We start from the raw sequence: 142186 nt of genomic DNA, 5'->3' as shown, positions 1-142186 counted from the left end.
GCTAGAAGGGGACTCGGCTAGGATTATTAACAGGAAGGCTTGTGTGTGGCCTCTCCTGACAAGCTGGTCTCTGATGGTTAATTTGGCTTCCTTGGGAACATGTTTCAAGGCCACTGAGAAGCTGTTTGTGTGTGTGACTGTTTCTTCTGAAACACTCTGTCCTGGAGAAAGGCTCACTGAGGCTTAGGACGCTGGGCCAGTGAGATGGCTCAGGAGAGAAAGCCACTTTCTGCCAAGCCTGAGGACCTGAGTTCAATCCCCAGAACCCACCTGGTGGGAGGAGAGAACTGACTTTCATAGGCTGTCCCTCTGACCTCCACAGGTGCTGGGAAAAGGAAAGAAAGAAGGGAGGAAGGGAGAGAGGAAGAAAGGAAGGAAGGAAGGAAGGAAGGAAGGAAGGAAGGAAGGAAGGAAGGAAGGAAGGAAGGAAGGAAGGAAAATCTCAGGAAGTAAATAAAACTCATAGGCTCTGGAAGTAAACCTCTCAAGTACCTGAAGAACCTCACTGTCCGTATGGCCCTAGCCAGGGTTATTGATGCAGAAACACGAGTTGGGAAGTGGAGACTCTCAGACCACAGCAGCTGCCTGCAGCTTGTGCAGGGCAGGGAGCTCCAGCCGCTGTGGTGAGTCCTCGGGGCTGTGGCCCGTGCTGCGGTGGGCCCGTCCTCGGGGCTGTCGGTTTACCTGTAAGTCACTCCAATAAAGTCACTTGTTCACTTAGCTGGGCTTGGGTGAACTAATTTCTTTGGTCTGTTGTCAGTCCCCTATCTGGAGTGAGTCAATGTCTGTGCACATCTCCGCAGAAAGAGTTCCCAACACTGGCCCTCCTTCAGTCACCTGGAACAGTGCCCACTACATTTTATTGACTGTGCTGTTCATAAGTCCGTGAAAGCACCACATGGAGAGCCTGGCTTCTCCACAGATGTGACCGGCACTCTGACTTGCAGGGAGAGAGATGGACTCTGCTCCTCTTTGTAGAGAAATGGACAGGTCACACGGGAAGAGAGCACCCTGGATGATTATATGATTGCCACTCCAGAAAAACACCTTTTGCTTCATTCCGGGTACGAATCCTCTCGCTGACTCGGTAACTCTGGCCTGGATGAACCTGATCGCCCCTGAGGTAATTATAAGAGTCGTCTTGAACTTCCCCTCCCTTTTACTCATTCATCCTTTTATTTTTCTTACTTTTCCCCCTACCTCTGCACACTCCCCCACCCCATCTCCATCCACCCCCTTCCATATCTTCAAACTTTGGTTCTTAGGAAGTTGAGAGATTAACAGGATGCCAAGACCACAGTGCATCGGTCCTGGAAGGGTCTTGACTAAGCCCAGCTGTGCTTCTCACAGGTGGGAGCTGTAGAGAGGGACTTCCCGAGGCCCTTCTTTAGTCAGCATTGGCGTTCTGGCAAGCACAGAGAAGCGCAGTGATAGTGGATCTCCAAGGAAGTCCACAACTTCCTTTCCACCTTGACTGCCTGGAACCAAAGCCACTGGCTTCCGCTTTTCATCCGCTACCTCACCACGATAGGATCCTTAGATTCTTGGAACCTGTCCCAGCCCCAGGCTCCAGAGACAGTGGAGGGTGGTGGGTGGAGCAAGCGAGGAACAGTTCAAACACCTGGTTCAGCTACCTCACTCCTGATCCTTCAGTCCAAGGACTTGGAGCTTTAACATCCACTAACAGCCCATAAACCAGTCTTGGAACCTTCAGGTATCCTGGGATGGTGCACTTGGTTGATGGAGTCTGGTTAAGGGTAAATCTAGGACGATATAGTTGACAAGGCCTGATTGTATGGTTGGGCCCAAGACAGCACCTGTCAGGATAAAGTCCTGTTTCCTGTGATAACACTTTGTTTTTGGTTTTGGGTTTTTTTTTCTTTTTCTTTTTTCTTTTCTTTTCCTTTTCTTTCTTTCTTTCTTTCTTTTTTTTTTTTCTTTTTTTTTTTTTTTTTTTTTTTGGTTTTTTGAGACAGGGTTTCTCTGTGTAGTTTTGGTGCCTGTCCTGGATCTTGCTCTGTAGACCAGGCTGGCCTTGAACTCATAGATATCTGCCAGGCTCTGCCTCCTGAGTGCTGGGATTAAAGGCATGCACCACTGCAGCCAGGCATGTGATAACATTTTGAAACAGGAGGAAGCTAGAGACTTCAATGGGAATCCCAAACTGAGTCACCTGATGTCTCAGAGCATTGAGCAGTTGGATCTTTTTAGACAGAGTTTCTCTGTGTAACCCAGGCTATCCTGGAATTTGCTCTATAGACTAGGCTGGACTCGAACTCAGAGATCTGCCTGCCTCTGCCTCCCAAGTGTTGGGACTAAAGGAGTGTGCTACCACATCTGGCCACTTACTTATTTCTGAGATGAGTGTTGTTATGTAGACCTGGCAGTTCTGGAACTCACGGAGAGCCACTTGCCTGTGCCTATGGAATCTGGGTTAAAGGTACAGGCCACCACACCCAGCTCAAGCAGTTGCATCTTAAGGGAAAGAGCCAGGGTGTGATGGACGCAGGGTTAGAGCACTGGGTGGATGTCTGAGAAGTTAAGTAGTGGAGAAGGACCTGCTAAGAAACTTCTCAGCATTTTTCTCACCTCCCTGGATACCGCTCTGCAACTCAGAAATAAACAGCCAGACAGGAGTAAGCTGCACAGAGGGGCAGCAGCCATTGGTTAACTGGTGTATTCATTACTTTTCTGTTGCTGTGATAAAAAGAAAAAAAAAAAGCATGAGCAAATCTGACTTTTATAGTCTACTTTGGCTTACAGTTCCAGTGAACACAAAGAAAGCTCACTATTAGTCATGCTGCTTTCTCCCGGCGACAGGAAGATAACTAACACAGAAGTTGGTACAGAGAGTCAATGCTCTTCACTTGGTACTGACTTTGGAGGCACAAAAACACAAGAGTTGAGAGGGCCATGGACTGTGGTTTCAGAGAGCCACCGAGGCCAGCAAATGTGGCAGGGAAGTCTCTGCATGAGGCCCCAAGAGGGCAGGAGGCCCTGAGAAGCCTTTGCATGAATGAAATGGTGATGGTGCATGTTAGATTGTATTGGAGACCTCAAGATGTTGGGGATGCCAGAGTCATGAGAAATCTGCCTAGAAGAGCTGCACAAAGGGAGAGAGAGAGAGAGAGAGAGAGAGAGAGAGAGAGAGAGAGAGACAGAGACAGAGAGAGAGAGAGAGAGAGAGAGAGAGAGATCATAGGCAGCAGTGCAATACCGGGATGGCAGAGTCAGCTAAACTTTGACGTGGGCATGGAGCTAAGGGATTTGGTATTTTCCCTGCCGGGTTTCAGCTTTGATCCAGTATTTCCTCATTATTCCCCAGTTCCTCCCTTTGGAATGTCAGTGTATATTCTGTGCTATTGTATTTTGGAAGTATGTAATTTGCTTTTTGATTTTGGAAGGAGGGGGTCACAATTAGAGATTGTATTGACTCTCAAAAGAGACTTTGGATTTTTACACTATCTTGAAAATGTTTACAACTATGGGGATTTTGGGAGGTAGACTAAATGCATTTTGTATTATGATGTGGCTATGAGCATATGGAGACCAGGAAGTGAAGTGTGGCTTGAATGAGAACTGTCCCGCATTATCTCAGACAGTTGAAAACTTGTTTCCCCTCACCTAGAACAATCTGTTATTTCACCTTGTACTAAAATATCCTGCTGTCTTATTTTTCCTTTACATTCTCTGTCTTAAGAAGTTTCTCTCCAAGATGGAAGGTTTTAACCTCAGAGAAAATTGCTACACAACTGTTGTGTTACATTTGTTTATGCTGTGGAACATTTGTTTAATGATGCAAAGATGTTGCATTCTTTTATGTTACATTTGTTTAACTCTGTGAAGCTGTGTTACTGTGCCTGTCTTAAATACCTGATTGGTCTAATAAAGAACTGAAATGCCAATAGTGAGGCCGGAGAAAGGATAGGTGTGGCTGGCAGGCAGAGAGAATAAATAGAAGGAGAACTCTGGGAGGAAGAGAGAAGAGCAAAAGTACGAGAGGAGGGTGCTAGGGGCAAGCCACTGAGCCACACAGCCAGTCACAGGGTAAGAGTGAGAGTAAGATATACAGAAGTAAGAAAATGAAAAAGCCCAGAGGCAAAAGATAGATGGGATAATTTAAAGTTAAGGAAAGCTGGCAAGAAACAAGCCAAGCTAAGGCCAGGCATTTATAATTAAGAATAAGCCTTTGCATATGATTTATTTGGGAGCTAGGTGGCAGGCTCCCCAAAAGAGCAAAAACAACCAACAACACACAACATGGAGTCTACCATGGCCTTGAACTTGCTTTGTGTCCAACAATACCCTTGAACTTCTGATCCTTCTGCCTCTACCTCCCCACTTTAGGAGGCCCTGTGAGTTGAACCCAGAGCTTTATGCATACTAGGCAAGCACTCTAGCAAGAACCATCTCCACCCTCCTGAGTGTCACTTTGAAAGACACCTTGGTCATTACTAGGACAGAGTCTAGGCCCCAGCAACAACCAAGCTAAATGGTCAAAAACAATTTAATGCCTGTTCAGCCAAAGAAAATAGGATTGAAAGATATCCATACACCGATATTAGGCTTCTTCATTGATGCAGTAAGTCAGATCAAGCTGAATTAAAAGTAAAAGACCAGGATTCACTCCATGAATCCTCCAGCTCCCAGAGATGAGGTGGGGGAAGGGAGCAGGAGAGAAATCACATCACTGGTCTAGAGGAGGGGCTTAAATACCCGTACACTTGGTCTTGAGCAGGTAGCTTCAGGGCACAGGAGAGGAGCCACTGCAGAACTGGACTTTGGGCAGTTTTTCTGAGAGGGCAGGTTTTGGAGAGAGAGGAGTGGGGCCAATCTGCAGGTTCCAGCCGAACAGGAATGGCTGTTGGGAAACCAGCAGACCAGACCCTCTCACTTTAATCTTGGACTCCCTAAATAATGTCACCTCCTCATTCTCAAGCAGCCATGCAGTGCTTGCCCACAGCTTGCCTCCATGTACCCAACTCTTGTTCCTTTGACGGTCTCCAGCATCGCTCATCTTCCGTTCCCCTCCCTGGGAGCTGTCTTATCTCCCTCCTTCCACGTTGGCCGCCACCCGTCCCCAGCTTCCCCTTTCTTGCACAGACTGTATTCCAATTCCTTTCCCTGTCCTTGCTCTCTCCCATCCTCTACTCAGATCTCCTGTCTCCCTACACTCCACAGCTAGCCCATCATGTGACTCTGATCCTCCTCCAAGGCTCCAGCGTCTCAGGATTGACACTTCAGATCTGAACAATGGAAGATCCTCCCTGGCTGCCTTCCCAGTGGGTCCAGGAAGAGGATCTGGAGGTCACTGATAATAAAATCACTCATGGCAAGTGAAGGCCATGGCCACCTTTATCTGCCACTTCTCCGAGGCACAAAAGCTGGAGCCCATTTACATTGATTCCCAGGTTTACTTGGACACAGAGGCCGAAACTGGGGGCATGCTAATTTATGCAAACTAGATTCAAATCAACGTGACTCTGGATTTACTGGAAACCAGTGGCTCCTCTGCCAGGAAGACTGAGAGAAATTTTGGAATCTACTTCCCAAGAGAAATATAAAAATAGAGCAGCTTTCAGCTAGGGGTGAGGGGCGTGGCTGGAAGTTATTGGAGGAAGGTGCAGAGTGTAGTTTCTGTGTTGGGCTCCGAGCCACCCAACAGCAGAGGAAGTAAAAGTACCAAGCCACCAAGCCTCCCTTCCTGCTTTCTCTCTTAGCTCTGAATTATGAGTCAACTCCCAGTCCTGTCAGGAATCATTCACTCCAGATAGCAGAATACCTCCACCCCACACAGAGTTACTGCCTCTGTGGAACCAGGAGCTGCTTTTCATTGAGATCCTACTTCCCATGACAACATTCAGGTACTCTGCTTCCCTGACATCTCCTACAGATATGTAGGATCCTTTTGTGTGGCTGGTCAAATGACCAGAATGTTCCAGAACCAGGCCAGAGGAACTAGGGGGTCTGGATGTTTCTAGAAGGAAGATCTTAGAGGGTAGCTCCAGAGTGGATCTACTCACTTATGAAAGGGTCAGGGACCTCATTTCCTGAAGCAGAGAGAAAGTAACTTTTAAGAAATGGTGAAATGACTCCAGAAGCCACAGCCTGTCCTTTCCACCCTAAATGGAGATGTATGGAATAACCCGTGCTGTGGTTTGGATCTTAAAGCCCACACCACACACACACACATGCTGGTGTGTTTGCACACGCATCCTGAGTGCAATCAAAGAGATGCTTTAAAGAGGAAAGAGAGAGGAAAAGTGGAGTGGAGAGGATGAGGGAACGAAGGGGAAGAGAACAGAGAGGGACCGTCCACCATGTTGTCCACAGCTACCCTGAGATGCTCTGAGATGCTGAGACTCTGTGAAACATGAAGGAATCCCATTAAACAATAAAAAAGGCACACCTGGAGTCTACTATAGGGACACTGAGGTGGGAGACTAGTCCCAGGACCTGAGGCCAGCCTGGCAGTACAATGAGAGAGAGAGAAAGAGGGGTGAGGGAGGGAGAGAGAGAGAGAAGGACTTGCTTTCCATTGATCACTGTCCTGGGAAAGGGGACAGTGTGCATATGGAACTCACTACATCATCTTCAGTCACACTTGGCAGGCTGAGGTAGAGTAATGAGTTCAAGGCCCATATAACATGACCTGTCTCAAAGTGTGTGTGTGTGTGTGTGTGTGTGTGTGTGTGTGTGTGTGTGTTGCATGTCTGCATGTGTACAAGTGCATGTTTGTATGGGTACAAGTGCATATGCAGGCCTAAGATTAATGTCATGAATCATCACTGATTGCTTTTTACTTTATCCAATAAGGCAAGGTCTCTCAATCAAACCCAGAGCTCACCAATATAGCATACTGAAGGAAGTCAGAACAGGCAGGATTCTGGAGGCAGGAACTGATGCAGAGGCCATGGAGGAGTGTTCTTTACTGGTTTGCTTCTCATGGTTTGCTCAACTTGCTTTCTTTTTTTTTCTTTTGATTTTTTTAAAAAGATTTATTTATTATGTATACAGTGTTCTGCCTACATGTATGCTTGCAGACCACAAGAAGGCACCAGATCTCATCATTATGGATGGTTGTGAGCCACCATGTGGTTGCTGAGAATTGAACCCAGGACCCCTGGAAGAATAGTCAGTGCTCTTAACCGCTGAGCCATCTCTCCAGCTCCTCAACTTGTTTTCTTATAGACTTCAAGACCACCAGCCTAGGGATGGCCCCATCCACAATTGCGTTAGATCCTCCCATATCAATCACTAATTAAGAAAATGCATTTCAGATTTTCATACAGGCAAATCTTATGGGGTCATTTTCTCAATTGAGAGTCCCTCTTTCCAAATAACTCTATCTTGTATCAAGGTGACATAAAAGCTAGCCAAAATACTTCCTTTTTTCTACATGACTGTAGCTGGAGTCAAGCTAACAAAAAATTAGTCAGCACAGATCCGCTGGACCTAGAGTTACAGTGGTTGTGAGCTGCCTGACATGGGTGCTGGGAACCACATTCAGGTCCTCTGGAAGAGCAACGAATGATCCCTCTTAACTGCTGAGCCATTTCCCCAGCACCATGGCCTTTTTAAACAGTAGGGTATCTTTAATGTATTCTTTGACAAGTTCATACATGTAAACAATACATCTTGATCATATGCAACTCCCCCCTCACTACCTCCCTGGATGCCCAACATCTCCGCTTTGCCCCTTTATATCCACTCCTTCCTTTTGTTGTCCAATTAGTGCTGCCTGTTACAATGTTGACTGTTCTTGTTGACTCGATTAAGTGCGGGTAGCTACAGCTGCTGTGAGGGTGCCATGGTCATGTCATGTTGTGGAATATTATTTTAAGAAGTGTTACATTTGTTTATGCTGCAGAATATTACTTTAACTGTGTAAAGGTGTGTTACATTTGTTTATGCTGCAGAATATTTAACTGTGTAAAGATGTGTTACTTTTGTTTATGCTGCATTTGTTTAATGATGTAAGGATGTGTTGCATTTGTTTCATCTTGCCTGCCTAAGGCACCTGATTGGTCTAATAAAGAGCTGAATGGCCAATAGCTAAGCAGAGAAGGGATAAGCAGGGCTGGCAGGCAGAGAATAAATAGGAGGAGATATCTAGGCTTGAGAGAAAAGAGGAATGAGAGGAGGAGGAGAGAACAAGGGAGTCACCTGGACCAGAAGCCAGCCAGACATAAGGAAGCAGTGAAAGTAAGATACAGAAAAAAGAAAGGTAATAAAGCCCCGAGACAAAAGATAGATAATGATAAACAGCTTAATTTAAGTTAAAAGAGCTAGCCAGAAACGCGCCTAAGCTAGGCTGAGCATTCAAAACTAGTAAGTCTCTGTGTCATGATTTGGGACTGGTTGGTGGTCCAAAAGGCCTGGCGCAGTGTCATGTCCTGAAGACATCATTTCCTCCCCTCCTCAGCTCTTACATTCTTCCCACCTCTCTTCCACCGTGCTCTCCCAGCCTTGGGGGAATGGGTTGATATAGCTACCCCATTTAAGAGCTGAACATTCATCAGAAACTTATTCTTAGCACTTGTGATGGCTGTTCTTGGTTGTCAAGTTGACTAGATCTGGAATGAACTATAATCCAGAAATGGAGGGCACACTTGTGATCCAGATCTAGGGGCTGGAAGACTCAGGCTTTTGATTCGGATCTTGAGTTGGAAGGCGCGACTTTAATCTGGACCACACCTTCTGCTGGAAGCCTGTATAGGGACAATGGAAGAAGGCAGGCTTTCTTCTCCGCCTGCTTGCCCGGGCCTTGCCAGCACATCCATTCCTTCACTGGCAACGGAGTCGACTCCTCTGGGATTCCAGGTGAGGTATCCAGCCTGATGTCCCTGCCATTAGGTAACATTTCACTCTTCTGGGCTCTTATAAGACTAAATAGTTATAATTATAGTATCCCTTAGTTATAATAGAAAGTAAATTAGATACAAAACTTTATATTCACCAAGATAGATAATTAAATATTTTCTCTAATTTTGTCAGAATGCAAATAGATTGGATATTGTTACTGTAATTCTTAATAACTTTTTTTTTTACTATATTAAAGTTAAAATATTCCTTTTTAATTAGACAAAAAAGGGGAAGTGCTGTGAGATGGTCTTTCTGTATGCTGTGAATATATATAACTAGTGGTTAATAAAGAAGCTGTTTGGGTCTATGGTGAGGCAGCTTAGAGGCAGGGGGAATCCAAGCAGAGAGACAGGAGAAGAAGGCAGAGTCAGGGAAACACTGAGAGCCGCTCGGGGAAGCAAGATGTAATACAACACAGATAAAGCCACGAGATACGTGGCGATACATAGATGAATAGAAATGGGTTAATTTAAGATGTAAGAGCTAGCTAGTTAGAAGCCTGCACCATAGACCAAACAGTTTGTAATTAATATAAGCCTCTGTGTGTTTACTTGGGACAGAAACTTCCGTCTGCAGAGTCTGGTGCCGGGCGGCTTATTGCCAGCATATTTAGACACAGTATAGTTTGGGGGAAATTTCCTGGTGTAATATAAACCTCACTGCACAAGGAGGCATAATCACATCAAAATTCAACTCAAAGTACGTGTCATTTCTTCCAGGAACATAGGTTCTAGAGATAGGCTACCTGCGTTAGCGTAAGAGCCTAAGGAAGGACCCGGCGTGGCCTCTGTCACACAGATAGCATAGAGGTCATTTGGGCTTTTAGGTATCTCTGGTCCTGGTTGTGGGAGTTTGGGGGAGCCCCTGGCTACAGATAATATAAGGGTCATTTAGATTACTAGCCACCTCCAGTCCTGGTTGTGGAAGCTTGGTATGGCCTGGCTCCACAGATATTGCAGATCACCAGGCTATTAATTACCTCCAATTCCCAGCTTTCTGGGTAAAAGAACAGGTTTTGTGTCTTTTCTGTTGAAAATACAATCCTGTGTGCTTAACATTCCTGGTTCCCCAGGAGCGCTGTGGATAACAAGGACAGTGTGTTCCCAACATGCCTCTAGAAGTTTAATGCTACTGTTGTATCGGGGGTCAGTCACATCTTGCTAGGCAAGGCAGTATTGTGTGGTGCAGGCTTGGCTGAGGGATGCCACTGATGTCTTTCCTCGACTAGTAGCTGGCACAGCACCTATCACGCCTGGTGCTGAAGCTCCTCTTGACTGTAGATGCAGCCAGCTGCCTCAAGCTCCTCCTGCTGTGACTCCCCCACCAGGATGGGCTGAAACTTGGCTCTGTGAGTCAGAATAAACCCTTAAGTTCTCTTTGTCATAGCAATAGGAAGAGAGACTAAGACACACCCATTGATGATGAACACAGAATCGATGCACTCAATGTCTGAGTACCCTAGGCACGCTGACTAACTCCCAACGCCGTAACCAACTACGTAGGGTAAGATTCGGTTTCTCACACTTTCACAGGTCTCAAGCCATCACAGTGGAGCAGGCATACCAGAGCAGAGTGGCTCACCTCACAGAGGCCACAAAAGCAGTGGCGTCAGAAGAACCAGGGCAAGGTACACTCCCCAGGGATGCTTCGCCACCGATTTCCTCTAACCAGGCACTTCCTTCCATAGCTCACCACCTTCCCATAGACTCCATCCTTATGATCTAGTCACTGGAGATGCTCTCAGATACACCTGGAAGGGTACTTTACTAATCTAGATGTCTCAGTCCAATCAAATTGGCCATCAAGATTAATCATGATGCCCATCGACTTCCTCGGCATCGCTCTGGACCACTGCTCCCAGGCTATGGCTTGAAATCCCAATCCTACCCTGTGGGCGCTGTCAAGCAGGTGCCGAGAAGACAATTCTCCTTTGCCTTGACTCCCATGTCTGTGGTCACCCCAGCACCACACACAGGTGTGAAAGGTCCTGACCGCCTTCCCCAAAGACCTGAGGGGAAAGGCCAACTGAGAACTGTCCGCCTTGCTCTTCAAGCTCCCTTTGAGGGTGCGTCCATTGTGGGCAGTGCTACCCATGTACCCAGGAGAGCAACAGCAGCTCTCCAAGTGCTCTTTGATGAGACCGGAAGACGTTTCCTGCAGTCCACCTCCCAGGACCCACACCCACCACCCTGAGGTTTTGAAGCCTCTCACCTCAGCACAGCCTCCTCGGGCAAGGCTTCTGCCCATGTCCTTTCGTTTGACTTACTTTTGTTTTTAAACGATACCCAGATTTTCTGGAAGCTGTAGGCAGCCAACCACAGTGGCAAATGAGATGCGCGCATGCCCACGTTCTCTGTGATGCTCACGAGACGCCATGGTAAAGCGACAGGGAGCATGGAGTCTCGGCCTTTGCTTTTGTCACATGGTAATTAATCACCATGGTTACAGAGAAATTCAACGACTGCCTCCCAGCCCTCTCGCTCCACAGGCTCTTTCCTTTAAAAAAAAAAATGGTTTTTAGAAGATTTTTATTTCATTTTATTTTATGTGCATTGGTGTTTTGCCATGGTTGTCGGATCCCCTGGAACTGGAGTTACCGACAGCTGTGAACTGCCATGTGGGTGCTGGGAATTGAACACCGGTCCTCTGGAAGAGCAACCAGTGCTCTTAACCTCTGAGCCATCTCTCTAGCCCTAAAAAAAATTATTAGATTTGTTCTTTCTTTAATTATTTTATTAAATTTAGATGTGGGTGGGGTGCATGTGGAGGTCTCTTCTCCCACCGTGTAGGTCACAGGGACTAAACATGGATCATCAGGATTATAAGCACCTTGACCTACTGGGCCATTCCTCAGGCCCCTTTTTTATTGTTTGCAGTACTGGGGATCGAATGCAATGCTTTGCCCATGCTGGATAGGCACCCTGCTACGGACCTGTGGCCTCAGCCCTTTACCTTTGAGACAAGGCTTCACTGAGTTACACTTTTGGTTCTCCTGCCTTAGCCTCTGGGTTGCTAGGGTGACAGGCTCATACCATCAGGTCCTGACTCAACACAGGCTTTCCAGGTCCTGCAGATGAGTCCAGCAGCTCGGCTTATCTGTCTACAGCAACCGACCACTGCTTCCTGTTGAAGGGGAATCGCCCATTATGTGAGGCATGAGTGGACGGCCCATTGCAGATTAACAAGGCCAAGTCCTGCTTCGTTCTGACCCAGCTCTGAGCCCTAGTCAGAGCAAGGAATGCGTTTGTGCCAGACTTCGATTCTGGAAGTACTGAGCAATGCCCAGAGGCACAAGCATTCCTCCAGATGCGGAAGCTAAGCCTGGCTACAAGGTGTTTACTGGACTTCCTGTCTCTCTCCTGCCATTTCCTCCAGTCTCACCCTGTTCCTTCCTTTCAGTACACTCCCCCCTGGTAATCGCCACACGTACTGGTTTTCTTGTTCTGAAAGCATTCTCTGCGGCCAGCTGGGACTGTTGGTGACCCACCTACCGGTAGTTCCCCTTCCTTCTCTTGCTAACAGAGCCCCAGTTTTTCACCTGTCGCACACTTTTCCCTGTGCATGCTGACTGGTGAGTCCCATCCCTCCGTCTCATAATTGTTCCAAGGTTGGTGTTGTGACTTAGCTGTGGCCAAAGAGATTGGTGAGGAGACTGCTGGAAGCTTCTGGTAAGGTTTTCTTCACAGACTGTGCCCTGCCCTCTTCTTGCTTCAGGGGGAGCTTGGAGCCACATCAGGCATCTTGTTACCAAAAGGAAAACAGTGCCGCTTTGAAGAAAGTCCTGAAAACCAGTGGACATGCCTGGGTCCTCAGAACACCACACACACTCCAGACTCCCTCCCTCTGACCTGCATCGAGGTGCGAATCACCCCTTGTAATCTTGTTCTTTTACACTATTTTGCCATTTGCAGCTAAAATTCCCTGATAAAGTGATTCCCTAAACTGCAGAGTTTTCACAAATAATTAACCCACACTGTAGGTTCTGCACGAGACCTGGGGGATCCTGAAGGCTGGAGCAGATGGAGATGTAGAATCAGGGAGACCCTGGGCCTCCTGAGCATTCCCCAACCAGGCTCACATCGTAGTGGAAGCAGCAGAGAAGAGAAGCCATGGGTAGAGCCTGGATCCTGGCCTCTCACATTGAAGACAAAAGGCCAAAACGGGGCCGAGAAGCCTCAGTTAGGCTTGGACAGGGCTGTGGCCAGGAATCATGGAGATACCAAGACCAGAAGACAGGCAAGGTGTGTCCCCAGGACTTCTGTCAGCGCTGCTGGTGTTCTAACTGTGTGTACGTGCTTGGACACACATGCTCTGTCGCCTGGCTCCATTCCCAGCCCGGCGATAATCTTGAACTTCTGATCCTTCTGCCTCCACCTCCTAAGTGCTGAGATTACAGATATGAGCCACGGCGACCACTTTATCCATGTAAATCATAAACCCAGGGCTTCCTGGGTGCTAGGTAAGCACTCTGAGTGCTCAGCCCCCTCCTTAGACTTAAAAAAGAAAAAGAGACAATGTAGCTCTAGTTGGCATTGAATTTCTATGTAGATGGGGATGGCCTTGAACTCTCATGTACCACATGTGGCCCCTCTTCATACTTTTTAAAGTGTGCTTTCTTTTGTTTTTTTGTGATCCTTTCAAGAGGGCTAAAATTGAGAGGAATCAGAAGTCACTGGTGGAAAGAGACATGTGTTCTCTCTGTCTCTCTCCCGCCTCTTATAAGTCCACCCTGCTGATTAAGCATGCAGGAGAGCCAGAGGGCTGTGAGGACAGTTAAGTCCCTTCCAGGAAGAGAAGCCGGCTGAGGGACAGGGCTGGGAAGAGAGCACCAGGCGTGGTCTGTCCTGTGTAGGATCTAACACCAGGTGAGAGGTAGGTTACTTTGGTAGTAGCCAACAACTAGTCACATGATCCCAAAGCCAAATCTGGTGGTCCCTGTGGAGAGACTGAAGACCGAGGGACTTATATCAGAGGACAATATGATATAGCATGGGCCTGAACCTGGGATGGCAGGGCAGAAGACAGAGGTTTGGCTCATAGACGTTTTCTGTTGCTATCTGGTGAGAAGAGCATGGAGAGCTACAGGGGTGGAGCGGGAAGGGGCCACAGAGGTGGAGCGGGAAGGGGGTACAGAGGTGGAGCGGGAAGGGGCCACAGAGGTGGAGCGGGAAGGGGGTACAGAGGTGGAGCGGGAAGGGGGTACAGAGGTGGAGCGGGAAGGAGCCACAGAGGTGGAGCAGGAAGGGGCCACAGAGTGGAGTGGGAAGGGGCCACAGAGTGGAGCGGGAAGGGGGTACAGAGGGCAGAGGAAGAGAGACAGCCAAGGACACAGCCCCGGAAGCCTTTGTCGTCTTCGCATCCTTCCCTGTATCCACCACCCCGACTGACCCTGAACTTCTCTACTCTTCAAATCTAACAAAAAGTAAACCCAGCGCCTGTGACACGGCTCAGAATAAAGGCACTTGCCACTCAGCCTGACAACCTGAGTTCAATCCCCATGTGCCACATCACATGGCTAAGGAGAGAACCAGTTCCCACGTAGTGTCCTCTGACCTCCACAGGGGCCATGGCGTGCTGGCACGTTCCAGTGCACACACAGAAAAGGAAACTCCGACTGGGTGTGGTGCCTTGCCTCTGCAGGTGAACTCTGACTGCCCCTCTGATACCCCAGACTGGCGCCTCCTCCTCCTCCTCGTCCTCCTCCTCCTCCTCCATCTATACCCCTGTAGGAGCTACTCAGGCCCAGCCAGGCTCAAGACCGTCCCAGGCCAGCCTCTCCCACCACCTGAGGAGGTAGAAGACTGAAAGGCTCACGTGAGAGCGTTACCATTCCCTGTCCCCGCAGCTGGAGGGGCGAGGGGGGAGGGGAGGATACAAGGGAGGGGTAGCATGGGTCACATGCCTTCAGCCCTCCCTGCCAAGTCCCCTCACTCCTGACTGGGATTCCTAAAGCCTAGCACACCACACATCACCTACAGTTACACAAGGGAAACTCGGGGATTCTTGGTTTTGACACTGGGAAGAATTTCAGGACCAGCCAGTGTGGAGCGCAGCTGGTATTAGAGAGATTTTAAAACAGATTTCAAGCAGGACAGTTAGCGAGAAGGCGCCTGGGAAGAGGGTCTGACACAATCAAGGGCATGAATGTGGGCAGCTCAAGGGTCCCGACTGTCTCCACCATAGCCATCTACACCCTTCTGGTGGGGTGTGAAATTGTTCTCGCCAGAAGGTTACTAAAAAGCCTAAGGGAGACCACAGGGTGGATCCTGAGGGCACCAGACAGGTTTACAGCAGATAAAGGGCTAAATCAGAGGGAAGCCAGACAGTAAACAAAGTCAATGATCCATCTGAGACTCAAAGAAAATGTCTGGGGCTGGAGGGATGGCTCAGCGGTTAAGAGCACTGGCTGCTCTTCCAGAGGACCTGGGTTCAATTCCCAGCAACCACATGGCAGCTCACAACTGTCTATAACTCCTGTTCCGGGGATCCGATACACTCACACAGACATATATGCAGGCAAAATACCAATGTACATAAAATACAAATAAGTAAATTATTTTTAAAAAAATACAAATAAGTAAATTATTTTTTAAAAAATGTCTGGGAGAAAGATGAAGCCTTACCTACATTCATATGCATTCATGTCTTAAGACTGGTTCAGTGATATTCTAACATAAAATATCTACAATGAAAGGATATTATCTGTGTGTCCAAGGCCACCTTCAGAGTAAATATTGTTAGCTAATCATGCCTGCATTCTGGTCTCTCAGCCAGCCAGAGGCTTCAGCCAGGCTCTGGGTCAGAGACTCCTCCTTCCCACAGCCCCATAACTCTGTCTTTCTATGCTGCTTCAAAATAACTCCAACTGAGACAAACCCTGAGTAAACCACTGGCCTCTCTGAAAGCCCCGGGATCTGTGTGCATATCACAAGATGGTTTCTGGCATTGACTCACACGGTCAAGGCAGCTCAGTGCAGCATGTGGGCAAGATGGAGAGAGGCCAGGCAGTGGGCCTCTGCTGAGCCGCCCTAACGGGTCGCATCCTGCGGCCTTCACGTGACTGCAGTGGGTGAGCAGCCCACTCTGTCCTCCTTAGCCCTTTAATGTGTACTCGATGCTGGGGAATGACGATGAACACTGCTTGAAGATGGAGTATGTGCTGGTTATTTCTTTTCAAAGTTTGATCCCTGAGCAGATTGCCTCCTAATCTCCTGAGGTGCAAATGAGTCATGCGGACCTCAGCTCCATTACAGACATCCTGATTCAGGATGTCAGGGAGGGGCCCGGAGGGATTTAATCAGTGACACACAGTCAAACCTCTGTGCTGAGGAACTCACCTGAGAAATCTCATGAACTTGAACTGGTGAGATGGCCCGGCCCGGCTGGTAAAAGTGCCTGCTACCAAGCCAGAGGATGTACGTTCGACACCCAGGACTCGTGGTGGAAGGAGGGGACGGACCCTTCCAAGTTGTCCTCTGGTTCAATATGGCAGGGATGAGCACATGTGTGTTACAGATATGTTAAAACAAAAACAGAGAGAAAGAAATCACACATACTCCATGAAGGCCTGAGGAGGTGGGAATTAGTGTCCCCAAATTACATATGAAATCGTAAGGTGGGGAGAAGTCAGTGGCTGGCCTGGGAAGGAAGTCCAGGGTCTGTGCAACCCTCCCGGCTGCCCTCACCCCTCCCTGCTGCCCTCACCCCTCCCTGCTGCAGGGCCTACCGAATGGGGAACAGATGGGTAGGCAGAAAAGGGTCAGCAAGGGTCACTGTGAGGACCAGGCTTTCTCCTGAGTCAATGGATGTGAGAGCCAGCTTTTGTTTGTTTGGGTTTTGTTGTTTTGTTATCATTTTAAATATTTTATTTGGGGCTGGACAGATGACTCAGTGGTTAGAGCACTGGTTGGCCTTGCAGAAAACCCAGGTTTGATTCCCAGGGCCCACAAGGTGGCTCACAACCATCATAACTTCAGTTTCAGGGGATTGGAGCCTCCTTCCGACCTTCTTAGACACCAGGTGTGCACATGGAACACAGACATTTATGTAGGCAGAACACTCGTGCACACAAAATAAAATAAAATAAATCGGAATTGGAAATCCTTCTTTGACAATTTCACCCATGTGTGTAATATGCTTTGATGATATTTACCCTTTCATTACCTCCCCCTACTGAGATGGGGATTACTATGTAGTTCCAGCTTGCCTGAAACTCACTATGTAGACTATGCTGATCTGGAACTCACAGAGCTCCACCTGTCTGTGCCTCCCTGTGCTGGGGTTAAAGGTGTGCACCAGGCCAGCCTCTGTCCTCCCTCCTGCTGTACTTGTACTTTTGTGTTTTTCAAAGATTTTTTTAATGTGTCTGAGTGTTTGCCTGGATGTGTATCTGTGTACATGTGCATGCAGGTGCCTGCAGAGTCCAGAAGAAGGCGTTAGGTCCCCAGAGACTAGAGTTACAGATGGTTGTGAGCCACCACGTGGATGCTGCGAATTGAACCTGGGTTCTCAGCTTAACTAGACCCTGGTTTTGTGTTTTTTAAAAACAGGGTCTCGCCGGGCGGTGGTGGCGCACGCCTTTAATCCCAGCACTCGGGAGGCAGAGCCAGGTGGATCTTTGTGAGTTCGAGGCCAGCCTGGTCTACAGAGTGAGATCCAGGAAAGGCGCAAAGCTACAGAGAGAAATTCTGTCTCGAAAAAGAAAACAAAACAAACAAACAAAAAACCTAAGGTCTCACTGTGTAGCTGGACAGGTTTGGAACTCAGTAGGATCCTCCTGCCTCAGCCTCTGGAGTGTTGAGATCACACAACACCCAGGAACAGCCAGCTCTTTAGACATGGCAAATATCTAGCTCTGCTGCTGTCTCGCTGTTAAATTGGAAACTGAGAAGGCATCTTTGCCTCTTTGCAAAAGCCTCAGGGCCTCCATCACCTGTGGAGCACGAGTTTCCAGCAGCTTGGACCTGAGGTAATTACTGACTGATGATACCACCAAGGATGTTGCATTCCTAAGACCTGAGGCCTTTTTTTCTAGACTGGGCTTTGCAGTAAACCTGCCACAGGGCCTTACAGTAACACCCTTCAGGGATGAGCGCCCTGAGGCTGAGGCAGGTCAGAGGCCGCGACTCACAGACGGGTCTGGGTTCTGGCTAGCAGCCCTAACCTGTACGTTGGGAGCAGAGTTCTCAAAGACAACCCACGTAACCTGGGGTTGGAGCCCAGCACCCAAGCCACACAGCCTCTGCGCCCCTGGGTGGGCCCAGTGTGCTGCCGGTGGCCACCAGGTGGCGCTGCGAGGCCAGTGACTCCCTGGTGCAGTCCACGCCTCTTGCGCGGACTCAACTCTCCGACCTGGAGGCCCCGGTAGCTTGAGGTGGACCGGGCAAAGGTTTGGCAAGCAGTGGGAGGCCTCTGTCCCACTCCCTGCCGACCTGCTCCCTTGACCCAGACCGGCGCAGACCTCAGCCGCAGCTCCAGCCGTGGCTCCGGCAGGCCTCGGGGACGCCTGGTGGGCTGCGCCCCTGCTGGACCTCCTTCCTCTTTCCCAGCCGCAGCCTCCGCGTGTGAGTTCGCTCGTAACTCTGCGTGGAGTTGCACAACTCCACGAAAGAAGAAACTCTGCCACAAGGACCGTTCCTATTGGAAACTCAGCCGTCCGCATTCAAATAGGGTGTTAGGAACGAGCAGGCTGAGGATTAGCCTTAGTGCACTTGCCGAGCATGCACGGAGCCCTGGGTTCCCGCCCCTGTACCCTCAAACAAACAAGCAAATGGTAACGCTGTGAGTCTGCTGTCTTTTCTCCCGAAGTTCTTTCCTCTCCAGGCGCTTGGTCCTTAGATGGGCCAGAGTGGCTGCCCACAAACCTCTCCTGCAATTCTGTTTTCATCTTGCATAGACCAGTGAGCGCAAGCGCTTGGTGCCACTCGCCCTGCTTCCGGGCTGACCGCAGTTCTGAACTGCTGCAACATTTTGTTCCTCTCAGGCCCCTGTGGAGGGGGAGGAGGACCTGGACTGAGTGGGGAGGAGACTAAGCATCGGATTCGGTTTCTATTCAGCACTGGAGAGTCTGCGCCCCTGCAAAGGCAGCTGGCACGGATAGAGCTTACCGTGCTTACTGTAATGTGGACCGCTCACGGCTGCTGGGCAGGGTCCCACAGGGAAACAAGTCCACATGTAGTTGTCGGCATCTGGGATGTTCTGAGGATTTTTCTCTTGTGTGTGTTTGGTGTGTGGGTGGGTGGGTGCCTGCTTGTGCTATGTGAGAGCAGATGCACGTGGGTGTGTGGGTGTGCAGGTGTGCATGTGTGTGTGCATGTGGGGAGGGTATGGAGGGGGGGGAGCTACATGACTACAGATGCATGTGGGTTTGGATGTGTGTGGAGGCCAGAGATCAAACTCTGATGTCTTCCCTCAGGTACCGTCCAACTTTTTTTTTTTTTTTTTTAAGACAGGGTCTAGCTGGTTGACTGGGTCCCAGTAGTCTGTGCTGACTGGCTGGCCGGCTAGCTCTGGGACCCACCTATCTCCACTTCCACTAAACTAGGATCAGAATCTCAACACAGCACCAGCGCCTTTTCCGCCTTGAGATCAAGTTATCCCTCAACAACCCTGCACTGCCCTGTGCCCAACTGGACAGCCTGCACCACCCTGTGCCCAGCTGGACGGCCTGCACCACCCTGTGCCCAGCTGGACAGTTTGCCATGTACAATCATACTGTATGTGTTGACAAGTCAGCTGACTCACTGGCTTTCAGGCTTTATCAAGTTGAACCTCAATCAGTTCTTGTTGTGTTTTGTTTGGGAGGGGATTGCTGGGTTGTTTGTTTGTCTGTCTGTCTGTCTGTCTGTCTGTTTGTTTGTCTGTTTTGGGTTTTTGTTTTGTTTTGTTTTTTGAGACAAAGTTTCTCTGTTGGCTGTCCTGGAACTCTCTTTGTAGACCAGGCTGGCCTCAAACTCACAGAGGTCCACCTGCCTCTGCCTCCAGAGTGCTGGGGTCAAAGGCATGCACCACCATGCCCGGCTCTCAATCAGTTCTTAAAGGAGGCTGCCATCTGTCCACTGGACTCTGTCAGAGGGCCGGGCTGCAGCTACTCTCTTAAGAAGCTAACCACATATGCAAATGAGTGTTGGAGGTGTGAGCCACCTCGGGGTAGAAAGTACCCCTGGTTTGTCTAGCAATGCTGGGGATAGGGTGAGGGGCTGAAGCCTTCACTGAAGCCAGTGCTTCTGACGAAGTGGGGGAGAGTGTGGTCTCAGGCCATAGCTCATCCTTGACTGCTTCAGGTCTTCACTTGAGTCATCCCAGAGTTCCCCTGACCGTCACTGGGAACATTCCAGAGTGTGACATCTTTCAGGAAACAAGCTCAGTTCCTGGAAGCGTCCACAGAGAGCAAGCCTCACCCCCATGTGTCTTTCTTAGAACCCTACCTGCCAGCAGCTGGGATGAATGGTAGAGGTCAAGGGGTAACCCACCAGGGTCTGGAGAAGCCTGCCTCCTGTCTGCCTTTCACAAAGGTCCCTAGATGTCTCTGCTCCCTGGGGACTCATAGTCAAATGAGAAAGGAGTTGAGCCCAGGGACGGACGGGCAGAGAGGTCGCAGGACTCCTGGCCTCTCGCTGGCTGAGCCCACCGATCTCCAGGTCTCTATCTGGCCTTTCTGCTTCCCTCCAGGGACCTGGAGAAGGGCAGTGAAGCCAGTGAGCACTCTGACTCATTTACTGTGAACTCATCAAGATGAGGTTTGGCAAGAGTCTGTGGGCGTCTTGGGAGAACTCTTGGCTGCCTTCATTTCTTCTTGTAGTGTTTTTCTCTTGAAATAGAAAGTCTGGTTTTACCGAAAAGAGATGGAAAGACCAGAGTACTATTGCATCAGAGCATAAGAAGAAATTAAGAATTTGTCTTTTGTTCCCTACCTTAGTGTGTGTGTGTGTGTAATCATCTGTGTGCATGTTTGTGTTCCTGAGTGTGTGCATGTGTGTTTGGAGGCCAGAGGGGGATGTAAGGTGTCTTCCTCAGCCACTTGCTACCTTATGGTCATTATTCTTTTGAGACAAAAATCTCTCAGAGCTCAGCTATTCTCCTAGACTAGCAGGCCAGCAAGCCCAGGGGTCCTGCCTCTGTCTACTGAGTGCTAGTTTTATGGCACATTTGGCTTTTTCCCCCTTTTTTTAAGGCCTGTATTCTGTGGGATCAAACTCAAGTGTTCCTGCTTGCTCAGGAAGCACCTTCCCGACTGAGCCTCGTCCTCAGCCCTATTCTCCGCCAGGATTTGAGGAGAGGGATTAAACACAAAAGGTGAGAGGTGAGAAAGAAGAATGGGGAATTCACAGCTTGGTAGGGAGAGGTTGAAAACCAATTTCAAAACTACCTTTAGGCAGGGTGTGGTGGTATATGCCTAATCATGGCACTTAGGCAGAGGCAGGTGGACCTCTGTGAGTTTGAGGCCAGCTTGGTCTACACAGATGTTCCAGATCAGCCAAAATAAAATACCAAGACCCTGGGCAAAACAAACAACAACAAAAAACCCTACCATTAAGTTTTATTCCTTTATATATTTCATACTGAAAGACTCACATTTTATCTGGTCCCTGTTTGCATTCCACCACTATCAGCTGAAGTCATGTAAATTCTTTGTTTCTTTTTCAAGACAGGGTTTCTCTGTGTAGTCCTAGTTGTCCTGGATCTCACTCTGTAGACCAGGCTGGCCTCAGACTCACAGAGATCAGCCTGCCTCTGCTTCCCAAGTGCTGGGATTAAAGGCATGCGGCACCATCCTGGCTATGTAGACTCTTAAGTGAGTACCTTGCATCACAGGGTAAACAGGAGTTTGTTTTGTTTATTGTTTGTCCCATCAGTGATTAACTGGGGAGTTCATGTCTGCCAACAATAAGCTATCTGTCCAAAAAGCCACAAGAAAACCATCTCACTTCCTTAATTTGCATTTAAACAACATCGGGCATTGCAGTATGGTTTCCATGGAACAGAACAGTGGTTTACAAACAGAGCTCAGAGCCAAGGCTTGGGAAAGATGGACAAAGAGACAAGCAGGACAGGGCTTCCTTGGGGGGGAGGGGAGAATACATATTTATATTTTTGGTTCTGAAAGTACCCAGAAAAGTAAACATGAACTTGAAGGACAAGTTTATTTATTTATTTACTCTCTGCCTATTCCAGAAACCTCTAAAGGTTTCATACAACATGCACAATGCAGCAGGATTCTTTTTTTAAGACAAGAAAGTAGCTGGTGTCAGGAGGGCCCCCAGTTTGGAGCCAGCCTGAGCTAAATGAGATGTTGTCACACACAAAGAAAGTCAAGTGGAAAATGGAAAGAATGCTAATGTTATAATTAACCTTTGTCAGCGCCGCTGGATTTGAAATCTCCTAGTAGCCTCCCCTCCGGCCGCGTCTAAGGGAGCGTTTCCAGCGAGGGAACTGGGGAGGAAAGAGCCTCTCTGGTCAGGCATTCCGTCGTGATGAGAAAAGCAACTGATAACAGAATGTAAAACAGTGGCTGGGAAATCCAGATGTGCTCGGGTAAGATTCACAAGAAAAGCTAGACTGAGAGCAGAGGTTGCAACTGGCAGACAAAGTTCACAGAAGGGTCAAGAGGACATGTTGTTTCTCTTAGAATGCAATGGCGTCCTGGGCAGGGCCCTGAGGTCTTTGCAGATGCACCAGGAATCTTCTGGAAGAGTTACTTGACTTGCAGCGAGCAGGCGAGCAGGTGAGCAACCATCTTGCCACCACCACTGTCCTCCAGACTCAGCAAGAGGAGTCTGTGCCCCATGTGGCCACCTTCAGTCTTTGGCCACACACCCCTCCCACGTGAGCAGACCCACTCCAGACACCCCCCTTCAGCCTTTCACAGTAATTTTGTCAGCTTGACCAGATTGAGGCTTGCCCAGGAGATCAGGAGAGCACAACTGGGTACCGGTGGTGAGTTTTCAGAGATCATGAAGACTCTGAGCTAATAAAGGATTAATCACAGATGGGTTCAATATACAGGGACTTTATTGGAGGTGATATAGAGTAGGAGGTGGGGCCTTACTGAAATAAGGAGGTCACTGGGGGGGGGGGGAGGTGTCCTAAGGGCTGTATCTCACCCTGGCTCCTACTGGTAACATTTCCCTTTGCTTCTTGTCTTCCAGGATGTCTAGTTGTTTTTCTATTGTGTGATAAAACACCATGACCAAAGCAACTTATTTGGGCTCACGGTTCCAGAGGGATGAGAGTCTGTACCGTCACGTCATGGCAGCACAGCAGGCAGAGATGTGAGTCCTTACTGTACCGTCCGGCAGGGCAGCAGCAGGCAGGGATGAGTCCTTACTGTACCATCATGGCAGGGCAGCAGCAGGCAGGGATGAGTCCTTACTGTACAGTCATGGCAGGACAGCAGCAGGCAGGGGTGATCCTTACTGTACTGTCACGGCAGGGCAGCAGCAGGCAGGGATGAGTCCTTACTGTACCATCATGGCAGGGCAGCACCAGGCAGGGATGAGTCCTTACTGTACAGTCATGGCAGGACAGCAGCAGGCAGGGATGAGTCCTTACTGTACCGTCACGGCAGGACAGGAGCAGGCAGGGATGAGTCCTCACTGTACCGTCACAGCAGGGCAGCAGCAGGCAGGGGTGATCCTTACTGTACCTTCACAGCAGGGCAGCACCGGGCAGGGGTGAGTCCTTACTGTACCGTCACCAGGCAGAGACCGTGGCAGCACAGCCTGAGAGCTCCCATCTCAAACTGCAAACCCAAGAGAGTGAGCGGTGATGGCGGTAGACTTTGAGCTGTCACAGCCCACCTTCAGAGACACACTTCCCACAGCAAGGTCATACATACTTCCTAAGCCTCCCCAAGTGGCATCACCAACTAGGGCTAAAGAATCGAAATGCTCCCTCAAAGCAATGAGCGGTGTGAACTTTTCCTACACGGTGTGATCTTTTCTTTGCCCAAGCCCTCGCTGCTGTGAAGTCCTCCTGCCTGAGCGCCTTGGGTCAAGCCACCGTGAACCAAACCTTTCAAACCGAGTCAAATACATCTTTCTTCCTTTTAGGTTTCCTCTCAGGTATTTTGCTCACAGCAATTGCAAGAGTAATGTGTCTACCCCTACCAAAAAAGATCAATGTAACCTAGCGCTAGAATACTTGATATTGTTAGGGCCCTGAACACTGCAAAAGATTACGTATGTGTGTGTATGTGTGTGTGGTATGGATAGATCAATGATAGATAGATAGATGATAGATAGATAGATGATAGATAGGTGATAGATAGATGATAGATAGATAGACAGACAGACAGATAGATAGATAGATGATAGATGACAAATAACAAAATTTCACATTCAAGGATCTCTGCTCTCTAGAAAGGCTAATGCATATCATGTGAACTCTGTGCTGGGCACTGGTTAGGTCCATGCTCTGATGCCAGGAAGGAGGAGGGTCAGGGGAGGCTGGAGATTGAGGGGATTTCTGTAGACAGACGCTTTTCTCTGTCCTGCCCAATCCTGAGGCAGCTTATAAAATAATCACTGAGGATTCATATTAATTACAAGCTGTTTAGTCTATGGCTCAGGCTTATTAATAGCTTTTACATCTTAAATTAACCATTTCTAATAATCTGTGTGTCACACGTGGCTGGTGGCTTACCGGCACTTTCACATCTTGCTTCTTGGGCGACTTGCTGCTTCTCCTTGACTCCGCCCTCTTCTCCCTATATCTCTGCTTGGATTTCCCGCCTGGCTATAGCCTGCCTTGCTATAGGCCAAAGCAGCTTCTTTATTAACCAATGGTAATAAGACATATTCACAGCGTACAGAAAGACATCCCACAGCAGATTTCGAAGATAATACTTCATTTGCCAGCAGGGAGGTCATCAGACAGACAGCAGATGGCAGGGACCCAGATCAAGCCAGCACATACAGACCACCCAGGCAGGCACAAGCACACATACTACACAGGCCCCGTGGAGGTAGGCACAGAGCTCTGCAGGCCGCCTCAGGCAGAGGCTCCTGACCTCAAAGGCATATTTGTATAGAGTCACATAAAAGTAGCATTTTACCAAAAAGTAGTTACATTACAAATTACATCACTGTTTACTTTTGGGGTCCCCAGACAACCGGTGTCAGTCATTTGGTGCTGACTCACAGTCCCCCATATGTCCAGTGTCAGCTATGGTTTAGATGATTTATTCTGGATATCTATATCAGTGCCATGTTGTCTAAATATGCTGACCCTCACAAACACATGTGTGTTGTGCATGCATGCATGCGTGTTGCATGTGTATGTGTGTAATACATATGTGAATGTATGTGTATATGTGCGTGTATGTGTAATATGCACATGCGTGCATGTGTGTGCACACATGTGCATGTGTGGTGTGTGTGCAGATATGTGTCTGTGTATGTGAGCATGCACTTACACACATGTATATTTGAGACTGGGTCTTCTGTATTTTTTTTTATTTGTGTGTGTGTGTGTGTGTGTGTGTGTGTGTGTGTGTGTGAGAGAGAGAGAGAGAGAGAGAGAGAGAGAGAGAGAGAGAGAGAGAGAGAGTGTCTGCCTCCTGAGTGCTAGGATTACAGGCATGTGCCACCACACCTGTTTATGCAGAGCTGGGGGTTGAACCATGCACTTTGTGCATGCTAGGCAAGTTTTTACCCACTGAGCCATCTCCTTCCCAGTTCTTTACACATAAACTCCTTTTACCACTGTGGTGTGTAAATAAGAATAGCCCCCATAGGCTCACATATTTGGATGTTCAGTCACCGGGGTGTGGCACTATTTGAGAAGGATTAGGAGGTGTGGCCTTGTTGGAGGAGGTGCATCATTGGGGGTGGGCGTTGAGGTTTCAAAAGCCTGTGCCAGGCCCTTTGTCTCTCTCGGCCTGTTGGTCAGGATGTAGCTCAGCTAAGGCTCCAGCCTCATTTGCGTCACCAGGTTCCCACCATAATCATGATGAACTGACCCTCTGAAACTGTGATCCAGCCCCCAAATACTTTCTTTTATGAGTTGCCTTGGTCATGGTGTCTCTTCACGGCAATGGAACAGTGACTAAGACACCCATCACGACAACTGTATAAGGCTAATATTGAATTTTTTTAATAGTTTTTTGGAGATAGGATCTCTCTGTGTATCCCTGGCTGTCCTGGAACTCACAGGAGCTCCAGCTCTGCCTCCCGAGGGCTGGCATTAAAGGTCTGCACTACCATGCCTGGCTTAGTACTTGAATTTAACAGATCAAGACAGGGAAGCATAGAGAAATTAAGCCACTTGTTCAAGGTGTATGGAGCTAAGATTTGAATGCAGTTTGGCTCCGTGCTCCGTCTGCCCTCCAATGCAGCCTCCCAGTTGCCAACACGTGACAGCTTCTGGCCAAGGCTGGGAACTTCCCTGTTCCCGAAGCCAGAGCCCCCGTGTTGTGCAGGAATGTCCTTCCAGGCAGACCACCACCATCTTCAGGAGTTCTGCTAAGCCGCCTGAAAAAGATCATCACAGCTCGGCTTCTTGACTGCCTTCCCTCATAGGAGGAGGGGTGGCAGGTCATGGGACCCTCACCTGAGTATTCAGCCCCACCCCCACCCCCTGCCACCCACTCAGCCACCCAGTCGACTGCCCTGACTGCAGCGGTCTTGGGGGACAGAGCGGAGTGGGGAAGAATGGTGGAGGGGAGTTCCATTTGTACAGCCGTGGGGATGGCCTCGGTCGGGTACAGACTTTCCAGTGTGGCTGCTTTGAGTTCGTCTGCATATCTGCCCATAACCCCTCACCACTGCTCTGTAAGGAAGCCTTAATGTTCCACCGTGAACTTGGTGGAGTCGCATCTCAAGTTATTGTCGTGACCTTAGGAGGAAGAAGGGATTTTAGGAACACTCGCATACATAGCCACATCCTGGTTTCTTCTATCAGGAGGCCTCCAGTGCCCCCACCCCACCCCCGTGCTCAGTCCAACCACTCACATAAGGAAGATCCCAAAGAAAACTCACGTCGGAGGGTGTAGCCAGGAAGTGAAATCTGGATCTGGTTGGTATAAAGTTCAGCTCTTCACAACGATGATCATCTGGAGACAGGCACTGTGGGGATTGTCTTATTTAACCCTAACTCTGCCTGAGCAAGGAAGCTCTGGGCCTCACTGTGCCAGGAGGAAGCTGAGGCCCCCAGGGCCCGGCTACTAATTCACCTTTGCTTCTGTCTGGCCTGGCCCATTTCTCAGCAAGTGGTCTCAGGGTCTTCCCTCAGCCAGGGATGTCTGTTTCCCAGCTAACTTCCTACCTCTCTCCTCCAGTGACAAAGGCTTCCCACGGAATTCTTTGTAAGCTGGACCCTAGGTACGCATTCTGACTTCACAGCTTGGAGTGCATTAGTGACCGGTCTCTTCACTGAAGAGGTAGAAATGAGGAACCAGTCAAAAAGAAAGTCCCTGTTGGTCCTGGTGAACTTCAGAGGTCAACTTGTCACAGCCTAGAGTCATCAGAGAGGGTCTCAAGTGAGGGATTGCCTGGGTCAGTGTGGCCTATGGCCACCTCTGGAGGGTTGTCTGGGTTGTAGAATGACGGGGAAGGGCCCAGCCTGAGCAGGTGGACGTGGGCTGAGACACCAGCAGAGCGTGAGCCTGGGAGTGAACCAGCCAGCAGCTCCTCCATGCTTTCCACCTCAAGCTACTGCCTTCAGTCTCTGCCTTGACGGTAGCTGTCAGCTAAAGGAACCCTTCCCTCCCTGAGTTGCTTGTAGAATGTTGAATCACAGCCACGGGGGAAACCAAATACTCCGCCTCCTAACTTCCCCCGGCTACACTGGCACACAGCAGGGCCTACCCAGAGGCCACAGAGAAAAGTCTCCCAGAGAGTCCATCACCAGGCCAAGCACCTCCTCCTGCAAACGGAGCAGTGCCGTGCTGCCGGCTGCCAGGGTCATTTGTATTCTCTCCTACCCAGATGCAGGCAGGGAGACCTCTTGTTCCAACCTCCCCGGTGACCCAGAGGAAACTGAAACGCTATTTACAGCTTTCAAAGCCGTCTCTTCCCTCCCCCACTAACCTGCCTGTGCCTGCTCCCTTCCCAGGTCCAGGAGCAGTGGCCAGAAGCAGGTACCAGGTACCCTTGCAGGGCTGAGAGACCAGCTGCTCAACCCTGTTCAGAAATCACGTCCATCCTGGGGTATGTCCATGTGTGGCCTTGGAAGGCACGATTCTGGGCTTGGTTTATGAATGGGGGAATTGTCATTAGTCTAGTGAAGAACATGGCAGCTTAGTGAGGAGGCCAAAGTCTGCCTTTGGGCACTCTAGGAGGGAGCTGGTGTACGAGCAAATGGACTTGCTCCCTTTCCTAGATGTGTAGATGAGAACGCACTGAGGGAGAGAGAGAAGGAAAGATATGGTGTGCAAGTGATTCACTTACTCAGAAATTCAAACTGCCAAGGACTGAGGCCTGGGGAAACGGCTCAACAGTAAGAGTGTTTGCTGCTCCAGCGTGAAGACCCGAGTTCAGATCTCAGCACCCAGGGAAAAAGCCTGCTGTGTTCAATCCCGGGACCTACATGATGAGAAGAGAGAATCAGCTCCTGCAAATTGTCCTCTGATTCCACTTGCACACCGTGGCACAAATGCATGCCCCTGCCAAGAAACACACAAGCAAGCAAAAGAATAAATGTAATAGAGATTTTTAAAAAACAAGGTGTTGGACTAGACAGATGGCTCAGCCGTTAAGAGCATTTACTGCTCTTACAGAGGACCTGGCTTTGGTTCCCAGACCCATATCATGTGGCTTACAACCACCTGTAACTCCAGTTCTAAGGGATTGGACGGACAACCTCTTCTAGCCTCTGCAGTCACTGGCACACATGTGTTACACATACATGCAGGCACTCATACATAATAAATCTTAAATGCATGTCACTACACATGCCTGTGACCCCAGCACTGTGGGGTATGGGGACGAGGGTCACCAGGTCTTGCTGGCCATCAGCTTAGCTCTGGTTTCAATGAAAGATCTTGTCACAAGAGAGTGGGATAGTGATAGAGCAGGGCACACAACACCCTCCGCCGGCTTCCACACACATATGATCTGCACACACGTGTTCACATACTGTCTCCCACTGACTGGAATCTTTCTCAGTCAACTGAGGACTGTTCTTATGGAACTGTCAGGGATACGGTCTCATGAGACTCTTGTGGGCTTCATGGGTCCTGAGTTAGGTGGGCATTTCTGAGTGGCAGGCTCCTTTCCTGGCCTCTGGGCTCAGAGTCTCCATCTGCTTGCATCCACCCCTCTTGTCTCCTACCGTCTGCTTTCTCTCTATTTTCCAGAGAGGTGGCTGGAAGAGAAGTTAGAATCAAACCAGAGCAAAAGAGCTTTGCTTGGCCAGGCAATTTGGCTTTTATGACTGGAGTCATGAAGGAGAAGAAAGATGAGGGGGCTGGAGAGACGGCTCAGTGGTTAACAGCATTGGCTGCTCTGGCAGAGGACCCGGGTTAAATCCCAGCACCTACTTGGCAGCTCACAGCTGTCTGTAACTTCACTTTCAGGAGACCTGATGCCGTCTCTGACTTCCATGAAGACCATGGAATGCTCACATGCATGCACGCAAAACACTCATACACGTAACTTTAAAAATACATATTTTTGTTTTATTTATTTTTGTTTTATTTTTTGAGACAGGGTCTCACTGTGTAGCTCTTGCTGTCCTGGAACTCGCTGTGTAGGCCAGGCTGACCTTGCCCTGGCTCCCAAGTGCTGGGATTAAAGGTGTGCACCACCTCCCCTGCCTTTAAAACGTCTTCAAAGACTGAGATGAGGCACTTCACAGCTGGAGGAGCAACTTTCCAACCCGGATTTCAGACAGACTCTGCAGTGTGACTCTATCTCATCCCCAGGCCGTCCAGCTGTGGTTGGTGGTCACTGAAAACTCTGCCTTCAGCTCACTGGCTGAGAAAATATAGAAACCTGTGTTTGAAGAACTGAAACTGTCCAGGGACCGGAGAAAGTGACAATCTGATTGGGCTTTTAAGCAGACGGTTCTAAAGGTGGATGGAGGTACAGTGAAGGGCAGAGAAGAAGGTATCCCGCATTAGACATGATGAAGGTCAAAATCAAGAGTTGTCAATGAGCATGTGCAGTCTAGAAATGCTAATAAATGGAGAGCTGTGGAGGAGCCAGCAACCATGAGGAGCTGTTACCATATGGAAGCCATAGGCCTGAAGGAGCTGAGGGAGAGGATGCGCCGAAGTCAGTGGGAGCCCATCTGTGCTCCAGGAAAAGCTCATGGTCCTGAAAGAACTAAGCCGTGGTCATACCAATGGCTTGGGACAGAAATGCAAGAACAAAAAAATGCCCAGACTCCACCTGCAGTCTCACACTGCGGCCTCCCACAAAGCCAGTCTTTGGAAGTGTGGGTAGAAAAGTGTGGGAAGTGGATCTGGTCAGTGCGGATCTCGGGCAAGTGACATCAGCCAGTTCACATGCAGAGCATGGGTAACTGGCGTGGTGAAAACACCCAGTCAAAGGTCCTGGGTCCTAAGTCTTGCGAACAGAGTGCGTGCTGAGTGAGCTGGACCAGGGAGCCCGTGGTTCCTTCCCACAGAGGGTCCCATGGCTGTGAGGTCCCATGGAGCTGACCCTCACTAGATCCATACTGGGCTCCACCCATGCAGTCAGGGGTGTGTGGAACAAGGTCAGTCTGAGGGCATCCTGGAACTGGCCAGCATCTGGGAGTTAGCCCTGGTGCTTGCCTCTTCCAGTGAATCTATAGGATTCGCAGAGTCAACCAGGGACTTTCTCAAACGTTCTTTTCACCACAGTGAGGTACATTCAAAAAGAAAGAAGAATGTATTCATCTCCAGAGTGCAGAGTCTTCGCAGAGCTATGTGGCTGCAACTCACTGCCCCCCCCCCACCTCACTCAGTTCCTGATAACCAGAGATGAAACTTGAACAGCAAAAAGGAAGTCTCCAGGCTCCTACGGGGCATCAAATCCTGTTTCTAGATGGTTTCAGTTCTTAAAGACACAGGATTCCATACTTTCTCACCTAATGAGCTGGAGACAGTCTTCACTGACCGCCAAGCACATCAGCATGGCCCACAGGTGAGGTGGAGATATGCTGCAGGGGCCGCTTGGAATCCAGGGTTGGAAGGGTCCCTCTGGCTGTGAAAAGTCTCATCTCTCTTCTTAAAGACTCGGTTTGGACAAGCGCACAGATTTGCATGGTGGGCTTGGGATGCAATTAGCCCTCTCCTGCCTTTTCTTTCCTAATCCTCTACAGGGTTCAGATGACTCAGGGAACCCAAATTCTAGTTTTCATTGTAGACGGGAAGGCCCAAGCAGGCACTCTGAGGGTCACTTGCAGGGTGACCTCAGGATGATGCCAGCCTCTTCACAGCACCGGAGGATCCTGAGAGAATGGCCAGAGGTCTTGCTACCTTCAAAGCGTTTGATCACAAGTACAGATTCTGTTCTGGTTTCTGTGGTTGGGATAGGACAGAGCAAAACCAGAAGATGAAACAGAAAATAAATGGGGGGAGATGGGCTAGGAGAAGCAAGGGGCCCAAGCTTGAAAGAGGGCTCATAGCACCTGTCACACAAGCATGAAGGCCAGAGCTGGGGTCCCCAGAAACTCGTGTAAAGTGCCAAGTAGGCTTGGGGGCTCCCCTGTCACTCCAGCCCTGAAGTTGGAAATGGATTTACAGAGCAAGCAGGACTACTGTGACTCTCCATAGCAGTGAGCTCTGGGTTCGACTGAGTATAGCACGAATCTTAACAGGTCGTATTAATAAAAACAAACCTGAAGTCAGGTATTAGGATGAATGCTGGAAGATCAGAGAAGCAGAACAAGCCACAGATACCTCACCTTGCCAGTTCCTCTGCTGATCCTGTTTCCTCAGACTGGAAGCCTCTGAGTCCTCATCCAAATGGATCTCAGCTGAACTGCTGCTCCAAAGCCTGAATGCTTAACCAGCCAAAAGCTAGATTCTAGATTCTGGTCTTCACACCTTATATACCTTTCTGCTTTCTACCATCACTCTCTGGGATTAAAGGCGTGAGTCACCTGCCTGGTGAAACACCTGCCTGGCTGTTTCCAATGTGGCCTTAAACTCACAGAGATCCAGATAGATTTCTGCCTCTGGAATGCTAGGATTAAAGGAGTGTGTGCCACCATTTTCTAGCCTCTGTATCTAGTAGCTGTTCTGTTCTCTGACCCCAGATAAGTTTATTGGGGTGCACAATATTTTGGGGAACACAATACCACCACAACTGAGAGACCCTGCCTCAGTGAATAAGGTGGAAGAGCAGTGGAGGATAGTTCCAGGCATCAACTTTGGGTTGCCACATGTGCACAAACATGCAAAAGCATGCACATATGTACACACCAGTGTACACGAAGAATGGGAAAAGGTATTGGGTGCACCGAGAAGGAAGAGAGGAAACGTTTCTTCAAGTATTTCCTCGAGGCCCGAGAGGTTCTTTTTCACTGGGGAGACCCTAGAAGAGGAACCTTGGGGACAGCGGGATCTTGTACATCAGGATCCCGACACATGTGCATTTGTTTATCTAATGAGCAGTGACAGGCTGTGCCTGACCCACGGAGTCGAGGGTTGGGGAGAACATCTGGTCAGGTCTGTCAGGAACACAGAAGGCTCTGGAGAAAGCAGTAGCTGAGGCTGCCACAAGGATGCCCCAGTGTGTCGGGGAAATGCAAAGGAGGAAGGAAAACGAGGGCCTGGATTCACCTGGTGCTTCCAGGACAGCGGAACAGGAGAGGCCACCAGGGCCTCTCTGCCTCTCAGGGCTGTCACTCAAGCATCCACGCACTGCCTGGCTTTCTGGGTACCACTGAGTCCGGGGAACTAAATTATCTTTCAGAGACACTGAGATCATTAGATACTAAAACAGTAACAAAAACGTTAAGGGGCTGAGAGGACTGGTAAAGAGCTTGTCAGTAAGCACGAGGGCCTGGGCTGGGTCACCAGAAGCCATGTTGGTTTGGTTTGCTTTTAAAGGCAGGCTTGGGGACACATACCTGCAATCCCAACTGTACAGAGCTGTAGACAAGTGGACTCCTGGGAGTTCCCTGGCCAACTGGCCTAGCTCAGGCCAACGAGAGTCTCCAGAGGGCTGGAGAGATGGCTTAGTAGTTAAGAACACTGGCTGCTCTTCCAGAAGACCTGAGTTCAATTCCCAGCACCCACATGGCAGTTCACACCTGTCTGTAACTGAAGTTCCAGGGCTTCTGACACCCTCACACAGACATACATGCAGGCTAAACACCAATGAACAGAAGATAAAAATAAATTATATATTAAAAAAGATTTATTTTTATTTGCTGCCTATGGATGTTTTTCCTGCCCCTTTGTCATGAACAATGTAGTGCAATGATTAATATTTAAAGGACTAACAAATCTTGGCTTTTTATTCTGACATGAAATGGCCAAGTTCTACAATTTGTATTGATTAGAGACAATTACGCAGTGAGGGAGTTAAGAAATTGTGGCCGGTTCTAAAGAGACCACAGAGAGCAGCAGTCTGGCAGAACTACAGAGCACGTTCGCAGATTCGCCACGTGGAGATGGATGTGCACATGGGGAGAGACCGCTCTGGAGAGGAGAGAGGAGGGCAGGACGGGGTTTGCAAGAATTACTTTGTCTATAAATCTGCTACAGTTGACAGTTCTCAGCAGGCCAAAGACACCGAGTGACTACAGTTGCCTAAGAAGCGTCCTCCAGGCAATGCTGCTTCAATTTCCCTCAGATATCTTCCTTAGATTCCTTAGGTCAACCCCTCACATTCTAATGTTTTGTCCCTTGGCCAGGACCACTGATTTGTGTATCTAATTCTTCCATGCACAGATTATATATGAAGAGGTATTCTGGAAATTACTTTAACTATGTAAAGATGTGTTACATTTGTTTATGCTTCATTTGTTTGATTATGAAGAGATGTGTTGCTGTTTCACCTGGCCTGCCTAAGGCAGCTGATTGGTCTAATAAAAAGCTGAACAGCCAATAGCGAGGCAGAGAAAGGGCAAGTGGGGCTGGTGGGCACAGAGAATAAGTAGGAGGAAAAAAAATCTAGGTTCAGGAGATCGAGAGGAGGAGGAGAGAATGAGGGAGAAAAAGAAGAACACACCCAGGACCAAAAGCCAGGCAGCTGCCAGCCAGCCAGACATGAGAAGCAGTGAAAATAAGATACACAGAAGGAAAGGAAAGGAAAAAAGCCCTGAGGCAAAACATAGACGACGATGAGAAACAGGTTAAGTTATAAGAGCTAGCAAGAAACAAGCCTAAACTAAGGCCGAGCATTCATAACAATAAGTCTCTGTATTATGATTTGGGAGCTGGTTGGTGGTCCAGAAGAAAGCCTGCTACGAAGAAGCTCTAACAATAAGGGCTGAGACAGTCATTGCCGTGAAACAGAACAGCTGTAAGATGAACAAACCACCATGACTATTAACAGCACTTGCACAGCACTGAAGAGACGTGTGTGCTGGGTGATTGACGGCCGCATCTCCGCTTCTGTCATCTACCTGCTGCTTTCATCCTTGCCATCACATGACTGCTCTTAAGCAATTTCATGGCTGACTTATGGGAATTCCTAATCTGCCACAGGAACACTTACCCAGAATTACAGGGACCCCACAGATGACTTGGTGGGTAAGATCACTTGCTGGGTAACCATGATGATGGGAGTTTGGATCTCAGTATCACCGAGCTGGGCATTCTGCATATTCTGGTGCTCAGAACCTCAGCTCCAAGGAGGACAGAGACAGAGCAATGCAGGAGCTTGCTGGCTGCTAGCCTAGGGGAGAAAATTTGAGCCCTGGGATCAGTGAGAGACTGTAGGAGGCCTCGGGGGTCCAGCTCCTATCTTTCCCACCTTTTCTAGGGTTCTTAGGAGGAGGAGAGAGGGATAAGGAAATATTAGAGAGACCTACTTGATGAGAAGAAAGAAACACAGGATAGCTCTAGGAAGGCCTGGATCACTACCCAATGGCTCCTTCCATTTATTCGAAAGGACTTTTCATAACAATGCTAAGGGGTGGGGCAAAAGACCCCCCCTTGCAGGATCAAAGCACACCGCACAGCCAAGTGTAGACCCTTCCACACACCTGGTAACCATGCTGGTGACAAATCATCTCCTTATGCAGCCCTGCTGGGTAAAGCAGGCTCAGAGTCTCTGACCCTGAGTGATTTGGGCCTCCACAAGAGACCCTGCCTGGAAGTCGTAGGCAGAGTGGTGGTTAGGCTACTTTATGCTTTTTTGCAGGTGTCCACCTAAAGCACTGAACCACACACACACACACTCACACTCACTCACACACACACTCACACACATACACACTCACTCACACACACTCACACACACTCACTCACACACATACACACACACACTCACACACACACACACACTCACATACACACACTCACTCACACACATACACACACACTCACACACACACACACACTCACATACACATACACACACTCACACACACTCACTCACACACACACACTCACACACACACTCACACACACATACACACACTCACTCACACACACACACACACACACACACACACACAATCTTAATAAAGAATCACAGGAACAACAGGCTGAGTAAATCATCATCAGGAAGGCATGAGACCCCCCTGGGGAGACTGAGACAGGTGGGAAGGTTGGGCAGACTGAAGGAAAGGGGGACCCTCCAAGGCGTGTGTGTCCCTCCCTTCCTGGTCTTGTTCCTCCTTGGCATTTGAACAGTATTTCATAAATTATTAATAATTTTATTTTAGTTTTGTTTGTTTGTTTGAACTGAGTCTCACTATATAATCCTAGTTGACCTGGAACTCCCTATATAGACCAAGCTAGCCTGGTAAGTCACCGTGATTCATCCACTTCTGCCTCCCAAGCGCAGGGTTCAAAGGCGTGCGCTTCCACACCCAGATTATTTTTGTTTTTTAAAATAATTGATTTTCATGAGAAATGGATTAGTAGAATAAAAAAATGTTAACAAAGATTAGTACTAACAGGTCATTCATAAGTCACTGCAGCCATTAAAGAACCGTCTAGAACAGAGGTTCTCAACCTGCGGATGCAACTCCTTTGGGGTCACATATCAGATATTTATATCACGATTCACAACAGGAGCAGAATTACAGTTATGAAGTAACAACGAAAATAATTTTATGATGGAGGGTCACCACAACATGGGGAACTGTAGTGAAGGGCCGCAGCATTAGGAAGAAGGAGGACCACTGCTCTAGAGAACCTTCACTGGCTTTCCCATTTGTCTTAATAGTGTTTGTTTTTGTTTGAGACCTGGCATCTCATATCCCAGGCTGACCTCAATCTGCACAGCTGAGGACAACTTTGAGCTAACTCTGAACGTCCGATCCTCCTACCTTCTGTGCCTGGTTCATGTGATGCTGGGGATCGAACTCATAGCTATGTGCACGTGACATGAGCAATCTGCTAAAAGAGCTACGTATCCATTGTTGTAATTTCAGACAGGGTCTCACTTTGGAGCCTGGCACTTTTTGTAGCCCAAGCTGGCCTCACATTTGTGGTGATCTTCCTGACTTGGCTTCCCACATGCTGGGGTTGCAAGTGTGCACCTCCACACCGGGCTCTGCTTCTGTCCTTTGAGGGCACTGGCCACCACTGATGCTTCTCACACCGCTTTCTCTCTCCATTTCAAGAGGTACCACCTGGGAAATGGAGCCTGTGGTGTGTTTGCGAGTTTGTGACATTCTAAAAGGGACTTTGGGGCCCTGCTGCTGGTCTAGAGGAAGGATTTGGAGTAAGCTCCATGCAGTCTGGAGATGCTCAGAAGGCAGCTCTGCCTCCTAGACCTCACTGCTTAAGAAGCTGGAGGGTTGGGCACAGAGCAGAGCATGGAGGCCCTGGACCTGCTCCAGGAGTCTTGACTAACAGAGAGGTAGACAAGTAGCTGGTTGTTAAGGGGAATCAGGGACATCCCGAGCACATCTTTGGCCTTTCAGGATGCAAACACTGGACTCTCCCTCACACTTTCCCTCGGGGCTGTGGTCAGAATTCTGAGCCAGTAGTCTTCGGTCTGATCTGTGGTGACATTTCTGGTCTTCTTAAGAATGCTGGATGAGAAAATGTCATGCTAGAACACCCAAAAGTGCAGGTGAGTGGTCTCAAGGGACAGGTCTGCCCTGGGCACAGCCGGGACTCAGGCTAGGAGCCCATCAAGGAAGTCCCACTAAGCTCACGATCACTGGCTGCAGATAGACTTTTGGTAGGGGTCACTAATGATGATGGTGAGGGCAACAGGAGGCAGGTAGCCACACTCATCTCCCTTGCCCCAACTGACAGGGGGAACAATTTTATTTTCTAGTAGCTGTGACCAAATACCTGGCAAGAAGCAACTCAGGGGAGAAGGGTTGAGTTTGGCTCAGTTTAAGAAGGGACAGGGGCCAGTTAGACGGCTTAATGGGCAAAGGTGTCTGCCGCCAAGCCCGATGACCTGACTTTAATCCCCAGGGCCCACGTGGTAGGAGAGACCTCACAAGTTGTCTTCTGACTTCCGTGTGTGCACAGTGGCATGTATGTACCCTCCTTCCTCAAATAAACTAATAAATGTAAGTTTTACATTTTAAAAACAATAAAAGAAAGGCGGTGGCCCATCATGTCGGGGAAGGGAGGCAGAAGGTGGAGCATCTAGTCACATTTCGTCTGCGTCGGGAAGCAGAGATGATCACTTGTGCTCAGCCTTCTTTCTCCGTTTTCTTCAGCCTGGGATCTCAGCCCGTGGGATCCTGCGGCCACATTTAAGATGGGTCCTCCCACCTCAATTAACCCAATCTAGAAAGCCCCTCACTGACAGGGACAGAGGTTGGTCTCCCGGATGATTCTAGGTCCTGTCAAACTGACAGTGTTAGTGTCGTGGTGTGGTTTCTGGATGGGCAGTCCTAAGAAGTGACTGCCTCTCTGTACCAGGGCAGTATTGAGTCTGTCCTCCACTGCTCACACTTCAAGCTGTGCTGCATTTCTGAGGGCCCCAGGGGGGCCTCCCCAGGTCCAGAACACTTGAATCACCACGACCTCCCCAACTCCCCTTCTTCCCTCCCCTCCCTCTCTCAAATGCCTTCTTGGGAGGCACAGATGACCCCACCAGGACCTCCTGAGTGTGGCGGGAAGTCAGGCACGTTGGTGAGTCCTGGGGCTGCCCCTTTTCTCTTAGCTGTTGCTGGGGCAAAACCTACAGCCTCCTGTCGGTAAATACGCACAGGGCGTATTTGAGAAAGACCCCATCATTGCGGAAGACAAGGGGGTTTCAAGTCTTTCATTTTCCTATCCAACAGAGTCACTGTTCTTAACAAGGTTCCAGGTCAAAACTGGGTCCTAATTCAGCTCTGAAAACCCCAAGCTTTCAGGGCTAAGCTGGTGCAAAATGCAGCAGGATTTCGGACAGGAAGTTGTGTGGCTGTGTGGGCGTGAGAGACCAGCTTCCTCCCTCTCTGACACTTTCTATGCTTTGGGGACCTTGCTCAGTAGCCTCCCCTCCCCCCAAGCCCAGCAGACCCTCCTGAGGCATCCATCATGCAGATGCCTCTGCAGCAGTGGTGAAGAGAGCTGGGTGATCCCCATCTTCAGCTGCTAGTGCCCTGTCCCTCATCTCTCCTAGACGTGAGATCTGACACCACGCAGGACTTTCACTTCTTCAGAGTGGAGGTAGCTTGGCGAGTGTCTGGCTTTCAGAACGTCCGTCCTCTCCTGCATTCTCAGAGCGGGTTCAATGCCCAGCACCTTGGGCTATCCTTGTCTGGGTTCGCTGCCCACCAAAGCTCTGCTTATGGAGCAGGTGGGGGCCACCTGGGCCTCCTCAAATTCAAGCCCAGCCTCAGTGAGTACACAGCAGCTGGGAAGGAAGTCTCCAGAGTGCAGAAGCTAATCTGAATACAGTTATTGATGGCAAGTAGAGCAATTTACACACTGGAACCAAGTGGGTGGATCGGCGATGTTTATCAAACAATCAACAGAATTTGTAGATTGCTTCTGGGGCTACGAGTCCACCCCTCACAGCTGGGGTATCCTCAACCACAGTCCCTGCCAGCATTCTGCTGCCAGAAGAGCATGCCACATTCAGACTCCAGGAAGAGGAGCCTGCCCTGACCAGCTGCTGGGCGGGAACCTCAGCCTGACTGTAATCACCCAATGGGGAGCACTCCTGAACCCTACACACCCAGCAGGGAGCACTCCTGAACCCTACACACCCAACAGGGAGCACTCCTGAACCCTACTCACCCAACAGGGAGCACTCCTGAACCCTACTCACCCAACAGGGAGCACTCCTGAACCCTACGCACCCAACAGGGAGCACTCCTGAACCCTACTCACCCAATAGGGAGCACTCCTGAACCCTACGCACCCAACAGGGAGCACTCCTGAACCCTACGCACCCAACAGGGAGCACTCCTGAACCCTACGCACCCAACAGGGAGCACTCCTGAACCCTATACACCCAACAGGGAGCACTCTTGAACTAGTGACTTCCTCTTCTTGTGCCCAAGACCCTCATCTGCAAACTAAAAGGTAGACAAAAATGACTTTAACATCTCTTGCACTTAAAAACACACCGTTCTGTGGTTCTCCCAGCAGACATAAACCCTGTCTTCTAACACTAGCCTTCTTAGGCCTCATAAAGGAGTTGTGCAACTTTAGACCTTGCACTGGTTAGAGACCAGTGGGGTGCGGGGTGCCTTCCAGGACAGGGGAGATTGCAGGAGCAGCCAATATCAAGCCCTTTGCCTAGGAAGGGCCACCATCAACCTATTCTCTTTCCTCTTTCTCTCCTACTTTTATTGTTTTAGTGTGTGTATGGTACCTGTGTACATGTGCTTTCATGCATGTAGAGGGCAGAGGTCAGCACTGGATGTCTCCCCCCACTGCTCACCACTCCTCCCCCATTTGTAATTCGTTCACTTTCTTCCCTGCCCCCCACACAGTGTTTTCCACTAAACCCAGGACTCACTGATTGAGCCAGGCTGCTAGCCTGCTGCCACTGAGCTCCAGAGACCCACCTGCCATTCAGCAGTGCTGGGGTCACAGGTGTGCTCCACGGGTACCTGGCTTTTCCCATTCACACAGATGCTGAGGATTGGAACTCAGGTCCCCGGGCTCACATGGCAAGCCCTTCCCTGGCTGCGTGATCTCACCAGCACAGCCTCGCTTCCCATTTTCCTTCTTTGGCATCCACACTTACAACCAAGTCCTTTCCTTTCTGCCCCACTTCTTGTTCCCATCCTTGCCGGGCGGTGGTGGCACCCACCTTGAATCCCAGCACTGAGAGGCAGAGGCAGAGGCAGAGGCAGGTGGATCTTTGTGAGTTCGAGGCCAGCCTGGTCTACAGGGCAAGTTCTAGGACAGCCAGGACTGTACAGAGAAGATCACAAGAGATCTCTTGTGAGTTCGAGGCCAGCCTGGGCTACAGAGTGAGTTCCAGGAAAGGCGCCAAAGCTACACAGAGAAACCCTGTCTTGAAAAAACAAAAAACAGGGGCTGGAGAGATGGCTCAGAGGTTAAGAGCACTGACTACTCTTCCAGAGGTCCTGAGTTCAATTCCCAGCAACCACATGGTGGCTCACAACCATCTGTAATGAGATCTGGTGCCCTCTTCTGGCCTGCAGGCATACATGCAGACAGAACACTGTATACATAATAAATAAATCTTTAAAAAAAAAAAAAAAAAAAGTGCAAGCTGAGCAGTTGGGAGGCCCAACCAGGACAATTCCCAGGGCTGGAGAGAGGGCTTGGCAGTTAACAGCACCGGCTATTCTTGCAGAGGACCCGTTTGGTTCCCAGAACTCACACAGTGGCTCACAACTGCCTGTTACTCCCATTCCAGGGATCCAACACCTTGCTCTGGCCTCTGAGGATTCCTGCTATTAACATGTCACAGTGCTGGTTTCTGGGTGTGCACAGACATGCACCCAGACATATACATAAAATAAAAATCATCATTTTTTGAAAAGAAGGAAAGAAAAAAAGCATGCCACCATTGTGGTGTAATCCCAGAGCTTAAAAGGTTACTGCAGGGGGATTTCTTGAGTTCTGAGCCAGCCTGGCAACAGAGTAAGACCTTGTCTCAAAAAAATAAAAACAATAACAGAATTCTACTGCTGAAATGAGGTAAGCTGGGCCAGAGAGAAGGCTGGGTAACACATGAAACAGGTGTGAGTCACAGCCAGCTCACCCACTGGGACCAAACTGGGTCAGAGACTTATTGGAAGCCTTATGCTCTGCCATAGCCAAGGGTGCTTCCCCACATGCTTTGCATGTGGCTGCAGGGGAGCTGAACAGGAGAGGACCTACCTGCAGCAAGATGACCTTCCCAGAGAAGCGGCTCTGTGTGCTCTCCATCCCAAGAAGCTGCACAAAGGAAACGTGGTAACTATCTTTATTATCCAAATTCTAGACGAAAGGTCCTGCCTAAGGACAGGACCGGCTAGCTGCCAAAGTGGGGTGAGGAGTGACTCCAAAGGGCAGCCTCCCTATGGGCGGCCTTCTGGATCCACTGCTCTAGGGCAGATGCCCTCAGAGCACATGCTGAGCCCAGGCTGGCCCCAGAGCTCCTAGAAGGGGCACAGCCACAGGTACCTCTGGACACAGGTGTGCAGGGAAACTCTTGGGTGTGCAAACCAAGGTTCTGAGCTGGACAAAAGGGGAGCGAGCCAAGATGTCATCGTGGCAGACAGCTGGCCACAGGGTCTGGCCGAAGCTGCACAAAGTTCATAGGGCACAGCAGCGGGCACATCTTCTCATGCTCCTTCAGAGCCTCGCTCAGATGCAGCAGCTCCTCCTTCAGCTTTGAAATCTCCCTGCGCAGCACGGCATTCTCCTGCTCCAGGCACTCATGCTCCTGTTCAAGAGAGAGGACAGGTAGACGGGTGTGGAAGTGCATGGCCGCGGTCCCAGCCTTTGGGCAGCAGAGTTAGGAGGGTCAAGAATTCAAGGCCAGCCTGGGCGAGAGTCTTCACGTTTGTTTTATTTTGAGACAGGTCTCACTATGTATCCCAGGCTAGCCTGGTACTTACCGTGTCTCAGGCTAGCTTCAAGCTTGTGGTCTTCCTGTCTAGCTCCCATGTACTAGGGTTTCAGATGTGTACCATGGTGTTGGGTCACCCTCATGTTTACTGGATTTAGATGTCTCCCCACAAGAATAAAATGATCCTAATAGTACAGCTTTCCTTTTTAATCAATATTACTGTAGTATAATTTACATGAAATGTGTCTATATTAAGTGTCTGTAATTCAGGGAGTAACAGAACTATACATACACACACGTGTGCTAATACACAGGACATCCCCATCACTCCAAAGTGCTCCCTCCTACCCATTTGCATCAGCTCTCATCCCCAACACTGACCTTCTTTTTGAAGGTCTCTGGTGGGTTCATGGCCACCCCAATACCAAGAATAATACCTGACACAGTATGCCTTTGGCTGCACTAATAAATACATGAATGCATGCCTTTGGCTGCACTAATAAATGCACGGACACATGCTGCCCCTTCCTGCACTCATCTGCTGTTTCTACTGCATCAGGGTGTAGAGGCTCAGAACTGGAGGGGATCAAAGAGCTCCATATCATCTCCCCCAAACTGTGGAGGAACTTCTCATATGCAGGGCTAGCTCACACATCCATCTCGGGCTGGGCACCACCTTCAAGGGACAGTCCCTGCCATTTCTGAGATACTCTATCCTCTTTGTAGTGATCGAAAACTCCTCCACATCCGCCCATTGAGCTGGGCTCCTACCTAATGGAGCCACACAGAATGAATTCAGTACCTTGCAACCTCAGTTCTTGAAATGATAGGCGACAGCCTCATCCCTCCCCCTTAGATGTTCTCTGAGCCTAGATGTCTCAAGTCCTCTGAGTTCCTTGTGCAGGACCACTAGCCTCTCTGCCCTCCTGGCCGCCATCCCTGGCACACACTCCAAGCTGCTGGACTCGCTGAGTTGATACTCTCAAAATGCAGTGTGTGGCTTAGGAGCACACAGGAACTGATGCATGGATTGTCCTTCTCCGTGCTGGACCTGGAGCCACTGGAGACTTCCCTGAGTGTGCAGAGAGCCACGCTCCAGGCGCACCAGCTGAGTGACTATGAGGGACTGAGGACAGGGCTTCCCCCGGCCACTGAATCCCTCTCTTCACTCTGAATCTCCACGGTGTCACTTCATGGATACGTACTGTCACACAGCCTGTGCCATCCAGGAACCTGGCTCACACTTCTCCCCCTTAATCCAGGCCATTGATAAAGTCTACGGCCCCCGGTACTCTACAGCTCATCATCAGTGGTCCCCTCCGGGCTGAGCCATCATTTCCACTCACACCTCCCTCGATTTGTTGGTCAGACTGTGACTCAAGCATACTGGGCACTTGCTGTGCTGAGGACGCCACCCCATCCCCCACCACACCTTCTCAATTACTAATCGTTTTTAATAAACATCAGTTAAGAAGTCTGCTTAGAGCCCCTAAGACACACGCACACCCTTGGCTTGGCCTGTGTAGCTCCCCTCAACCCGACTGCTTTCCTTTTCTCTGTGAGCCTAGCATGGGCTCACCACCTCCAGGAAGGCTTCCCTGATCACAGCGCTTATAGGTCTCACATTTCTCATTCTGAGTTCCATTCAGACGTACACTATTGGATCTCACCTACAGTAAGTTATGCTCTCCCTAAAGATCGGAGATGCCGAGGCCCAGGAGCTCCTGAAGTCCTCTTCTGAACTAGAATGTGTGGTCCAATCTGTGTGCTAACAACCACTCAGCCATGCCATCTGTTTCCTCCTCATCTCTAGAAACCTTTCTCCCTTCCAGGTTACCAAGAGGGACTGCAGGAAGGCCTCTCCAGAATTCTCTCCCCTTCCTGTAGGCTGTCCTGGGACAGTGTGGTGGCCCTCCTTGCAGCTACCTCTAGTTTCTGTGACCTCTAACCTCTAACCAGTTGGAGTCTCGGCATCCAGATCCAACGTCTTGCACCTGTGCACAAGGCAGATGGCAGAAATGAATAGTTCCAGTGAGCTATTTCACTGGATTTTCAATTTTCACTGGATTCCATACTCCAAACCGCCTTTCTATAGTTCCTGAGGCTGCAGCAAGATGCCCGGAGCTTCTGAGCTTTGTCTCAGGCTCAGGAGGGAGTCTAAGCCTGACTCTACCCTGAGGTGCCACTGTTTCCCCAGACCACTGCTCTGGAAGTCGTCAGAGTCCTACTGCAAAGGCCCTTCACCCGCCACCTCCAGGGGGTCTGGTCTCAGAAAGCACCCCCAGTCTCTTTCCACACATAAGCATTGTGTAAAACGATGGATTTCATCATCACGTGTGCCATGTTCTTTGCTCAAATCTATGCTCCACCCCCATTCTCCTCTGTGCCCCAAGCCTCTCCACTGGTCCCTTCCTGTTACGCACAGGGACTTTCTTTCCTGGGATTTAAATTTTATTCTTAAGTCAGCTGAGGGACTTTTACTGATCTGGTGGAATAGGAGGGGAAAATAAAAAGAGAAGCAGTGAGAACATCCAGGCGGGACTAATCTTATAAATAAGAGGCCCTGGGAGGGGAGGGGGCGGCCACAGAACACCAAGTGAGAGCAAAGAGCAAAGAATATAACCATGTCTCGGTGAGGAGAGAGGACTAGACCTAACCTAGACCAAAATGTAAGCAAGAGGGACTATAGTGGACTCAGTGGTGGAGCCTTTGACTGAAGATCAAGAGGTCACCGGTTCAAATCCAGACACCCTCTGACGTGCTTTCTAGTTCAAAGTCAGTTTGGCTAAGGGAGCATCAGAGGGCACTGTGCTACCCCCTAGCCCCCCAATTGTTTAAGTCACACTCTCAAAGCAAAGCCCCCCAAAACATGGGTGAAGGAATGACTACAAACACCAGGTAGGCCTCAAAACTCAAGTGGCTTGAGCTGGGGACGTGGCTCAGTCGGTAGAGAGCTTTCCTAGCCTGCAAAAAGCTCTATGTTCAGTCCCTGTAATCCTAACACTCAGGAGGTAGAGGCAGGAGGGTCAGAAGTTCAAGGTCAACCTCAGCTACGTACCGAGTCTGATTCCAGTCTGGGTTACACAAGTCCCAGTCCCAGAAGAACTTGGTGGGTAACAGGTGCAAGGTAGGAGAGAACTGACCCCTGACACACGCCATGGCACCTGCTCGGCACATGCTCACTCAGATGCACATAACGAACGTAAAGATGTGATCAAGCAGTAGTCCTCGCCAGGACATCGGAGTGGTAGGTGGTCTTGCATCCAGTGGGCAAAGCCAGGGATCTTGCTCAACATCCTTCAGGGCCCAGCCCAACCCCACCCAACACTACAGCAAGGAGGCCCAATGCCAATTGTGCTGAGGTTGAGGTTGGAATCCTGGGTCTCAGGGTCAGGTCGTTTGAGGCAGAGGACACACATGAACAGAATAAGTGACATGAAGGACAGGAGAGGCATCAGAGACTTGAGATCCCATCCGTGTCAAGGTCAACTCCAACACTCATGTGTCATGCAGATTTCCCCACAGTAGTTACTGGAATTGAGATCTCAGGACTCTACAGTTGGTCTGTCCCAACCCTTAAACAAAGAGAGTTCCCATCTGAAAAACAGTGCCATTAGCAAGAACCGAACAAATTAGTGTCATAATCAGTTTCTAAACTGTGTGTGAACTGTCACCAGTAGTGTCTACGAACACGCAAGGTTTGACAACCGCCTGACAACGCTCACCACATCACATTGCCCAACTCATTTTTCAGTTTGTGACATTTAAGGCTCCCGAGGCTGGCATGGCTCCCACCCTCATCTGACTCAAAATTCTTTCTCAGTCTGACGTCTTTGGGTGCCTGGCCAAATCTGGCCCACTTCTAAGCCAGCTTTCAGTGTGGCACAGCTACTCTGTGGCTTCATCAGGGTATGTAGACTCAGCCTAATGCTGTCCAGAGAGAAATACAGATCCAAGTCCCAGAAGTGTGAACCACTGAGGATCGGGGACACTTCTTGTCACAAATATCAGCAACCATGACCTTGAGGGAATTTCTAGGAGTCCCTCAGTTTGGCCCAGTCTATCTTGGGGGATGGGCCACAGGCTTTGATAATGGACAGCCAGGAAGAGAGGGAAGTAGACAAGAAATTCACAAAAGTGGAAGGCCAAGGTATCTTGGGCCCAGGGACAAGTGGAGCGAATGAGAGCCACCGCAGAGAGAAGCGGCCGTTTTGAAGCCTTGTTCCAAACACTCTCTTTTGTGGCATTCACAGAAGAGAAGCATACAACCACAGCTGCTGTAGCATTCAGGGTTCTGCTCTGCACCTCAGAACCGGGAGAGGGGAGGATAAGGAAGCGCCCGGGCCACTCCCCACACAGTATCGGGCAGTCTCAGCTGCCAGGTGGCTGTTTTCCCAAGCCCACAGCCGGCTTCTCACCAGGTGTGAAGTTTCCATGATCTACAGCGATGTGCTAACTGCTCTGCGCTCCATTCACTGAGTCTCAGAGACAACACTCTTTATACTCCACTGTTCACCAGCACCTCACCTCCAGGATACGAGTTAGTCAATTAATGCCCCACTCAACGTAAAACCCAGATTCCTCATGGCTATGGCATTCACGGAAGGAGCCTGGGAGGTACCCATGAAGGGATTCCCCACACAGTGTCTTCCTGTCCACAGCTGACAATCTTTTATTTTCATTTTCCTCAGGCAGTGTCTTGCTCACTCACATCCCCTGTGACCAGTGACCCTTTGGTGTAACTAAGGAGGAAAAGCCAGGGCCACAGCCAGGGTCCGTTTACACATGCAGCCACTGCCCTGACCTACTTGACAGAGTTTCTCACCAGCGCGGGCCCTGCAGAGGTGATGCGCAGAGGTGGTTTCTTCACCTGTGTGTCTAGTCCCGGTGAGGAAGAGAATGATGAATTCTCCCGAGGGGACTGGCTTCAGATCACTTTGCCTTGTTCTGGGAAAGGCATAGCAACCAGGCCACACGGACGTTGGGCAGAAGACCATCTCAGGGTCCTGTGCAAGGGCACACCACCCCTGGCTTTACGAGGGACACGGCAGGCGTAAAGGCAGCAGTAGTCCTGAGTTCCCGATTCACCTGGTTGTCAACGTCAGCTATGAGGCACCGAGAGAATGAACGTGCCCTTTGCATGCCCTTTCTTGGCACTCATGAGGTGGTAAGGGCATCTGTTACCTTCTGTAGCAGGAAAAGCACTGACCCCTAAAGATGCTTCCATCCTAATCTTTGAGACTCGTGAACAGGAACCTTATTTAACAAAAGGGACCTTGCAGGTGAGAGTACGGAATGGAGGGGATCACCCCAGTGAGTCCAATGGAGTCAGGGGAGAGGAGATGGGGCGGTATTGCTTTGAAGACGGAAGACCACGAACCAAGGAACATGGAACTCCCTAGAAGTTGACAAAAGCTAGGAAAGGCATCCTCCCCAGAGCCTGCAGAGTGAACACAGCGGTCAGCATTGTCACTGTGGCACGGTGGAATGCATTTTGGACGGCTCACTGCCAGCAATGGAGGGAAATGAATCCTATGCTTCCTTCCCAAGGACACACATGAGGTCTCTTCTCCCTGTGGCTCCACAGCAATGCTTCACTCAAGGAAGGGCTTAGTAAGTGTTTTTGGATTTACTATGTTTTGGTACATGAAAAGCCTTGTCTAAGACACTTGATCACCTCTGTACACATGATCACTCAGCACTTACAAACGGCAATAAACCTCTGGTCTGGACTGGAACCTTTGAGGGGAGGGACCTGGGTATGGATGGACGTGCACAGGAGCGCAAACTCTTGCCACTTGCTATGACTAGTTTGCCCCTCCGTTTATACTTCAGTTATTGTAGGACTAGATGAGGTCCTGAGTCACCTCCCTCTTCCCACTTCATTCAGAACATGTATTAAATGTTTCCTTCGGGCATGTTCCAGACCTAGGCACAAGAGGAGGCAGCAGGCACACATGGTCTGAATACAGGGCTAGACACTAACGGTGAGCCTCTGGTCCCCCCCCCCCCCCAGGATGCTACTTGGCAACAAAAACCCTTAGGACCTTAGGAACAAGAGGGAAGGAAGGAGGCAAATGGTACTGCCATTCTTCTGTGGAAGTTTTGCAGATCTCCTGAAGACGGGGAAGATCTTCCCTGAAGCCCGTCTGGAGACCCTGGCCTCCAGGCCTCCCCTTCCTGCCTCCAGCAGAGACTCGGACACTTACAACGTATGCCACACTGCGGGTTTCTATCAGTGAGTCTCATCCCTGAGTGTGTGCAGTCTAAACGTGTTCCGATCATGGTCAGAGAGTTCTCAGATAGTCTTTCCTCTCTCCTAACAACTGAATATCTGAGCTGTCAAAGCCCTGACCAGCTTTGGAGAAACGCGCATGGCAAGAGGGCAGGCGGACGCTGCACGGAGGAGAGGGCAGGCGGGCGCTGCACGGAGGAGAGGGCAGGCGGGCGCTGCACGGTGGAGGGGGCAGGCAGGTGCTGCACGACGGAGGGGGCAGGCGGGCGCTGCACGGTGGAGGGGGCAGGCAGGTGCTGCACGGCGGAGGGCAGGTGGGCGCTGCAGGGCGCTGCACGGCGGAGGGGGCAGGCGGGCGCTGCACGGCGGAGGGGGCAGGCGGGCGCTGCACGGCGGAGGGCAGGCGGGCGCTGCAGGGCGCTGCACGGCGGAGGGGGCAGGCGGGCGCTGCACGGCGGAGGGGGCAGGCGGGCGCTGCACGGCGGAGGGGGCAGGCGGGCGCTGCACGGCGGAGGGGGCAGGCGGGCGCTGCAGGGCGCTGCACAGCAGAGGGCAGGCGGTCACTGCACGGTGGAGAGGGCAGGCGGGCGCTGCACGGCGGAGGGGGCAGGCGGGCGCTGCACGGCGGGGAGGGCAGGCGGTCACTGCACGGCAGCGGAGGGCAGGCGGGCGCTGCACGGCGGAGGGGGCAGACGGGCGCTGCACGGCGGAGCGGGCTACACTAAATCTTAACTCTGCACCCCAATGGTGCACAGCTCAGGTTAGAAACATCATTCACCCCTCACCAGTCCTGAGGGGGAGCAGCTCCCGCCCTGGCTGTGGAATTGTGTAGCTTTACACACTCAGGTCAAGGAAAGCAGAATCCTGGGGATAAATGGTGCTGTGGCTCAATGTGCCCCCCCCCAACTGCCTGGCCTGAAAAACTTGGCGCCCAAACAGCAATATTGGGAGGAAGGACCTCGGAGAAACGAGTCACAGGTGCTCTGCTCTCGTGAACAGATTGAGTCATTAAGGGATGGTTGGGCTGTGGAAGGAGCGGCCGTTTACGGAATCAAGCTCTCTGATTTGTTTGCTGTCTGGCCTTCCCGGCCTCCACCACACGACCGCACAGCACAAAGCCCTCACTAGGCGCAGAGCAGACACCAAATTGATGTGGCACCATATTTTGAGACTTTTAAGCCTCCAGAACCCTGGGCCGAACAGTCTCTTCTTTGTCGATTACCCAATCTGTGGTATTTAGTAATAGAGAAAAGACTCAGATACAGGCTCCTGATCTGAGAGATAAGAAAGGTGGTTACGCGCCATTAGCTACCCCGGGAGGTAGTGAGAAGAGAAAGTCTCGGGGTGAAGAGACCGCATTCTGCCACGAAAGTGCATGCAGGCAGAGCTCAAGGGACGCCGAAGCAAGCGTGAGACCCGCCTGTAAGTGACGAATCGATCGTTAGTGCTGATGGTGGGCCAAGCGGGCAGAGAAACATCCCACCACAAGAGACAGATGCTCAGTGGTGGCCTTTCGTCCCAGCACTCTGGAGGCAGAGGCAGGTGGATCTCTGTGAGTTCAAGGCCAGCCTGGTCTACAGAGTGTGCTCCAGAGGACTGTTACACAGAGAAAGCCTGTCTCAAAGAAAACAAAAAAAAGAAGAAAGAAAACAAACCGAGAAGAAGAGGAGGGGAGGAGGAGGAGGAAGGAGGAGAAAGTGATGGCATCCGCCTGTCATCACAGTTCTCGGCAGGCTGGGCAAGACCGGGACGCCATAGCTGGGCTCCATAGTGAGGCTGTCTCAAAAAGCAAACTATACCAAAACAGACGAAGACGAACACCAGGGGTAGACGAGCTCGGCACCAGGCAGACAGGCACTGGGGTGGGAGCTGGGAGCTGACATCTGATCCACAGGCGCAAGGCAGAGGGGGAGAGAGCTGACGGGAAAGCTGTGGGCTTTAGAAACCTCAAAGCCCCTTCCCAGGGACACACCTCCTCCAACGAGGCCACGCCCCCTAGTCCTTCCCAAACTGCTCCACCAACTTCCATACTGAGCAGTCTCACGGATGAGCTTATAGGGGCCATTTTCATTCAAACTATATACACAGGACGAGGCGAGAATTTGAAAAGGAATTAAAAGCACGAAGAGCCATTTTGTTTAGCTTTTTCAATTTTTATTTTCGATTGGGAGAGGGTCTCATGTAGCCTAGGCTGGCGTCAAACTTGCTAGGTAGCCAAAAATGGCCTTGAACTGCTGACCCGAACAAGTGCCACCTCACCCAGCTTCTTTTATTTATCTACTTTCTTTTTTTGAGACAAGGTTTCACTGTAAAGCTCTGGCTGGCCTGGAACTCCCTCTGTAGCCCAGGCTGGCCTCAAACTCAGAGATCTACCTGCCTCTGCCTCCTGAGTGCTGGGATTAAAGGTATATGACATTAGTCCCATTTTTTTCGTTTCTTTTCTAGTCAAAAATCACTATAAAGCCAAGGCTGACCTTGAACTTCCAATTCTCTGCCTGCACACCAGAGTGCTGAGATAAGAGGCAGGCACCACTGTGCCTGACTTGTGTGGCGCGGAGACTCAAACCCAGGACATCTTTTAGCACACTAGGCAAGCCCTCTGCGGAAGTGCTTCCTCGGCACTTTAATGTGTACAACTATTATTGTCGTTTATTGAGACAGTCTTTCTGTTGTTCAAATCAACCTCAAACTGGGTGTCCCCCTGCCTCCACCTCCCCGAGTGCTGAGCACAGGTGTATGCCACCACACTCGGCTTTTATTTGGTTCTATAGGGAGAGAAACTGGAGTGTGGGAAGCTGAGGTGGAAGGGAAGAGGCCCATGAATAAAGAAGCAAAGCAAGCGGCTGGAAAGACCCGGCACATCAGCTGTGCGGAACCGGTGATGAGCATCGTGATGTCATCACTGGCCCCCTCCCCAGGGCAGGGTGGCTGTCCCCGTGGTGGCTGTCCTGTGGTCCTGCCCTCACCACAGTCTCACCTCATGGAGCCTGTCAGCTTTCTGGGTCTGCTTCTTCCGGCTTCTCTGAGCAGCAACCCGGTTTTTCTCTCTCCTTCGAACCTTCCTGTCATCATCCTCTGGGCTCTGGGGAAGAAGACATGTGGCCAAGTGACATGCTCAGTCCGCTCGGCTTTGCTCACTGAGCTCCACTGGCTCATCTGCCACCATGGACAGCACCCCCTGTGACCCCCCAGCGGGCTGCCGCTGGCCCTTGTTAAGGGGCACCCAATCCCTGCTGGGGCGTTGCTTTATATGAATCTCCACACCCATCCTGAGAAATAGACAGTGAGACTGTCACTTAAAAATGAGGAATAAGAGGCCTGGGTGCAGCCCAGTGGCATCACGTCTGTGTGGGATACGTGAGGCCCTGCGTCCCATACCCAGGACCACAAGAAAACAAAAATACTAAGAGACGAGGAATAAGAAACTCAGGTTAGGGAAGTTCTCCAGGTATCATGGCCAGCATGAGGGTGAGTGGGAAGTGGAACTCAGGTCTGCTGGTCTCCAAGCCAACGTTCACAAACCTCTACCCCACAGGGTGTTTGCCTGGAAGAGCTGCTCCTCAGCGTGGGGCAGACCGGGGTGTCTGCTCTCTAGAACTTGCTGTGCATAGCCTTTACACCACCACACAGTGGCAAGTCCTTCTGAAACTGTGCAGACCATAATCGTGCATTTATTACTAATTGCAACCACACAGCTCTACCAGAGTGTTGAGTGTCTCGAACACCAATGAGGACATGCTTGTTCTCTTGAACAATGCTTGGCTGACATTTTCTTTCAGAGGTCAGGGTTATTCCAAATGCAAATTTGTGATGCGTCTCAAAAGTTCTTAACCAAATATCCAAAAATTCTTCATGAGGTGGCATGAGGTGGGCAGGCAGAAAAATGCACATACCACAGTGAGAGCTTATTCAATGGGAAGGGTTTGCTTTCCAGAAATGCACTGGAAACACCACGGGAGAAAAAAATAAATCCTTCAAGATGAAGTCCAAAAGGTGTCTAGATGGGGAGGAAACTTAGAGACAGATCTCTTGGCGACCTGTGCGAGGCCCAGGGTATAATCCCCAGCACAGGTACGGATGGACAGCACACACTGCAGGGTAGTGGCATGGAGACACCGTTCAGAACACAGACGTGTCAAATGTGTCTTCTAGTCTTCCAGAAGCAGTCTTTTTTTTTTTCTTTTTCTTTTAACAGAATTTCAGGTAGCCCAGGTTGGCCCTGAATGCTCCACCTTCCTTCTCCCTCCCTAGCTCAGGGGTTATAGGCCTGCCTCAATCACCACACCCAGCAATCCAAGGAGCCTTGATATACCCAGGGGGACAGGCCATATAAACAACAAAACTTCAGCTTTACAGCCCTCACAGATCCTAGTATAAACACAATTCACCCATCCTTCCAATGTATGTATTAGCTAGGAACCTGTCATGTACTCATACTCTGCTGGGCTCCGGGGACAGGGGCCCCCAACAGTGCTCGGTCAGTCATCTCTGCTGCTGAGGCTCGCCTGAGATACACAGCTTTTCACCTCACTAGTGCTTGACAGGAAATAATGCCTCTATCTCAGGGCAAGGGACAGCATGCCGCCTGTCCTCAGGATCTGTCACCGTAAACCGGACCTATCACCTGTCACAGATGATCATACCTGCCCAGCAGATATCTTAACAGAGACACAAATCCTCCATAGCTCACACAATCTGTGCACACACCATCAGGAGTTGATGCTACAGGGTCCCTATTTACAGACAGGGAAACCAAGGCTCAGAGAGGCGAAACAAATGGTACAAGACTATTGACTCCACCTACGTAGCTCACACTTCAGGGTCACCCTGGGACACTACGTGTCAAGCATATTATTGGGAATGTGGCAGGGGGTGGGGTGGGGGGATGGGGGAGGAAAGATAGAACCAGTTGTTGCTAAAGCAACTAGTTGGCCAACAAGTGTCCCAACAGCTGTCTCAATTTCTTGTGGTGCAGCTGTGAAAGTTGGGGACAGCCGAGGGGACTGATCGGATGGGGGTGAGGAGTTTCCACCCACGTTGGGGGTGGAGTCTGCCCACTAGAGGCACAACCCCACACCCGCAGGCTGACCGGTCTGTCGGTCCCACGTCCCCCATGCGGACCTTAGCGGGAGGTTTGGATGCAGGGACGAACCGCCCTTTGGGCTGAATTCCCAGTATCCGAGGTCCGGCCCTCTCCCTCCAGCGTGGGCCGTGGACAAGGATGCAGTGGCCCCCAGCAGTGCGGACCCACGTGTCGGGCGCAGACTAGTCGGGATGGACAGCATCCTTCCCAGGCGCCCGACGCGCACGGCGGGGACGCACGTCGAGCGCTGCCTTTACCCCCCACTCCCCTCCCTGCACCAGGCCCCGTGTCACTACCTGCGGCTGGTTCCCAGGCGCCGTCACACTCCTCTGCAGGACGCTGCCCGCCGGGGGCCCTTGCGACATGCCGGGCGCTCACCACACGGGGCGCCCTGAACGCGGGGCTCTGCTACCCGCGCTCCGCCCGCATCTCCGCACCTGCCGCCCCGCCCCGCCGCTTCCCGCTCTCCCGGCTCCTCCGCCGTGCCCGCCTCCCCACCCCGCGCGTCCCGTCCGGTCCCGTCCCCGCCCCCTGCTCCCACCCCGCCCCCGCTTCCTCCTCTCCCCGCCCTCTCGCCGCACCTCGGGGTCCAGGATCCCACCCAAGTCGTTGCTTTCGCTAGGGGCCTCGTGCTTCGTGGAAGTCACGTGGCAGCCACGAAGCCCACCCACGGGAGGAGACGCCGGGTGGGTGGGGACGGGGTACTGGCGCGGCACGGCCACTGGGGACCTCCGGCCGCTCTCGGGGAGCAGGAGTGAGAAGCGGGAGTGAGTGGCTTGGGTTGGTGGCTTCCCTGTCCCAGAGCGGGTCACCGGCGATGGGGGACTTTCTTCCCGGCGAGGCGGCACCTGGACCACTCACTCCCTCCGCGACGCCAGGGGCCAGGGACCGCGGCGGTCCCTCCGCAGTCCCTGGGCAGCGGGCGCCCTAGGGCTTCCCTACTGCAGCGGAGCCGGGTCCAGTAGGAGGGAGGAGGCGGGGTGACTCCGAGGGTGAATTCTGATGGGGGGCGGGGAGGGGCAAGAGGAGGTTGTGAGCTGAAACCAAGAAAGGCTCCCAAGAATGTATCTGCCAGGCTAGAGGTCCGTCGTCTCTCATTCGGGGATCCGGGCAGGCCATGCTAAGGTTCCATGGACCAGCTACTTTGGCTTCTTCAAGATTAAGGTGGCACCTGGCTAAAGATTTAAGATACATGGTTGCTATGTTCATGCCAGACCAGGTAGAGGCATAGCGCACGCACCCCTCTTCACCTGCCTGCCAGTTTTAAAAAATGCGAAGTCAAGATGACTGTGCCCAGAAAAGAAAAGAAAAGAAAAAAAAAAAAAAAGAAAGAAAGAAAGAAAAAACTAGCGGTTAAAGGTTTGTGGTCTGAGCATTGGGGAGGAAAGCTAACCGCGAGCTGGGGGGCGGGTGGGAACCAGACAAGAGGGGCCTTCCTAGGGTGTTCGTTTTGGCCTTCTGGTTTCTGGGCAGTAGGGGAGGTGGCCTTTCTGAGTCCCAGCCCAGGGTGCATGGCTCCCTGATAGCATTTAAGAGAGGAGCTTGCTTGAGCTTGGCTGCCCGGCCTCAGGCAGGAGAGGAGTGGAGACGGTCGTGTGCCTTAGTAGGTCGGAAGGTGGACCGTGTCTGCACACCTCTCCCAACCAGCAGAGCCTTTCCACACTGGGTGTTCTGCCTAGATTTCAGTTTTGACCCCATTCCATCAACAACATAACGTGTGTGTGTGTGTGTGTGTGTGTGTGTGTGTGTGTGTGTGTGAGAGAGAGAGAGAGAGAGAGAGAGACAGAGACAGAGACAGAGACAGAGACAGAGACACAGAGACAATCACATCTCACACAGTATGCCGAAGGCACACAGCACGGCACCCGGCACTCTGTGGGGCAGCCCAGGACCTCTGTTCTTGAAAATTAATGTGACTATTAATTGTGTGGTGGCACAAGCCTGAAGTTCCTCCACTCAGAAGGCTGAGGCAGGGTTTCCATGAGTTCAGAGCCAGCCTGGGCTAAACAATAAATTCCAGGCTAGCTAGAGATACATATCAAGACAAGATCTTGAAAGAGCAAGACTAGCAAAATAAGCAGCTTTGGGGGCAAATGGTCATGGCTCTCAGGGGTTCACTCACACGTGTTTAAGAATGGAGGAAGAATTCCTGGACACATCAGTGCACTCCCAAGCTTTCATTCTTGCCAACGCCCCTTTCCTGTTTTGCTAAGCTACCCCACATTCTAAGTCCTCTGGGGGTGCTCCCCACAGAGCCGGGCACTTGTATCAGCATAGTCTATTGATGTCATCACAGAACTCTCCACAGACAAGGCTGACCTCGGATTCACAGAGATCCGCCTGCCTCTGCCTCCCAAGCACTGGGATTAAAGGCGTGTGCTGCCTTGCCTGGCATGGGATAGTTTCTTTCCCTTCATGTAGGTCTGTGTACCACATGAGTGTCTGGTGCCAGAAGAGGGTGTCAGACCCCCTGGAATGGAGTTATGGATAGATGTGAGCCACCACATGGGTGCTGGGCATGGATCCTGGGTCTTCTCCAAGAGCAACGCATGCTCTCTTTACCCCAGAGCCATCCCTGAGCTCCTGGAATTACCATCTCGAGACAGGATTTCTCTGTGTAGCTTTGGAGCCTGTCCTGGATCTCGCTCTGTAGACCAGGCTGGCCTCGAACTCATAGAGATCCACCTGGCTCTGCCTCCCGGTGCTGGGATTAAAGGCGTGCACCACCACCGCGCGGCTCCATTTGCTTTCTTAAACTTCTTGAAAAGCTTGGTGCTGGCTTCCTTACACACTCCACATTTATAACATAGCATATTGTATCTGTTATTCCCATAATGTGGTTATAGTGCTAAGCCCATTTGCCACCAGAACACCAACCCTTTTCTGACCGGGATACCAGCCTGGTCTATGTATCAAATCCCAGGCCAGTCAGAACTACATAGTGAGACCGTAAAAAAATAAAAATAAAAATCTGGGCGTGGTAGCATAGGCCTTATTCCCCACACTCCAGAGGCAGAGGCAGACGGATCTCTGTGAGCTTGAGACCAGCCTGGTCTACAGAGTGAGTTCCAGGACAGCCAGGGCTACAAAATAGAGACCCTGTCTCAAAACAAAAATAAATAGGAGAGAGATAAAAAAGCAAAGAAATACTTCAAATATCTTTTTTTTTCTTTTTCTTTCTTTCTTTTTTTATGTATTCCCTTGAACTGGGAAGATACATAGTATGATGTGTCAGCGACCTATTTATATCATGATGACCCTGATTCTGTCCCTGGGGTGGGGCAGGGATGCCATAGGTCAGAGCTGGGTAAGGGGGTACTGTAAGACAGAGCTGGGTGAGGGGGTACTGTAAGACAGAGCTGGGTGAGGGGGTACTGTAAGACAGAGCTGGGTGAGGGGGTACAGTAGGTCAGAGCTGGGTGAGGGGGTGCCATAGGTCAGAGCTGGGTGAGGGGTACAGTAGGTCAGAGCTGGGTGAGGGTGCCGTAGGTCAGAGCTGGGTGAGGGGGTGCCATAGGTCAGAGCTGGGTGAGGGGTACAGTAGGTCAGAGCTGGGTGAGGGTGCCGTAGGTCAGAGCTGGGTGAGGGGGTGCCATAGGTCAGAGCTGGGTGAGGGTGCCGTAGGTCAGAGCTGGGTGAGGGGGTGCCATAGGTCAGAGCTGGGTGAGGGGTACAGTAGGTCAGAGCTGGGTGAGGGTGCCGTAGGTCAGAGCTGGGTGAGGGGGTACTGTAAGACAGAGCTGGGTGAGGGGGTACTGTAAGACAGAGCTGGGTGAGGGGGTGCTGTAGGTCAGAGCTCGGTGCTTGGGTGATTCACTTCACCAGAAGATGGTTCTTTCCAATAACAAGCTGCTTAGATGCTTGGAAGTCCCGTGAGCAGTTCACTGTTGCTGTTCTCTTCAGGAAACGCCTTCTGCTGAGTGTCCTCTCAGGGCTTTTCTCAGAAGACAGTCCTGTGGGCTTCTGGGGAGGCTAGGGAAGAGAAAGCCAGGGGGAGAGACCACTGCATTCACCAGAGACTGGCCACTGTGTCAGCCACACCTCAGGGAACTCGCTGTCCTGACAGTCATACATAAACGCAATGGAGTACTTTGGATGTGGTCTGCCTCGTGAAGGCGGAGAAGAGCAAGGGCTGGAAGAGAGGGTGCAGTGTGTGTGTGTGTGTGTGTGTGTGTGTGTGTGTGTGTGTGTGTGTGTGTGTGTGAGAGCAGGGAGAGCAGACAAGGCTTCTCTGCAGGGCTGTGGGGACACCTGGAGGACGTGGTCTGGGCTGCACCACACAGAAGCAAAGGCCTTGTGGAAGCGCCCGGCCATTCAAGAAACGACAGGAGACTCCCGGGTCTGGAATGGCCTGGGGAGGGGTGGACGCCTAGAGATGAGGTCAGGGAGGCAGTGAAAACCCTTGATTCAGGGCTACCTTTTATTTGGAATATAGTGGAAAACTCAAGGCTTCTGAGCAGAGGTATGGCATGAGCTGACTGAAGTTGTTATGGGGTCATGTTGGTCACCTCACAAAATAGTGCCACCAAGTGGAGATCCAGCGTCCAAAACAGGAGCCTGTGGGTGTCCTTCCGGGCCATGACAGTAACATTTGCAACGGGATATTTAAATCTTAAGACTAACAAATTGGAAGCAAAAAGAGACAGAGGAGGTGAGGGCCATGGTCCAGGAAGGCTGGGGTAGGCTGGGAAGATGGTGGAGGCCAAGGCCAGGCTGCAGGGAGCGTGTTGAATGGAAGGTTCTCTGTGCCTCAGTACCACAGGCCCATCCTGACCCAGAGTGGGCCTTGCCTGTGTTCACCTGGTGATGCGTTCATGAATGCATTGGCCATTTTTGCCACACAGTGAACAAAATGCCTGTCAGAACAACCTAGGGGCCCGGGGAGATGGCTCAGTGGTTAGAGTGAAGTGAGAGACAGGCCATGGAACTGGAGTTCAGATTCCCAGAATGTCTGTGGTGGCCTGCCTGGAGGTTCAGCTTTCTGAGGCAGAGACGGGGGATCCCCAGAGCAAGCTAGTGAGACTAGCCCTATCACTCAGTGATAGAGTGATCAAGATTGATTCTCTACATCAACCTCAGGCCTTCACATGCACCTACACGTGTGCTCCCACACATGCAAACATTCATACACACACACATGCACACCACAAACACAGACCAGAAAATGGAATAAGGAAAGGGGGGAAAAAGTAAGGGAGAAAGTACTTGTTTTAGTCTCCAAGCTTCTAAGTTATGGCACAGAAGATATAGAGCAGTTCATGGCAGCAGATTGTTCACGTCACTGCTGACCAACTGGACGGTAAGCAGAGAACACCAACCTGAACCTAAGGCTCCACAGCTTTCAAAGGCCTAGTCCTGGTGACTCAGTCCCACCACGGTGACCCTACCTTCCAAAAGTTCCATAGCGTCTCATCATAGCGCCACCTACTGGGGAAGTCATTCCAAACAGGAGCCTGTGGGGACCATTTCCAATGGTTAACATATTTGTAAAAAGGAGAGATTTAAATCACAAGTGGGTAAGACCGTTGTCTTTTTTCAACTCATCATTCCTTAACCCCCTGGATTCTATCAGTGTTGCGTGCAAGCATTTGAGGGGCTCCAGAAAAGGAAGGCTTAGGCAGGGAAGTTTACACACGGAAATCTATGTATGTGGTTTACAGACACGATTGTGTAGACAGGTTTTTTTGTATGACCTCCAGGAATATTTCCACTGTCCTCTGTGCTAAACTGTGCACCAGCATATGTTCTAGTAAGACAAAAACACCTCCCACACATCCCAGCACCAGAATTATGTGGGTGGTGGAGGGAAGTCAGATTTGAACCAAACACCCCAAACATCCAGTGTGAAAATTCTGTGTCATCAAACAGAAGTCGGTAAGCGTCAGAGTCCTATCTTGTTTACAACTCTTCAGAACAGAGCTTGCTATTCCAGGACTTTAACACAAACAGCACACACGAGTGTAAAGCACCTCCTGGTCTTTTTGTGTATTTCTTGTTAACATGAGTGACACTTTTCAAAAAGCTTGACTATGCTTAACTTCTTGTTATTACTATTTTAAGTGTATGCATGTTTTGCCTGCACGTATGTCTGTGCCTGGTGCTTGTGGAGGCCAGAACAGGCTGCTGAATCCTCTGGACCTGGAGTTACAGATGGTTGTGAGCCACCATGTGGGTGCTGGGAATCAAACTTGCCCTCTAGAAAGTCAGCCAGCGCTCCTGGCTGATGAGCCATCTCTCCAGCTCCTTGAATATGGTATTTTAACCATAGTCTAGTGCATTTGGAAATACACTAGAATATTTCATTAAACAAGTTAACAGAGGTAGACTCCTGATTCATCTGCCCATTTGTGAAGGACATAGCACATATCCCTCTAAATTGTTTACATATTAAAGAACTGAAAATTTTAAATGTATGAAACCAAGGAAATATAAAAAGCGATAACCGCAGGGATTAACAATCAGTAGACATGTCATACCCATAGACCAGTTATGAGAAACCTCAGGTTATGCAAGAGAAAACAGTCCATTTAGAGGAGAAGATCAGTGTTGATTGGACTGTTGGCTGGTCCAGTCACAAGGAAGAGGGGCTGTAAAAACACAGGCACTGATAGTTCTCTCTGCTGTCACCTGGGACCCTTTCCAGATTGAGGACGACACCCAGCTTGTGAGCCACTGTCCTGGGGACTAATGACTAATTAACTAAATATCAGTTCTAAGAACTTCAGCATGAATCACAGGACAAGAAACCATGAAATGTCCTGAAAATTACAACTGAGATTTTTTTTTTTTTTTTTTTTTTTGGTTTTTCAAGACAGGGTTTCTCTGTGTAGCTTTGCGCCTTTCCTGGAACTCACTTGGTAGCCCAGGCTGGCCTCGAACTCATAGAGATCCGCCTGCCTCTGCCTCCCAAGTGCTGGGATTAAAGGCGTGCGCCACCACCGCCCGGCTCAACTGAGATATTTTTAAAAAAAATTAACAGGGACTTTTCCAAGTCTTCCAACTCTTAAAAATTACACGATGTTACTCCATACACACAACATTACCATCACACACATTACCTCCCCACGTGACATTACCCCTCCCACATGGCATCACTCCCACACACGACATTACCCCTACACACACACACACACACACACACACACACACACACCACACACACACACACACACACACACACACACACATACACACACACACACACGTGTCTTATGGAGTATAAAAAAATAGCTGACATTTCTTAAATTATCATGCAATTACCTGGGCTGAATTATCTTTTTAGTCTCTGTGGAACGAGGTATCATAGATCTGTTGTCAGTACAAACAAAGCAACTAGTTAGAGATGGATAGGAAGTAATCACCACAGAAATACCAGGAAGTTATTAAATACACAGGGTTTCTTGATTTTAGGGATTTGTCATCCCTTTAAATTTATGATGAGCTCTGCCTTATTTTTATCTTCTGTGAAAAATGTTTAGACTTATTTTGCTTGCATACATGTGTGTACCACGTGCATGCCTGATGGTCAGAAGAGGGCATCAGATTCCCTGGAACTGAAGTTACAGACATTTGTGAGCTGCCGCAATGTGGGTGCTGGGACTTGAACCCAGGTCCTCTGGAAGAGCAGCCAGTGCTCTTAGCCGATGCGTCTCTCCATCAGTGCTGCCAGCTGAGTTCTACATCCTTGCTGATTTTGTTATCCTGTTAATCATGTTTATTTTTCCTGTCTAGTAAACTCAAATTTCATTCACCTATCGTCTCAATTTGCTTTTCCATGCATTTTAGCAAGATTGGTCATGAAATTTATCATTCTCTTTCCTTCCCGATTATACTTCTTCAAACATGTAGCTGAAGGTTTTCCCAGTATCCAATTCTATGTGAGCACGTGTGTGTGCACATGTTGTGTGATCACGTGTGTGCACATGTTGTGTGATCACGTGTGTGTACTTGCAACGGAAAGCCAGAGGTGAACCTCGGTTGTCATTTCTCCCTTCCACCTTGTTTTTTGAGATCGATTCCCAGTTTCCTGGAGCTCACCAAGTAGGCCAGGCTGTCTGGCCAGGGAGCCCCAGGAATCCACCTGTCTCAACCTCCTCGGTGATGGGATTACAAACTTAAGCCATCCTGGCTCTTTAAGTAGGTGCTGAGGATCAAACTATTTCTTGCAAGGCAAGCCCTTAATCAATTAAGGCATCGCCCCAACCATAGTTACTCAAGTTTAATCCTTTAAAATGAACTGTTTCAGCCTTGCTTTGGATCTTGTTTTTGCAGGGCCTCTGCAGATGCATCCCAGCCCAGAAGTCCAGACTATGTCTCCGAGCAACTCTCCCGCATGTGTCAGCCTGCACAGGGCAATGCATGATGGATACACGTGCAGGTAAAAAGCCTCCACGTCCAGGTCCAAGGCCTCTGTGGTGTACTTCTGATCCACCTAACTCGTCTGTGTCCACGCCCTGCTATGTTCACAGCGCTAAGGCTGCAAGTTTTCATGATTGTTTTTGGCCCCACATGCTCCTCAAATGTATTTCCTCTTGCTCTCCCTCAGTGGAAGCAGAAAGGCACCCGCCTCTCTATCTGCCAAGAACCTTCAGGGAACTGGCCCACCCAGTCTTGGGCACTCCACCAGGGTCCATCCTTGGTGTCCAAGCCCTGTCTTCCAGGTTTGCCGTTTTCGTCACTTTCCTGGGCTGTTTGAAATTGGCCTCTCTGAAAGCCAGGAGCCGCCTGCAGTGACTTGGGGGCGGGCGGGTTCTCTGGCTGACTTCAGGCTCACCCTGTCTGACCTGTCTGAGGATCATCTTGTGGCCAGTTCCTGCTAAGCCTTACAGCCTGTGGCTGAAGCGTGAACTTCCTAATAAGAGCCACAGAGAACCACACAGGCAGTTCCCAGAACTGGCCAATTTCTCAGTGAACAGAGGATCAAGAAGGAAAAATATAGATTTCCTGTTTCCAGCCAAGGCTCCTCCCAGACGTCCTGGAAAGCCTGGTTACAAAGAATAGGCCAGGACCCAGGGGTGCCCTAACAAGGGACGTGTCTGGGGACCATGTTCTTAGAGAGCTCTGGCCACCAGCTGGGGTCATAGCTCAGCTGGGAAAAGGCTTGTCTTGTTTCCTGACAAAACACTGACCAAAGGCAACTCGGGGAGGAGGAGAGCATCTGCTTCATCTGACATTCTGCAGTCCATTGCCAAGGGAAGCCAAGGCAAGAACCTGGGGCAGGAACTGAAGCAGAAACCACGAGGAGCACTGCTTACTGGCTTGCTCAGCCTGCTTCCTTATAGCACCCAGGACCACCTGCCCGGGGTGGCACCGCCCACAGTGAGCTGGGCCCTCCCACATCAATCACTAATCAAGAAAAGCCCCCCCCCCCCCATTTGCCTCCGATGGAGGCAATTCCTCAGCTGAGGGTCCCTCTTCTCCAGTGACTCTAGCTTGTACCCAGTTGACAAGGGCAGCTGGCGTGCTCTTGTCCCTGGGTTCAGTCCCCGGCCCAGCATAAACCATCTGAGGCGCAGCCCCGCCTGCCAAGGACAGTCAGGACAAGGACTTCGGGGTAATTCTCAGCTACATAACGAGTCCCAGGCCAGCCTGGGATAAATGACTTAACCCCACCCCTACCTCCAGGACAGCCTGGGATACAGCCCCACCCCACCTCTCCCCACCCCTCCCCCCACCTCACAGGAGCTCTGGTTTCTTAGGGGCAGCCTGAAAGCTCCAGGAAGCTGAAGTTGATCTGCTGCCTCCTGCTTCCTCATTTCTCTGCAAGCCACTTCTAAATGCAGTGCCCTGGGTACCAGAGAAGCTGAGAGGGAGCAGCCTTGGCTACTCGGGGCCTCAGACCGAACCCTGCCGGAGCAGCTGGGAGGCTGTTCGCACAGAGCCCGGGCAGTGCTGACAGTGTGGACGGGTCCCCTACTGGGAGCCCAGCCTTTGCCGAGGCACCTGATGCCATGAAACATTCGGAGAAAGTGACTGGACAGTTCTCAAAACTACTTGCCCGAAGTGGCCTTCCATTCTGGTGGGAAGGAGGTTCATTCATTATTTCCTATTGTTGTCTGGCTCTTGGCTCTCTGGATTTTATTTTACTTTATTATTTTACTCTGTCGAGCTCACACCTCCTTCCCCAAAGATCCACAGTGAGCGTTGTGTTCTCCCATTACTTAAGAGGATCTTGAAACCCGCTTCTAGGAAGTCCTCCTTGACCAACTGGACAGGGGCCCCTCGGGGTGTTGTATGTGACCAGCCCCTCCTAGAGCATCCACAGAATGTAAATTCTGCAGTCTATCCATTGGCTCATTGTGTGTTTCAAATGGATTACAGAAAGGCCCTAATCATAGATGACACCTCCCGAGAGGCGGGATGGCACGTAACTGGTTATGGGATGACCCCCAACATATCAGACCAGCAAGGCTGCCCCTGCAGATGACTTCACAGATAGCTGTGGACACTTTGCCCTTCAAACCTGAGCTGCGTTTCCAGCGGGCTGCTGCTCACATGTGTTCACGAGTGTTCACTCAACAGGTGTCTACGTAGGGATCCGTGGGGCTCATGCATTGAGTGCAGGGGATGGAGTCTCTGAGATTTGGGGGGCTTTGTTTGTCGTTTGTTATTGTGAGACAGAGTCTCACTAGGTAGCACAGGCTGGCCTCAAACTTTGACCTCCCTGCCTTAGCCTCCCCGAGTGCTGGCAGTCATGCAACTGAATGAAGGGACTGTGGGGGTTAAGCTGGCTTCCTCAAATTTTACTTCATTTTATGCACACAGGTGTTTTTTATGCATGTATGTATGTGTACCACATGCACACCTGGTGCCTGCAGAGGTCAGAAGAAGGTGTAGGATCTACTAGAACTGGAGTTCTGGACAGTTGTGAACCACCTTGTAGGTGCTGGGAATTGAACCCAGGTCCTTTGAAAGAGCAGCCATGCTTTAACCACTGAGCCATCCCTCCGGTCCTAGTCTCCAGGTGTGAGTTTTTGAGGCTGTTGTAAAGGACCATGAATCGGTGGCCACAGTGAGCCACTCATCAGTATGGATGCCTTTGTGTGTTTCCCTGCCTGTTGTGGGATATTAGTTTAAGATGTGTTACATTCATTTATGCTGTAGAATATTTGTTTAATGATGCAAAGATGTGTTGCATTCTTTTATGTTACTTTTGTCTAACTCTGAGAAGCTGTGTTACTTTGCCTGTCTAAAACACCTGATTGGTCTAATGAAGAGCTGAATGTCCAATAGCTAGGCAGAAGAAAGGATGGGGGGAGGGTGCTGGGGGGGGGGAAATAAGTAGAAGAAATTGAGAGGAGAGTGAGGAGAGAGTGGGAAAAGGAGGAGAGGAGGACAGCCAGGGCCAGCCACACAGCCACCCAGCCACCCAGCCAGTCACACAGCCACACAGCCACACAGCCAGCCCTGGAGTGAGAAGGAAAGAAAGAGACATAGAATAAAGAAAGGCAAAAAGCCCAGAGGCAAAACATAATTAAAAAGAAACGGGATAATTTGTTAGAAAAGCTGGCTAGTAACAAGCCAAGCTAAGGCTGGGCACTCATAAGTAAGAATAAGTCTCCGTGTATTTTGGGGGGAGCTGGGTGGCGGACCCCTAAAGAGTAAAAAACCCAACTACATCCGCCTGGCCCCATTTTGAGTCTGGGCTGGCCTGTGACCTCTTACGAGCGGAATGGAGTGGGGCTGGAGAAATGCTTCAGTGGTAAGCTGCTGTTGCCTAGGGCCTGCGTTCAGTTCCCAGCCCCCACGCAGAAGCTCATAACCACCTGCGACTCCGGTTTCGGGGTGGAACTGTGACCCCCCTCTTCTGGCCTCTGTGGACACTGCACACACGGTGCACATACATACATACTTGCAGGAAAACCATGTAAAAATTAAATTTTACAGACTTGACGTGAGGTGCCATTAGGCCACCAGGCCTGGGTCTTTGGTGTCGGATGGGGCTGATGGAGATGGAGGAGTCTGCTTCTGTAGAGGTGGACGCGGGCTCACACTGCATCTTTCACAGGGCCTGTACCAGCCAGCCTTCACAGTTCCCGAGACTGCCCCCCCAGGCAGGGTCGGGAGGGAGCAGGCTTAGCCCAGAAAGTGGATGGAAGTCAGCCTGACGTTCTCAAAGTATATATACTGGGAAGACGGAGACGATGGCCAGTGGTCCACTAAAATGATGGTTAGAAGTTTAGTTTCTCCTAAGAGAAAGGATACTGGATTAAATGCGAGGCTTGTGCTGTTCCTAAAATGTGATGACCCAGTTGTCTGGAAAACGCTTCAAAACCTTAAATCAGTTCAGTGATTCGGAGGATTTTGTAAGTGGTGCCTGAGTAGTGAGGACAGTTCACATCCTGTAATGAAGCCAGCCTGGCTTTGGTGGCTGGTATAACCCGAGCCACAACCAGCAAAACACATATTTGACCTGCTTTAAACAACTGTTTCCTTTTGGAATCGTCCCTACTGCTTTGTATTAGCTGTGCCTGGATCCCAGGAAATTCAGAAATGTTTCTTGTCACAAAACAGTCAAGAGGCTGTGATGTCTTGGTGTCTGAGACCAGACTAGGCCTTAGCCGAGAGCCTGGGCTGGGGCCAAGCCTTGCTGGGCCTGCTCAGACGTCTGCTGGAGCAGCAGGTTTGGCTTCTCTCGGCTCCACATGATGGGGGGTGATGCCGCCCCACCTCAGGGGGTTCTGAGGATGAGAGCAGATCTTAGCACATGGAAAAAAACAAAAAACAAAACCCACCTAGTGTGTGGGAACCGTGGACACCTTGCTGTCCCCTTCAGCGAATGCACTGGTCACAGACTGGGCCTGAGCCCAGCGGCAGGCTTGCTCATTGTGCCCAAGGCCTTGGCTTTGAGCTCTAGCCCCACAGAATTGAAAATAAGTAAGTTTTCAGGTGTGGTGGTGAGGGACTAGGGGTTGGACAGACCCCTCAGAGGAGTCGGATAGAAAGGGGGCCACAAATCCGTAATAAAGACGGCAAATTTCTGGCCCCTTCCTTGTACTCCTGATCAACAGCCTGGTGGGCTCCCCCCATCAGTGGGCTGCTGCTGTGGACTGGTTCAAAGTTCAAGGCTGGATCAGGACATGTTTTCTTCAAAGTCATGGGTCATCAGCCTCCCTTTCTTCATCTAGGGGATGAAGGCCCCTCAAAGGCCCTTAAAACCCAGAGCCTTCAAGGAAAGACAGGATCTAGGGCTCAGGAGTCCGCCTTCTGCAAAGCAGAGGGCCTTTCTCTGTGCGCCCTGCTGTGTGTCCTCACCTAACAGAGCCTTCCTCCAGCTGACCATGCCTGCCGTGTCTGAGATCTCCCTGGTGCTCCCAGTTGTGGTCTAGATTTCCCTGCCTTTTAATTCTTTAACTGGCAGAGAAGACCACCCAATCTGGACCCCCAAACAGTAACAGTGGCACACACCTGTGTTCTCAGACTCAGAGGACTAAATAAAAGGATCACCAATAGTCTGCAGCCAGCCTAGGCTATAGAGTGCGCTTTAGGCCAGCTCAGGCTACAGAATGAGACTTTGTCTCCTAAAAAAAATAACAAAACAAAAACTCAAACTGAAATGGTTTTAAAAATCTATTTTTGTACAATTCCGGGGTGTGGTAGATTTTAGCTAGATGCAGCAACCCATGTCTGTATTCCTAGCTACTTGGGAGGCTGAGACAGGAGAATTACTGGAGCCCAGGAGATTGAGATCATCCTTAGGCTTGAGTGGGGGCTGCCACATGCATGTAACCCCTCAGCAGGCTAAGAGGGGAAGATGTCAAGTTTGAGGCCAGCCTGAGCTACACAGTGAGAGCCTGTCTCAAAAATAAAAACACCAGGTTGGAGAGGTGGCTCAGAGGTTAAGAGCACTGGCTGCTCTTCCAGAGGTCCTGAGTTCAATTCCCAGCAACCACATGGTGTCTTACAGCCATTTATAATAAGATCTAGTGCCCTCTTCTGGCCTGCAGGCAGAACATTGTATACATAATAAATAAATCTTTAAAAAATAAATAAATAAAATAAAAACACCAACAGATCAGCCTGGACAGCATAGTAGTCATTATTACCTATCTGCTGCTTAAACAATGCTGTTAGCTGAACTCAGGGCCTTGAGCAGTCTAGGCAAGTGCTGTACCACTGAGCTGCATCCCCAGCCCAGTTCACACAGCCCGTTAACCACCTCCCAAACCTAAGATCTCTCATTCTTTGAGCCATCTTTTATCTTGAACAAACAGAGGAGAAAGGAGACCCAGTGGCTGGAGCCAATCTGTCCATAGAACATTTTAATCAGATTCCAGGGAGGCATGAAAGAGAAAGGGAATTTCATTAGGAAATTCATACTTTTTGAGGATTCGGATCCTGGGCTGCTATGTTGAGCGGTCTCACGCAGCACTGGGTGAGATCTCTGGGGGGAGCCCCTTTCACAGATGACACCAGGTGAAGCTGGTCATGGTCCCCTTGCTGCTGTACCTTGACATGCCTGTTTCACTCTATTGGGGACCCCAGCAGGGCCCCCCCAAGAAGGGCAAGCCTGGGGGTGCTGGGGTTGGGCTGGGGACTGGCTGGGGACACAGAGTCCATTGTGGGGCGTTTACCCACCACCCCCACAGCTTCCCAGAGTTTTCTTGAGTGCGAGCAGCAGGAAATATTAGATAGAAGGATTTATAGCAGAGAATCTTGTGGAGATAAACAGATAGAAAATAAAGGATAGCCTCGAGAGGGCCTGGAACCTATTCCAACGGGCCTCGACTGTCTCTGGTCCAGGGTTTTTATAGAGACGCCAAGGGGTGGAGCAAAAGACCTCCTCCCCCAGCACAGCCAAGTGCAGGCCATCTCTGACACCTGCACTCAGGCCCGTGGTCCTGATCATCCTCTATTCGGACCTGCTGGATAAAGCCATGAGGAACCCCAGAACGGGCTCCCACAGGTCCCCCCTTCTTAATATATAAAAAAATAACTGTTAATGGCTTACAGCAATCTCCATAGCTGTTACACCTCCCAGTATGGGAGTAGAGGATGATATAAAGGGCATTTCTCTTTTGAATTAGGTCCAAGGTGACTACAGCAGTCTTAGCTGCCTCAAGCCCTTTCTAAACCAAAAACTCTTAAGGCAACTACAAACTTAAAGAATCCCTTAGTGTCATCATTACCATTAATAGGTTAACATAAATATTGCTATACATAGTCACAATTCTCTCAATCTTACAACTCAAAGCAAACTCTTAACAACCATTTGAATTAGCATATATGGTGCTATATAGTTATCAATGTTCTCCGTCTTACAACTTTAACCCAGTCATTTTTCTTGTTAACAGAACATAGGAAAAACTTCGATGTATTCACATCAAACTTAAACATTCCCTCAACTCCACAAAACCAAGGTGCATTAATATCAATAGGTTTAACATAATTTCTGCAAACATAATTCAACCTCATAACTCCTCCTTTTCTTTATAATTTTTTAAACAAAATCTCAAACCTAGTTAGAGGAACCCAAACTTATACAATTCCTACAAACCCATATTGAAAAGCAATATTTTCGATCTAACCATTAACACTTTGAAAACTTAGCAAAACATCCAAAAGCAGTTTCTTAATAAAACTCTTTACACACTTTAAAAGTAGTCTCTTAGTATACCCCATTTGCATTTCTTACTAACAAAACATGACATTAATCCATTCAAACAACAATTTAAATTAAATAGACTAAGGAATATTAACTCTCCCTTTTCTTTATAATTTTAAGCAAAATCTCAAGCCTAGTTAGAAAACCCAAACTTTTCTGTTTAAACAGTTCCATTTGTAACACAAAACCAGTTCCATAAGTAATTCCATTCTTAAACAGTTCCACAAAACAATTCATGAATCACCAGTAAATAAAGCATATACACATACACAAAATTGCATCTTGATTCTAAGTAGAAATACATTTCTTCGTTTAAACAGTTCCATTTTTAACCCAATTCCAGAAAACCGTTCCTAGGTCATTACTCAAAACTGTCCCATTGCAATGAAATCTCTATGGTTTGTTTCATTTAAGTCTTAAAATTCAAATGATAAATTCTGGTACTAGCCTTCCAAATATGAGAAATCCATAACCAAAATCTTTTTGTAATTTTATCTCATTTTAAGTTCAAAAAGTTCAAGAAATAAATTCTGGTATCAGGCTTTTACTTCCAAATATGAAGAGACGTTTTTCAACCAAAACTTTTTGCAGTTAATTTTTGTTCAAACAAGCGTCTCTGCAACTTTTGTTCTCACAGACAGACCTTTTTAGTTATAGTAATATTTTAAACCGCATCGTTTTTGCTGTTAGCTCAGGTTTTTCTGCTGCGTTGATATTCCACAGATCTCGGCTGTGGATGCCTTGTGCTGGTTCTGGCGTCCGCCATTCTTAGCTTCTTAGCAGCTTCTGGAGCTTTTGAAACCATTCAGACTGCCTACTTTGCAGTCTACTAGGACACTATCTCCTGTGTCTCAGGTGTTTTCACCATATACATTAATAGACTCACACTTAACATTTACACTTTTTCACAAACTCACATATAACATTTTTTGCCTTGCAAAGCATTTAGATTCATATTCAACATTTACACGTTTTTACAAACTCACATACATTAACATCTACTTATTTATACTTTAAGGAACCTATAGAACTACTTTAGCAAATATATTTCTTATTAATTCTTATATACTCATATTTATTCCATCTTATTTCTTATTTAAACTTACATTTACAACTAGTATCTTACAAGCTTATTACTACATGTCTTAAGACTACCTTAGATACTTCTTACAAGCTTATATTAAAGGAACTCTATAGATCTATTTTATAAACTTATATAGGCTACCATTAGCATATATCTAACTTAGCAAACACCTAAAGATTTCTTAACACAGATATAACAAGACAGAATTTTTACAAACTCACATATCTTATATTCGTCTTTCTACTTCTCTTATCATCACCATCTCTATCAGAAAGGTTCTCTTAACTAGACAAGAAGTACGTACATCATTTCTAAAGTTTACAGTTAAGATTTCTTAACACAGATCTAACAAGACAGAATTTTTACAAACTCACATCTTATTTTTGTCTTTCTACTTCTTACTCTTAATTATCACCATCTCTATTAGAAAGATTCTCTTAATTAACTAGCCAGGAAGTACATACATCATTTCTAAAGTTTACAGTTTATAGTTAGCTTTGTTATAAAGCACTGGGATTTAGTGAGTGTTGTCATTATAGAGTTGTGATACTTGTTGCTAGGGGGTTGTAACATTCTCAGGACGAAGCAACACTCCAAAGTTGCCAGTTCTCTCAGCCGTTCCGGACCGGCAGAGATGCACTGTCAGCGGTAGATAGTTTTTAACTAGAGGCTGTCCCTTCACCCAAATTCATAATAGCTCCCCTAAGAACTTCAATTCAAACAAACGTTTCTATCACAGCAGTACTTTTGGTTTGTTCTACTGAAAAACTTCACTTCACACTGAGGGTGAAATTATTATATTTAGCTGCTGTAAAGCTCTTCGCCAAAAACTGCACAGCTATTAGGTGGTATTTTAAGGATTTTAAAGTGACTTGTTTGCTCTTATAGGTAGCTTTTTGTCATCCAACTACCGTAAAAACTTTTCACAGCTATTAGGGTAAATAAGGCATTTTACCAACGGAGCCCCAAACTGCGAAGCGCCTAGTTCCGTATCCTTTCAATTTTTCATTGGAACTGATACTTAAACTTAGACGACTTTCCTACTCATTCTTTTAAAAGCTGTATTTTAAGTTTACCATGAACGTATTTTCGAGCTGACAAAAGTGTTTCAGGGCAATGTCGCCATCTTTAGCGGAAAAACTACCTTTCCCAGAATGCATTTCCCTTATATCAGTCCATAATAATGTCAGTTCCATATCAGTCCCTTATATCAGTCATTTCCCATAGTTCTTTTTGGGTCTGAGAGTCAACGGGTTCTCTTTTACTAGACTTGCTTACAAATTCTTGCCCGGGAGGTTTGAACAAAGCTTTTTGCTTTTTCAATGGGAGATTTGAACAAGCATTTTACATTTTCAGCTATGGCACATTGGGAGGTTTCTGGTCTCTCCTCAGCTGGCTTTAACAGGTGTTTCAACTTCATCAGACACTGGCCCCCGAATCAGAACCACACCTGCCTCGTTAGCCGGCATTGAGGCTGGCATTTTTGATAGCAACTTTCCTCGGGGCTTGTGCTTGCCTTAGCCAGTCAGTGAAAAACAAAAACATTTGCAACAGAGCTTTTCCATAGCTCCTTCAGAGAGATTTTCTCCCACTGATCTTATTCTCATTTTGCTTGTTCCTTCCCCCCCAGATGCAGAGCTTCAGCTATCTGTCTGCGGCTCTGTACCTCTGCTCGCTGCCTTTGGAGGTAGGGGCTTTTTTTTCTCCCCCCAATCTGCCTCAAACTCTCGAAGCTTTGTCAGGTCATGCATTTTCTGGGGAGGAATCTGTCCCCTCTTTCTTCAGAGTCTTTCTCCCAGACAGTATCCAGTTTGGTCTCAGTTTATCCCCTCTACCCCAGAAACAGTTTTCGACACTACAGTGGCAGCTTTCCCTGCTACTGAAGGTAGGGGCTTTTTGTCCGTTTCTGTTTTCGGGGTCTGTGTCATTTGCGTACAGACTGAAAAATTTCTAAACTCCCATTAGGACAGGTGCTTTGCATCATCAGGCCTTCACCTGGCCCAGTCCCCCAGTGGGTTGTGTTTGCTTGTCTGGGTGCTCAAGGACAGAGCTTATGCCAGAGGCAATCACCCCTTAGGGCTACACTCCCTCATCTCATCGGGAGTCAGTTAAAACAAAGCTTTTCTCAAAGAGTTGCTTTCTCTGACAGAAAAGAAAGCTTTACTCCTGGATAGTCCTGTTCTGCCCTGGCTGGACTCTTTCCCCAGACAGCATTCTGACTCGGCAGCACGACTGCTTCAGACCCAGTTCAGCTTTACTGTTTTCCCAGAAAGGTCCTTACTCTGATAGGAAAGCTTTTTCTCAGATTTCTTTTTGCAGTTGTGGACCTTTCAACCCGGGACTTGTAGGAAAGTGGACACCTGTGCCGTTCCCACCGCCTTTAGCTTTGTTTGTTCATTAGCAATCTTCCCCTGGGTCCTGCACCTTCCTGCCTCAGCTCTGTGCTCCAGGAAGTTTACAACTGCAGGAACCCTAGTATCCCCGAAATGCACTCCAACTCAGAGACGCTGGCCTCGCCTCTGGGTTTTTGCTCAGAAGCGAGGATACAATGCTAACAGTTTCAGGGAATCTTTGCATTGGACGATTAGGAGCACCTTTTCATTCTGAAACGCTCACTCAGAACCTTTGCTGCCTCAGCTCGGCTGTAACTGAAAAGCTTGGCTTTTTGCTTTTCTCAGGTCAAGTTTCTGGCCCTTTTGGGCTCTCTGTAGCTCTTCACCCACACTCTCCCAAGCGTTTCCCTCAGGGTACTCTGACCCACTGCCTTTTTACTAGCTTGAAGAGACAGAGCTTAGAAGAGGTTTTTAGAAACTTGTTCATACCTCCTGCATTGCAGGGAGGATTGTTAAAGCTTGAAAGAACTTAGGTCTTGCTGTCTTAAATTTGTTGTTTTCCCTTAGAGCTAATCACAGGTGGTCACCATACTAATATCTTCAGGTGATTCTAATTTTTGTCCTTCTGAGAAAGTTAAAGGCTTTAGTTTCTAAGTTTCTTAAGAGAGAAAGATTAAGGCTTTTTAGAGAGATTTTCCCCCCAAATTTTCCAAGAAAAACTTTAGAGTTTAAGAGAAATATTTTTTCCCTAGAAGACCAACTTTTCCCAAAACTTCTGAACTTTAAACTTTGACTTCTTACACCCCCATTTTTGCCTCAGGGAGAAATTCCTTTCTCCTGCCTCTTAGACTTAGCATTTCAGCTGTCCCCAGGTCAAAAGCTTCCATAGGAAACTTTTTCTTCCCCATAAGCTCAAAGAAGAGCTTTTTTTTTTTTGGTTTTTCGAGACAGGGTTTCTCTGTGTAGCTTTGCGCCTTTCCTGGAGCTCACTTGGTAGCCCAGGCTGGCCTCGAACTCACAGAGATCCGCCTGGCTCTGCCTCCCAAGTGCTGGGATTAAAGGCGTGCACCACCAACGCCCGGCTAAAGAAGAGCTTTTTTACTACCCGTAAAGCCCAAAGAGATTTTTTCCCCAGTTTGCTTTCAAAGCCCCCAAAGTTAGAAAATTGACGAGTTTTTCTATCTAGTTGCCTTACTTATTTTTTCCTACACAATCTTACACTTCTAAGTTTTTCCTAAACTATATTACTACCCTATACCTTACTTATTTTTCACAGATAGAAATTGAGAAAGGGATAGAAGATAGAAAATTTTGACAGAAGAGAATTTCGCTGCAGCATCGGACATCCTTCCAGTCCGCTTTCCTTTTCTCTCGAGGATAAAACGCCTGCCTTCCCAAAAAATATATATAAAAATATATATATATTCCATAACACCGGCATGCCTTTCCACTGGCAGGGCTGACTCAGCACTTTCACCAAAAACTCTGTAATAAAACTATTATTTTCCTTTATCTTTAGTCCCTATTACTTTGTCTTAAGTCCCTGTTCATTTGTCTTTAGTCCCCCCTTTTTTGTCCCTTTTTTTCTTTAGTCCCCTTTCCCCCCTTTCTTTAGTCCCTTTTTTTTTTCTTTAGTCCCTTTTTTTTCTTTAGTCCCTTTTTTTCTTTAGTCCCTGTTCACGGCGCCATTCTGTGGGGCGTTTACCCACCACCCCCACAGCTTCCCAGAGTTTTCTTGAGTGCGAGCAGCAGGAAATATTAGATAGAAGGATTTATAGCAGAGAATCTTGTGGAGATAAACAGATAAAAAATAAAGGATAGCCTCGAGAGGGCCTGGAACCTATTCCAACGGGCCTCGACTGTCTCTGGTCCAGGGTTTTTATAGAGACGCCAAGGGGTGGAGCAAAAGACCTCCTCCCCCAGCACAGCCAAGTGCAGGCCATCTCTGACACCTGCACTCAGGCCCGTGGTCCTGATCATCCTCTATTCGGACCTGCTGGGTAAAGCCATGAGGAACCCCAGAACGGGCTCCCACAGTCCATCACCCCAGGCAAGGGGCTGTGTTTATGAATGTCTTAATGCTCTCCTGCAGTTTCTGGAAACAGATGAAGCCATTTCTTGCAAACATCTGATTCCACAGAAATTGCCGAAGTCTGAGTTTCACTCCCACGTTCCCTTAGGAGGTCAGAGTGCAGGGAACTCTGTTTCCCTCACATCCTACTTCCTCCCCAAGAGGTCCTCAGCTAGCACTCATGTCCTGGACAGGAAGCCACTGGACAGGTGGGGAGATATGTGCACAGATGGAGATCTTCACCCACCCCCTGGAACCACTACTGTGGAGCCACTGAGTGTGGAGTACAGGAACTCACTCACATGAAAAATGACTACTCAGCTGGGCGGTGGTGCCCACGCCTTTAATCCCAGCACTCAGGAGGCAGAGGCAGGTGCATCTCTGTGAGTTTGAGGCCAGCCTGGTCTACAGATCGAGTTCCAGGACAGCCAGGACTGCTATACAGAAAAACCCTGTCTTGAAAAAAAAAAAAAGAAAGAAAAAAGAAAAATTACTACTTAATTCAAACTTTTAGTATAAAACTTTCCAACGTAGAAAGAAGTTCATCGAGCCTCAACAGCTAACACTGTCACGTTAGTCTTATCTATTTCGTGTGTGTGTGTGTGTGTGTGTGTGTGTGTGTGTGTGTGTGTGTGCGCGCGTGTGTGTGTGTAGGGGGTGACACACACAGGGTGCGTTGCCAGCCAGCCCAGGCTGGCCTCAAACTCTCAATCCTCCTGCTTCAGCCTTCCAGGTGCTGGGATTATGGGCATGTGCCATGAAGCCTGTCTCCTTATTCATCGCACTTTTCAAATTTTCCTGCTGGGTCATCACATCTAAATACATATAAGCACTGTTACCTAGACCTGCATTCACATAACCACAATACCACCATCCAGCTGAAAAAGGAAATCTAGGGGCTGGGTAATGGCTCAGTGGGTAAAAGCACTTCCACGGCAAGACCTGACTGAGTTCAAATCCCCGGCACCCACGTAAAATGCCAGGCATGACTGTGGGCGCCTGTGGCCCAGCTCTAGGGCTGGAGACAGGTGGATCTGGGAGCTCACTGGTCAGCTGGCCAGGCAACCTAAAGAGAACCTGAGGTTTAGTGAGAGAGTCCGAGACAACTGGGAGTGACAGAGGAAGATATGGATGTTCTACTCTGGCCTCTACGAGACTGCTCACAGGCACCTGCACCCACACCATCGGGGACATGCACGCACACACACACACACACACACAAGCACTCGTGCACGCACACGCATGCACACATACGCATGCACTCATACACAAGCACTCATGCATGCACACACACACACATACACAAGCACTCATGCACACACATGCATGCACACATACCTAGCAATTCTTGTAAAATATCTAATACCTTGCCTTTCAGAAACATGGCTTTTAAATATTGTTTGGATGTGGCTGGATTGGTCAGAGAGGTGGAAGCCAAGGTACACACGGGCAGGGTCCCTGTTGCGGCAACTTGCCAGTGATTTGCTTCAGGCCTGCACACCTCCACCTCCTCTGCCCCTTGCAATTGACAAGCTCGTCTTTTGTATTTTTGACACGGGGTCTCAACCTTGTGTTCTTGTCTGTCCAGGAACTCACTGGGTAGCCCAGGCTGGCCTCAACCTCGTGGAGATCTACCTACCTCTGCCTCCCAAGTGCTGGGATTAGAGGTGTGGGCCACTAAGCCCTGCCAATAAACCCATTATTTAAACTCAGTCCATGAACAGTCATGCCACAGTCACTAACGGCTGAGGCTGTGAGGATGGGGCACTGAGAATTTGGACATTTCATTAGTACTGGGGGAGAAACCCCATAGGTATTAGCAATCCAGGGACAGCCATGACACAGGTTTCTTCCTGAAGTTCCAGGTGAATATACCAACACTGCCAACCCTCCAAGTGTTAACTATGGCTATCAGAAGGCTCCTCCCCTCCATTTCTGTACACTGGAGTTTGAGGGTAAAATCTATTACAAAACAAAGGGTCGAGAGGGAAACAGACCCCATAAAACCAAAACTGAAATTCACAGTCAGGAAAGCTAATCCAGGGAGAGAGACAACTCCGCAGGTCGAGTGCTTGCTGCTCTTCCAGGACTCGGGTCAGGTTCCCAGCACCCGCCTGAGGAGGCTCCCAGCAGGCTCTAACTCCAGCTCCCCTTTCCTGGTGTGTGTGAGCACTGCACTCACACGCACAAATCCAGACATACATAATTCCGGAGACGGCTTTCACAGAATTTATTTTTTCTTTTGTGTGTGTTTGTGTATACGTGGAGACCAGAAGTCTATGTTGGGTGTCTTTTTTTTTGAGACAGGGTTTCACTACACAGCCTTGACTGGCCTTTCTGTGTAGACTAGACTAGCCTTGAATTCACAGAGACCCACCTGCTTCTGTCTCCAGAACGCTGGGACTAAGGTGTGCACCACCTCTCAACCTATCATGCCGGGACTGGGCAAGCCCACATTCACACAGCACTTGGTGTTGCTCTGGCCATATTTCTGTTTATGTTCCTCTGAGATACGCATCGCCTACTCCACTGCCTTTCACGTGAACCACTCAGTGGCTTGACTTGACACCAAGAAGCCAACACAACCATTAATTTAAAAACATTTTACGGCTCGTCATGGTTGGTACAAGCCTTTAATCCCAGCATGTGGGAGGCAAAAGCAGGTGGATCTCTGTGAGTTCAAGGATTTGAGGGCAGCCTGGTCTATACAGTAAGTTCCAGGCCAAGACTACATAGTAAGACCATCTCAAAAATGAAGTGTGTGTGTGTGTGTGTAGGGGGCAGCACACGTGATATGTAGTGCACATGCGGAGGTCAGAGGATAATTTGTGGGAGTCAGTTCTCTCCTTCCACAGTGTGGGTCCTGGAGATCAAGGTCAGGTCACCAGGCTTGGTGGCAGGTCCCCTCCCCTGCTGAGCCAGCTCACCAGCCTTTAACTGTCGACATTAAGAATGTGCCTCTTCTCGAGGGCTCTCTCTTCCCAGGGCCTAGATTTGGCCTTTTGTTTAAATTTTGTTGGCAGAGAAATTCTTAAAAACATGCATGAATCTTTTGCCTGTATGAAGGCCTGTGAACCACGTGTGTAGTGCCCAAGGAGGCCGGAAAAGGGCGTCAGATCCCCTGGACTGGAGTTACAGATGGTTGTAAGCCAGTGTGTGGGTTCTAGGAATCGAGCCTGGGTCCTCTACAAGGCCAGCCAGTGCTCTTAACTGCTGAGCCATCTCTCCAGCCCTCACAAGGAATTTTAAGACCCTCTCCAATTCAGCCTCCTTTTCCAACAGAGACAGCAAGTTTTCAGTTCTCCCGTCGTTTTAGTTTCAATACTCTCATGTCGCTAACCCCTGGCCTGAGAAGCCGTAACTCCCGTTACAGCCTAGGCCTACTCATCGCTGCTTCTTCACTGCTGTGCCTGCGGGACAGAGCTGGGCTTCCGAAGACTCCAAGCTTCATCTGCGGGGCTGGCTGCTTCACAACAAAACAAATTAAAAATACATACATATATGTATATTTTATATACGAAATTTCCAAGCACAAAGTAAATGTTGTATCACATAGGTCCAATGCCATCAACATTTCTTATACATTTGCTTAATCTATCCCTTCTCTTTGCTTAAATACTTAAGAGCAAATCCAAGATACAACATCATTTAACTATCAACATGCACCCCTTTAAACTCAATAAAAATGCAATTAGAATTAACATTTTTTATTTGGGGCTTTTTCATTACATATTCGACAGTCTAGTTTTACTTAAACTTTATACATTACACTTTGTCTTACAGACTGACCGTGGGATATTTTGACAAGAGTTAAGTACAACCAAGACAACAGCACTTCCTAGAGAGGGGGGAAGCTGCAGTAGTCACCCCCTCATGCTGCAGAACCACTCTCCCCTCAGCAGCTCCTCACCTCAGTGCCACTGTCTTCGGGCAGACGGTTAGTTGTGTCAGCCATCCAGAGCATGCGCAGCCTCTATTCACCAGATGACAGCAGAACCCCGCTGCCGCACACAAACATCTTACCTTACAACAGGCAAAACGTCTTCACCTCTACCAAAGGTCCCCAGTCTCCCTGGAGTTCCCCAGTCACTCGGCTTCTGCACTAGGACTGAACACCTCTCAAAGGTCACTACTGAGTAAGTGCTTTAGTCACAGGGTCAAGTCACATTCATGCCAGACCAAATTCATCACTCCAAACTCCTCTTGGCACCATCTCACATCCTGAGTGTGGAAAGGGGCCTTTCAAGATGTGACTTTGTCAAGTCCAGCCAGAACCATCTAGTGGGACTCCTCCAAGCTCATTCTCCCATCTTGCCATACAGCATTTGCTCAATGGAAATCCACTGCCTCACCTCACCTCACAGCCTGGTGTGTGAGCCTAACCCACTGCCTCACCTCACAGCCTGGTGTGCGAGCCTTACACACTGCACCACCTCACCTCACAGCCTGGTGTGCGAGCCTTACACACTGCACCACCTCACCTCACAGCCTGGTGTGTGAGCCTTACACACTGCACCACCTCACCTCACAGCCTGGTGTGCGAGCCTTACACACTGCACCACCTCACCTCACAGCCTGGTGTGTGAGCAAGCTTTACACACTGCACCACCTCACCTCACAGCCTGGTGTGCAAGCCTTGCCTGCTTGGGCACTTCTGAAGTGAAATAATCACAGAACGTAAATGCCATGAAAGGCACAGAACCACAGCCACCTTCTGAAGTCACAAAGTGATTTTAAGGCAAAGGTCAGTTCACTCCGGAGTGCAGAGTGCCGGCCTACTGTCCTACTAAAGTAGGTACCAAGAATGCCTTGTTAGCTGGAGAAAGCATGTGCCAAGATTTTGGTCTTTATATATTATTTTTAAAAACAAAACATTGCTCTGTATGAATATACTGATCTCAATTTAAAAAAAAAAAAAGATTTATTTTATTTATTATGTACACAGTGTTCTGCCTGCATGCCAGAAGAGGGCACCAGATCTCATCATAGATGGTTGTGAGCCACCATGTGGTTGCTGGGAATTAAACTCAGGACCTCTAGAAGAGCAGTCAATGCTCTTAACCTCTGAGCCATCTCTCCAGCCCCCTGAACAGAATCTACAAGTCCCATAAAGTAGCCTCACCATAAGGCTTTTCCAATCGAGAAAACCAGACAAACCTAGATGTTTATGATCTTCAGGACATACCGAGCAAGAGCAATACAGATTTTCCAAGCCATGATTAGTAAATTTCTCTGAAAATAGACAAAAGTGTATAATCACCAAGAAAGGAAACAGGTGGCAAGCTAGAGGCCCTATCTACAATGTCCCATGTAAGGGACACAATGTGAGAGGCTGTGAAGGCTGTGGCCAAGTCTCAGAGTGTAAGTTTGCTGAGACCCCTTTGAGGTCTGATGCTATACTGGATAAGAAATGTCTTTAACTGGAGCATGCCAATCAACCCTAATGTATATACACTTTGAACTGGAAGGATCTATTTAGAAATGAGGACTTGAAAAGAAACTATTAGTTCCCAGACAAATTATGTTCAAAGACCTATGGAAATGAAAGTGTAGGGAAGAAACAGAGACTCCAGCCTCAGGTTTTCTTTTTAAGAATATCTCCTGCACAGCTGGACGGTGGTGGCACACACCTCTAATCCCAGCACTCAGGAGGCAGGAACCGGTGGAACCTGTTAAGTTCAGGGCCAGCCTGGTCTACAGAGTGAGTTCCAGGCCAGCCAAGGCTACACAGAGAGGCCCTGTCTTGAAAACAGGCAGACAAAAAAAAAAAATTAATTTCCTGCACAAATAATAGCCTTCTCCTTTATCTTACAAAACAAAACCCTAAAATTGTGGATTAAGTGCCCGTGGAACAAAGCCAAGGCCAGGCCCATCTTCTGTGCGCTCCTCTGATGAACTGGACTAGCAACGAGCAGGCTGCTGTGCAGAGCCAACACCAGTTCGCAAGCCTCCAAGAACCACCTCACGGCCTCGCACATAGAGAAAGCTGCACATCAAGAAAACCCCTCAGAGCATGCCCCCCTGGGGTGCCCCGAAGGCTGCAAGGCAGCTGGCACTGATAGCATCTGAGGACACTGACAGGTCTGTGTGATACTCCACAGGCTTTTTACCTACTGCAGACGGAGACCCAGCCCAGGACAAGAACGGTGCACTGCACCTGTACAGAGTCACAGTTACTTTCAATGAAGTCCCCCGGGCAGCAGACCGTGACCTGGATGCTGAGAGCACCGACTTCCAATTCCCCAACAAACAGAGCTCATACATCCAGATCAATTCTCTTCGGCCGCAGCGGGTAGCGCTGTCTCTGAGAGCAGTCTGGGACATGCTTTCTCTTCAGCACTATGTTCGATGCTTTCCTGGCTGCGGTCTCAGTTGGTGTGGTTTCTACTTGTGTCACAGACTTGTCGGGCTTGGTATCTGCTCCCCTGGAACAGCTGGAAAAGACTTCCTGGTTGATCCTCTGCAGCTGGATGACAGGCTGCATCTTTAAGACCTGGGAAAAGCCGTCTCCTTGTTCAATTAGCAGAGGCAAAGCCTTGGGAAGGAAAATCTCAGGTTGAAAGGTGAACACACAGACAAAGACACTATACACAGACCTCACTATACACAGACCTCGACATGCTGCCCTGCAATTCTTTAGATCAAGTATATTACTGAGACCTGGTTTCTTGGGGTCATGGATATTCGACTTTATATTTTAAAATACTTACTTAAATGAAGGAATTTTAACTAAAAGCTAAGACTAAAAGATACGGCTCATTCCTACAATAACTGTTAGTGATATTCAACCTGACAGGGGTAAGAGAATTTCAGAGCTAAGAATTTAAAGTCTGAAATCCCGCTTCTTTGAGGAGCATGCTTTAGGAATGCTGGCCATCAAGAGTAGAGATCGGAACCTTCTGACTATCATGAATGAAACAGTAATAAGCATTTTAGACTCTGGGGCTCTGTGCCTAAGAACTCAGCCTCAGGCAGCCACGGTAGATGATACACAAATGTGGTGATATTTTATTTGTACTGAAATGTTATTTTAATTTTATGTTAATAAATAAAGTTGCCCTGGGGTCAGAGCTATTAGAGCCATAGTGAGAGCGTGGTGGTTAGAAGAGCTAGGTAGATTTCTGTGTGTTCAGGGATACAGCCAGTATTGGAGACATACGCCTTTAAGACCTGGAGGGCGGTACTTACAGGCAGTGATGAGGCAGTCATGTGGTTGGGTTTACAACCAATGAGAAGGCAGAACAGAAAGATTATTTAAACAGGGACACAGGAAGTACCTCCCTCTCTCGGGGAAGCTAGGAGCACTGCAGGAGGTAAGATTTTATCTCTGAGCTCTGACCTCTCGGCTTTTCTCTTTTACCTTGGCTCTGTGTTTCTTATTTTAATAATACGATTGGTTACATCTACATCTGGCGCCCAACGTGACAAGAATCCATTAAAAACTGCTTGGGGCCGGCTCCCTAGCCGGAGCAGCCGGCTCCCTAGCCCCAGCCCAGGTCTGCTTGGGCTCAGGCCGGACTGTGAGCTGCTTGCTTAAAGCCAGTGCTACAAACAGCTCAGGCCTGCCCTGCTAAACAGGGCCCCTGGCTGTAAAGCCAAGCCTTGACTCGGCTCAGAGGGAACAAGTGGCTGGCTTTAAGCTTTAGCCGGCTACCCCTTCACTTTCACTTTCACTTTCACTTTCCCTTTCCCTTTTGCTTTCTCTCTTGCTTTCTCTCTGTCTCTCTGTTTCTCTCTCTCTCTCTCTCTCTCTCTCTCTCTCTCTCTCTCTCTGGATTTACACCTAGGACTCTAGGTGGCTGTTTTGAAATTCGCTCGGATTTCTACTGTTCTACGCAGATTTGGTAAGTCATAAAGGAAACTATTTAAAAGACAAATTTTTTCCACATTTAAAAAAATGGGTTTCCTGTGTACATTGGAAGAAAATTGGGTTTTGTTTGAAATTTTAGGCAGTCTGACAATGGAACAACTATATGAAAAGATTAGTATTATGGGAATTATGCAGTTAATCACCATGCTTATTCTCATTTTACTATTTAAAAAGATAGTCGATTTAAGTGCCAGGATAACAGCTTTAGAAAAACCTGTTAATTTTAACAGTGAAGTTGGTTCAAGTTTGGATCATAAGGTTACAGAAAGAAAGCCTGTTTTCACACAATCATCCTTAATTTATCCTGTAACCGTACAGCAGATGCCTGATCAAATGGCTACACAAAATATCTGGGCTCCAATTGAACTGATGGATTTTAAAAGGTTTAAGGAGGCAATAGTATCTTATGGCATGCATTCCCCATATGTAAAGCAAATGTTAAACTCTTGGTCAACATATAATAGGATTATACCACAGGACTGGCGGGACCTTGCACAAGCTGTTCTGGAACCCAGCCAGAGAATTCAATTTCTGACTTGGTTTAAGGAGGAAGCTAGAAACGTAGAAACACAATGGAGGGATAAAGGAATACAAGTTTGTCAGGATCAGCTTATTGGAGAAGGCCAATATGCTTCAATACAAACACAATGTTTATATGATGTTCAAACCGTAATTTTATGTCGAATGGCAGCCTTGAATGCATGGGACAGAGTTGATGAACCAGGAAAAAAACATGAGTCATTCACAAAGGTTATGCAAGGCCCTAAAGAATCTTTCACAGATTTTTTAGAAAGACTGGCTTCAGCAGTAAACAGAATGGTCTCAGGATCAGAAGCTAGTAAGGCAATAATTGAAGCTTTGGCATTTGAGAATGCGAATGCAGCATGCAAAAGAATAATCAGGCCGTTAAGGGCAAGATCTGCACCTTTGGAAGATTGGATTAGAGAAACAATTAATGTTGAGGTTGATGAGCATGATACGTGGGTAGGAGAAGTAATTTCAAAAGGTTTGAGGAGTGTTAGATGTTTTGGGTGTGGAAAGCAAGGACATTTTAAAAGGGACTGTAAACAGGTCATTCCTAGAAGCAATGTTTCTTCAAGGAACAATGGCAACAGAATGCCCCTTCCTTCTGGAGTATGCAGAAGGTGTGGTAAGGGAAAACACTGGACCAATGAATGTAGATCAACAAAGGACAGACAGGGTAATCCTTTGCCTCAGTTTTCGGGAAACTCCCGGAGGGGCCTCATGCAGGCCCCCATAGCAAAACCAGTTCAAACCTTTCCTGCAGCTGTAGAAGAAATCCCTGCTCTGAGCGATTAAATAACCAAATGACTATTGGAATAAATCATGCTGGTCAGGATGATGAAAAAGAGAGAATAGAAAATTCAGGAGAAAACATAAAGAAAATTTTTTGGCAAACTTCTATTAATGAACAGAGACCAAAATTAACGATAAAAATAAATGGTGTTTTGTTGTCTGGTCTGGTAGACACAGGTGCGGACATTACCATAATTGCACCAGAATTTTGGCATCCAGCTTGGCCTCTTCAGGAGGTAAACGTTCAACTGTTAGGAATTGGGACATTATCTGGAGTGAAACAGAGTGCAAGATGGCTGGAATGTATAGGTCCAGAAGGACAGAGAGGAAAATTAAAACCATATGTCGCTAACATAGCTATGAACCTGTGGGGTCGAGACTTGTTGCAACAATGGAATACTCAGATTAAAATCCCTCCAATCTCAGAAACAAATCATAAACTAGCACATGTTTCTGAGAGAAATATTAGAAGGCATTATTTTGAGTGGTCACCAGCCATCCATATTATACAGGAACAGGGCACAACAACTGATAATCTTCCAAAAATACCAACAGCTCTACCTTTAAAATGGTTAACAGACAAGCCTGTATGGGTTCAGCAATGGCCTTTAACAACAGAGAAACTCCAGGCTTTAGAAGAGCTGGTAGAAGAACAGTTAAATGCTCAGCATATTGAACAGTCAACCAGCCCTTGGAATTCTCCTGTATTTGTTATTAAAAAGAAATCTGGTAAATGGAGAATGGTAACAGACCTTAGAGCAATTAACAAAGTAATTCAGCCGATGGGCTCTCTACAATCTGGAATTCCTTTGCCTACTCTGTTACCAAAAGGATGGCCTCTCATAGTTATTGATTTAAAAGACTGTTTCTTTTCAATACCCTTACAAGAAAAAGACAGAGAAAGATTTGCTTTCACAGTGCCTACTTATAATAATTCTCAACCGGTTAAAAGATTTCAATGGAGGGTCCTCCCACAGGGAATGTTAAATAGCCCAACTCTGTGCCAATATTTTATACAACAGCCATTGGAAGTGATACGTAAAAAATTTCCTAAATCTATAATTTATCATTATATGGATGATATTTTACTAGCTGACTCAAATGCAGATACTTTAGAAAGAATGTTTGAAGAAGTAAAGAAAATTTTGCCTTGCTGGGGATTACAAATTGCTCCTGAAAAAATACAAAGAGGAGATTCTATTAATTATTTAGGATATAAAATAGAGCTACAAAAAATTAGACCCCAAAAGGTGCAAATTCGAAGAGATAGACTACAGACTCTTAATGACTTTCAAAGATTATTTGGAGATATTTCTCATCTACGAACTATTGTTGGGGTAAAAAATGATGAACTGACTAATTTGTTCAAAACCTTAGAAGGTGACAAGGACTTAAATAGTCCAAGAGAATTATCACCTGAAGCTGAGAAAGAATTGGCCTTGGTAGAAAAGAAAGTACATGAAGGGCACGTGGATCGTATTGATCCAAAGCTGGATTGCATTTTGGTTATTTTACCTTCTAGGCATTCCCCTACTGGAATATTAATGCAGAGGGAAGATATTATATTGGAATGGATATTTTTACCAAATAAACCAAATAAAAAATTAAAAACTTATGGGGAAAAAATCTCTGACTTGATTTGGAAAGGAAAATTGAGACTTCGTCAATTAGCAGGAATAGACCCAGCAGAAATTGTCGTACCTTTAACTAAGGAGGACATTGAAAAATTATGGACAGAAAGTGAACCTTGGCAAAGAGCTTGCAGTAATTTTTTGGGAGAAATTAACAGCAAATATCCCAAAAGCAACAGAATTGATTTTATAAAGAGAGCTGATTGGATCTTGCCTCGAATTGTACGGCAAAAACCCATATCTGGAGTTCGTACATTTTATACAGATGCCAACAAACAAGGAAAGGCAGGTTACAAATCAGAAAATTTAAGTAAAGTGGTACAAAGTCCTTATAATTCAGTGCAAAAATCAGAATTGTATGCTATTCTGTTGGTATTAATGGATTTTTCAGAACCTCTCAACATAGTAACTGACTCTCAGTATGCTGAAAGAGTGGTGTTACATATTGAGACTGCAGAATTTATCCCTGATGCTTCAGAATTAACTTCACTATTTATTCAATTACAAGATACAATCAGGAAAAGGAGTCATCCTTTATATATAACTCACATCCGATCTCATACTGGTCTGCCAGGCCCTCTAGCACAAGGCAATGATGAGATTGATAAATTATTGATAGGAAATGTGCTGGAGGCCTCAGACTTTCATAAAAAACATCACGTCAATAGTAAAGGTTTAAAAAAGGATTTTTCCATAACCTGGCAACAAGCCAAAGAAATAGTAAAGAAATGTCCTACTTGTTCCTTCTATAATCAAACACCATTACCAGCAGGATGTAACCCAAAGGGTACTCAGAGGAATGAAATCTGGCAGATGGACGTGTTTCACTTTGCAGAATTTGGAAAACTGAAATATGTACACCACACTATCGATACTTATTCAGGATTTCAATGGGCAACTGCTTTGAGTTCTGAAAAAGCTGATTCTGTAATCACTCATTTGCTAGAAGTTATGGCCATTATGGGTATACCTGCACAAATCAAAACTGACAATGCTCCATCATATGTCTCTGTTAAAATGAAACAGTTTTTTGCTTATTACAATATAAAGCATATTACAGGTATACCACATAATCCTACAGGTCAAGCAGTTATAGAAAGGTCAAACAGAACTCTAAAGGATATGCTAAATAAACAGAAAGGAGTAACAAAAACCCCCAGAAATAGACTGCATAATGCTCTATTAACTTTGAATTTTCTGAATGCCAATGAGAAAGGAACAACAGCTGCAGAGAGACATTGGGTAATAGAAAAAACTACAGAATTAAATCAGCCTATATACTTTAAGGATGTGCTGACCTCAGAATGGAAGCCAGGGTATGTATTACGTTGGGGACGAGGTTTTGCTTTTGTTTCTATAGGAGAAGATAAGCTGTGGGTACCATCAAAATTGATAAAGGTTCGATTTGAACAAGAGAAACCTCTTAATTAGAGGAGGTGATAGTTCATCAACCAGCATGAACATCCAATTTAAACTAACTTGTACCTGTAACACATGTCTTTTCATTTAATCAGATAATAACTTGCCAAAAAGGAACATCCCCAAAATTAGTCTTGGGGGAAGGTTTTTGTTTTTGTCTTTTAGGAGAATGAAGGTTAAGGAATCTGAAGGACACAAGACAAATGAGACAACTGAAGAAAAGGGACAAATCATCTATCCCAGGAAACAGAGTATATTGGAGTATATGGCATATGGGTATATATTATCTAAAAAATTTTATGTCTTCTTAAATGTTTGTTTCTGCTTTTCTCTAAAGATTTAACACTATTGGTTTTCTAATAGTCCCAGTTCAATTAAAATTTAAAGCTGACTTTGGAATTGGAGAATGGCTCTCTCCTTCTTTAAACTCAAGCATGTTGTTAAAATGAAAATACAAACTCCCTGTATCATGACAGAATAAAAGAGCCATTTTCTGCTATGGGACAGGACAAAAGCCAAATTAATTAAGGGACTATTCTATTACTAATCTCAACTCTTTGATTCTATTCTGATTCTTTAAACTTTTCTTAAAGTATAAATTTTATATCAAAATTTACAAGATTAATATATATATACATTTTAAACTTTGTTAAGATATGAATGGTCATATAGAGTACTAACTAATTCTAGAAAAAAGGCTTCAGTTAGCTGCATATATATGTCTTTGTGTTCAAGTCTCTTATCAGTTTTCTGCAGGAAATCACGGCCAGGCCTAACATCAACTGAAGTCTCCGGAAAGAAGATGGGGCCCCACAACAACAACAACAACAACAATTCCACGTGGACAATAATAATATCACTAAGCTGACAAACATCATCTACAGATCAGCTTTGAACTACAAGGTACTCAGAACAATTTTGAGATGACTAGCTGAGATGATCCAGTCTCAAAGACTACTTGAATAAAGACTTGAGATAAACCCTGAACTTTGGCATTATACACAGACTGGATAATAATGAAGGATATAGTTACCTTTCCTAGAATTTGACAATTAACCTAAATTTTTCTTTCAGGATAAAGATAACTTCACCCATACCCAGCAGGAAGCAATTTTAAGAATATGACACCCACATTGCCAAAGAAGTGGTGTGGGGCGGGTGGTTTTTTGGTTCTTTTAATGGGTTTTGGGTCTGGGATAATTTTCAATTGTTTAGGGGGGTTGGTTACAAGTTGTCAAGGGTTAGGAAAAAGGCTAAGCAAAGGAGATTAGATTTAAGGTTCTTGTTTAAAAAAAAAAAAAAAAAGAAAGAAAAGAAAAAGACAATTACTAGTTTTAAATACTTTACATTATTACCAACTATTAGGATATAAAGAAATGAAAGTTAGTAGTTAGACATTACAATAGAAATTGTAGTCATATTAGATATGTTTTAAAAATTGAGCAGATGTATTTTAGACAGGTCATCTTCAAACCCTTCAGAGATCTACAGAATATGGCATTTAAAATGTTTTAATAACTTAGAAATTTTTCTTTTTTGAGACATGTCGGCTCCTGGCAGTACCAATCTACTTCAGAGAAAATATGGGCATTGAAGAAACTGCATATGGAGTTAATTTTCATTGTGGCAAAAGTTAGCCACTGGACAACAAAGTATCCTCAAATCAACAGGACAAAATGGACAGACAGAACACGAAACAAAGGACTACCGATTCCTGCCAAAACAAGTATGGTTATGGCTTTATCAGAAGGCATCTTCTGAGGCCAGGACAATATGGCACCATCCCTGAAGTGGCCTTCACAATCTGGAAAAGGTACAGTGCCCTTTTCTTTGAAGGCAGCTGAACAGGCAGTGGGCCGATGGCTTCTGTTGTGCAATGGAACAGCAACTGAAAGCTCACGCCTCTCAATAGTAGACTGGCATTTAATAGAGGGATGTGGAGAAGGGCATGCTTAGATGAAGCCATATATACACAGCCAAGAAGAATGGACAGCTGAATTCAAAAACCATCAACAATTTCCAGAATTTAAAATCCTGAATCATGACATGACACTAGTGGAATTCAGGTGTTTCTGGTACATGGACTGCTCTCACCCAGTGTGAGGTTGAACTGTTGACCTTGTGTACAACCTACTTCACAAATGAGTCTGTCAGATACGCTAAGCCTATAGGCTGAAGATGATGCCCCAACACTGCAGAGAAACCTCAGGTGACTGTCCAGGCAGCTGGCTGTTTCTGTCAACTCACAAAATTTTTGGAAGTTGCTTTTGTGCACTTCCTGTTTTTATTTTTGTTAGCTAATATTATTTCCTTCTTGGGTCTCTGAGGGAGTTGAAGATTAGTTAGTTATAGTTGAAGATTAATTAGGATAGAAAGTGAATTAGATACATTTTGGACTTACTAAAATAGGATAGATAAGGGAATTATTTTCTCTGATTTGTCAAATACAAATGGACTAGACATCGTTTAGGTATTTGTTACTTGTATATATTGTATATAGTTATTGTACTTTTGTATATAGGTTTTCTTTTGTTAGTTATAACCTTTTGCCTTTTTTCTTTTTATTAAAATAGAAAAGGGGAAATGTGGTGATATTTTATTTGTACTGAAATGTTATTTTAATTTTATGTTAATAAATAAAGTTGCCCTGGGGTCAGAGCTATTAGAGCCATAGTGAGAGCGTGGTGGTTAGAAGAGCTAGGTAGATTTCTGTGTGTTCAGGGATACAGCCAGTATTGGAGACATACGCCTTTAAGACCTGGAGGGCGGTACTTACAGGCAGTGATGAGGCAGTCATGTGGTTGGGTTTACAACCAATGAGAAGGCAGAACAGAAAGATTATTTAAACAGGGACACAGGAAGTACCTCCCTCTCTCGGGGAAGCTAGGAGCACTGCAGGAGGTAAGATTTTATCTCTGAGCTCTGACCTCTCGGCTTTTCTCTTTTACCTTGGCTCTGTGTTTCTTATTTTAATAATACGATTGGTTACATCTACATAATCTCTGTGCTCGGGAGACTAAAACGAGTTTGAAGCTAGTCTGTGGAACACAGTGAGGCCCTGTTCCCAAAATAAAAGAACTCAACTCCACTATTAGAAGATGAAAGAAACGACAGGAAGGAAATGAATGATCCCATTTGTGTTCCAAAAAAAAAAAACGAGGCCAACTGAATACCTGGCCCACCAACTCTGGATCAAGGATAGGATAAAAGCAATAGATGACCAATTTCCAGAAAAACATGGAATCCATATAAACTAAAAAATAATGCCACAGAAAATGGACATCGGAACTAGAGAGGTTCTGAAGGAGTTTAAAATCATTTCCATGTACTAGGAATTGATTTTCATGTTTAGGTAAAATAAATGTCCCAATTGAAACCATGCGATGATGACCGTGAGGCTCTCCGGCTGGAGTAGTGTAACAGAGCGATTAAGAGCAGAACTCCATGGCTAGCACACAGCTCAGGGTACAATGTGTGATGAGCACATGGCAGGCCTGGGTCCAGACCCAGCACAAAGCAGAAACAACAACAGACAAGCTCCGAAGCCAGATGTCCTGGCTCAGGGACTCTCAGTCTTCCCTCCACACACTGGGGGTTAAGATACCGATCTTCTGGGTTAGTGTGAGAGTTAAGAAGACAGCAAAGGTAAAGCAGAAACCACACGCTCCGTAAATGCTACCAACAGTATCGTCCCACAGTGCCTAACAAGCTGCCAGCTCGGCCCCTAACGTACAACCTCACTGGAGAAGCCGGGGGATCCACAGCTCACAGGAGGAACCTGCCAGGCAGAATACGTGGCACACAGTAGGCGCCTGATAAATGGAGCTCTGGATGTTACTGCTACTTAACAAACACACTCTGAACCACGTAACAGTTCCTGAGATCCTCCTGCAGCCCCAGACACACCCGGCACCGACAGCAAGCACCAGTCTTTTCCCACTCGATCACTTAGTACAGCTTTTACCTTCATGGCGTCATTGATTTTCTTAGCTATGGCGTCCCCACGGCATTTCAAATTTTCCACATGAGAAGCTGCAAGAAACCACCAAACAGTATTTTAGGTTCTTTATCTAGTTAGCCAACCATAAAGCCATTTAGATGCAATCCAGACAGAAATCTGTTAGGAACACGCACCTTAGTCTATTCTCCTTTAGAGTACTTTGTAATCTACTAAAGCCAATGCCCCATTCAATTATCAAGATGAATAAGAGGACCAGGAGAGCAGCAGAGTGCAATTCAAAGGTGTGCACACAGGCTCCATGCTGAGCAGCCCCGCTGTGCAAGAGCACCAGGTATCTGTTGTATAAACACTCCTGCAGCTGGTACCTCTATCCATTATCAAGTTTTAAGACAAGAGCAGGCTAAGACTTCTTTTTAAATGATTCTGAATCTTATAAAAGCAAAACACAGGCCAGTAAGATGACTAAGCAAAGTGGCTGCAAAAAGAGTTCAGTCCCAGAACTGAGGCAAGGTTGCAAGGATGCAGGAGAGAATCCACTTCACAAAGCTGTGTTTGATCTTCACATGCACATTGTGTGCCGCCTGCTGCTCAGGCATTCCTTCACTGTTAGAACCTACTTCTCTAGGACTTCAATGTAGACTGAAGACCAACAATTCAACAGGAATTCCCTGGGACTCCAGCACCAGACTGGAAATTGACTAAACCTTGGCCTTTCCATCGGGACACAGACATAACTGAACCACCCGGACCATGGCCTGTAGGCCACTCTAATAACACTGTCTCTCTCAAATTCATTTCATCGGTTGTTCCTTTAGAGAGCCCAAACACAGCAACAAAACCTTAGCATCCTTGTGTACATTAGCCACCCTCACAATGATCAAAAAGTCCCTCTTCAGTGTGCACGCCCCTGTGCATGCAGTCCTTCCCTCTCTGTGTGACTAGTAACTCACAGCTCTGACAGCATGTCACTGCCAAGACTAGGGTGTTTTAGAACAACTCCAACATGAGTGGGCACTCTCTGTCACGGCAGGAAGCTTAGAGCCCATGCTGGGAGGAACTAAAGTCCCTTCTACTAGGTTAACGACCTCAGAAACCACAAGGGATAGAACACGTGTTTAATGTTTAGATGTTAAATTTTGAGATAATTTAAGTAACAACAGATAACCAATCCAACATGAGAGCAGTATGTCTTCAAATTAACGCATTTAGTCGTAAGTGTAAATTCAAATTCTCAGTAAATGACTATCTAGAACATTCCAGTGGATCCTGAATGTTCCCCAAAGGCCAATGTGTTAAATGCTTGGTTACCAGGCAAGTGTACTGGGAGGTCTGCAGGTCTCTGGGGGTGTGTCCAATACATCTTATTCCTCACTTTACTTTCTCCCAGATAAAATACTTCTAAATTTAAAGAAATAGGTTCACTAGTTGACAGAAACACAATAGACCATTTTCCTTATGATTCCAGGATTTTGGCATCCTGCTGTGTTCACTGTATACATAAAAACATAATGGACACATCTGAACGTGGTCTAAAATGTTTACCATGTTTCTGGCCATCGGACACTCATATCTAGATGGTGGTGGTTACATACACATGTACTCATGCATAACTTGATCAAGTTGCATACTGTATGTTATTCTACAACAAGCACACGTATGCAACACTGACTCTTACTTCTGTGTGTGAACAGGGCAGCCACAGTCTTGACTGCTGCTGCAGCTTTTACTAGGAGCAGCAGCAGCTACAGACCTTGGCCTGTGATCTCTTCTCTAGGTCTCTTACAAATTAAGTTCTTTTTTTTTTGTTTCTGATTTTTTGAGACAGGGTTTCTCTGTGTAGCTTTGGAGCCTGTCCTGGAACTTGCTCTGTAGACCAGGCTGGCCTTGAACTCACAGAGATCTGCCAGCCTCTGCCTCCCCAGATTAAGTTCTATCAATGACTACTACAAACAATTCCTAAAATACCTCATGCCACCTTTTTTGGTCTTTATCTTCCCACTGCTGAACAATGCCTGTTTTTCATCTGTTGTACAAACAATGACAACATAGAAGCCCAAGAGTGGTTTGGGCTTGTGTGTAAAATGGAGCTAGGCTCTAGGCTTGCATACTTACCGATTTTCACACCCAAGTGTGTGATGGGTATTCTACAATGGAGCTAGATACCTAAGACATTTAGTATTTCTGGCATGACTACAAATCCCTTTCACAAATTTTATAATTTACACCACTCCTTACCCCCAAACATCCTCCAACTTTTTCAGAGGGGCCACTAGAGGGCAGTATGCACACCAATGAGAAGTCTGGAATGTCCTGGGAAGAAGACTATGTTCTCCAACCCTGGGATCCTTAGTAGTGATCACAGTACCTGAGAGTACTCAAAATTATGACAGGGAACAGCCACGATATCAGGCACTTCCTTAATCAAAGAGGGTGACGTCAACTCACAGAGGACAATATTATTATGGATAGTTTGCCTTAAACAGGGATCTGGTGCCAAATGGACTGAGGAGAACAGGGTCGGAGGCAGATGGATAGGATATGCTCTCCCCAAATAAGGAAATGTATCAGAAACAGGAGAAAACAGGAACCAGGAACCACGACCCACAGAGGGAGAGAAGTAAAGAGATTCCCAGGACAGTGATGAAGGGTAGACAGGATGAAGGTTTGCAGCAGGCGAGGGCGGCTGGTGAAGACTGGATAAGAAGAAGGATTTACAGTTCTGGTGAAAGCCAGAGACAGGACAGAAAGGCTGCAGTAACCGTGTTCACACCAAAGGGCATGCACTTGGTGTCAGACGTCAGGACCCAGCAGACGGATGCTTTTCTACAAAACTGAGATTAAACGTGAGGTGTGTGGACAGCTGGGCATGGCCCACGCCTTTAATGCCTGCACTTAGGAGGCAGAGGCAGGTGGATCTCTGGGAGTTTGAGGTCAGCATGGTCTACAGAGCAAGTTTCGGGAAAGCGGGGTCTACATAGAGATACCCTGTCTCAAAAAAACCCCAAAACCCAAACAAAACAAAACGAAAAGTGAAGCTGGTGAGTGCGGGTCTCCCGAGGACCTGGCCTGTGAAAGCAAGGACCGCGGGGCAGGACACCCGAAGCCTGCTCTGCTGCGGCCATCACATCCTGGGATCCTCAGGCCATTTCAGAGCAGGGCTACAAATAACCCGAGACGGGAACTGGACAGAATCAGACTCACATCTTCTAGAATCCAATGTAACACTCTAAAATATCGCTTTGCCAGAATCACATACTGTCTTCCTAAAAATGTAAATCCACAAATGGGAAAAACTTAGCTCCAGGATAAAGAAAGTTTCCTGATACCATTCTAAAATTAAATGTTCAACTATGAATTTACAGTACTTTTTCTTTTTTAATTAAGTAAATTGAATCCTCTGCATTCAAAACTAAAAGGTATCTGCAGTGTGTGGTAGTGCTTGCCTTTAATCCAGCACTTGGGGGGTAGAGGAGGTGGATCTCTCTAAATTTGAGGCTAGCCTGCTCTACATAGTGAGTTCTAGGCCAGCCAGAGATACACAGTGCTTCAAAAATAAACAAGATAAAACAAAAACCCGGGTGGGCAGGGGGGGAGGGGAGGGGGGCAGGAAGGGAGAAAACAAGGGAATCTGTGGCTATTATGTAGAACTGAATAGTATTGTAAAATAAAAAAAAAATAAAATATATAAAAAAAAAACCCAAGTTACAATAATTCTAGGAATAGAATAAAAGACAAGTTTTCAAAAATAAAGACAAAAGGGGAGAAAGCACACACACTTAAAAACAATCCCTAACAGTCAGGCAAGGAGACATATCTGTAACCTCCACACCCAGAAAGCAACAGCAAGAGGACCACACATTCCAGGCCGTCCTGTGCTACACAGCAAGATCCTATATCAAAAACAAAACACAAAGCTACACAAAACTCATAAAATGTGTGGATATACTGCACATACATAAAAATTATTTTCTGGGCTGGCAAGATGGTTCAGCAGGAAAAAGCACTTGCTGCCAATCCTGACTGATGCCTGGAACCCATGTGGTAGAAGAAGAGAATTGACTTCTGCAAGTTGTCCTCTGACCTCCACATGCTACTATAGCATTCGTGTGTGTGTGTGTGTGTGTGTGTGTGTGTGTGTGTGTGTGTGCGCGTGCGTGCGCACGCGCACGTGCGCACGCACGCACGCAAAAACACACAATAAATAAAAATTTTTAGGAAGATAAAAACATCATTTCCCAACATGAATTCTTGAAGAAATTCCAAAGCAATAAGCTTTTTGCTCCTTTGCTCACAAGGATTCTAAGTGACTCTGTCATGTTTTATGACTGAGAAGAACACATGAGCATCCAGTGCCCATGGCTGGCCCAGCCCATGTAAGAGATGGGGTGGGCTTCCCCTAAGTGTGCTCTGTGCCTCCTTCTCCACAGGCTCCACAAGAACATCCTCACGGTGCAATATGTATCATGCTTACCAATGTCAACAAAAGTTCCTAAGAGAATTTCAGAACCTTCTAAGGCTGATTAACTGACTCAGCACAATGGGGAAAGAATAAAATGTTTCAACTCAGAGCCAAATCACCTGAGTCATCTTTAGTGCCCTTTACAGTCATGTACGCCCTCCTTTGTAAGTGACCCTTAGAGACCTGACATGCACCAACAGACCCCAGTTTCTGTCAGCTAGAGAGAGAGCTAACAATGCTGTCCGACAGCATCGTAGGCCACAGCTTCTCTGTAACCACCTACCTGACACTCCCAGAAATGCACCAAAAAGATCTCAGTTTATGACTATCTTCACTGTTAATGTAAAACTCCACGAAACTGTTACCACACTGCAACATGAAATCTGCAGTAACCGAAATCTGCACTCCCCGGCCATGTTCACTCCTATTTATCTCCAAAATAAACTCTCTCTTTTCCTCTTTACAGTACAAGTTCTGCAGCCCAGACTCAAAGCTGAACCCTGAAGTGTAAGTGTCTATGAGTGCCGCCCACAGACTGCTCAGCAGTGCCTGAAGCCAGACAGCTTTACAGAAAACCAGAGGCCCATCTGAGCACTCTGCTTGCAGGGTGGGCCTGGAACTCAGTGACTCCAGGAGAACTTTACACCTCTCTGCCACCACTACGTGTTTAACGCAGTGAACGGGGAAAGAACCTCTTCATTTCAGGGGCTTTACACTGATGACTAGTCAAGGCTGCTCCTGACAGACGAGAACCACGTCTTATTGGTAAATAGTTAATTAGTACATAGCTGGGGGGAAACGTTTGCCCTTACAAAATGTGGAAGTTCAGAACCTCTGAGAACACTCTCCCCTAGCTGCTTGCTTTCTAAAACAGAGGGAAATGAAAAAGTGGAAATGAAAGATTGAGTAATGAGCCCAGTTTTGCTTCCGGGTCACTGCCTGACTAAACAAGGGAACATGAAGCTCCAAGGCCTGCAAATTCAGCAGAAATGCCCTAGCTGAGAGCTTCCCATTTACTTGCAATGTATTTCCTGAGCATGAACAAGCAAGCATGCTCAGAGGACACACGGACGCCGTGAGTCAGTGAGGAGGGAAATCAGCACCCTTGCTGAAAACAGAAACAGGTTACACATGTAGGCCCACGGACCTCACTCTTCAGCAGCACTGTGGAGCCAGGCTTGTTGTGGAGTATCTGTTGAAGATGTGTTACATCTGTTTATGCTGTGGAATATTCGTGTGAATGATGAAAAGATGTGGTGGATTCTTTCATGTTGCATTTGTTTAACTCTGTGAGGCTGTGATACTGGGCCTGTGTAAAACACCTGATGGTCTAATAAAAAGCTGAGTGGCCAATAGCAAGGAGGAGAAAGGATAGGCGGGGCTGTCAGGCAGAGAGAATAGAAGGAGAAATCTGGGAGGAAAAGAAGAAAGAGCAAGAGAATAAGGAAAGGAGGATGCTAGGGGCCACCCAGCCACCCAGCCACCCAGCCACCCATGGAGTAAGAGTGAAAGTAAGATATACAGAAGTAAGAAAAGGAAAAAGCCCAGAGGCAAAAGGTAGACAGGATAATTTAAGGAAAGCTGGTTAGAAACAAGCCAAGCTGGGTAATAATATTAATAATATAATAATTATAGGTAACAATATAATAATATTATAAGTAATAATAGGCCTCTGTGTGTGACTTATTTGGGGGTTCAGTGGTCGGTCCCCAAAGAGTCAAAGAGCCAAAAGAGTAATAAAATAAAACAGAAACCCCAACAACTACTCAGCCTCAGTCTCTCTTGGGCTGTCAAAATCTTCACCCAGGGGTTTTGATCTGGCCTCAGCCAGGTGTCTGATCTTATTCGTCAATTCTTTTGTTCCACGGACTCAGATTTCCTCCTTTTGATAGTAGCCATACGACTTCCTGTCTGCCATTGCACAGCGGCTCCCTTTCATCCGAGCACACCGTTCCAGGCTCTTGCTACCCACTGGTTGAGCACCACGCTACTGCAGACTAGATGCTATTTCTGGGTCCTGAGGAGATGACTGACCCCTCAGCCAAGGCCACAGCGGCAGGACTTCACTACTTCAACCCACACAACCTGGCCAGGACTGTTTCATTACGCAGACCCTGGCTAGGGAACAGTAGCTACAAATCTGCCTCCCTGTAAAATGGAAGGAACCAGTGTGCTCCAGCGGGGTAGAAGTGGGACCCATCAGCTTCCCTGGTTTACAGCCAAGGCTGAGATAAAATGGAGACTGGAAGAAAACTTGCCACCAACCCACAACTGTACTTCAAGCGACACCGTAAGTGCTGGGGGACAGGTAACATCTCCGGGGGGCCGCACCGTGTGCCTACCCACCGACTGTCTCACTACCACAAGTGTGCAGGGCCTCTTAACCACAGCCCTCGCCCTGGACTGCACCTGACTAGGTGAAGGCAGCACAAGCTGGTGCAGGACGGAGCGCCGCACAAGGGAAGTCCAGGGAGCGTTCACGAGAAAATTCTAAACACGTGAAGAACGCACGGCCACAGCAGCCCCATAATGTACGCCAGACTGACCTTAGCTCTCGGGCATCCAGGCCATTTTGGTTTACCAAATCATCTGCAGTAAGTTCCTCCCTCTCAAACTGGCTGCCCTGACTCTGATTATCTTAGAACCACAGTATGCCTCTTCCGGACTGGGAACGAAAGTAAGAGAGTGAATGGCACCCTGTCCACACAACAGAGGGAACGACACCGTGTCCACACAACAGAGGGAACGACACCGTGTCCACACCACAGAGAGTGAACGACACCGTGTCCACACAACAGAGCAAACGACACCGTGTCCACACAACAGAGAGGGAACGACACCGTGTCCACACAACAGAGCAAATGACACCGTGTCCACACAACAGAGGGAATGACACCGTGTCCACAACAGAGAGTGAACGACACCTTGTCCACACCACAGAGGGAACGACACCGTGTCCACACCACAGAGGGAACGACACCATGTCCACACAACAGAGTGAACGACACCGTGTCCACACAACAGAGTGAACGACACCGTGTCCACACAACACAGAGTGAACGACACCGTGTCCACACAACACAGAGTGAACGACACCGTGTCCACACAACACAGAGTGAACGACACCGTGTCCACACAACAGTGTGAACAACACCGTGTCCACACAACAGTGTGAACGACACCGTGTCCACACAACAGAGCAAATGACACCGTGTCCACACAACAGAGGGAACGACACCGTGTCCACACCACAGAGGGAACGACACCGTGTCCACACCACAGAGGGAACGACACCGTGTCCACACAACAGAGTGAACGACACCGTGTCCACACAACACAGAGTGAACGACACCGTGTCCACACAACACAGAGTGAACGACACCGTGTCCACACAACAGAGGGAACGACACCGTGTCCACACCACAGAGTGAACGACACCGTGTCCACACAACAGTGTGAACGACACCGTGTCCACACAACAGTGTGAACGACACCGTGTCCACACCACAGAGGGAACGACATCGTGTCCACACCACAGAGGGAACGACACCGTGTCCACACAACAGAGAGTGAACGACACCGTGTCCACACAACACAGAGGGAACGACACCGTGTCCACACAACAGAGCGAACGACACCGTGTCCACACAACAGAGCAAATGACACCGTGTCCACACAACAGAGGGAACGACACCGTGTCCACAACAGAGAGTGAACGACACCGTGTCCACACAACAGAGAGTGAACGACACCGTGTCCACACAACAGAGCGAACGACACCGTGTCCACACGACAGAGTGAACGACACCGTGTCCACAACAGAGCGAACGACACCGTGTCCACACAACAGAGAGAGAACGACACCGTGTCCACACAACACAGAGTGAACGACACCGTGTCCACACGACAGAGTGAACGACACCGTGTCCACACAACACAGAGCGAACGACACCGTGTCCACACAACAGAGAGTGAACGACACCGTGTCCACACAACAGAGGGAACGACACCGGGTCCACACAACAGAGGGAACGACACCGTGTCCACACAACAGAGGGAACGACACCGGGTCCACACAACAGAGGGAACGACACCGTGTCCACAACAGAGAGTGAACGACACCGTGTCCACACAACAGTGTGAACGACAGAAGGCAGCCAATGCAGGGCTTGGTGAGAGAGACCTGGAATTGGAAACTAAAACATCTGAAAATCTGAATATAAGGCAGGACTCCTCATCTGTGCCCTTCCCTGTGTTTATTAAAACTATGTCTGAACTAACTCAAGAAGTTAAATATAACAAAGAAATGGACAAAACCAGAAGGACCATATTCAAGATAAAATCTGAAATCCTGAAAACAAGGACTAAAGGAAAGAAACCTATGGCGGAAGTGAGAGAGACGGAGGGGACAGACAACGGCTGTCACACTCAAGAGTGTCCGACATCTGGGTCAGTGACACTGGAGAGGGAAAACTTGCAGAACACAAGGAACATTATAAAATCTACAAACAAGCGCTCCATCAGTGTGGAGGAGAGGACTCACAGCTGGGGACCATCACTGAGGACCCTTCATCGTCCACACATTCCGGGACTGGCTTACCTGGGTCAGGGTCACACTTCAGGTCCAAGGGAGGAACAACAGGGCGATACTGCTTCTAAAGACAGCACAGATTAAAACATTAGTTTAGACATGTGATGCCTCAGATAAATAAGCATGTCTTTCAGCTAGTGTAAGCAAGTATACGTATACAGTCAATAGTGTTAGCTTCAAGGTCTTCTCTTTTTAGATCATGAACTCTGTCGGGAAAATGTCCTTAGGTTTGAATACCTTTTTGTTTGTGTGGTTGGTTTTTGAAACAGGGTTTCTTTGCATAATTGTCCTGGAACTCACTTTGTAGACCAGGCTGGCCTCAAACTCAGAGATCCACCTGCCTCTGCCACCCAAGTGCTAGGATTAAAGGCGAGAGCCACCATGCCCAGGTTTGAATACCTTTTATGTACTGCCCTCTGCTGCATACAGTAGGAAACAGCCCCATGAAGATTATAGTAAAAAACAAAGTGAGGAGGGCATAGTGGTTTGTAAAATACAGGACAATGACCAAAGTGTGATGGAGTTCATTCAGGACAAATGTTTCAATTCCAATTTCCACAGGAACGTTTTAACAAGTGGCTAGATTACCAGCCCAGCCCATTACTCTCCACACCCGAAGCAGCACACGGGCCAGCTGGCCATCCCAGTCAGGCAAAAGGCAAAGGGAAATGTTCCTTTCTCCTCTTGCTCAATGATAACCAGAGCCCAAGTGTGAAAAGGAAGGGCCACGGGACAATGGACGCTCTCCAGTTTTCTCTCTGCACCTCAACCTCCCTGGCGAGTCTCAGGGTTCTCCTCAGGGAAGTCAGGGAGGTGAGGAGGGAGGCACGGCACAGTCAATACACGTCCAGCATTTTTCCTGAGGTTTAGGGAGGGCTTTCTTTAAGGATGAGTGCTGTGAGAAAGAGGAAGCATTCACGTGGATTTTTTCCCTATTGTGCCATGACTTTGGGTGTTTAGGGCAACGGCAGACCTTTAATGCCCAGAAACACTGCTGAAGGAGGGACTACTGGAAGGTTCACACTGAAAAGCTGCTGATTTAAAAACTAAAGGCACCGGGCAGTGGTGGCGCACTCCTTTAATCCCAGCACTCGGGAGGCAGAGGCAGGCGGATCTCTGTGAGTTTGAGGCCAGCCTGGTCTACAGAGCGAGTTCCAGGAAAGGCGCAAAGCTACACAGAGAAACCCTGTCTCGAAAAAACAAAAAAAAAAAAAACAAAAAAAAAACAAAAAACCCTAAAGGCATAGAGGACTGCACACTCTAAAGCCCGCATACGGTCAGGAGGAGGGACAATGCCACCCCGGCAAGTCTCCTCAACACCCAGAAGGAGACTCGGTCCAATCTGCCAGGGCTCGCCTCACTTCCATTTGTCCCAGTCGTAATAAACCTGAGAATCCGGGTCTGTGACTGGCATGGTGATTGATGCCTACAGGAGAACAGACCTATGGCTCTGCCCGTCTGAAAAGCAGAGCCAGCCAGCTGTGGTAGTACATACTGCAATCCCAGCACTTGAGGTGGAGGTTGGAAGATCAGGAGTTCAAGGCCAACCTGCCCTACATGACAGGTAATCTAATTTTTTATTGTGGTGAAATACTGTGTGAGAATTTGAATGTAAACATCTCACCAGAATCTCGTGCTGTGCTTTCAGGGTTTTGATGACACTCTCGAGGATCCTTCGCGGGTACTGTCTACGTTTTGTTGCCACATCTACTATGAGCTCATCAAATTCATCTTCAAGCACTTTGATGTCAGAATCTATTCCAGAAAAAGTCCATATTAGTATAGAAACATTATATACACTCAATTCACAAAATCGTTAAAGAAAACAAGCATGGAAAACTAATGGAGCCCCCTCATTTCTGTACTGATCAATCATCAAGTACCTCCAGGAAGTACAAAGACGAATGTGGCATGACCCCACGAGACAGCAACTGTAACCTGATAAATGCAACAAGGGTATAAAGACAAAGGACACAGAACCACGGAACACCACCAGTGGGAGTTACCGACTGGAAAGAAACATTCAAGCTTGAAATCTACATATAAACGAAGGCACGGAATGAAAAAAGGCCAGGGAAACAGCTTTGGGAAAGGAAACTGTAAGGATGTGGAGTCTTTGCAAACAGAAGCAATCTAAAAGGATAAACTACAGGGACAAGGGCTGAGGTGTAGCTCAGCTGCAGAGCATGTTTAGACCTCGCAGGGCCCTGAGTCCAGCCCTGTACCCTCTTCCTCACAACAGACTCTAGACGGCATCTCATACCATGGGCAAACTTTGACAACAGCAGTAAAAAGAACGCCCAGGTGTGAACGCCTAACTCATGGCGGGGGCGGGGATATGAAAGGTACGGCGACCTGGGGGACTTTCTCATTTCGTGGTAACTGTTTTACCAGCTCTTTCCTCTGTTGAAAGACAATGGTTCCCAAGCTCCACAAGGAGGAATGGTTACCAAGGGAGTAACATATGTTACTAGGGTGTAAATCTGGACTCAGGAGGTCTAGGGTAGGGCACAGAAATGACGAGAGTGCAGCAGACGCACTTGGCCTCGTTTAAAAAAATAACTTAGAGTAAAAATGCTGGGTTGGGGAGGGCAGCTAAGTGGTAAGAACATCCGCCTTGCACTGGTAGGGATCTGCACTCAATCCCCGGTACTGAAAGAAAAAACCCTAAGAAATACTAAGTGGTTACGAATGCTAAAGACCCGAGTCTTCGGTTAAACGACTCGCACCCTGAGCTCTGCTGTGCCAGGCAACGCTATCTCACTGACTAAAGCTTTACTAGGAAGGAGTCTGACTGGCACAGTTTCTGAAACATTCTGAGAGCTGGCTGGTGTACGTCAGCATACGCATGTCACATCTAGACTGTGAAGAGGAGTGGGGACGGCCTCTCCCTCCTGTGACAAACACTGAGTCCACTCAGTGGCCCTTGGAGGATGTCTGAGGAATATGTCTCACTTGGAACACTTACTGAAATAAGCAACTTGAAATTTTATCATGTTCATTTGAAAAGCGAAGTCACTGGCCTGCAAGGACCAGCACAGCATTTTATAAACGCTCTTTTTAAAAACTGTGTGTGTGAGGGGGAAGGGCACATGTGCCAAGCATGCGTGGAGAGGTCAAAGAACAAGTCCTTGGAATCAGTTCTCTCCTTCCTCCTCTGCCCAGGTCTGCACAGCAAGCCCCTGTCTGGGCTCAGCCATCTCATCTGTCAGTGAAATCTTCTATGTAGGAAAACAGTTTCTTAGCGCCACCAAGGGGTAGAATTTGTAAAAGCACAACGTATAAACAAATGGACAAATATTGGGTGAGCGTCTAATTCTGAAAACAGAGTTCTGCTCTCAAGGAACAACCTTACAAATTTGTCTGACCAAACTTCCTGTGATCAGACCCATCCATGGCAGTTACAACAGGGGGAGAGACGCTGCCTCACACACAGTCTGCTTTCTTTCCAGAGCGGTACTGTGTGCAGGAGCTGGGGATGTCCATAAACAAAGCAGGTTAAACCTCTGTCCCTGAGAAGCCTCCCAGAAACAAAGCCTGTTAAATCTAGTCACGTAATTCTCCTTAAAATCCTCACCTAAGACTGGGCTTTATAGCACAGATACAGTACTTGGCCTGACATACGTGAGTTTATAGGCTCGTTCACCAGCACTAACACACACACACACACACACCACTCCCATGATTTCTCCAAGACCACACGATAAAGTACAAATCCCTTGTAACACTTTTGAGGCATGTGGTAATCTCTCCTCAACTTCGCTTTCTTGACACATTTGCTATTACTTTTCCCAGCTCAATGCTGGCTTTCCAAACATATCACTCCCTTGTGCCTTTTTGTATAATGTTTTGTTTCAAATAAAGACCCACTGAAAAGCTATGTGGTGTAGAAAGTACTTCTGGCTAATTGTTTATACATTCCCTACTAATCAGCAATTACTGTGTTAATATTTTACAAAACAGATGCTGTTGGTTTTATCCTTTTAATACGTAAACCCAAACTCTGTTTTGATAATTTTAAAAGGACAATCTAACATAGTCCCGGGTAATAGACAAGAAAATGTTCTGGGCAAAGCACTCCCTTACCGCTGAGAAGAAAAGTTATGTCACAGTGAGTTGCTAGCAGGCCTGCAATCAGCTCAAATGACTGGACAACGTGAACACAAGCAGTGAGTGACAGCAAGGGGGCTCAGCCCTGAGTAGTGTTACAGAGGGACAGACGGCACATGCGGCTTCTTGTCGGGGAGCCCTCCTCTGGACAGTACTGCAGACAGGGACGCCTGCCTCTTTTCTCAAGCGGATCACTCCCTTTCTGTTGATGGTTCCTTCCTGCTCTGACCTTGCTTTCTCTCTCCATCAACACTTGGCCTTCTTTAGGCATGCCAGCACCGGTGAGGTACAGTCAAGTCTAAGCCAGGCGTGGTGGCGCACACCTTTAATTCCAGCACTTGGGAGGCAGAGGCAGGTGAGTCTGAGTTTGAGGCTAGCCTGGTCTACAGAGTTCCAAGACAGTCAGGGCTACACAGAGAAGCCCTGTATCAAAAAACAAACAAACAAACAAACAAAGGTACAATCAAGTCTTTGGAATAAGCTAAAAGTCTTAAGAAGCCATCTACAAATGTTAATACCCTATGGTTTAACTTTACACCTAAGAACACTTCACTATCCATTCTAAGTATCATCTAAGCATTGCAAAGATATAAACCTGGCTTATGAGGAAACACAGGGATATTCTAGGCCTATTTCTTTAATTGGGGATAATTCTACAATATCTTCCAACAGCCTACTGACAGAAGCTTCTGAAGAACAGATGACAGACATTTTCAGACACCAGATAATCAGACAGGATAGATCAAGGTACCCCGAGTTTCTCTTGGGCTATGACTTCAATGATCTACATTAGTTTCTTCTTTTTATCCCATAACAATTTAAATGTGTTTTAAAATAAGTGATACTGAAGCCAGAAAGATGGTTTAGCAGGTTAAAATGCTTGTCATCAAGCCTGAGTGAGGACCTGAGTTTGATCCCTGGAGCCCACATGGTGAAAAGAGAAAAACAACTCCCGAAAGCTGTCCTCTGACCTCCACAGTGTGCCATGACAGGCACACCTCCATCCAATAAACTGTTTATAAAAGAGAGAGTATGTCTTAGTTACTGTTCGAGTGTGAAGAGAAACCATGACTAAGGCAACTCTTATAAAAGAAAGCATTTAATTGGGGGCTTGTGTACAGTTTCAAAGGCTTAGGCCATTATCATCATGGGAGGGAGCATGGTGGCCTGCAAGCAGGCACTGAAGAAACTGAGAGCTACAAGCAGAGAGAGAAAGATCCACAAGCAAAGAGAAGACAGACAGACTGGGCTTGGCATGGGCTGTTGAAATCTCAAAGCCCACTCCCAGTGACATACTTCCCCCAACAAGGCCACACCTCCTACTCCTTCTCAAACAGTTCCACTCCCCAATGACTATGAATTCCAATATATATGTCTATGGAGGCCATTCTTATTCAAACCACCACAGAGAGACAATAAAAACAGAAATTGCAAAACAGCATTCAAAATAAAGTTAGCTGCAAAAACAATCTCAGAAATTAATGATAGAAGAGAGAAGCCACATACCCATAAGACAGTGATCTGCAGCTTCCTGCCAGGCTTGTCCATTGATGCTGACATTCTCCTGCACAGCCGACTCAAAAGTCTACAATACATTTACAGCAGCCAAGTCAGCAAAAGGGATTCTAAATACTGAATTCAAACATTTTAACAAAAAAGAAAAAAAAAAAAAAGAATCTCTATAGAACAGAATGGAAATAATGAAAAATTGAGGAAAAAAATTGAATCCAAGTTAACTATTAGGAGAAAGCTAAATACCCTTACCACACAGTGGTACTGCACCGGCTCTACCAGTGACATCTCATCAGCATGACCACATAAATAACAAACAAGAACACAGAGGGGGAAACTGTAAAGAAGGGCAGAGGGGTTAGGCTCCACCACCTGTCTCCAAAATCGTAAGTTATTTCCAGAGGGGTTCAGACAGACAGGGAATTCAAAGATGGCTTAATAAATGCTATTGTTTGAAAATATTTTTAATGAGCATGTCTTTTGTATCACTTGCATAATTAAAAATAAGTATAAATAAATGACTGGTAACTATGAGTCACAGTACATTTTCTATACTAGTATCTTATAAAAAGGGCTACAATGTGCTCAGTGGGCAATGCTTTGCTAGCATGAGCAAAGCTCTGCATTCAATACCAGGCACTAAAGGAGAAAAAAAAAAGATTTTATAGAGTAAGATTCTTACGATGTTAAACTCTCGAAGATTAAATGTGAATACAAACTGTCTTTGAAATCCTTGCTGCAGTTACACCAATCATTTAAGAACATGCCACTACATTATTCAGTTTTACCCAGAGATTTATCAACATCGTCAAAACTTCTCTATAGACCACTACTTCTCATTGTCTTTAAGATCTCATTCAATAGGATATAAGAGGTTAAGCCACATTGGTCTTTTTCTGTGCGTTGATGTTCTAAGCATCTTAGCAATTTTCTAGAATCAGACAAGCCCTCTTATTTACAGCTGTCTCCCAAAATAACTACTAAAAATGTTACGAGCTGTTTCTCGCCTTGATTCCAAGGAGGGAATAACAGGAGCCGCGGTACAAAAACTGGAATACAGAATTACAATCCCAGGAAGGTTTGTTCATTATTCCTTCATGTAACCTCTGTCTCGTGCATGCTACAAGAACACTCAGCACTAAGTACCTCTCCAGCCCCTCCTTATTTCTGCTTCTTGAGACTGACGACATCTGTGTTTACTCTGTACTGTTGTCATTTGGTCACAGATGTGCTGCAGTACAAGCTTGGGACGTTCCCCTACATATAGACTGTTCAAGAGAGAGGCAGCAATCCCCCAACTTCTAGTGTCTTTCCTCAGAAACCATCAACTTCAGGGTCTTTGCAAAATATGGGTGAAAAGGGAAGTGGGTTATAAGGGCCAATGGGGTAGGAGGAATAGGGTCTCTTTATGTAGCCCTGGCTGGTCTGGAACTCACTGTGTGAGCCAGACTGGTCTGGAATTCAATGAGATTTGCCTGCCTCTGCCTTCCAAGTGCTGGGCGTACACTGCCATGTCCAGCTCAACCAGTGACCTTAGTAAAATTTAACATCAAGACAGCGTTTTCATCTGTTTTTGACTTAAAGTAAAATGCGTTTGCTCCATTCACACAATGTTATAAAATAACAAGCAAAAGCAAAGACTAAAAAGTAGCCAGGTGACTGACTTCGAGGACTGTTGGCTCCTGGAGAACTCCTCGTACCAGACTGTAAACATGCGCTGGTCCCTAGGAGAGCCACTTTGTACTTAACTGAGCACTTAAGCTACGGCAAGTAACAAACGAGACGGTTTGTGGACATAAGCCATCAGATTTGAAAGCCTTAGTATGATGCCTTATTTATATATTATAGTGCCGTATGTATTAAAATATATGAGCACACTCATGCCGCCTGTTTTTCAAGATTGCGTATGTGCTCGCTTGCCCTGTATGTCCAGCGGACAGGAAGCACCCAGGTGGCACTAGCATCTTGGTTGCCTTCCCCGGCATTTCCCAGGCTAGCCTGGGGCACCCTGCGGTCTGCGGAGCGGGGCAGAGTAGGGTGAGGGGCGGGAAGGAGGGACCGGTCCGTACCCACTGCGCGTCCCGCAGCGCCAGCTCTCGGATGTCCTCCGGCAGCGCGGCCCCCAGCTCCTGCACGAAGCGACCGCACAGCTCCATCACTTCCACCACAGCCCTTTTCAAGGTGCAGCGCACTCGGAAGTCCTCTGGCGGAGAGGCGGGTGCCGAGGCCTGGGGGTCTGAGGAGGTCCGGGCATCCTGACCCTGCGAGGCGGAGACCGGCACCGTTTCAGGAATACCCGCCATCTCTCCGGTTTGAACTGAGGCGGTGACGTCGAGACCGGAAGGATGCTTCCCTCGGTGGAGCCCCTCTGTCCGCGTCCGGCCGGAAACTCGATCCCCCGGTGCTCATAGTTCCGCTCGGGCTTCCGCGGCCCCGGGCTTCCACTCCGGCTTCCGGTTGGGAAGTCTGCAGAAATGGCTGTGGGTCCCGTGGGCTTGGGGCTAGTGGACTGTCACTGCCATCTCTCCGCCCCGGACTTTAACAGCGTACGTGAGGGCGAGTTGGGGCCTGCGGGAGTCGGGAGTCCTTTCCTGAAAGTTATCTTTTCTCCCCAACCCCTCTGGCCCTACCTAGTCTATGGCGACCTGAGGGTTTCCCTTTGAACCTCATCCTACTGGTGTTCTTCCTGATCTTAAACAGCGGTAAACTATCGCCACGAAGCTTGTGTTTGTCGTCTCAACGGTCCTTTCTCTTACCACTCCTGAGATGTGCTCCATCCGAGCCCTTAGCAGAGGTCCCAGTTCTGGACCGAGAGAGGGGCAAACGGGATGGGGCGTGTGTGTAGGGGTGGAATAGGTTTTACCTGCTACCTTGGAGAGACTGAGGGTGGACTGTATTTCTTAGGAGGTGACGCTTATGGTGTGAGTGTGCGGTAGTAAGGAACACCGGCAGGTTGTAGACGCCTATCCAGTATGGAATTTGGCCTCTTTTAGTTAACCAACAGCTGGAAGCGATTAATAAAATAAAATTTTCAAAGACTAGGGAGATTTTCAGGGTATAGGAGAGGTAAGTCAGTAAGACATTTGGATTGCTTTAGATGCACACTTTTAACCCATTAAAGTTTTAAGACAACCCATTTTAAGAAAGAAAAACAGAATATTCTGAAGACAAATCTGCTGTGTGGCAAAAAGGTGAAGGAGAGAAAGCTACAACATTTAAGAAGTCTCAGTATACAGACAGAAGATGGTAGAGGCTAGTGCTGTGATATCATGAGAATCAGAGTAGATGTACTCATCGTATTTTAAAAATAACTCCAACAGTACATGCAGGGGACTTGGATGTGAAGAGCAAGGAGAAAGAAGGAATCGACATGGCTTAGATTTTTAGTTTGTGTTTTAAGGTGGTGATGCCCTTTGCTGAGATGAGTAAAGATCAAGGTTTGGGATGGGAGTGGAGAGGCAGGCAGATAGAATCCCTAGTGGGGACGTATTGGTATGTCTGATCTCATCCAAATAGAATGATTATGTAGTGATTTAGAATGTGAGTCACAGGTTCAGGAGAGAGTAAAAACTGAGGTAAGTTGGAGATTCTACATGCTACCTAACCCCACGAGAGGCTGAGGATATAGCTCAGTGGTAGAGAACAGGTGTGGTGTAACTGAGGGCGCTAGATAAACAAAAGAAGACAGATGAGATCTCTTACAAGTACAGAGAGAACAGAAGAGCTTGTCATAAAGATGACAGTCAGTCAAGGAGACTGGAGAGTAGCCATCAGTGAGACAGTGATACTTTAAAAGCAAAGTGTGTGTGTGTGTGTGTGTGTGTGTGTGGCGGGGGTGTCTAGAAGCTGCTGAGGGGGAGAGTAAGGTGGGACAGACCTGTCCTTTGTATTTCTCAGCAGAGGTTTGTGTTGTACAGTGTGGTAAGAGTGTGGGTCAGGGGAGGCACTTCATTTTCTGCCACCCTGTGGGAGAAACACTGTTGTCCTTTATGATGTCTCAGCTACATTTATATGGCCAAAGAGCAGTTAATTCCCTGTGTGAAGTAAGTGTGGCTGCTTATGTTTGTTGTAGGATCTGGATGCTGTGTTGGAGAAAGCCAAAAAGGTAAGTTAGTGTCCATTACTGCCCCCCTTTTGCGCCCCTCCTGTCTTCCCTGGACATACTATTTTTAGGTACTGTTTAGACATGCTCCATGTTTCCATGGGCTATGCCAGCCACAGAGCTAAGTCCTTGCTAACGTCAGCTCTTCTAAAGTCTCCACACCTCCTGAGGAAGTTCCTCTTTCATAGTCAGACATTCTCCATTTGATAGTTGAGGGTTCTCGTGTCTAAAGGTTAGGAACAAGGCAGAGACGCATGCCAGGGAAGTGACAGAGACACAAGACTCTGACCTGCCACCATGTACGGCAGCTCTGTAGAATGGATAGTGCGGTCAGCCTCTCACTTCCTAAACTCTAGGATACATTACAAAAGTCTTCTGAAACATTTTGATTTGTTAGAAAAAAAGTTAGCAAGGACTGAGAGATGGCGGAGTGGATAAAGTTCTGAGCTCAACCACTGGGACCACAGTGGAAAGGCAGAACTGACCCCACGAAGGTGTCTTCCGAATCCCACACGCTTACTGTGGCATACATGTCCTGCACATGCTTGTGCACCCATGTTCACTAAGAGAGAGAATAAGTAAAAATAAAATTGAAAAATAAAAAATTGTAAAATCTTGGAAGTATTTATGAAATTAGTTGCACACTGTTGTGTGGCAGGCATCTTAACTGACACATGGGCTGTAGAGTCACATGAGCCTAACGACCTTGATTCCCTCCCAAATGCTGTCTCTGTCCAGTGAATTAAAGCAATGCCTACCTCTGGTCTGTGTAGGTTAATGAAGTGACATTTATAGTCATTGAACATGGGGCCTGAAATAATAAGTACTCAGTGGTCGTCACTTTGATTGTATTACTGGGGCCTACTAAAGGAGAATAGGAAATGTACAGAAAACTTTAACATTTCTCTTAATTTATATCAAATGTGCATATTGTTTGGAATTCTATTTTTTTTTTTGTTAGGCTAATGTTATGGCCCTTGTAGCAGTTGCTGAACATGCAGGAGAATTTGAAAGGATTATGCAACTTTCAGAAAGGTGATTGTTGTTTCTCGTCTTCTTTTGTGTGTGTGGTGTTCACATCTGTGTGCAGATGTGTGGGGGTGGGGCATGTGACGACCCAACGCTGACATTAGGTGTCTTCTTTGATGGCTCTCCTCTATTTATTGATGTAAGCTACCTCACTAAACACAGAGCTCATGGATTCTGGCTAGTCTAGCTATCCTGGCTTGCTCCTGGATCCCCTGCCTCCCAAGTGCTGAGTTATAGGAAGCCACCATGCCTGCCCGTCTGGGGAGCTGAGCCAGGCCACCATGCCTGCCCGTCTGGGGAGCTGAACTCCGGTCCTTGAGCTTTACCTGCTGAAGCACCTCTCCACCTCTGGTGCTACTTCAGTTAAGATTTGTAATTTAGGCTACTGAACCCAGTCTTGAACTCATGAACTCAAGCAGTTTTCCCACCTTAGCCTTCTTAGTGCTGAAACCAAAGCATAGACTCTGCACTAGCTCTAATGAAGATTGTAAAGAGTTGCTAAGAAAGATTGTTATGTCCAATTTAAATAAAATCAAAGAATTGTTTTTTAAAAGAATGAGGAAAGTCAGGAATGATAGCACATGCTTTTAACCTGGCACTCGGAGACAGAGACAGGAGAATCTCTGTGAGTTTGAGGCCAGTCTGGTCTACATAGTGAGTTCCAGGCAAGCCAAGACTACTTAGTGAGACCCTGTCTCAAAGAAAATAGAAAGATCAAGAAGGAAAAGGCATGTTAACATAGTCTCCAAAGCGGAGTGTTCCCTTTCTGTTCTTTAGGGAGGCACTGTGATCTCCTGGCCTACTGTGGCTTTCTTAACTTAGTCTACATTTTTAGGTATACTGGATTCATCCTGCCATGTCTGGGAGTTCACCCAGTTCAAGAACTTTCACCAGAAAAACCAAGAAGTGTGACATTAAAGGTAAAAGTCATGTAAATGAGAGCCATAAAAATTATAACTGTTGACTCAGTGATCACCCCCATAGTTTATATTCTTGTGATGTGGGGTGGGAAAGCTGGGGATGAGGTTAGGGCCTCAGACATGCTAAGCAAGTATTCTACCACTGAGCTGTAACCTCTGCTATGTTTTTATTCTGAGACAGGGTCTCACTGAACTGCCCAGACTGGCCTTGAACTCATGATCCTCCTGGTTCAGCCTCCCAAATAGTTAGAATTGCAGCCTGTGCCACAAACCCAGCTTCTGATATGTGTTCTAAGTTAATAACCCCCAAACAAAGAAGCAGCACCTTCCATCAATTCAAGATTGCATGACATGATGATATAGTAGAATTAGGATTTCTTTTTCCCATGTTTTTTAACCATGTCATACTGCTTTTTCCACCAAAAGAAAGTGATAAGGGGCTGGGGAGGTGGCTCAGTCAGTAGAGTGCTTGCTGCACAGGTGTGAGGACCTGAGTTTGACCCCTAGAACTCATGCTAAATAGCCATGGTGATGGTACCCACTTGTCATCTCAGTGCTGGGGAGGTGGAAACGGGGATACCTGGAGCTCCCTGGCAAGTCAACCAGTGAGACCCAGGTCCCACTGAGAGACTTTGTCTCAAGATGAGACTACCATAATAGTAAAAAAACCACAAAGAGGATGGGCTCTAGCTCAGTGAAAGAGTGCTTACCTACTATGTATGAAGTCCTAGGTTCAATCCCCAGCTAAAACATGAAAAGTTCAGGGGCCATAGAGACATCTCAGTGGTTAAGAATTCACATGGCTTCTGCAGATGGATCAAGTTTGATTCCCATCCCTCTCACTGGGCAGCTTATAACCACCTGTAACTCCACCCCCAGGAAACCCAGTGCCCCTGGCCTCTGAGGGCACCTATATACACATAGTTTAAAACAATAAAAACACATAAAATACATTTGGATGCATTACATAAGTGTGGCGGGGGCTGGAGAGATGGCTCAGCAGTTAAGAGCACTGGCTGTTCTTCCAAAGGTCCTGAGTTCAATTCCCAGCAACCACATGGTGGCTCACAACCATCTGTAATGAGATCTGGTGCCCTCTTCTGGCCTGCATGCATACATGCAGGCAGAACACTGTATACATAAATAAATAAATAAATAAATAAATCTTAAAAAAAAAATAAGTGTGGCATTGTGGAAGAAACCGGCCCCCAAAGGGAGTGGCACTAGTGGGAGGTGTGGCCTTGTTGGAGGAGGTGTGGCCTTGTTGGAGGAGGTGTGGCCTTGTTGGAGGAGGTGTGGCCTTGTTGGAGGAAGTGTGTCACTGTGGGGGTGGCTTTGAGGTCTCTTTTGCTCAGGCTTCCCTCAGTGTGACTTTTAGTTTCCTGTTGCCTCTGAGTCAAGATGTAGGACTCTCAGTTCTAACACCACCTTTACCTGCATGCCATCATGCTCCCTGTCATGATGACAAAGGACTGAACCTCTGAAACTATAAGTGAACCGCCCCAATTAAATGTTTTCCTTTATAAGAGTTGCCATGGTCACAGTGTCTCTTCACAGCAATAGAAACCCTAACTTAGACAACAAGTAATGTGAATCAGGGTGTAGTTTCTGTGTTTATCACCTGACTTGCCAGAAACCTTCTAGCTCTTTTATTAGGGGTTTGAATAGTCTCCTGTGAACTGTTTGCTTTTCTCCTAACTAGCACACACTCTGGGAGCTGCAGGCCTCTGCATCTGAGCTTCATCCTTATCTTCAGCCTCTTTCTGAGTTTGTTTTTTAAAGATTGATTTATTTATTTTATGTATATGAGTGCTCTAGCTGCACATGCACCTTTACACCAGAAGAGGGCATCAGATACCACTATAGATAGTTGTGAGCCACCATGTGGTTGTTGGGAATTGAACTTAAGACCTTTAACCAAGCTGCTATGATGCCATTCTAGGGCCTTAATTTACATCCCCTCTGCCTCTGCCTCCCTGTCCCCACAAGCACACAGCTCCTTTCCTCCTTCCCTTGGTTCTCCTTGTTCTGGTTTTCTCTAGTAGAAGAGCTTTACAGTTTATATATTCTGAAAACAATCCACAGAGTGCTTTAAACTGTTCCACAGGGAGCTGGAGAGATGGCTTAGCAGTAAGAGCACACACTGCTTTTGCAGAGATCACAGATTGGGTTGCCAACACCCACATCAGGGTGACAGCCACCTGAGGTATCAAGTTCCAATGCCCTCTGACTTCACACGCCTGCACACACATGGTACATGTAACTCACACACACACACACACACACACACACACACACACACACACACTAAACAAATCTTTTCAGAATTATCTACAAGTGATTTCTAAATTTTGTCTTTGCCTTAGAAAGACACCATCAAATTCTCTTAAATGAAATTAACAATCTACCACTACTTTAGTAGTTCTCAGACGAGATTATATGTGAAATGCATAGTTTTTATTGTTGAACTCTTATTATAGGTAGACCAAGCAAGATTATAAAGATAAATCAATGAAAAAGGAACAAAGGGAATGTGGGACTACCACTCTTATAAACTTACAAACCACTACTTAGGAGGAGACAGAGCCATGTGCATGATGACCACCCATGTCTTCTCACCCACCCCAGTGTGGGAGCTCACAAAGATTTTCTAGTTAGATCTGAGCTTTCTTTACACAGCAGGGCTGCATTAGGGGATGGCTTGACCACGTGGTTACCAGTGTGTGGTTACCAGGTATCCTGGATGGTGTGCACTTGGCTGTGCTGGGGGATGTCTTTTGCTCCACCCCTTGGCATTCCTTTCAAAGCCCTTTAGTAGAGACAGAAGGGACTGGTGGGTTTTGACCCAGGCCCTCCCGAGCTGTCTTATGTTTTCTAACTGTCTCTCTCCTCTATACTTCTATCTACATACTTCTCACTTCTCCCTCCTCAAGAGTACCCTGGGGGAAAAAGAGGGAGCAGGTCTCCCTCAAATGGCACTGGAAACAGGGTCCAGGGACTTGGCAAAAGGAGGGTTTGAGGGCCCCGTGAGAAGTTAGGACATGTTTGGTTATGGAAATTAAAGCAGGGGTAATCTATTTTCAGGAGTGAAAGGGGCTGGAAGATGCCCTAGTGAGCCTGGAGAGTATATTTTTCTCTATCTAGGTTTCTTTCTTTTTCTGTCTCTCTTAAAATTCTGTCTATGAGGAATAAGGAAGGTAGAGTATAGTAATATAGTGTAGAAAAAACTTAGAAAAGTAGGATGTACAAATATAGCATTAGTAAAGCTTAGAAAAAGATAAGCAGCAAGACAGAGGAACCATGTCCTTAATTTTCTAACTATGGGTCTATGTATGCAAACTGGGAAAAATCAGAGGAAGAAACAGGGAGAAAAAGATTCCTGTGGGAAGCTTTTGGTCCCAAGTAGCAGGGAAAGGATTTTCCCCGAGGCAAATGCAGGTGAAATAAAACTTTTCACTCTGCAGCCAATGCCACTGTCTGGAAACACCGCAGCATCAGAATTAGTTTCCTCTTGGCCATGAAGCCAAAGTTTAGAGAACAGAAGTTTGGGGAAAACTTGGTGGTCTTTCTCTCCCCAAAACTAAAAGCTTTCTTGGGAAAAACTTAATCTCTTTCTAAAAAAAAAATAAAAAGCCATTCAGATCTTTGCTTCTCAGAGACTCTCTTTCTGTAAAGGCAAAATTGGATTCACCTGGAACTTTATGGGAAAACCGCCTGTGGTTTTAAGAAAACAAAAAGACCTCTTGGAACTGGACCAATCTTCTCTGCTAAGCCCTGTCTCTCTAAACTAGAAATAAAAAACAGCAGCCAGAGCTCCCTGAGGCAAGGGCCTGTCGAGAAAGTGCAGGCCGAGCCGAAGCAGGGACAGATTCCCCAAGGTGGAACCCCGACAGAGGTGGTGTGGGAACTGGGGAAGGGTTACTGTAGAAGAGGAAGCAGTAAAGCTGAGCCTTGGCTGCCTCCAGGACTCTGTGTTTGGGGAGGAGACAAGCGGGGACAAGACAGAGGTCTATCAGGGAAAATGTCTCTCAGAAAAGGCCGTGAAAAAGTTTTGTTTCAAGCTTCACTTTCTTTCACTGACCCAGTAACTCAGAAGAGCAAGCCCTGAGGGAATTTTGCTTTTGGCACAAAAGGACCTGCCCGAATATGAGTGCATTAGCAGGCGGGTATAATTCAGTTCTGGGGACAGTATCAGGAAGGAAAAACACCTAGCAAGACCAGCTCAGGGAGAGTAGACGTTTCCCTGTGGGGTTTTGCCCCACCAGGAACTTAGGTCACCTCTGATTAGGCAGTAAGCCTCTTTTATAGCAAAAAACCTTAGAACCCTAAGAGGGAGTGGAAGGAACCAACCAATTGTTTTAAAGGCCACCCTATACTAGTTTCCTTGTTTAGGAGTTGTTTATGCACTGACATCATCTCCTGATCTTTGTATCTTATCTCAGCATAAACAACTTGAACTAACTTCCTCTCAGCATCATTTGTATCTAATCTTAGTGTAAACAACTTGGGCTAACTTCCTCTCGGCACCATCTTTGTAGCTCATGTTTGCCCCACATTTCTCAATCTCCCATGGTGAAAAAGCAAAAAGCTTGACTCAGACCTCCTGGGCTGAAGGCAGAAGCTTGACTTTGACCATGTAAAAGGAAACGAGCATGGTGGACTTGAAAGGAATTGTGCCAAACATAGTCCATAATGTCATTCATAACAGCAGGCCAATATAGAGAAATGCATTATGGGAAATGTAGTTTTTCAGATAAAAATGGTAGCACTGCCCGTAAAACCGTTTTTTTTTTCCCCAGCTGAAAGTGAAGTTTCTTTCCTAAGCACTGCTAGAAAGCTTAGATTTACTTCCCAAAAAGCTAAAAGCAAACAAACAGCTTGCCTCACAGGAGATAATTAAAACACTACTGTTTATCAACAAGTCATTTAAAAACCCTTTAGAAAGCAAGGGAAAATGGTCCTTACACTGGGAGATGGCTTCAGGTGTGAAAAAAAGCTTACGAGATTGAGTTGTGCTTAAGATTCAAGAGAGAAACATTGACATCATTTAAAAACACTCATGGTAAACTTACAGCAGCTCTAAAAAAATTAAGAAGGGGGCAAATTGTGTGAGAGTTTGGTGGGAGTGTGGAACAGAGGAATGTCAGCTCCAATGGCACTCTTCCAGAGGAACTGGGGTGAGAAGGAGCTGACACAGTTCTGCTGACATTGAGGTTCCATCTTGCAGTCCGGGGACCGTAGGAGAGTAAGGAGGCCTCCAGGCTGCTGAGGAGTTTGGGATGAAGTTTCAGCAATGTTTTTGGTACACAGGGGCACCTGCTAAAAGCTGCAGGTCTGGAACCCCACTCCAACTTAGACAATTACCTTCTCCTGATGGGAAATTGACTGCTGTGGAGATGCCAGCTGAGCAGTTCAGAGACAGAGTGTTCCTTAGGAGGTTTTTCTCCTCGTCTCTTTTCTGCCTTTTTGGGCCTGCTGTAAACTGAGCTCTCAATAGAGTTTTTATAAAAGTTTTAGCAGCAGCACTATTTCTACTTTCTAAATGAAGTCCAAAGAAAATTGCTCTTTGTCTTGTTGGAAGATAATGTAAAAATCTATTCTAAATGTTTGATGGGTTAGTTCTGTTAAGAGATTATTTCTAGATGTTTGCTAATAGTTTAATATAAGTTTGGTAAATAGTTCTCTAAGAAATCTCTTCTAAATGTTAAGAAATCTCTTCTAGATGCTTGCTAGTATAAGTTAGTTCTAGATGTCTATATAGATCTATCGAGTTTCCTCTTGAATATACATAAGTAAGCTTGTAAAAAGTGTAAATATGTATAGTGATAATAGTTCAGAGATCTCTTCTAGATGTTAAGGTTTATAAAGTAGTCCTATAAAATGTAAGTTTAAATATATATATAGTGATGTAAGTTTGTAAGAAGTGTAAATACATATAGTAAATGGCCATGATAGCTGTAAATATGTGACGTTTATACTAAAATTATGTTGATGTTATAAGCCAGAGTTTGGAAGAACCTAAGGGAATCTTTTAAGTTGATGTAATTTATCTGATGTGTTTTGCATCAAGAGTTCATTGATTTAAAAAGGGCTTGGCACAGCTAAGGCTGTTATAGACATCTTAACACCCATTCCAAAAAAGATACGCCATCTCTATCATTATCTACTCCTGTACTGGGAAGTGAGGCAGCTATGGAGATTGCTGTGGATGGTTATAAGCTCAGTAGGAACCTGGGCCAAAGCTAAGTTAAGCTCAGTACTCCCTCCTGCCAGAGGCTGAGAGTCAGTAATGGGCAACTTTCTCTTCATAGCTTCCAGCCTAAGACAGAGTATGCTTGATGGAAAGCATATCTCCATGATGGGTAACGGAAGAAATAATCAAGGAGAATGACCTAAGACAGACCTCAGTCTATCTGATGGGGCCTGAGGGGGTCTTTAAAAAATTAAGAGGAGGGACCTGTGGGAGCCCACAAAGGTTTCCTAGTTAGATCTGAACTTGCTTTACACAGCAGAGCTGCATTAGGGGATGGCTTGACCACATGTGTGGTCACCAGGTGTCTGGGATGGTCCGCTTGGCTGTGCTGGGGTGGTCCGCTTGGCTGTGCTGGGGTGGTCTGCTTGGCTGTGCTGGGGGAGGTCTTTTGCTCCACCCCTTGGCATTCCTGTAAAAGCCCTTTAGTGGAGACAGAAGGACAGAAGAGGCAGGTGGGTTTTGACCCAGGACCTCCTGAGCTATCCTGTGTTTCTGTCTTTCTCCTCTATATTTCTATCTACATATTTCTCACTTCTCCCTCCTCAAGAGTACCCTGGGGGAAAAGAGGGAGCAGGTCTCCCTCACTCCAGGAACTTCAGATCACAGTTTCCACTCCAGGTTCCTCCAAATCTGTGAGGAAACACCTCCTAAGCAGAAGGCCAAGTATAAGTGGGATCTTGGTGGGCTTGTAACCAGAACATGTGTGGATGGATGTTCCTACTCATATTTCTAGTTGCTGACTTGATAGAGGCGATGATTCCTATGTCATAGGTGAGTTAAATGGATTCAGTTGTGTGAAGTACCAGTATGGCATAGAACCTGGCACATGGTTCTAAATAAGGAACTATTATTCCTACTCTCAGCATTAATACATTTTTTTTTTCCTCGTAGGATTTGGATGTAGCTTTGCCTATTATTGAGAAGTACAAGGATCGGTTGTTGGCAATTGGAGAGGTAAACCCATTTGCTGATCAGATGATGTCTAATCCAGATCTTCATGGGATATGTGTATTAATCAGTACTAGTGATTATAACCAACTTGGATAGTTTTTCACCCAGTTCAGCCTGCTAATAACTTGATACTCTTGGGAATGAAGCAATAGAAAGCCTTACTCTAGACTTATGTTAATGGGAGATGATGATGTAGTAATATTTCTAAAGACTTTGCTTTTGCTTAAGTGTGGCCATTGCTCTGAGAAGCTAAAACAGTCTGTAGAGGGAGGGCCAGTGGAATGGTTCAGAAGGTGGAAGCACTTGCCAACAAGCTTGAGAACCTGGACCCACATGGTGGAAGGAGAGAACTGACTCCTGAAAGTTGTCCTCTGACCTCACCACACTGTGGCATCCCTGTGTGTCCCTCCACCCAATAAATGTAATTAAAACAACATCAACAGTGCTGGGCGGTGGTGGCCCATTTCTTTAATCCCAGCACTTGGGAGGCAGAGACAGGCGGATCCTGTGAGTTTAGGGCTAGCTTGATCCACAGAGCAAGTTCCACAACTGCTGGGGTGGTTGTACAGAAACCTTGTCTCAAAAAGCAAACAAACAAACAACCTTTATAAGTAACATAAAGGCATACTTTAATCTTGAGTTTGTGATTAAAGACCATGTTACTTAAATTATTAATAATGGTAAGGAATTTTAATTAAATTCTATTAAAAATTCTATTAAATTTTATTTAAAAAATTCTACTTCCTACTAAATATAAAAGCTAAGAAAACACATTCTGAATAGAGGTCATAGACTACGTGCCCCAGTAGCATCAATGGGAATGGTCGCCTGTAATCTGTGCTGCCCAGTGCAGTGACCATGTGTGACTTCTGAAGACTTGCAATGTCGCTGTGCCAAACTGAGATGTGTGACATACACGATGAGCTTTAGAGTTAGAGTACCCCACAAGAGGAAAACAAAACAACTTAGAAGTTGGGGTGTATCCAGTAGACTGCTAAAGTTACTTGTATCTACTTTGGCTAACATTTCCTGTGGCTGCTGTGTAGTGGTGCGTGTGGTCTGTGTGCTGACTTATGTCTCTTTGAGCTCATCCTCACGCATGGAGAGGCCATGATCTTTTGTCTTTCTGTTACAGGTGGGACTAGACTTCTCCCCCAGATTTGCAGGCACTGATGAAGAGAAGGAAGAACAAAGACAGGTCCTGATCAGACAGGTCCAATTGGCCAAAAGACTAAATGTGCCTTTGTAGGTGAACTATCTTTCTGCCTATAACTACAGAGCAAATTCTGTAACAGCTGGTCCTCTTGAAATGAGTGCTGTATCCCTTTTCCTCTGAGTTATTTTTTTAATCCATTCTTTGTGTGTCTGGGTGTTTGCCTGCGTGTGTGTCTGTGGACCGTGTGTCTGTAGTGCCTGTGGAGGCCAGAAAAGGACACTGGATCCCCTGGGACTGGAGTTAGAGCTCTTAACCAGCTGCTGCCATGTGGGTGCTGGAGACCAAACCTTGTCCTCTGCAAGAGTCGCTGAGCCATCTCTCCAGCCTCCTGAATTATTTTTAAAACAACAAAAACAGTCTTTTCCTATGTAAAAGACTTCAAAGGAATTCTGTTGTTGTTAAACAGAAATGTGCACTCCCGCTCAGCAGGAAGACCCACCATCAACCTCTTACGTGAACAAGGTACTTACGTTCCTAATATACAGGCTTCACAGTTCCAGCTGAGGGTGGAAGGAGCAAGCGTGGTCCATTTGATTCCTTAAAGAGAAGGGAATGCAGCAAGAGGAAAGATAGAGACCCACTAGGATGAGTCTGTGTGCCAGGCTAATATTTACAAGATTGATTTTGTGCAGTTACGTGTTTATCAGGCTCCACTAGAGCAAATGAGAACTTGAAGCTCCAATTTCTATTTTTCTTTAAGATTTATTTGTTTTTATTTTTATGTGTGTGAGTGTTTTGCGTGCATATATGTATGTTCACTGTATGTGCGCCAGGTCTCCTCAGAGGCCTGAAGAGGGCATCGGGTCCCCTGGAACTAGAGTTATAGATGTTGTGCCATGTGGGTTCTGGGACCTGAACCCGGGTCCTCTGCAAGAGCAGCAAGTGCTCTTGACCACTGAGCCGTCTCTCCAGCCCCTGGCTCTCATGAGAAAGAGACTGAGGCCACAGGACAGTCTCGTTGCTCACTGTGTTTTCCTGCGTGTTTTCAGTCTGTTGCTTTGGGGCCACATAGGAGAGGGATTGTACTGTTGACCAGACTTCAGTTCTCAGATCCCATCAGGTCGCAAGAGAGAAACAAGTCTCTAGGGAGTTGTCCTCTGATTTCTGCCATGGCACATGGGTGCTTGTACAAGCGCATATAAAATAAATATATATGAAGAATAAATAAATAATAAAACAGTGTTAGACAGATTGTGGCCATCACGTGACTGAAAGAGCAGTCACCTGCTCTGGACTTTCCTGACGTGAGTATAACTTACAGCGTTCTTTTCCAGAGTTTAAAATGCCATTCACCTTACTTTTAGACTCCTATTTGCATAAAAAATCCTGTCAGACATTAAACAGTACATGTATGTGTACAAGTGTGTTTTTAGTTTACAGTTGTGTGTATAAAAAACACACATTGGTTGATTGTGACCTAAATAAATTTTATAAAAAATTTATGATCATAGTGAAGATTCTCAGTAATTGAAAAAACAGATGCTGAAATAATGGAACTACCTGCAGTTAGAGGTGTGGTCACTGATGAATTTGTCAGTAATCAGTACTGAGCCCTTCTAGGGTCACTGAACACATGATTTTAATGCAGACTGAGCAACTATCCTTTAAGAGCTGGGGTTGGTGTGCAAGAATGTATCTTATTGCTAGAGGGATTGCCGGGTATGAGTAAGAGTCTGGGTTTGGTCCTTGGCAATACACGCACGCACGCACGCACGCACAGAACACGATTGGTTTTATGAGCCGAGGCCTGTTTTATTTGTGAGTCCTTTTTTTTTTTTTTCCTACTAGCCTTTCTGTCAGGAAACTCAGTTTACTCAAACCCTCCTATTAGGAGGGGTGATTTAAAGCTCGTGGATGTATAGAAACGATCTAGCAGTGATTTAAAGCTCGTGTATATATAGAAACGATCTAGCGGTGATTTAAAGCTCGTGGATGTATAGAAACGATCTAGCGGTGATTTAAAGCTCGTGGATGTATAGAAACATTCTAGTGGTGATATAAAGCTCGTGGATGTATAGAAACGATCTAGCAGTGATTTAAAGCTCGTGGATGTATAGAAACGATCTAGCGGTGATTTAAAGCTCATGGATGTATAGAAACGATCTAGCGGCACAGACAGTTCAGATGATCTTTTTAAAAGCTGCATTCCAATGTTAACTATTTCATTCTGAAGATCAGTATGTTTATTGAAACTTTAGAAGTTATGGAATCTGATCTTCATATCATGCTGATAAATATTTACTTAAAATTCAGGTCTGTTTAGTTTGACTAATGGGGGAACCCTTTGTTATGGGACAAAATGGAATTCTGACTTCGTTTTCATTGAGAGGTGCTGAACAGGTCCTGCTGCATGCATTCGATGGTCGGCCGTCGGTGGCCATGGAAGGAGTAAGGGCGGGTTACTACTTCTCAATTCCACCGTCCATCGTGAGAAGTGGACAGGTAAAGCCTCTCATTAGGACTTACTGCACACTGTGTGGGTGACAAACCTGTGGTGCCTATGGTTACATTTCAAAAGTTAATCTTAAGTCTGTACCCAAACAGAAAAACAAAATAAGACAAGACAAAAGGACCCGGGAGGGGCTGGGGAGACGACGGCTCTGTAGTTAAGAGTGCCTCTCTGATGCTGGACGTGGTGCACACCTTTAATCCCAGCACTGATGACGTAGAGGCAGGCTTATCTCAGAGTTCGAGGACAGCCTGGTCTACATAGTGAGTTCAAGGCCAGTCAGGGCTACATAGTGAGACCCTGTCTCAAAAAAACAAAACAGCAACAACAACAAAAAGAGAGGACGTGAATTCTGTCCCCAGCACCCATGTTGGCGGCTCTCAACCAGCTGTAACTCCAGCTTCAGATGAACTGACACCCTTTTCTGTGTACACATGCACAAACTCTCTCTCTCTCTACACACACACACACACACACACACACACACACACACACACAATACATACAAATAAAATCATCTTTAAAAAAGAATGCATCAAGGCCTAAATGTAAGAGCCAATATTGTTTGTTGTTGTTGTTTGTATTGTTGTTTTCCAGACAGGGTTTCTCTGGGTAGCCCTGGCTGTAGACCAGGCTATCCTGGAACTCACTCTGTAGCCCAGGCTGGCTGCCTCCAGCTTGCATAGACCCCACCTGGCTCTGCACCCCTACCCCGCCCCCTACCCCCATGCTGGGATTAAAGCTGTGGCCACCACCGCCGGGCTGCTGTTCTGTTTTAAAGTGGCTGGTGGGAGCGTGGTCGCTGTCCAGATAGCACGGTGGTTTAGTGGTAAGGACGGGCCTTAGAGTCCTGCGCGCTGAGACTCGTCCGCGGTAAGTTAATGCTGTTCCATTCCCACCTGTTTAAAGCGAACTCTCTTCTCTCTAAGAAGCAGAAGCTTGTGAAACAGCTGCCTCTAAGCTCTCTCTGCTTAGAAACAGATTCACCTGCACTGGGACCGGAAAAACTGGTAGGTGGATCGCTGGTTTCTGGGGTACAGATGCGTCTTCCGTGGGGGCTATTCTGGCTTGGCTGGGACTCGCTGCAGTACTCGGATCCTAAGCTGAGGCCGTGTTTCCTGTAGAGTCCTTTTCTTTCTATTTTATTTTATTTTGGTTCGGTTTTGTTTTTCCAAGACAGGGTTTCTCAGTGTAACAGCCCTTGCTGTCCTGGAGTTCACACTATAGCCCAGGCTGGCCCCAGACTCACAGAGATCCACCTGCCTCTGCCTCCAGAGTTCTGGGCTTAAGGCGCGCGCCACCACACCCAGCGTCGAGTGCCGGTGTTAAAGCAACCATGCCCAGCTTCATTAGCTTTTTAGGATATCATCTTTCCTTTGAACAGGATACTGTCTCATAGAGGTGAAATGAGACATTCCAGGAAGGGAATGAAGTCTTATCTGTGAAAAATCACTAGATTTAAGATCTCAGGTCCTTCCAGACCATTCTCTTCATATACGTGTGTGTGTGTGTGTGTGTGTGTGTGTGTGTGTGTGTGTGTATGTGTGTGTGCCTTAAGATATATATATCCTTAAGAAAGGATCAGCCTGAACACACTATTTCATACCTTCTGTCAGAAATATATATTATAGATGTACTTTTCCTCAGTGTTTAATAACCACATAATGTTCCACTGTTAAAACTTGGTATTAGGAGGGATGGCTTTGGGGTTAAGAGCATTGGCTGTTCTTCCAGAGGACCTGGGTTCTATTCCCAGTACCCACATCATGGCTCACTACCATTTGTAATGCCAGTTCCAGAGAACCCAATGCGTTCCTCTGGCCTCCACAGACAACAGGCAGGCATGTGGTATGCACACATACACGTAGGTAAAATGCTCCTACACATAAAGTAATAAAGGCATAATTTAAAAAAAAACTTTGTATTAGTCACACACACACACACACACACACACACACAAGTGTTAATTTTCTAAGATAGGGTCTCATGTAGCCAGACTGACCTCAAAGTCAGTGTGTAGCCAGGTTAGGCTTAAAACTCCTGACCCTCCTGCTTCTGCCTCCCAGGTGCTGGGGGTCTAGATGTGTGCCACCACGTTCAGCCAGTCTGTAATTTAAGTACTATGAGGAACAGCTTTGAATGTGAATCTTTGACATAGTTCTTATTTTTTTAGTCTGTATTATCAAGTATTTTTTACTTAATAATTTTATTCCTCTAATTATTATCCCAAATATCCACTTATTAATAATTACAGGAATATTTTTCACTAAATCTAAATGCCATTGATTGCAGAAATACTGTTTTTTGTTTTGTTTTGTTTTTTGGTTATTAAGACATTCCACTGAGTGTAAGCAAAATGCTTATTTATTTCACAGGTTATAAAAGTCAGTGATATGGCAGGACCTAATTGAGCAGTCTTTCCAGTCCCTGGAGCATTTTAAGTCACACTGGGCAGGTGGCCTGTGAGGTGAGAGGCCAAGGAGAGTGCAGTGACCTTTCCCAGCACTTATGCATGCAAAAACACAAAGATGGCTAACCCCTCGGACAAGCTGCTCCCCCGGGTTCAGATGTGGACTGCTTCATATGCTGGTGCTCAGGGCTTGGACTGCAAAAGCCTCTAGGTTCTTTTCTGAGCAGCATGGATGTAGACTCAGCATTGTAGCCGCACCCTGTCAAGTCCATCCCCCGTTTACAAAAGCTTTAATAGAGAAATGTCAGTTCCTCCAGAGTAGGAAAGTAGCTCATCGGGGGTTTTACCCGCTCATTCTTGTGTGTGTGTGTGTGTGTGTGTCTTAGCTGCCGTCTCCAAGGATCTGTACAGACTTTGAGTGTTCAGCTTTGTTCTCTTTCAGACACGGAATGAGCCCTGCAACATCTCCATTTCAGCAGAATTCATTGCCCAAGTGAAAGGGATCTCAGTGGAAGAGGTCCAAGAAGTGACGACACAGAACGCATTAAAACTGTTTCCCAGGCTTCGGTACCTGCTCCAGAAATAGCTTCAAACCACCCACTGCCCGGCCAAGTCAGCTCAGGGCCGCACTGGGGAAAGCAAGCGTTGGCTTTAGTGGTCTGACATGAAGAAGCCGGTGTATATGGATAGCAGTCATAGTTTTACAGAAATGTTTCTCTTTAAAACAAATTCTGGGCCGGAGAGACGGCCCAGCCACTAAGAGCACTCATTTGCTGCTCTTCCAGAGGACTCGGGCAGTTCCCAGCACCCACAGTGGGTGGGTTGCAACTGCCTGCAACTCCATGCAACTCCAGAAGATGCAGCCCCCTCCCAACTTTGAATTAGCCAAGTCCTGGAGCAGACTGGAAAAACACCACAGACACGCTAGCTTCCGGAGTTATTGCCCACTTGAGGGGAGGAAAGCCTCAAGGGACTCCCTCCCCTGCCGCCGCCGCCGCCGCCGCCGCCGCCGCCGCCGCCGCCCCAATCCTGCTTTCCCCCACTTAACAGTAGGCTTATAGAAGATGCTCCATGGAGTGAGAGAGCAATGGAAGAGATATCTAGATAGAGGGAGACATTGTGGGGTAGGGAGAAACCTGGTACTAGGGGAGCTCCCGGGAATCCACAAGGATGACCCCAGCTTAGATTATTAGCAGTGGTGGAGAGGGTGCCTGAACTGGCCTACCCCAGCTACTGCCTACTGTCATCAGAGAGCCTTCATCCAGTAACTGATGGAAGCAGATGCAGAGATCCACAGCCAAGCACCGGGCTGAGCTCTAGAGAGAAGAGGGGTTCTGTGAGCAAGGGGGGTGAAGATCACGATGGGGAAACCTGCAGAGACAGCTGAACCAAGCTCGTGGGAACTCACGAACTCTAGACCGAGAGCTATGGAGCCTGCATGGGACCCCACTAGGCCCATATGAAAGACAGTTGTGTAGCTTGGTCTGTTTGAAGGGCACCTGGCGGTGGGATCAGGATCCATCCCTGGTGCATGAGCAGACTTTTTGGAACCCATTACCTATGGGGCTTAGTCCTGCCTCAGCTGAATGTTCCAGGCTTTGCTGACTCCCCATGGGAGGCCTTACCCTGTTGGAGGAGTGTGGGAGCCCGTTCTGGGGTTCCTCGTGGCTTTACCCAGCAGGTCCAAATAGAGGATGATCAGGACCACGGGCCTGAGTGCAGGTGTCTGAGATGGTCTGCACTTGGCTGTGCTGGGGGAGGAGGTCTTTTGCTCCACCCCTTGGCGTCTCTATAAAAACCCTGGACCAGAGACAGTCCGGGCCCGTTGGAATAGGTTCCAGGCCCTCTCGAGGCTAACCTTTATTTTCTATCTGTTTATCTCCACAAGATTCTCCACTATAAATCCTTCTATCTAATATTTCCTGCTGCTCGCACTCAAGAAAACTCTGGGAAGCTGTGGGGGTGGTGGGTAAACGCCCCACAGAGGAGGGAATGGGAAGTGGGTCGGGAGGGGAGAAGGCTGGTCGGGGAGCAGGAGGAAGGATGAGAGGGGGATCTGTGGTTGGTATGTAAAATGAATTTAAAAATTCTTAAAAATAAAGAAGGTGCTCCATGGATTTTTGTCTTTGAATACTTAATAATTAGTGTGCATGGCAGAGTTCGATATACTTCAGATGTGGCAGTCAGTGTGCCTCTGGGCACAGTGTCCTAGCTGAGGTGTGCCGCGGTAAGAAGGAACCAGATCTGAGTTGTACAGGGAAAGGGCCTTTTCCAGAAGAAACAGCAGTTGTGAGAGCACTGAGATATTCCTCCCCCACACCTTAAAGGGACACACTTCACTATGTGGCTCAGGCTGGCCCCAAACACCTAGGCTCAGCCATGCTGTCTCAGCTTCCTAAGCAGTTGTACCTGGCAAATAAAGCGTATCTTTAAGGAAGTGAGCAGCAGGCTTCTGTGATGCAGGATGGAGATGTTTGCTGGTTTCACTGATGGAGAAGATAACAGGAGAAGAGACTGACCCAGCTTGTCCATACACCTGCTAAATGGTTCTTGAAATTAGGAAGCCTGTCACCTTGTGCTTAAGCATAGAAGTCAGGGCACAGTGAAGTGTGACAGGCTTGAATGGGGTGATGGCAGCCACTGAGATACTGTCCCAGTCCTGGCATCTTGCGAAGGTGTTTTTAAGACTTAGACTCCATCTGCTGCTTGGGTCACAGTACCTACAGCAGTCCTCCTCCCTCACAGATACCACGGCCCCTGCAGAGAACACCGTGAACCTCCAGCTCAGACTTCTAGGGGAGTGAGCTTACATCAAAGGGGTGCTGGTAACCACTCATCCCGCTCCCCACCCTGTCCTGCCTCCTGCCTGGGGATCAGGGCCTGGCTACAGGCTTGTGCTGTGAAACCTCCGCTGTCCTCAGAGATAAGCAGAGACCTCCACCTCTGCCACAGGGGGCCTGTTCCTCTCTTCAGCACCCCACCACATCATCAAACCTCCCTCAGAACCCCTGCCAGGCTGTTGTCGGTCTGAGACATTGATCACCCTTTATTAATGACACAACAGTCTGTCCCGATGTCCCCTTGGACCCCCATCCAAGACTTGCATTATTATAAAGAGACAATTGTACCCGTCCTTTTAGCTGGCTATCAGAATATTAAAACAGTGAACCTCAAGGAACTGGAATTTCCCCAGAAATCACAACCTTTAATCTGGTGCCAGCTAGAGGAGGAACTTCTCTCCCAAGAAGAGATTATACAGGTCTGACAACTTGTCAGATCACCTTACAGGACAGACCAGAGCCTAGACAGTGATGTGTCAATGGTGAGTGAGAATACATCTTGACCAGGTCTACTTACTTAGACATACGTTTCCGCTCTGTTTAACTCTAACCCCCATGCACAGACCCTAATGATGGCCTCTTGACTTCCTCCCAATGTGGCTGCAGTGAATTGTTTTTCCATTCCTGCCCCCCACCCCCACCCCCAACCCCTTGTAAGCCTGGCTGGCCTGAAGCTCACTAGGTACACCAACCACGCTGGCCTTGAACACTCGTCTGCCTCTGCCTGCTCAGTGCCAAGGTTAAAGGTGTGTGCCACCGCCCCAGCCTAGGAACAATGTCTGAGGTCCAGATGCTCTGTAACCAGTCTCACAGGCTCATAGAGGAGGAAGAACCTACAAAGGAGGCATAATATGAAAAGTGTTTTCAGCAAAATCTCTGAGAGAAATGTGCAGATCCTCTGCTCCTAAGTGCAGTCTCTTCTACTCAAGGAAAAAGACAAACTTGAGTAAGGGCCTTTATGTCTGTGTATTCTCACACAGCCCATCCATACTGAGGAATCAACCCAGTCCTTATATTGACCCAGGCCCTTCTCGTTCAGAAGCCCACTTAGATGGTCATGGTCTGGTTGGCTTTGATTGGCCTCCAGCTCTGCCATTCCATCTCTCTGGGCACACTGCAGTTCTGGGAAAGGACGTGAAGTCAGTAGGAGCTTAGAGAGGAAGTACTAGCTGTCTGTGACAACCGTGACAATGCCACAACACTAATGTCCTTCCCAGAGTCATGGGGAAGCATCGAGAATCCTGTGGGCTCAACTGGGGCCCCCGCAGGAAGCCAGGGCATTATCACATGTCACTGACGGATAGGAAGCACTCCTGGGAGGTGAGAGGATGTCTGCTGTCTCAGGTAGGGTCAGAGTCCAAAGACAACTGTACTTTTGAGTTTCTGGCTTTAGCTTAAGACTGCTATAGGGTACACAGGGCAAAGTAGAACTATTTAATGGGAAGGGCCGAAGGAAGGAATTATGAACCACAGGAGGGGAGGGAGCTCAGAGACAGGGGCAAGTTCAGAGAACTGCAACCAGTTCTACGAAGGTGGAGACATACCTACAGGGGAGAGGGGAGAGGGGGGACAGGGGGGAGGGGGGACAGGGGGGAGGGAGAGAGGGGGAGAGGGGGGAGAGGGGGGAGGGGGGGAGGGAGAGAGGGGGGAGAGGGGGGAGAGGGGAGAGGGGGGAGGGGGGGAGAGGGGGGAGAGGGGGAAGAGGGGGAGAGGGAGAGGTGGGAGAGGGGGGTGGGGGATGGGGTCAGGGAAAGGAGGTGGAGGGGCTCAACGACTGTGTATAACCTGGCATTCGCGGCTCTGTGCTCGTCCCTAGAGAACACTGTGCCTTGTTATCTCTAATTGGACTCTTAGGGCACAAGCTCAGTAGATCTGGTCTCTTGTTTCTGTCCAGGCAGGGGGCAGAGGCTCTGATAGCCTTGATACCAGGTGATCGCCTCAGAAGACAGAGATAAGGTCTCCCCTGGAGCAGAGATAGGCCTGGTCACCTCATACAATAAAGATAAAGTCTCCTTATAGGCAAAGGTCGGGCTGTTTATGCTCAGCAGAGGTCCTCCGTCGTGCAGCCAAACCTGTGTCTGTCTGTCTACCTGGCAGCTCTGTCTAGCCCTGAGGGTTCGGAGGCAGTGGACTGGGGGAAGAGAATCAGCTAGAGCCCGAGTTCTCTGCTGTGAACCAAGAGTTTCATTTCTTCTTTTAGTGCCCAAGCTCATGGAAGTAGGAGGCCACCCTTCAAGCTACTCGAAACTAGCTATCTACTGTTGGGAAGTGAAAACGCAGCTCTGGTCTTATTTTATCACATGTCCCCAGCCCTGTTAGGGACAAGGGCCTGAGATATAGCCCAGGCTGGCCTGGAGTTCACTGTCCTCCTGAGTGCTGAGATTACAGGTGCTCACCATGACACCAGGCCAGTTTCTTTCATAGTATTTCTAAATAATTCACAGACATTGAAGACTGATGGAAGAGAATTTATTGTGTGGTCTCTGGACATGTACTTTATCCAAATATGGCATTATCTGAAAGATAAAAAATACATTTATTGGGCTGGTGAGATGATGAAAGGCTAGAAGACTCAGAACAAAACATCAAAAAGAAATACATCTCAGTAATACAATCCATTGCACAGTTTTTGGAATAACCTGAAGGGCAGAGAGGATCATTACTTTCATTTCTTTGTTCTTATGCTAGGATTACCTGTGGACACTGCATATTTGAGACACACACACACACACACACACACACACACACACACACACACACACACGGGGTGGGGGAGGGAGAAGAGCGTGGGTCAAGTTCCTGAGGTAGGAGCTGGCTCAGCATGTCGTAGGAGAGGAATAAAGCAAAGCAGAGAGGCCCGGGGTGAGCAAAGGAGGTCTGCACCTGGGCTGTTCATGGAGAATCGTGCCCCACAGGGTGGGATGTGGATTTTATCCTCAGTGTGTGCCCCACAGGGTGGGGTGTGGATTTTATCCTCAGTGTGTGCCCCACAGGGTGGGGTGTGGATTTTATCCTCAGTGTGTGCCCACAGGGTGGGGTGTGGATTTTATTCTCAGTGTGTGCCCCACAGGGTGGGGTGTGGATTTTATCCTCGGCGTGTGCCCCACAGGGTGGGGTGTGGATTTTATCCTCAGTGTGTGCCCCACAGGGTGGGATGTGGATTTTATCCTCGGCGTGTGCCCCACAGGGTGGGATGTGGATTTTATCCTCAGTGTGTGCCCCACAGGGTGGGGTGTGGATTTTATCCTCGGCGTGTGCCCCACAGGGTGGGGTGTGGATTTTATCCTCGTCGTGGTAGGAAACCACAGATGAGTTTTGTGCAGCGCGTAACATGTTCTGAACAGTTCCCTCAGGCTGTCCTGTGAAGTAAATGTGGGAGCAGAAAGGGTGCAAACTAGGTAGCCAGAGGGCCCCGATACACTTCTTTGATTATAGGTTGGGCCAGTGCAGTGGAGGGTTCAGATTCAGAACTGATTCTGGAGGAGGCGTTGATAGGACGCGCTCACACACAGTGTGGAGTGTGCGGGCCAGCGTTCCACTTTGGCTACTTTCCCAGGTGAGGAAGGTGAGGCTGCTGACAAGTGATGTGTTTGGTAACAGGAATTTTGTCTCAGCGATACTGAACTGTAGATGACTTCAAGTAGAGTGGCAATGTGATAGACAGTATTCATGGCTGAAGGTCAGAAGAGGGGTCAGAAATTAAAATGCGGGGTCATCAGAAAAGAGATGAAATGTTAGTCATCTGGCAGTTGTCTAAATGGCAATGTCCCCACAGGCTCAGGCATTTGAACACTTGGTGCCCAGTTCATGGTGCTGTTTGGGGAAGTTTAGGGGACGCAGTCTTGCCAGAAGAAGTACGTCTCTGGGATTGAGCTTTGAGAGGTTCGGGCTTCACTCTCCTCACAGCTATCTCTCTGCTTTGTGCTCCAGGTCCAAGATGTGAGCTCTCGGCATCCTGCTCCACCCGCCATGCCTGCTGCCTCCACCCTGCCATTACGGACACTAACCCCCTGCAGCTCTAACTCAAAACGTCCTGTCACAGTAACAGAAAGTAACTGTAGTCCACCAGCTGCCTGCCTCAGGCTCCCTGAGAGGACCACAAGGCCCGTGTTGGACCTCCTCACCCTTCCACATTCAGGATAGGAGAGCACTGTCTTCCAAAGAGAGGCTGTTACTTTGTGGCAAATGATGTGTATAACTTAATTTGTTGAAACCTACCAAATTAATGCCTTTTTCAAACCATCATGTCCCAGCTCCTAACTTAACGAATGATTTTCTCTGCACCTGCTGGCCTCCAGGGCTCTCTCTGTCATTTGTTCTCAGCCGAGAGCAGCAGACCTCAAGTTCTGCTCTGGGAATGGCTGCTTGACCTCTTTTTAGGGAGCTTCTCCAGTGAAGGTCTGTTTTTTCAATAAACCAGCATTTTTATCTTCATCCTATTTCTCAATGAAACTCAAATCAAAGGCAAGGGGCTTTCTAAATATGAAAGACGTAATGTTTGGGGGTTATTGCTTTACAGTTTTGACAGTATGAAAGCTAGTTGTGGGATTAGACATGCTAGACTCTGAACTGTATGAAACCACGCATGGTCCTGCCCTGTACTGTATGAAACCACGTGTGTTCCTCTAAGGGGGACGTTCTCACTACCATCAAAGTGCAGAGAACTGACATACTGCTGTTCTGAATAGTTCCACTAAAGAACTGCACTTTTTTCTTTTAGAATTAGGAATGGAAAACATTCTTTTTTATAAAGATAGTTGAGTTTTGTTTATTTTTTTTTAAAAGAAATACAGTTGTTACAGACTAACCTCAAATCACAATACAGTGTCTGGGCTTTCCATGCCACACTGTACCACCACTCCCTAAGGACACTGGCCAAAAGCAAAGTCATGGCCACTAATGGTCAATGTGGGCTAGTCTTTGTGAACTAAATTAATAATGCATTGGCTATAGTGAATATAATTACATATGCACACTTTCTCTAAATAAATGAGAAGATATTGTCAGTTGCCTGCCTTGACTGTAGAATAGATAGTCACAATCCATATTTTAACACCAAAACACCACCCCTCAACCAACTTCTAGCCATAGTTTTAGTACTGCTTCTTTTGGCATTATATGTCACATTTGTTACTAAAACTCCATTTTACTTCAGTTTTGAACATCAAATTCTGTAGACAATGAAATTGGTGACACAGGAGGTCTCTGAAGGGAATGCAGCTTTTCTCAAAATGTGCTTGTCAGGCAGTTAAGAACCACCTTAGTCTGCTGGGAATGCAGACACAGGCCCAAACACCAGTCCACTGAACGAACTGGCCTGTGGTGGGGCCTGGGGTCCTACAGACACAAGAAAGCGAGTCTCTGGTCTGTAGTGGAGCTTATACCAAATAATCTATTTTTGCCTTCAGAGACCCCCAGGGCAATGTCTTCGAACCCCTTTCAACCCAGAAATTCTGCTGAGTCTCCATATTTACCCCTCCTGCAGGTTGGTAGGAGTCCTACCATATTATCTTACTTTTCGGTGGAAAGTGCCTTCTCTCCTTGCGAACAAAGAGGCCCCGACCGACCCAGGAGGTCCTGCCACTTTCAGGAACAGACTCTTTGACGTTCATACAATCTAAAGACTGGTAGGCCTGGCTGAAGTGCCTCTTCTGAACTCGCAGGAAGCTGACTTGATTGCTTCTCTCCACCTGACAGTAGGACTCACGCTTTTCGTTTATCTCTTCCAGAAGCTGCTTTCTGCTCAGTCTGTCTTTTTTCACATCAATGCTCTTGTTCACAGATGCCATTTTGTTAGCACACCAGTTATCAGCTGACTCTTGCCGTCCTGCAAACACATTGCTTATTCGTTTCCTGTCCAACTCAGAAGCCAGATTCACCATCATATCCACATTTACCAGTACTTTCTTCTTCTGCAAGACCATGTTTGGAAACATGCTACAGAACCGACTCAGGTCATTTATTGGCCCCCAAATACTGCAAGATTCAGCAGCACCCAACAATTAATGCTGTATTTTCCTGCCACAATAGCCTGTGACTGATCTAAGATGGGCCTGCAGTTTACGTTTCCCTCTCTGACTTATGAACCTTTTTCATTTTATCTCTCTGCTTTGGGAAATCTGTGAGCTTAGAGCTGTATCTTTTACAATACCTGCTGCAGTTTGAACACAGTATAATTATAATGGAGGAGCCTGTTAAGAAGCAGCTGAACCTGGGTGCCTTAGCACTCATATCTGTAACCTCAGCATTCAGGAGGTTGAGGTAGAAGGATTGTATTGAGTTCACGGCCAGCCAGGGTTACAGAGTAAGCTCTGGGTCAGCCTGGGCTAGGGTGAACTCCTGCTTCAGAAAACAAAACAACAATAAAAGCACATACAAAAGATAATTATAAACTACCTAAAATAGTCTGCTGGTATTTAAGTGATTAAATAGATATCTTTAGATATCTATTGCTGAAGTAAGAAAAAAATCCTCTCAAAAATTGCCAATCCAATCCTCTCAAAAAACCTCTGAAGAACCACCTTAGGCTTCTGGGAATGCAGACTGCAGGGGCTGGCATTTGGATCTGGCAATTTTTAATTAAAGGAATTAAAAATGTTTTGTAGAACAATTAACATCAAATAATTTGAGTTGTTTTAGTAATGCTAACCATTCTAAGTACCAATTAATAATATGACAATAAAAATTATCAAGAATAATTTGCCTGGGTGTGATGGTGCATACCTTTAACCCCAGTACTAGGGAGGCAGAGGCAGGTGCATCTCTGTGAGTTCAAGGCCAGCCTGGTCTACATAGTAAGTTTCAGGACAGCTAGGGCTATGTATAGATACCATAATCAAAAAAACAAAAACACAAAACTAAACAAACAATGGATAAACCTAGTTGGCTCAAATACCTCATTTAATCATTAAATATCTCTTACTAAAGATACAAATTTATCAGAACTTAAACTCTAAATTCTACCTCCTTCAATACTTTTGGAGGATACTAGGAACTGCATATTTGAGACAAGAACTTTACCACTGACATTCTCAGCCTGGCTGTTGATAGTATTGTTATCCTCTGGATGATGTGCACATGAAAACAAATGGACAGAGGATCCACATTTTGTTGAAAGCCCATTTTATAGATCTATTCAAAGGTTCACTGGGATCACAAAATTAACACTTTATATCACTTACAAATTTGAGCCCAACACTCAGCTGTGGAATGCAGCGGTAAAACCATGGACTTGTGGTCATTTGGGTCTCTGTGCTACCTGCGCTACCTACTACACACACACTTTAAGTTACCTTCTCAGGGCCTCAGCTTCCTGACAAGTCAGTGAAGATAACCAGCTCAGAGTATCACATAGACTAGATGAACTAATACCTATCAGAGTCTACTATTGCCCATCCTCCACGAATGGTCATGCAATTTATCTCGTAATCAGGCGCTTTGAAAAGAAAAAGGTGTAGTCTACCTGATAAGTAAACAGTATATCTTGGTCTCCCTAATCACTAATCTGTTTACATGTGTTGTGATGAAAATTGGTGGGCTCCAGTGAAGCTGAAACTACCGAATTCTTGTTTTAAAAATCAATTGAGACATTCAGGAGGTCAAAAGCAGAACGCCTGCCAAGACTGAGGCCTGGTGAGCACCAGTCTGCACAGGCTGCAAGCCTGGCAGAGTGGCCCTTTGGGTGATTGGCACAGGAACAGGTCAGTCTGCACAGCTCGTTCTCCTAATTTTACAATCTTCTAGATGCAGACAAGCTGTGTGTGTAACCTATGACACTGAAGATATTTGAAAATGTGAAGCATGAACACAGAGACTTTATTTGTAGAGTTCATGTTAAGCTTTGCTGTCACTAAAATCTGTAGCCCAGGTCAGTACTTGTGGCTTTCACAGTCTGTGGAAGACAGCACAGAGCAGCAAGAAGTCTGTTTCCTGCTGCCCGCCCTGGTGAGGAGTGTGGCCACTCTACCTTCTTCTCTCCGCTCTCAGACTTTACTCTCTGTGGTCCATTTGGCATCATATTCTTCACGTCTGTGAGGTTTTGTTTCTTCCAATGTCTAAGATGACCCGAGTGTTGTACTGGAATGCTGTCAAGTATTCTTGTGCACCCAAAGGTAGAAGAATGTGTTAGATCTGAGATGTTGGCTGTGAATTCAATGGATCAAATTTGAGTTCTCAATATAGATCAAGTAAGGTGGCTTTAAACAGAAGCAGGGTACACTATAGTCCCAGTTACCTGGAGGCTGAGGCAGGAGGATCATTTGAGCCCAGCAGTTCAAGAACAGACTAGGCAATATAGTATGATCCCATATCAAAATAACAGCAAACTACAAACATATGCAAAATAAGGTTATACATTGACTGGTTTACCAAAGCTTATAGGAACTTGATCATCTAGGAGAGTGGTATTTGCTAGTTCAGTGTTTACAGTGATTTTATGAATACAACTACAAGGATAATGAGAACAGACTACATACACAGAGAAATAGTATTATTATTTCTACAGGCACAGAAACTGTGAATTACCTTGAACAACACCAACCCGAAGCCTATGAAGTACACAGTGGGAATCAGCCCATTGGACTGTACCCCGGTGATAGAACTTTCTGAGCTCTGTGAATCACCTCAGCTCTGTTCTGTTCTCAGAACCCTGCTTAACAGAGGAAGTCTCTTCAGAGACCACTTCTTTCCTAACTACGTGTCCTTGGCTAAGCGACCTGACTTGTGTTTATTGTCAGTGAGATACTAAATCACCTGTCAAATGGGAACAAAGATACTCATTGAGTTGTGTGGCAGACGACAGGGAAGAAGCTGGGATTATGTAAGGCACACATGGAAAGCTGTGCTGTGGGTGCTTCCGTTTGCTGGGTGCTGAATTTCTTGAGCGCCCATTCCATGCCTGGTCCCAATCAAGAGCGTGCTCCCGTGAAGAGAGGTGCTAGGAGCTCACTTGGGTGTTGGCATGAGCATGAAATTCCAGCTACAGGGAAGCTGAGGAACAAGGATCACTTGAGACCAGGAATTTGGGGGCAACTTGAGTAATATCACACAATCTCATCTCCAAAAGAAAAAAATACCTTCATGTTTTGCACAAAGGACTATTCAGATATCTTTTTTTGTTTGTTTGTTTGTTTTTGTATTTGTTTTTAGGCAGTCTCACTATGTAGCCCTGGCTGTCCTAGAACTCACTATGTAGACCAGGCTGGCTTCCAACTCGCTGTGATCCACCTGCCTCTGAGTCCTGGGACTGAGGGAGTGTGTCATCACACTGGCTCAGATATCTTTTCTTCAGAAGAGATCTCCTCCTGCTTTTTAAGAAATTCTCAAGAAATAAATTTCAGAAATATAAAAGTCAGAATTTCTTTTATTTCTTGCAGGAATTAGTGATGGGGAAAGACTGGTAGTGAAAGTTTACACACCAGTTCACTGAATAAGTGTGTAACAGTCAGCAAACGAACTACGTCTAGTGAGCCTGGGGTGTGGTGACTGTGGAGACCAATGTAGAGTGGTTGAGGGATGAGAAGAGCTTTGTTTTGTTTTGAATGCCACAGATAATGCAAAGAGTTATCAAAAGGTTATAATTGATTGAACATAATCTTGACATTTTTAAACCCAAGGATACTGGATTCTCTCACTTCCAGGGCAGCTGGAGGAAGGTTTTTACCCTGTGGGCTTTGGCTTACTTAGAGATGGGGCTAACCATTATAGATCTTTGGGATTTGATAACAAATTAAACTGTCTTCTGGAATTAAAAAGACTGAAAAAGATGGTCAACATTAGTTTTTCTAAAATATATTTGAGGTTATTAATTTAGAAAGTTATGAATGCTGTGCCCAAATACCATTATTTTATAATGTGATAATTTGTATTGTAAGTAACCTACCCTGGTTATTCTCAAGCAACAGATTTTCCTTGCTCAGAGATTATTTTCCCTGCGGGCTGCACTTTAAGACTACAGTGATCCTCATCCTCCCAATACTCGGGTTTACCAGGCACCCTACACGTCACTAAAGGCTTACTTCATTCTGTTCTGACACTGAGCCACACCAGCTTTCACTCATCTAACCAAAGGGACGGTGTGCTAACATCGTCATGTTCTCAGGTCTAGACCTGAGGAATCTGTTTGCTATGGTAGTGTCTTAGGGTTACTATTGCTGTGATGAAACACCATGACCAAACCAACTTGAGGAGGAAAAGATTTATTTCACTCATAGTTCCATAAAACAGTTAATCATCAAAAGCAGTGAGGACAGGAACTCATGCAGGGCAGGAACCTGGAAGCAGGGGCTGATGCAGGGGCCATGGAGGAGTGCTGCTTACTGGCTTGCTCAGTCTGCTTTCTTATAGAATCCAGGATCACCAGCCCAGGGGTGGCACCACCCACAATGGACTGGGCCCTCCCCATCAATGACTAATTAAGAAAATGCACAGGCGGTGGTGGTGTACACCTTTAATCCCAGCACCCGGGAGGCAGAGGCAGGCGGATCTCTGTGAGTTCGAGGCCAGCCTGGTCTACAGAGCGAGATCCAGGAAAGGCACAAAGCTACTACACAGGGAAACCCTGTCTCGAAAAACAAAAACAAAACAGAAAAGAAAAGAACAGAAAAGAAAAGAAAAGAAAAGAAAAGAAAAGAAAAGAAAAGAAAAGAAAAGAAAAGAAAAGAAAAGAAAAGAAAATGCTCTAGAGGCTGGAGAGATGGCTCAGAGGTTAAGAGCACTGGTTGTTCTTCCATAGGTCCTGAGTTAATTCCCAGCAACCACATGGTGGCTCACAACCATCTATAATGAGATCTGGTGCCCTCTTCTGGCATACAGGCAGGAACACTGTATACATAATAAATAAAGAAATCTTAAAAAAGAGAAAGAAAGGAAGGAAGGGAGGGAGAGAGGGAGGGGAGGGAGAGAGAGAGAGGGAGGGAGAGAGAGAGAGAGAGAGAGAGAGAGAGAGAGAGAGAGAGAGAGAGAGAAGAAAGGAAAGAAAGAAAGAAAAAGAGAAAGAGAGAGAAAGAAAGAGAGAGAGAAAGAGAGAGAGAGAGAAAGAAAGAAAGAAAGAAGAAAGAAAGAAAGAAAGAAAGAAAGAAAGAAAGAAAGAAAGAAAGAAAGAAAGAAAGAAAGAAAGAAAGAAAGAAAAAGAAAGAAAGAAAGAAAGAAAGAAAGAAAGAGAAAGAAAAGTGCCCTACAGGCTTGCCTACATACAGCCAGATCTTATGGAGGCATTTTCTCCATTCAGAGTCCTTCCTCTCAGATGACTCTAGTTTGCGTCAAGTTGACATAAAACTAGCCAGGTAGCTAATTTGTATCTACTGCTGTGCTAAGGATACTCATTCTCTGAATTGCTACTGAGCATTCCTGTCTAGGTCAATGCTAGGGGAAGGAGATTCAAAGATGACTCAAGAGAGTTGTGTGTGGTGCTGCACATCTGTGATCCCAGCACTCGGGAGGTTGAGACAAGAGGCAGGAGTTTGAGGCCAGCTTGGGCTACATAGCAAGATTTTGTTTCAAAAAAAAAAAAATGAAAAAAAAAACTTTAAGCAGTATAAAAAAGTTTTAAAAATATGATTTTAGATGGTTTCTGCCCCAAACAGCAAATAGTTATTTGAGATACTAATATGCACTTATTGTGCTAAAACAGTATTGTATATATAATGATGGAATGACTTTTTTGCGTGTTTCCTCAAGTAATTTTGCATACAAGTGAGCTTATAAACACATAGGCTGTCTTGTAAAAACTATACATGCTTCTCCAGATACTTCGGGGAGCAACATGGAGCCTTCAGGAAACCACAGGCGGAAATTGTGTTATGTGTTCTATTTATTATTCATCTGCTCTTCCACCTCAGTTTCATCTCGTAGACCACGGTGTGTTTTGATTCTGCTGCTCTGGTCAAGAACGTCAGTGGTTCTTTAGTGTAGAGAGTGAGGCTGACTGAAGTTCAAGGTCCCCCGCCCCCAGTTTGGCCCCAGACCATATTCTTTACCTTGTAGCCATCCCAGTCTTCCTGAGATGCCCTTTCTCTTCTTCCTGGCTGGCATTGCTCACACTCTGGAGAGCTCTCCAGAGCGAAGCGATAGTGATGTCTCCAATCCCACTCCTCACCGCTCCCCCAACCACATTCCTTCCTGAGGCTACAGAGACCTTATCACCCTCTCTTCATAATCTTCCTCATGGAAAAAATGTGTGCACGCACACCCATGGCTTGTCAAGGCTTGCTCATCACCTAGGAGTTGTTCCATTCTCCTGTCTTCCTCTCAGAACTGCTGGCTCACTCAGCTGATCTCTGGCTTCAGCCTTGTTCTCTCCTTTACTAGGGCCTCTTTAGATTAGGTGACTGACTTCTTGTGGCCGAGCTCATCTGGCAGTTCCTCTACACACAGCTTTCAGGGAATACTTATTCTCCAACCATATGCAAATAGAAGCCTTAGGATTCCTCTGGTGTACATGCTTTGGACTGGCAAGGGATAGGAAGGAGACAGAAAGTCTGTTTTTGTCTGTCCAATTCCTTCTTCAAGGTTTTACCAGATTAATTCCAAAGTAGTGAACTCTAAAGAGGAGAATAGAGAGGCTGCCCAGTTGTTTTAGCACAAACTTGCCAATGAAGACACCGGCTGCCACGGTGGGAGGGTGAACAGTAGACGGACTGTAAATTCGGGATGTCCTTGAATGCCATGAATGTCAATCTGTATTTTAACTCCTCCCCCAAGACAAGCTTCAAGCAATAAAACCAAAACAAAGTCCTGAATAAGGCTGTAGAAATGGCTCAAGGGTTAAGAGGAAATATTGCCCTGGCAGAGGACCTGAGTTCAGTTCCCAGTAGACGGCTGATGACTACCTGAAACTCCAGCTCCAGGGCCTCTGACACCCTGGTCTGGCATCTTTGGGTACCTGCACCCATATACAAAAACCCATACAGAGACATAATTAAAGATAAATCTTTTTAAAAACACCTGCACTAATGGGGAAGGGTGCTGAGGAAAGTCAGTGCAAGTTTCAATCAATTCAAATGAAGCAATTAAAAACGGTGAAAGAGCCGGGCGGTGGTGGTGCACGCCTTTAATCCCAGCACTCGGGAGGCAGAGGCAGGCAGATCTCTATGAGTTTGAGGCTAGCCTGGTCTACAAAGCAATGCCAGGACAGCCAGGACTGTTACACAGAGAAACCCTGTCTTCATAAACCACACACACACACACACACACACACACACACACACACACACGTGAAAGAACATTTTGAGATATTTTGAATTTATTTACATTTATTATTATTACCATCATCATTTGTGTGCTTATGCTTTGGTCATCATTATGTGTGTGTGTGTGTGTGTGTGTGTGTGTGTGTGTGTGTGTGTGTGTATGTGTGTGCTTTGATGCACATGTGGAGGTCAGAGGACAGCTTGTGTGAGTCAGTTCTCTTTCTTGCACTGTGTGGATTCCAAGGATGGAGCTCAGATCATCAGGCTTGGTAACAAGTGCCCTTACCTTGCTGAGTCAGCTCCCTGGCCCTCAAGAAGCACTTGTTATATTGATATTTATTTACTTGTTTAATAATGATTTGTTTTTATTTGTATTTTATGTGCGTTGGTGTTTTGTCTGCATGTGTGAGGGTGTCAAACCCCTCAGAGCTGGAGTTACAGACAGTTGTGAGCTGTCACGTGGTTGCTGGGAATTGAACCCAGGTCCTCTGGAAGAGCAGCCAGTGCTCTTAACCGCTGAGCCATCTCTCCAGTCTCTATTTTGTTGTTTAAAAGAATACACCACCAGGCGGTGGTGGCTCACACCTATAATCTCAGCACCCAAGAGGCAAAGGCAAGTGGATCTCTGGTTCAGGGCCAGCCTGGTCTACAGAGTGAGTTCCAGGACAGCCAAGGCTACACAGAGAAACCCTGTATCAAACCCTGCCCCCCAGAAAAAAAAAAACCATTTTGATCTAAGTTTAAACGTATTAAATCTGTAAATATTATTTTAAATATTTTAGATGGTATGATAGGTTTTCCATGACTGTGGCAAAATACCTGAGAAAATCGGCTGACCGGGGAAGGGTTTAGCTTGATGGTTTCAGAGGTTCAGGCCATGTGTTGGCTCCATTACTTTGGAATGGTGAAGGGGTAGGATATCATGGTAGGGAGCATGAGGCAGGGCAAAGCTGTTCACTTCATGGTAACAGAGAAGAAAAGACAAAGAAAGGGGCTGGGCTACCTAAAGGTCCCACCACTCCCAACACAACCAGCATCTGAGGACCATGTCTTTAACACACTTGACTTGGGGGAATAGTTATGATTCAAACCATAACAGATTATTTGTTTTCTTAGACTTTTAGTAGGGTTCAACAGTTAAATGTAGCAGTCTCCTATTTCCATTATATAAATACTCCCATTATGAACAATTAAAAGCTATTTTAGATTTACTTTATTTTGCCATATGCTTGCCTGGTGCCTACATAAGCCAGAAGAGGACTTCAGATCCCATGGAACCAGAATTACAGATGGTTGTGAGATACCGTGTGAGTGCTTGGACTCGAACCTAGGTCCTCTTCAAGAGCAAGTGCTTTGAACTGCTGAGCCATCTCTCTAGCCCAAGATGGACAGTTTTAATCGACCAGCAGTGCTCGCACTAGAGGCAAAATCCATCAGTTCTCCCCAGCCTGTGCAAGCTGGCTACAGCGTTGCTTAAGTTTATCTCGTTACAAATTAGACATTCTATTTAAGAATCTCTAGGGGAATATAGATCACATGCTTAACCTTAAGTAGAATTAAAATGTTTAAAGGAATTTGAAGTTGGTAATCGCAGAGCTTGAAGAAGTCTTGTCACCGTCACGGTGAGGTTAAGCAAATGTGGAATGACCGGCCCTAGATGTGACGCACACCTGAAAGATCTGGAAGAATGA

The 142186-nt window shown here is 47.2% G+C and overlaps 4 protein-coding genes and 1 long non-coding RNA gene across 16 annotated transcripts; 1 reads left to right on the top strand and 4 right to left on the bottom strand.

Annotated features, from left to right (window-relative positions):
* Positions 1–26445: 26445 nt before the first annotated feature.
* LOC121821398 (uncharacterized) lies at positions 26446–27710 on the bottom strand. The gene is made up of 3 exons (XR_006062220.2): positions 27130–27710; positions 26844–26930; positions 26446–26700 (listed from the first exon to the last, which is right to left on the bottom strand). It is a non-coding gene; the product is annotated as an uncharacterized LOC121821398 (long non-coding RNA).
* A 13544-nt stretch (positions 27711–41254) lies between these two features.
* Batf3 (basic leucine zipper ATF-like transcription factor 3) lies at positions 41255–53628 on the bottom strand. Its single transcript, XM_006972094.4, has 3 exons — positions 53473–53628; positions 51071–51175; positions 41255–41732 (listed from the first exon to the last, which is right to left on the bottom strand). The coding sequence occupies exons 1-3, from the start codon at positions 53539–53541 to the stop codon at positions 41553–41555; spliced, it is 354 nt and encodes a 117-aa protein (XP_006972156.1). The 5' UTR covers positions 53542–53628; the 3' UTR covers positions 41255–41552.
* A 3249-nt stretch (positions 53629–56877) lies between these two features.
* On the bottom strand, positions 56878–107565 carry Nsl1 (NSL1 component of MIS12 kinetochore complex). Of its 5 annotated transcripts, none has more exons than XR_013043508.1 (7): positions 107208–107565; positions 105133–105211; positions 101141–101271; positions 99526–99580; positions 90470–90537; positions 78664–80803; positions 77960–78625 (listed from the first exon to the last, which is right to left on the bottom strand). XR_013043508.1 is itself a non-coding variant. In XM_042258848.2 (6 exons), the coding sequence occupies exons 1-6, from the start codon at positions 107439–107441 to the stop codon at positions 56990–56992; spliced, it is 726 nt and encodes a 241-aa protein (XP_042114782.1). In that variant the 5' UTR covers positions 107442–107565; the 3' UTR covers positions 56878–56989. The 5 variants fall into 5 exon arrangements, 2 of the variants coding, with proteins under 2 accessions (XP_042114782.1, XP_006972155.2); XR_013043509.1 differs by having other exon boundaries at positions 77960–78706; positions 78883–80803; XR_013043510.1 differs by having other exon boundaries at positions 77960–78663; positions 78883–80803.
* On the top strand, positions 107555–126585 carry Tatdn3 (TatD DNase domain containing 3). 7 transcript variants are annotated; one of them, XM_042258853.2, is made up of 10 exons: positions 107555–107684; positions 109211–109243; positions 110202–110275; positions 111105–111189; positions 118334–118396; positions 119529–119638; positions 120016–120071; positions 121950–122051; positions 122994–123068; positions 124911–126585. In XM_042258853.2, the coding sequence occupies exons 1-10, from the start codon at positions 107613–107615 to the stop codon at positions 124919–124921; spliced, it is 681 nt and encodes a 226-aa protein (XP_042114787.1). In that variant the 5' UTR covers positions 107555–107612; the 3' UTR covers positions 124922–126585. The 7 variants fall into 7 exon arrangements, with proteins under 7 accessions (XP_042114787.1, XP_042114786.1, XP_042114785.1 ...); XM_042258852.2 differs by having other exon boundaries at positions 122991–123068; XM_042258851.2 differs by having other exon boundaries at positions 122988–123068.
* Positions 126586–129755: 3170 nt separating this feature from the next.
* Spata45 (spermatogenesis associated 45) lies at positions 129756–135922 on the bottom strand. Of its 2 annotated transcripts, XM_042258844.2 has the most exons (4): positions 135832–135922; positions 135275–135450; positions 132824–133135; positions 129756–129824 (listed from the first exon to the last, which is right to left on the bottom strand). In XM_042258844.2, the coding sequence occupies exons 3-4, from the start codon at positions 133095–133097 to the stop codon at positions 129805–129807; spliced, it is 294 nt and encodes a 97-aa protein (XP_042114778.1). In that variant the 5' UTR covers positions 133098–133135; positions 135275–135450; positions 135832–135922; the 3' UTR covers positions 129756–129804. The 2 variants fall into 2 exon arrangements, with proteins under 2 accessions (XP_042114778.1, XP_006998931.1); XM_006998869.3 differs by lacking the exon at positions 135275–135450 and having other exon boundaries at positions 135832–135915.
* Positions 135923–142186: the final 6264 nt, after the last annotated feature.

The sequence above is a fragment of the Peromyscus maniculatus genome, chromosome 11 (genome assembly GCF_049852395.1).
Source record: "Peromyscus maniculatus bairdii isolate BWxNUB_F1_BW_parent chromosome 11, HU_Pman_BW_mat_3.1, whole genome shotgun sequence".
Lineage (NCBI taxonomy): Eukaryota > Metazoa > Chordata > Mammalia > Rodentia > Cricetidae > Peromyscus > Peromyscus maniculatus.
Note: the sequence above shows the minus strand (reverse complement) of the source record. Positions and strands in the feature narration are given on the sequence as shown.

Excerpts from the sequence above, each read along its gene's own strand:
- Nsl1 (XM_006972093.4), bottom strand. The coding sequence starts at position 107,441 with ATGGCGGGTATTCCTGAAACGGTGCCGGTCTCCGCCTCGCAGGGTCAG. Across the intron at positions 105,212-107,207 it reads CGCTGCGGGACGCGCAGTGG|ACTTTTGAGTCGGCTGTGCA; the intron begins GTACGGACCGGT and ends AATGTATTGTAG. Across the intron at positions 90,538-99,525 it reads GAAGTGTGACCCTGACCCAG|CTTCTCATGTGGAAAATTTG; the intron begins GTAAGCCAGTCC and ends GGTTTCTTGCAG.
- Spata45 (XM_042258844.2), bottom strand. The coding sequence starts at position 133,097 with ATGGCATCTGTGAACAAGAGCATTGATGTGAAAAAAGACAGACTGAGC. Across the intron at positions 129,825-132,823 it reads AAGGCACTTTCCACCGAAAA|ATAATGCCATATTTGGATAA; the intron begins GTAAGATAATAT and ends TTTATCTTTCAG.
- Batf3 (XM_006972094.4), bottom strand. The coding sequence starts at position 53,541 with ATGTCGCAAGGGCCCCCGGCGGGCAGCGTCCTGCAGAGGAGTGTGACG. Across the intron at positions 51,176-53,472 it reads CGCCTGGGAACCAGCCGCAG|AGCCCAGAGGATGATGACAG; the intron begins GTAGTGACACGG and ends CTTCTTCCCCAG. Across the intron at positions 41,733-51,070 it reads AAGCTGACAGGCTCCATGAG|GAGCATGAGTGCCTGGAGCA; the intron begins GTGAGACTGTGG and ends TCTCTTGAACAG.
- Tatdn3 (XM_016009470.3), top strand. The coding sequence starts at position 107,613 with ATGGCTGTGGGTCCCGTGGGCTTGGGGCTAGTGGACTGTCACTGCCAT. Across the intron at positions 107,685-109,210 it reads CCGCCCCGGACTTTAACAGC|GATCTGGATGCTGTGTTGGA; the intron begins GTACGTGAGGGC and ends TGTTTGTTGTAG. Across the intron at positions 120,072-121,938 it reads CAACCTCTTACGTGAACAAG|GTGCTGAACAGGTCCTGCTG; the intron begins GTACTTACGTTC and ends TTTCATTGAGAG.